This window comes from Cydia fagiglandana, chromosome 2 (genome assembly GCF_963556715.1).
Source record: "Cydia fagiglandana chromosome 2, ilCydFagi1.1, whole genome shotgun sequence".
Classification (NCBI taxonomy): domain Eukaryota; kingdom Metazoa; phylum Arthropoda; class Insecta; order Lepidoptera; family Tortricidae; genus Cydia; species Cydia fagiglandana.
Window position 1 is genome coordinate 366,453 of NC_085933.1, and position 144,179 is coordinate 510,631.

General features: G+C 42.1%; 7 protein-coding genes across 7 annotated transcripts; 3 read left to right on the top strand and 4 right to left on the bottom strand.

Moving 5' to 3' along the window:
- Nucleotides 1–7,498: 7,498 nt before the first annotated feature.
- On the top strand, nt 7,499–30,294 carry LOC134672132 (protein dachsous-like). The gene is made up of 40 exons (XM_063530041.1): nt 7,499–7,590; nt 7,744–7,818; nt 8,456–8,614; nt 8,831–8,936; nt 9,233–9,377; nt 9,826–10,062; nt 10,220–10,427; nt 14,059–14,191; nt 14,636–14,795; nt 15,034–15,207; nt 15,427–15,620; nt 15,859–15,980; nt 16,502–16,602; nt 16,862–17,031; nt 17,163–17,338; nt 17,677–17,851; nt 17,941–18,142; nt 18,829–19,098; nt 19,130–19,354; nt 19,404–19,610; nt 19,642–19,755; nt 19,896–19,992; nt 20,218–20,344; nt 20,569–20,633; nt 20,708–20,829; nt 21,287–21,520; nt 23,625–23,750; nt 23,917–24,034; nt 24,740–24,837; nt 25,244–25,376; nt 25,656–25,757; nt 25,837–26,003; nt 26,244–26,342; nt 26,916–27,108; nt 27,530–27,639; nt 28,579–28,736; nt 28,995–29,201; nt 29,443–29,607; nt 29,934–30,045; nt 30,196–30,294. The coding sequence occupies exons 1-40, from the start codon at nt 7,512–7,514 to the stop codon at nt 30,292–30,294; spliced, it is 5,964 nt and encodes a 1,987-aa protein (XP_063386111.1). The 5' UTR covers nt 7,499–7,511.
- Nucleotides 30,295–30,624: 330 nt separating this feature from the next.
- LOC134679560 (synaptic vesicle 2-related protein-like) lies at nt 30,625–38,282 on the bottom strand. The gene is made up of 11 exons (XM_063538515.1): nt 38,014–38,282; nt 37,209–37,370; nt 36,817–36,979; nt 34,945–35,066; nt 34,176–34,408; nt 33,719–33,870; nt 33,260–33,401; nt 32,799–32,909; nt 32,287–32,453; nt 31,698–31,825; nt 30,625–30,948 (listed from the first exon to the last, which is right to left on the bottom strand). Exons 1-11 carry the CDS (start codon nt 38,120–38,122, stop codon nt 30,896–30,898), a joined length of 1,542 nt encoding a protein of 513 aa, XP_063394585.1. The 5' UTR covers nt 38,123–38,282; the 3' UTR covers nt 30,625–30,895.
- A 1,150-nt stretch (nt 38,283–39,432) lies between these two features.
- LOC134673282 (WD40 repeat-containing protein SMU1) lies at nt 39,433–49,387 on the bottom strand. The gene is made up of 11 exons (XM_063531248.1): nt 49,194–49,387; nt 48,939–49,005; nt 48,014–48,157; nt 47,349–47,463; nt 46,671–46,859; nt 46,193–46,368; nt 45,577–45,726; nt 44,721–44,915; nt 44,162–44,375; nt 43,568–43,752; nt 39,433–40,440 (listed from the first exon to the last, which is right to left on the bottom strand). The coding sequence occupies exons 1-11, from the start codon at nt 49,217–49,219 to the stop codon at nt 40,342–40,344; spliced, it is 1,560 nt and encodes a 519-aa protein (XP_063387318.1). The 5' UTR covers nt 49,220–49,387; the 3' UTR covers nt 39,433–40,341.
- Nucleotides 49,388–52,089: 2,702 nt separating this feature from the next.
- LOC134674269 (cyclin-dependent kinase 2-like) lies at nt 52,090–68,380 on the bottom strand. The gene is made up of 6 exons (XM_063532319.1): nt 68,252–68,380; nt 59,520–59,715; nt 58,434–58,604; nt 57,508–57,609; nt 57,069–57,292; nt 52,090–53,523 (listed from the first exon to the last, which is right to left on the bottom strand). Exons 1-6 carry the CDS (start codon nt 68,365–68,367, stop codon nt 53,388–53,390), a joined length of 945 nt encoding a protein of 314 aa, XP_063388389.1. The 5' UTR covers nt 68,368–68,380; the 3' UTR covers nt 52,090–53,387.
- A 569-nt stretch (nt 68,381–68,949) lies between these two features.
- Nucleotides 68,950–70,478, top strand: LOC134674099 (ATP synthase mitochondrial F1 complex assembly factor 1). The gene is made up of 4 exons (XM_063532156.1): nt 68,950–69,358; nt 69,442–69,763; nt 69,987–70,082; nt 70,217–70,478. The coding sequence occupies exons 1-4, from the start codon at nt 69,087–69,089 to the stop codon at nt 70,385–70,387; spliced, it is 861 nt and encodes a 286-aa protein (XP_063388226.1). The 5' UTR covers nt 68,950–69,086; the 3' UTR covers nt 70,388–70,478.
- Nucleotides 70,479–71,805: 1,327 nt separating this feature from the next.
- Nucleotides 71,806–104,259, top strand: LOC134672144 (unconventional myosin-Ib-like). The gene is made up of 22 exons (XM_063530050.1): nt 71,806–71,954; nt 72,850–73,034; nt 73,349–73,464; nt 73,882–74,173; nt 77,941–78,004; nt 78,094–78,107; nt 78,609–78,693; nt 79,298–79,479; nt 79,654–79,801; nt 80,319–80,417; nt 82,514–82,716; nt 82,842–83,075; nt 83,286–83,404; nt 90,637–90,853; nt 91,001–91,326; nt 91,603–91,819; nt 91,909–92,098; nt 92,304–92,575; nt 92,951–93,115; nt 102,457–102,630; nt 103,662–103,757; nt 104,088–104,259. Exons 2-22 carry the CDS (start codon nt 72,918–72,920, stop codon nt 104,220–104,222), a joined length of 3,465 nt encoding a protein of 1,154 aa, XP_063386120.1. The 5' UTR covers nt 71,806–71,954; nt 72,850–72,917; the 3' UTR covers nt 104,223–104,259.
- An 11,781-nt stretch (nt 104,260–116,040) lies between these two features.
- LOC134672154 (serine/arginine repetitive matrix protein 1) lies at nt 116,041–134,002 on the bottom strand. Its single transcript, XM_063530061.1, has 9 exons — nt 133,923–134,002; nt 132,248–132,352; nt 122,727–122,879; nt 121,897–122,548; nt 121,539–121,749; nt 121,213–121,277; nt 120,826–121,009; nt 117,085–117,185; nt 116,041–116,172 (listed from the first exon to the last, which is right to left on the bottom strand). The coding sequence occupies exons 1-9, from the start codon at nt 134,000–134,002 to the stop codon at nt 116,110–116,112; spliced, it is 1,614 nt and encodes a 537-aa protein (XP_063386131.1). The 3' UTR covers nt 116,041–116,109.
- Between the last annotated feature and the right edge of the window lie 10,177 nt (nt 134,003–144,179).

Genomic DNA, 144,179 nt, shown 5'->3' on the forward strand with positions numbered 1-144,179 from the left:
CCCTGCCTTACCGTTCACTGACCGATCTTGAACCTTACTGCCTTGTAATACGATCCAAACTATGGTCAATGTTACAGTAAGTACAGTCGCTATAAGATATGTATAGCAGCAGCCGAAGTGTTCATAAATATTTGAACAAAGCCTCTAATTAAGACGTTAAAGTGCATGCTCAGATATTATGGAGTACATTGGCCGTTCCGATATATCAGGATTATCATGGCGTCTGTACTAAAGTGACGGCCATTCTAGAGTGAGCTGTGAGACAGCTACATGCAGGTGATACGGAAGACAAAAGAACAGCCGTGTCGCATTCATCATTTATACCTACCTACACAGCTGCTTGACGTGCAGCGTGACATTAGTCTGAAATTAACAACCTAATAAGACCTACCTAGTATTAATTACAATCGATCGATTAAACATCACGATATCTAATTTAATCAACTCATTTCGTTATTAAAGTTTAAATAAAAGAGATGTCCTAAGACGTGAAACTTAGTACAAAATATTGTAACCGCAAAAGTAGATGGCGCTGTGCAGTATTATACATTTAACGATAATGATCAATCGTTAGCGGTTAAAAATCAGATATTGCATTAAATAGGTTACAGTTTACATGGCGCACAAAAATCCAAGTTATATATAGGTAATAGGTAATTATAGGTTTGTGCAAAAAACAAAACATTTGGATACCTACATTGAGGAAATGAAATACACATTTAAGTGTTGTTTTTGCTGGCAGTATCAGTGCAGTAATTAACATACCCCGGCCGGCGAGAGCAAAAATGCGTTGACAGCTTAATAGTGCGAGGACACACACTTTGGTCGATGTCGATAAAAACAACACGATGTACTGGACCACCGTTATGATATGCAGAAGTATTAATTATTGTTGTAAACAAAATTAAAACCAAGTGTTTGTATTTATTCAGTATTTTATCTAATTTTCGTAATATACAATTAGCATTTTTTCTAAATTTTCTGATTGTAAACTCCTTCGCCTTGCCGCTTAAATCCATTTCATCCAACTAAAGGACCGTTCTAAATCTACTGTAGTAATGGGAGCAAAACGAAATAATTCATAGTGATTATGAATTTGTTCTGTATTAGGTAGTTCCACTTCTCTGCCAGATATCAATTTATTTAAATTGTTTAAAGTTAAAATGCCAACGTTCTTCTTCAACACATTCTGATACTTATTGTGAATAACTTTATAATAATAATAATTTTATGTTGATAGAAAATTGTTTTAGGGTTATTCTTAGAAACGCGTGGAGGTATCAAGTTGAAATAAATAACAAATACTAATGACTCAGTTTAAAAAAAAATTGTGCTTAATTAAAAGTCGACTAATCTATCGACATCCATATGTCGATAGAATAGTCGATATTTAATTAAGCACTAGGAGCAGACGCATTTTTGCTCTCGCCGGCCGGGGTATGGTAATTAACCAATGTACATACAATTGTACAACTTATTTTATTAACATAAGGTTCACAAATGGTTAACTGTATCGATGGTTTAACAGTCGTCACTGACCTTTGATAGACCTTATACCTTTGCAGTAAGGTCTAAGAATGTTTAAAAACCAATGTGGACGATGGTACAGTCACCAGCAATAATATGTTAACAATAGCTGCAGTTCCTACATAGAACAAACTTTTAATTCAATAACTCATTGGCTCAACGATCACAACCTCATAATAAATAATGATAAATCAAAATTAATCCAATTCAGACCAAGACAAAAGCAACCCCTAAATCTCAAAACTGTAATAAACAACCTAAATATTGAAGAAGTACCCGACTGCACATTATTGGGCCTTACACTAGACAGCCATTTGACATGGAAAAAACATGTAGAAAAAATTAAAAATAAACTTGCCCGATTAGTGTATGCACTTAGCGTATTGAAGTGTAGCACTACCTTAGAGTGTGCGCTGGCGGCGTATCACTCACAAGCAGTCGCATGGCTACGTTACGGGCTTCTCTTGTGGGGCCACAGCACCGACATTCAAAACGTTTTCATCATGCAGAAAAAATGTATCAGGATCCTAGTAAATATACATCCACCCCACAGCTGTAGACCACACTTCAAAGATCTTAACTTACTGACCCTCCCCTCTCTGTACATTTTGGAAGTAGCTACATTTGTCCGAAAAAACCTACATTTATTCCAATTTTGTCAAAACCCTCGACGTCAACACTACATAGAACTTCCGGAGCCTAAATTAGAAATATATAAGAACGGACCATACTACAGGGCCATAAATGTTTATAACAAAATCCCCACTTATTTAAAAACAGACTCCAATTTCATAAACCGCCTTAAAACTATGCTGATGGATAAATGTTACTACTCAATAGCCGAATTTATGGAGGATGATACTATGTAATAAATAAATAGTAACTTGTGCAGATAGATAATATAAATATAATTGTACAGTGGAACCTGGATAATTGCAATCTCAAGGGACCGGGCAATTTTTGTCAATTAACCAGGTTTTTCATTTAAGCAGGTCGTGTCAATTAACGAGGTTCAAAAAATCGTTGTGTCAATTATAGAGGTTTTCATTAATAGAGGTTGCGTTCTAACAAATTTCTTTTATGGAGGTGCAAATAACCATTTTAAGTAGATTTACACGCTCACATTCTATATATTGCTTCCGTCTATAGGTACTTGCACTTTTACACTACATTAATTACCACTTTATTTTCTTATCATTTGGGTTTAAAAAATTCCCTTGAATTGTAGAAGAAAGTTTTATTAGAATGTAAAAAGCATACTTTGTTTTTTATTGATCAAAACTATTTCACCTAATACAGGCTGTGATAGATACCCAATAAATAAATTAAATTCTGGATGGAGATATAAATAAAATGATCATTGCTATTAAAATATTGTTTCTGCTGTATACAACGACATTATTTCAATTACAGAGGTAATAAGCAAGACTCGTTTCAATAATAGAGGTAAAAACAAGAGCAAAAATAACGGATTTTTTTAGCACAGTGTCAATTATAGAGGTCTTAAGTTGCGATGTGGTCAATTATAGAGGCAAATTACGAAAAGCACTAAAATCTAAATTGCAATTATAGAGGTTCCAAAATTTCAATTATAGAGGCCTTTTGGTCTCAAGGGACCGGGACCGGACTTTTGGTTGCAATTATTGAGGTTTTCCATTTACCCAGGTGCCAATTAACCAGGTTTCACTGTATTATATTATAACATATATATTTTATATTAATACAAAAAGTAATAAGTACTTAAAACGTAATGTAGTTAGTAAACCTTGTTTATAGGTAATAAGATTCAAGTATTCATTAGAAGAGGCTGTTAAACTTAAAAGTGCAATTTAGAAAATGTATAAGTATTACTTTGTAGAGAAGTGCAATTTAGATAATGTTAATGTATAAGTATTATAATATCGAACCTAAGTATAAGTCAGTTGTAATAATAACCAAAACTATTGTTAACTAATTAACTAAATTGTTAACCACCAAAATTTTGCTACACCCTTTCCAGGGTCCATGTATTTAACATCTGTACTATGGTATGCAAATAAAGATCTCTTATCTCTTATCTCTTATGTTACACAACGAAAGCCGCAAAAATATTTGGCACGATCTTACTTGAAGAGCCATAAGAGCGCGTCACATATTTATGCGGCCTTCGAAGAGTGACATATATATTCGAATTTAATATAACACATAACAAAGTAACATCGAATTTAACATAGTGACATATTATTGCAGGTGACTGTACCTATCGAGTGTATAATGATCATATACTTCCGATTGTCGACTGATAAGATAGCTTTACAAATTCCTCGTTTTGTATTCAGCACTTACCTACTTATCTACTAATGTAAGTATTGATTGTACCGATTAAACTCGATCCCAACAAAAACATACACATGTGAAATGAGAGCCAAGTTCAATATATGTATATAGAATATGTGTCGTTGTTGACTTGCCGACAAAATAATTGATATCTAAGGTATATGGGTGCCAAGTTCTGTGCTGTAAAATGTAAAAAAGTGACTTTTTTGTTGGGATAAAAGAAAAAGTTTATGTACAAATACGACCTTAGACTTCGTAAGTTTATTTCTTCTATTGTAATTTTGATTTGGTATGTTCGTTACGGTTTTAATTTCAATAATGTACGTAGGTACTATGTACGTATTAGGGACGACCCGACAATTTGATAAGTCAAACAGGGCTCCAGTTCAGTGTACATTAGTCAGTAGCACATTATACTTAGTCTATCAAAACCTCATAAGATTCATAATTTGAGAGAACAAAGCGATAGTTGGTTCTTAATCGGTACCCAATAATTATAATATTATCAATATCATATCTTATCAGACTAAGTGTCACCGCGCAAAATAGTTATTAGTTTCATTAAGATGCCTATCTATCAGTATGAAAATATCGCCTTTGCACAGTGTTTCCTGTTTCGCAACGTTGTTTTATTCGTCTAAAGAGTTTAATTTTTTATTCTGTAACTCTCTGGTGCTAGTTTATTACGCTGAATTAGAGCTTTATAAAAAATAACATTTTGATTGGAGAATAAAAATAGTGTATATCGTTGTAGGGTGCTAAACTAGGGTGGGGTAGGGCACTAGGGTGTTATAGTGAAGTTATTACCAGCTGTGGATGAGAGGTAAGTAAACCATTAGTAACTTGTACAAGTTCCTGTAAACATGTGCATTAAGTTCATCATCATCGTACCCGAATTTTCTCGCCCACTGCCGGGTATACCTAGACCTCTCTTCGAGTACATCATTTGTCCCGGTCCTGAGCTATTAGTCTCATTCGGATGAATGATCTAATTAAAAACGTCAACAAAATCCGGGAAAACCTTATTGTCCTAATGATATATTCACCTATGCTTGCTTTCTGTTTTGTCTAATTCTCTTGAAAGTAACTAGCCTAATACTCAGTTAACTAAGTTTCTTAACTTACCCTAAAAACCGGATTTATGAGTGCGATGACGACATTTCGCTGGCCCAATATTACAGGGTTCTATGTTTCACTTTTATCGAACTGAAATTTGAACATTGTCATAGTGACATTGTCGAATTTCAACTATCTTGAAAATGTAACATCTAACCCTGTAATATTGGGCCAGCGATTTCACTTAGTCGTATTTAGTGTCTGAAGCATTACTAATATTCATAACCATAACCACCCGTTTATAACGTACCTATGCGGGGTACGTGCATGGTGCTGTCCCGCTCGCACACCGTCGGCGCACTCACAAAAGGTATTCAGTCTGATAACCGTCAATATAATTAGTATTAATTAATACACATACTCGTAATTATATGCGCCCTTGCGGTGAAAATAGCGTTCATTTTATTAATGAGCGTTATTAAACTCTGGGGTCTACTTTTACTTAGATTCTTCAGATTTACTCAGTGTGTTAAATGCAATTAGTTTGAGTGCATCGGTACTTTATTTGTAGGTGACGGTCGCCTACAGTTAGCATCTACGATAGCTCGCTCAGGTTCGGATCGTAAGAGAAAGTTCAAATAAAAGGTGTCTGATATGAAAAAGTTCTTATTGCAAGGTTCACAATTAAAAAGGTTCACTTAAATATGAGTTTAAACGGATCACAACTGGTCTAGGTTCTAGCTTAGGGCCTAGGGTCAGGTCACTTGGGTTCGCGTTCGGGTCCTGGATCGTAACTAAACTCGATTTTCCGGGTCCGCTCGTATTTGTATGATTTCGAGCACTGAATTATAGCCAATGTCGATCGAGTAAGAGCGGCTCTCTTTACGGTAATTACGGGCGCGCGACATTCTTAGAACTATGTCGCACCAAGTAACGCGTTCGGTCTCTCGATCGTGATTGGCTTATATTCTTTGGTAAAAATGCACAAGTTTAGACGTATTTGCCAGCGTTTTTGTCTTTCAATTTGGTATAAATCTAGGTTTCCTACTTTAAGCTAAATCGTTCGGCTATATAACTATATGTTTTTAGATAGGTCTAATTACGTTCTATATGCTGGTAATAGTTTAAACTAGTGTATGATTACGGTCTAGCTACAAGGTCTAAATTCAATGAGCCAAAGTTTGCCAGAATGACTTTTGTTATGCACATTTTCTTGTCCTACGGTTCGAGGAGAGAAGTGTGCGTCTAGATTTTACCTAGATCATAACCGTTACCATTTTCCACAATGTTTGTCATACGTACTTCTAGCCGCAGTTCTAAGCCTGAAGTAGGTATGAGTACCAAAGTTTTTCCCCAATTATTTTGGGGAAAATACCATTTGTTTACCTATCTACACACACACTCTTACGCTCTACTCTCGACCAATTACAGAACGCCGTGGCATGGCTCAACCACGTAAATATAAATCGAATGTAGGCAAATTTGGGACTCATTCTTATTATGGCTGGGATAGAGATATATAGGTTCTAATACTTATTATAAATTAATGGTTCAGTTAGGTCTCAAATAACATTACAACTTAGGCATAATACATAGTCTACCTAGATCTTAGGCTACCTACGGTGATCAAGATCTTTATTGTTAGCTATTACAACTTAAGTATCGGATTTAAAACTTAGGATCATCTATGAGATAAATATGGTCGGTTGTGGTCCGCGGGTCGGCTGTCGCCCACATTATTTAAATATAATGAGCATTTAGTATTACTTTTACTACTTAAGACGGCAGAAGAACGGCTGTGCTGGCCGCGTAGCCAAGATGCCAATCGCTAACGCTCCGTAGCGATCGAAACGCAACTGTCACTGTCACACTAATGGGGAAGAGTGATAGAGATACATAATGCTTTTCGTTGTCGAAGCGATAGCGATTGTAACCTTGGCTAGGGGGCCTGTTTTGGAGACCATGGGCGTATTGACACGTCCGAAACGTTGACATAAATAAATATGAAGTCCTATTTTACTACAATAATACCTATTATCGTAAATTCATGACAGTGAAAATGAATAAGAAGTTATAAAAAAAAATCAAAGACTTAGGGTCGGTTGCACCAAACTGTTCGTATCGTTAAAGAGTTCGCTAAATTTTTATGTATGGAAAGTTTCATAGTAAAGCGCCGGGGCGCGCCGGCTGACGGTGATCAGTCTGTCAAATGTGGTTGGTGCAACTGGCCCTTATTCGGACAGAAGGACATGAATAAGTACCTTTTCAATGTAAGTATTAGTACTCATTAAGACGCTTTCTGAATGCATAGGTAAACCTAGGTTAAAAACCAAAGTGCCAAAATACGTCAGTTTTACTCAGTTTACTAGGTAGGTAATTAGTAGGTAAAGGCTTATTAAGTGTTGTTGTAGGTACAGTCAGCAGCAGAAAAAATAACGTTTATAAATCATCACGTGAATTTTCTTTCGCATCTGTCATTCTGCTACATGTTTACTCTTCGAGGGCATTGTCACATTTGCTACACCCTCATGTGCCTATTCAAGTTGTGCTCATATTTACAGATCATTTCAAACACCTCGCCATCTTCTGTTTCAGCAAGAAGAAGATGCAAGATGGCGGTTAACCTGTTGACTGCCGCGGCCCTGCTCGCTGCAGCTCCGCTCATCACAGCACAAGATGCTAACACCGCAGGTCAGACTTCACATTTAACTTAAAATAATCAAGGAGTGAAATGGCGGTAGTAAAAATTCAAATTTCAAAGGAATGATGTGGGAAGGATATACAGATGTCGCCACTACTTAAGGTGTGTCCGTTTGTCAAATTCTGTGTTTTTTTTTGTTTCAGGCCATGATTGCTCTTACATGCAAGCCATACCGCGGCCGGAGCGGCCTAGCGACTGGCCTACCTTTAACTTCGACGGTGAGTGAAATTATTTTTTACGTAGTAAATTAGGTACCTACATAATAACTTTAATAGAATATAATGATAACATAAGCTTACATTACTGATACCTACTGTAAACTCTGTTAATAGCCGTAACAATCATGATCATTAAATGTCTCATTAAGGACTATAAGGAAGGGCTACGCATAGTAGGTAGACATTATGTTATGAGACTGCAAGTAACATTTTCAAAAAGGATTCTTACCAAGTTTTACTTCAGTAGACGACAACGTAACTAAACTCGCATGCAGGTTTTCGCACCATCTATTAATCGAATGTCACCGTTTTCAGCCCACCGAGTAAAGCAGAACTATATCACAGGATTTCTATTGCTTGTAGTGACTGCTAGAAATTATTCTGGATCAGGCATAAAATTCCCCTCCCCAATACGTCTGTCCGCAAGGGAGGCTTTACGGCTCGGCGACGACATCGAGCGACTTGCGACGGCGGGAGCGATAACCACAGGTTAGAGCGAAAGGTCCGATCGCTGTGTCACGCTCCAACCTATGGTTATCGCTCCCGCCGTCGAAAGTCGCTCGATGGCGTGGCCGAGCCGTTAGGACCTTAGGACGTAACTCAAAAAGCGTTAAAATAAGGATGAGCTACCCTCCAGGCATGGAGTGGGCGACGCGGCCGCTGCTGCCAGCGCCGGACCGGCTGGACCTGTGCATGGACCAGTACTACCCCCAGTCGGCCACCTCCGGCATCCAGCTCATCTTCATGGACGAGGATGTGGAAGGAGAAATCGCCATCGCAAAACTGAACTATCAAGGTACCTGAAATTACTGACTTATTTTACTTATATCTTGTCAGCACTATTAAAGCAGTCAGTTTCTGATAATCTTATGATACTCCGCATTGAATTAGTAGGTACAATTGAGAACATGGGGTCACTTGGTATGGAGGTTCTACATGTTTTGTGTTTTATTGATTTAGAAAAAAAAATGATTAGTATTGCGGTATACATAAATGTTGTATTGTTGTGCAGGCACTGAGACACCGGTGATGCACTTCACGTCGGGCCGCAACGCCCTGCTCGGAGCCGTCATCAGGCAGGATGAAGTCGGGGAGTGGTACATCTACGTCACGCAAAGGTATTCCCAATATTTTCATACCAAGACACTTATTAGTAACTCGAACTTATGAGTTATGAGGCTTAGTTATGTCAGTAGGTACCTATCTTGGGTAAAAGCTGTGTCCGCGCCAATTCTTGGATTAAGTAAGTTGCCGAGTGGCTCCCCTAAGTAAGTCTTAGTAAAATCCTGGGTTAGCGCTAGAAGATTGATTACAGTTAGCTACTAAAAGACCTTGATGCCTACACAGTTTATGAGTGTGGATGGGTAGCTGGGTAGGAAAATTAATAAGGTTAATAATGAGCAAATTGTTACAGCCAAGACTTCGAGGAAGGCATGATCTACTATTTGTTCGAGATCCACGTGGAAGACGAGGACCTGGTGGCCAGCGTGGCGCTCACCATCGTCAACATCGACAACAAGCCGCCAAGGATTGAGGCGTTCGATGCCTGCCAAGTCGATGTGAGGCTTTGTCTCTGTGTAGCCTTTGGGCATTGTTATTTAACTAAATAAAACAGGAATTTATTGTATCGTATTAGGCTTTGTAATTAATCACAAGGAGGAAAGTACGTAAGGTCGCTTAAGACAAAACTGTGACGTGACAAGTCAATTTTTCATTTCATGATTTCACATGCACATAAATATAGGTAACTTATCGGTTTTGAGCCATTCACCGCACAGGCCTCCAGAGTTCGATACGTATTACGTACACAACGAATCGAGCGTAAACTATGAGGACATCAGCGTGTTATGAAATCAGTTTTGTGTTATTTATTTATTCGTATGGCAAAAATACAATCGTTCATATAATATGATATACGAGTATAATATAATTTTAGTAGCAGTACGCCCAGTTGCTGGATCCATCCCAGTTTTGTGTTAGCGATCTTTCAAAATTGTGTAATTACAGGAACTAGGCGACGCCCGCTTGACGGAGTGCGTGTACAACGTGCACGACCCTGACGGGCAGATCAGCACCAGCGTGATGGCCTTCGAGATCGAGAGCGACCGCGGGGACGAGGACATCTTCTACATCGAGGGCCACGTCAACTCCAGCGACTGGTTCACCATGACGATGACGATCGGCATCCAGCAGCCGCTGGACTTTGAGGCCAATGCGCTTCACATCTTCACAGTCAATGCCCTGGTGAGTTATTGATTAGGTACTTTGAGTTGAGTCTTGACTTATTCCCAGTATAATTGTATAACAGCGTGGTACTTAGGTACAAGATCGCACGCGAGTACAATAACAGGCGGTCTTATCACTAAACACCTTTTATAAGAAGCGCATCATTGAATTCCAGGATTCCGTGCCAAACATAGGCCCCGCATCGTCGGCATCGATAATGGTCCAGGTCCAGAACGTGGAGCACCGCCCGCCGCGCTGGGTGGAGGTGTTCGCCGTCCAGCAGTTCGACGAGAAAACGGCCCAGGAGTTCACCGTCCGCGCCATCGACGGCGACACCGCCATCAACAAGCCCATCTACTACGACATCATCACCGAGGAGGGAGGCAAGTATGCACGGGAGCAAGTACCAACATCGACCGTTACGCCGCCGCCGCTTCTATTTGAAAAGCCCACATTGCAGCAAATTAGAAGTACTAACCGACAAATTAAATCTCTGTATTTTATGCAAAGAAATCTCTTCATAGAAAATGTCCATTTAGCCACGACAGAACTTTTTCAATGACATATGTTTAGAATAGAATAGAATAGAATTCTTTATTGCGAAACCATGGTACATTTTATTGTTACAGTAAAAGGTTGTGAGAACACATGGCACCCTGTTAGGCCATTGCAAATAAAATCTTACATCTAGGTAGTTTATAAGCATTAGGACTATGCCTAATTTAAAATTAAATTAAAACATTTTCTACTTACAATTAAATAGTTGTACCTACTTAACTACATTATTATTTACACAGGGGATTAGTATTAGTACCTGGTAGTTACAAAAGAAAGTTATCTTCCATGAACTCTTGGACGGAATAGTATGCCTTCTCTATTAATACGAATTTTAATTTTGATGTGAATGAATTTAAGTTTTCTATGTTTCTGATATTGTTAGGCAGTTTATTGTAAATCTGGATGGCCCTGAAATAAGGGCCTTTTTTGTAGATGTCTAAAATTGGTTCCGGAGGGACGAGCTTATTATTTCTACGTGCGCTTTTACAATATTCAAATAATTTTATATTCTTTCTGACAAAAATTGAAATTTCTAGAATGTACAGAGAGTGGAGAGTCAGAATTTGGAGGTTGGTGAAATGTTTCTTGCAACTGTCGATTTGTTGTATATTAGTAAGTATGCGGACACATTTTTTTTGGGCTATAAAGAGATCATGAACGTCACTGCTATGACCCCATAATATAATACCGTAACGAAGCCAAGCTTGAGCGTATGAGTGATATGCGGACAAGGCGCACTCAGTATGTGTGTTTGCCTTTAGGATGCTCAGGGCTCAGTTTACTAAAGGCAATTATTACACCGGTCAAATCTTACAATAAAAAAACAATGCGTGATGTAGTTCTGTATTTTTTGTATATTGTTTATAGTCCTTGGAGGAATGTGAGACTATGTTTTGCAAGCAAAAAAAAGTTGTGCTCCCTGCGTAATTTGCAAAAAACTGCAAAAATTTCGGAGTTTTTTCAGTTTTTGCACTTTTATTATAAAACTATGGGTTTTTAGTCAAAACTTGCTATGTAATGTTAAAAGAACATTAAATTTGGAAAAAATTAAGCCCATGTACAGCGCCGCATGTTAAATAGTTCATGAGATATGGAACTTTAAAAAAAGGGTATTTTTTTCCTAAGAATGAAATTTTTAGTTTTTCCTATGTTTCAGGACAAATATGGGCACAACCGCTCATACTATAAGATATATTGCGATGAATAAAATTGTAGCCAATTTAATTACCTTTCATTTAAGTCCAAGAAAGGGTCAGTAAGTTCTACAGTTCTCTAGTTATCGTAAAAAAATGAAATTGCTATAATAAGGAAGGCAACTAATGTATTGTTTAAGGCATTGTCAAAATGCGTACAAAAGGCAGTACCATCGTCGAGAATGCCATCTACGATTAGCTTTTACCGGCCTTCTCCGATAGCAGCAGAGCGATGTTAGAGATCAACCATTTTTAATATGCACTCCCCTCTTAAGCACTTAATTCATTCAGTAATGAAATCAAGATACAAACTGTAGTTTGGCTTGTTTTTCGGCTCCACTTTTTGGTCGTAGCCATTGATTGTAGTCCCGGATACCGATTCTTATTTAAGAATTAGTTCTTGTTTTGATACGACCTTGACGATAGTTCACGGTGATTGGCGTGGTGTTGACAAAACGCACCGGAATCACTGAAAGTCGTGTCAATAGATATCTAGCTGTCGCTTTTTGGCGCTCTTGAGTGTACTGTGAGTCGTGTTAATACAAGATCACGATATAATCCTAACCAAAACAAATTGATACATCAGAATCAGCTACCATTACCCACGCTAAGTAAGTAAGTTTGTGCTATAGGCATGTATGTGACTCAGTCTTGTCAAGTTAACAGTATATATAACTTCTTCAGTGGTTTACCGTATTTACACGTAATATTTATTGAAAATTCTTTTCCAATGGCTCTTAAGGCTAAATATATGTGGAGCTACTGCTCAGTGAGTTGTCAATCCACGGGTTGTGACTATAAATACCTATTTCAGTCATTACTGTATAAATGTATTTATAGTCTGGACCAATTAAAAATAAAAATAATTGGACTAATTTGTCAATAGAAAATACGGCAAATACATATTGAAGTTTTTGAGTTACAAATTGGATATTTAAGTACCTATAACTAAAATTTTGTAAATTATTTGGCATAGACTATGGATATATATCCAATTTGTAACTCATAAACTTCAATATGTATTTGCCGTATTTTCTATTGACAAATTAGTCCAATTATTTTTATTTTTTTAATTATTTTTATGATTAACTAATTATGCCAAAAGAATGTCTCATTGCTAGAAAGTAATAAATGTATGCAATCTGCCCGGCTTGGCAGATCATGCATCATGATAACACACACTTATCTATACCTTACTGAATAAAAACTAGTTCATACTACGTGTTTCGTTTAGTTCTTCTTCTATTCCCGATTTGGTTTGTCAATCTATACACCTATGTATGTAGTTAAGACTCCTAGTAATAGGATCTTGTTAGTTAAAACCCGTGGATTATAACACAAACGTATACCTAGAGTGGGTAATGGTAGCTTATTCTGATGTATCAATTTGTTGTGGTTAGGATATTATCGTGATCTTGTATTAACACGACTCACAGTACACTCAAGAGCGCCAAAAAGCGACAGCTAGATATCTATTGACACGACTTTCAGTGATTCCGGTGCGTTTCGTCAACACCACGCCAATCACCGTGAACTATCGTCAAGGTCGTATCAAAACAAGAACTAATTCTTAAATAAGAATCGGTATCCTGGACTGCAATCAATGGCTACGACCAAAAAGTGGAGCCGAAAAACAAGCCAAACTACAGTTTGTATCTTGATTTCATTACTGAATGAATTAAGTGCTTGACATTTTGACAATGCCTTAAACAATACATTAGTTGCCTTCCTTATTATAGCAATTTCATTTTTTTACGATAACTAGAGAACTGTAGAACTTACTGACCCTTTCTTGGACTTAAATGAAAGGTAATTAAATTGGCTACAACTTTATTCATCGCAATATATCTTATAGTATGAGCGGTTGTGCCCATATTTGTCCTGAAATATAGGAAAAACTAAAAATTTCGTTCTAAGGAAAAAAATACCCTTATTTTAAAGTTCCATATCTCATGAACTATTTAACCTGCGGCACTGTACATGGGCTTAAATTGTTGCAAATTTAATGCTCTTTTAACATTACATAGCAAGTTTATACTAAAAATCCATAGTTTTATAATAAAAGTGCAAAAACTGAAAAAAATCCGAAATTTTTGCAGTTTTTTGCAAATTACGCATGGAGCACAACTTTTTTTTGCTTGCAAAACATAGTTTCACATTCCTCCAAGGACTCCAAACAACATACAAAAAAATATAGAACTACATCACGCATTGTTCTTTTAGAACATTTTTTTGTATGATTTGACTGGTCTATATGTTGCAGACGATTTCTTCTCAATAACGACGCTGGAGGGCGGGCGCGACGGCGGCGTCCTGCACGTGGCGCCCATCGACCGTGACGCGCTGCAGCGCGAGGTGTTCCGTCTCACGCTGGTCGCCTACAAGTATGATAACAGGTAAGCTCTGCGGTGTCGGTGTTTGCTACAAGTGAATTATAAACAACATGCTGTCTGGACTTCTACTCCACTTGATCGTTTCGCAACGTTACAGCAGCGGACAATGAGCGATGTAATTTGGCAATTTCCTCGATAAAATGAGTGACTGAAGTTAAACTCTGAGCAACAACGACTCTAAGTTGCTTTAGTTGCGCATTCTTTCAACTACGTCACTTATTTTATAAAGGTGATTGACAGTGATGACACACGTTTTCCACTACTGTTATGTACAGCAATGCAGCAGTGGTGTACAGCAATAGTTTCGCACCGGGATGGGGCCTATTCTGTGAGCCTTTTCAATTGAAGTACGTTGTAAAAAAACTTCAGAACCTATTTGAAAGTGACTGAATGTAGGTATACCTAGGTAAAGTGGAATTGATCAGTAACATACCTATAATTGTGCAGGACGTTCGCAACGGAAGCGAACGTGGTGATCATCATCAACGACATCAACGACCAGTTCCCGGAGCCGATGCAGGAGGAGTACCGCCTCAGCATCCCGGAGGAGACGCCGCTCACACTTTACTTTGGAGACCAGCAGTTTGGCTTCCACGATCGGGATCTGGTAAATTACTCCAAGACAAAATTGTTTGTAGGTTACCAGTTACCATCTTCTTCACGTAGGCAATACTCCAGATACCAGTCTCAGGTTCCGTTGCAGATGGAAAGTTTAATAGTTCTGTCGATTGTGGTTTTTGAAACGGGTCCTCGTCTTGAGAATTGTAAAGCTTTTTTGCTTCAGTATGTAAACTTGGACACCCCTTTGTTTTTATATTATTAATCCAGTAACCTTTGCTCTGTAGGGTGAAAACGCCCAATACGACGTGCGGCTGGTGAGCGTGCACCCGGAGAACGTGGCGTCGGCGTTCTACGTGGCGCCCGAGGTGGGCTACCAGGAGCAGACCTTCATCATGGGGACCGTCGACCACGCTATGCTGGACTATGAGGTCCCGGAGTTCCAGCATATTGAGATTCAAGTAAGTTGCTCCAAAGTCCAGAATTCACATATTTTCTTTCTTTGAAATTTCCCAACAGAGAATTAAAAGTATGTAGATGTAGATACCTACTTAAATTATGATTCATCATGTGACTTTTCGTTCTCGTTATATTTTTTTTATTTCGTTCCGATGAAACATTGTTATCTTGGCGGCTTAGGTCAATGATCTATTGAACTAATAATTCGTTCTTTGTGACAGGTCGTAGCAACTGACAGGATGAACTCGTCGCTGCAAGGCGTCGCCACGGTCTACATCGACCTGATCAACTGGAACGACGAGGAGCCGATCTTCGAAGCAGATTCCCACACAGTGACCTTCGAGGAGACAGTCGGAGCGGGCTTCTATGTCACCACCGTCAGGGCCAACGACCGAGATATTGGGGACAGAGTTGAGTAAGTGCCGTCCTGTGACGCAAGTAGTAATAGGCATGGAACCATGAACTGGGTGCGGTCGGAAGCATATTCAATCTCCAAGTATATCGGCCTGATCAAGTATAACCACGAGGAATCGATCTTCGAAACGTAGTCTCACAGAGTGAACTCGTAGAGACAGCCAGGACTAATGATCCAGGTCATGGGGACAGAGTTGAGTGAGTCTTTGACGATAAAGTAAACAATGGTTCGTTTCCAGGCACTCTCTGATGGGAAACGCTGCGGAGTTCCTGAGCATCGACGAGGCGACGGGCGCCATCAACGTCTCCATCGACGACGCCTTCGACTACCACCGGCAGAACGAGTTCTACATTCAGGTACCTACCATCGTTACTTGTTCTTACTGCAAACTCATCTATAAGGTCCAGCGACAGTTCCTGTCACCTAGTTTGAGAACAACTTTATCATGCAGTCTGCTGATCTAAAAATCAGGTCCGGCTTAACCAACTAATTGGAGCTGTATGTATGTATGTATGTATGTCACTTTATTGCACATAAACAGGTTTACATAAAATGGACAAAAACAAAACAAAAATAAAAATGTTACATTGTTTTTTTTTATACTTAGTTTGGGAAGTAAAGAAAATTTTAAAAATTGTGCTGCAGTCAAGATTCCAACTTGGGCCTCCTGGATACTAGCCTGAAACTCTTTTACTAACTGAGATGCCGAGATTTACTTACTTATATAATATTTCCACACATATTCTTCGTAATGTTTTATTACCTACTGGATTGACTATCAACTATCGATATCCTTTGTCGCAAATCTAAAATTCAAAATACTTAGCCGAAAAGCACATAAGATTACATAAATTATTATCTACTTTACTGGTTTTAGATACGAGCAGTGGACACCCTCGGCGACGGCCCCTACCACACGGCCACCAACATGCTGACCATCAATATTCTGGACATCAACAACACGCCACCGAGCCTTCGGTTGGTGAGTTATTCCTATCCAATCAATGCCACGCGCAGGTGTCATTTTTTTTAGTTTCTCAGTGGATCTCTTTTCTTAAAGGTGCTATAGGTAAACTAGGTAGCAACAAGTTGGCATGAGCGAGTGATAGTTTTGTCGCTGGGCTACTAAATCGCAGCGGCGGCCCTAATCATTACGAAGCTCCGGGCAGCAGATCTTTGCGATGTCCTTGTATTTTGTGCTAAAGTGTTCTATCTCTTTCTGGTGATAATTTTATTTTTAGCCCCGCGGCAGTCCCCATGTGGAGGAGAACGTCCCGGAAGGCTACGTGATCACCACGGAGATCACGGCCACGGACCCCGACACCACGGCCTACCTGCGCTTCGAGATCGACTGGGAAACCTCCTACGCCACCAAGCAGGGTCGGGAGACGCCTGCCATCGAGTTTCACAAGTAACCAGGACATATTGTAGAGATAGACCATTTTAAGGTTTATTACCCCAGGGGTGACAATGTCATGATAAGTTCAACTAATTTGTTATAATATATGCACATACACACACGTACAGTAATCTGTTTGACAGCTGCGTAGAGATCATCACCGTTCACAACGAAGACAACACAGGCGCGGCGAACGGCCACCTCCTCGTGAAGGAGATCCGCGACAACGTCACCATCGACTTCGAGGAGTTCGAGGTGCTGTACCTTACCGTGCGCGTCGTCGACCAGAACACCTACATCGGGGACGACTCCGACGAGAGTGAGACATACATTCAACTTCATTCAAAACACAGCCTCCACAACCTCAACCACAACCTCAGATACCTACCTATCTCCAATCTGTATTGTTGAATGAATCAGATTATGTTTTCTTCTTCCGTAAGGGTGCGGATCCATTATTAACGTTCCAACTTTTTCAACACTACCCAACCTACACTTTTCCCCAGCCTCGGCATTCCCTAAAAACCTTTATATTGGACGCCCCCTTGACCTCTTAGTACCAATTTGCAAAGGCAGAGTTAGTTGAATATGCGTGAGATATTCAGTGTGTTAACAGACTGTTAACTGCTCAGTTATTTAATTACTTAACTTCCCCAGTGACCTTCACGATCATAATCGTGGACATGAACGACAACTGGCCGATCTGGTCGGAGGGTTCGCTGGAGCAGAGCTTCCTGGTGCGCGAGAACGCCACCAGCGGCGTCGTCATCGGCTCCGTGCTCGCCACCGACATCGACGGCCCGCTCTACAACCAAGTGCGCTACTCCATCCAGTGAGTGCTGAAAGTGAAAGTCTTTAATCCACTCGTCTTATTACCGCTAGGCCAACAACGCTAAACAATCTTCTACATAACTGTTTCAGACCAATCCGTGACACCCCGGAAGACCTTGTGAACATAGATTTTCGCACAGGCCAGCTAACAGTCGGGCTGAACCACGCCATCGATGCGGACCTCCCGCCGCGCGAGTACCTGTACTACACCGTGACCGCCAGCGACAGGTGCACCGAGGAGGACCCCGAGGACTGCCCGGACGACCCCACCTTCTGGGAGACGCCGGGAGAAGTAAGAGTTGTCAATAAAAGGGTTAGGCCGGTGTAGGGTTTTGCGAGTTTGAAAACTGAATTTGTGGTTTACGTTTCATATACGGAAGGTTCTAAAATCGTAAATCAGATTATGGATTTGAACATTTTAGTCCAAATTAATGTTTCATTAATTTAGGTCTGTTCAAAAAGAAATAATCCATACCTACTCTCTATGATTGGAGAAATAGTTATTTGTTTTACAAGGGGGCAAAGTAGTTGTTTAACCTCTCGTGCTGATATTGATACCCGAGCAAGCGAAAGATTCCGAAATTGAAAAAGGAATCTTGAGCGTTGCGAGGGTTTCAAAGCACAAGGGTTAAACTAAAATTGCCCCCGAGTGAAACACAAAATTTTTCACCACACCAACCCGAAGCAAATATTATAAATGTAAAATATCAAACAAAATCAAACCAAATCAAATCCAAATGAATGTTATTAAGAAGAATTGCTGGTAGAATTGACTTTTAAAATCATCATTTAAAAGTCAATTCTACCAGCAAACATAAGAAAAAAACTCAAAATTTGCATTTGTTTACTTTGCCTCACATGTAAATAAAATACAACTTTGCTATCAGGTTTTGAAGTGCAAAGTAAGCGTTTTCGAGCTGGTGTGGTGAAAACAAACATATTAGTTTTAATTTGTTAATTATGTTGAAACCGCTCTAGATATCGATCTACATCACGGACACGAACAACAAGGAGCCGCAGCCGGACTACACGCAGTTCCAGGTGGAGGTGGAGATCTACGAGGACGCCGGCGAGGGCTCCGAGGTGGTGCAGCTGGTGGCCGCCGACCAGGACAGAGAGGGTGAGCTCACCTGCACCGCTCACACATGTAGCACTACCAGCAGCTCCAGGTCGAGGTGGAGGTCTACGAGGACGCCGGCGAGGGCTCCGAGGTGGTGCAGCTGGTGGCCGCCGACCAGGACAGAGAGGGTGAGCTCACCTGCACCGCTCACACATGCAGTACTACCAGCAGCTCCAGGTCGAGGTGGAGATCTACGAGGACGCCGGCGAGGGCTCCGAGGTGGTGCAGCTGGTGGCCGCCGACCAGGACAGAGAGGGTGAGCTCACCTGCACCGCTCACACATGCAGCACTACCAGCAGCTCCAGGTCGAGGTGGAGATCTACGAGGACGCCGGCGAGGGCTCCGAGGTGGTGCATCTGGTGGCCGCCGACCAGGACAGAGAGGGTGAGCTCACCTGCACCGCTCACACATCCAGCACTACCAGCAGCTCTAGGTCGAGGTGGAGGTCTACGAGGACGCCGGCGAGGGCTCCGAGGTGGTGCAGCTGGTGGCCGCCGACCAGGACAGAGAGGGTGAGCTCACCTGCACCGCTCACACATCCAGCACTACCAGCAGCTCTAGGTCGAGGTGGAGGTCTACGAGGACGGCGGCGAGGGCTCCGAGGTGGTGCAGCTGGTGGCCGCCGACCAGGACAGAGAGGGTGAGCTCACCTGCACCGCTCACACATCCAGCACTACCAGCAGCTCCAGGTCGAGGTGGAGGTCTTCGAGGACGCCGGCGAGGGCTCCGAGGTGGTGCAGCTGGTGGCCGCCGACCAGGACAGAGAGGGTGAGCTCACCTGCACCGCTCACACATCCAGCACTTAGCAGCTCTAGGTCGAGGTGGAGGTCTACGAGGACGCCGGCGAGGGCTCCGAGGTGGTGCAGCTGGTGGCCGCCGACCAGGACAGAGAGGGTGAGCTCACCTGCACCGCTCACACATGCAGCACTACCAGCAGCTCCAGGTCGAGGTGGAGGTCTACGAGGACGCCGGCGAGGGCTCCGAGGTGGTGCAGCTGGTGGCCGCCGACCAGGACAGAGAGGGTGAGCTCACCTGCACCGCTCACACATCCAGCACTACCAGCAGCTCCAGGTGGAGGTGGAGATCTACGAGGACGCCGGCGAGGTGCACTGCTCACACAATACGTATGCACGCGTGACAGGCACATTTTCACAGCAGCAGCAAGCGGTGAATGCGTCAAATCTGATGACTTATTAATCTTATCATTTGTTACCTACGTGCTTAAAAATTGTTTTTTTTGTGTACAGCGATTTACCACACGGTCCGCTACCAGATCAACTACGTGATCGACCCGGACCTGCGGCGCTTCTTCGCCGTGGAGCAGGACACCGGGCGCGTGTACGTCGACTTCACCACCGACGCCGTCTTGGACAGGTCAGACTGGCTAATAGTGCCTACCTATATTATATTATTTATAGGTATCTTTAGTTGCGAATTTCCTACATTCCGCACTTGAAGGTAATCGTATATAACTACATAAATTAAGAATTGCCTGTATTTTTTTTCCCCAACTATATCCATTAACTAAGTAGTACCTACAAATAGTCGGCATCAGTTTTTTAGCAGGCATGTGTTAATGTCATATAACTTGGTTTCAGGGACGGAGACGAGCCCACTCATAGGATTTTCCTCAATCTCATCGATAACCTGTTCTCCGAAGGAGGTAAGCCATCGTCGCCGATAACTTCTGAAAATGACCTATAACAGAGATAGTAATGTTTGAGGTGATGTTTACAGAGGGCTCCCGCAACACCGTGGCCATCGAGGTGCTGGTGATCCTGCTGGACGTGAACGACAACGCGCCGGAGCTCCCCTCACCCGACGAGACCAGCTGGACCATTTCAGAAGGCCTTACTCAGGTCTGAACCTTTCATGCACAGGGAATGCGATTAAATACCTTTGGAGGTCCGCAGAAAAGGAAATGACTACACTTAATGTTACTTGATGGTAAATACCCGATATAGAGATCCGATGTCGGAAAAAGGGATCTCAATATTTCACTCGATGTCCGCAACTATGTTAACTTACGCTTTGTGAAAGCTTTTTGTAGGTTTAAGAACTTACGAGATATAGGACTTGCTCAAGTATGTGCTGCGTGCCTTACTTGTAATTTTTTTCTAGAAATGCAGGATATGGAATGAGCTACCTTTGAGGTGTTTCCTTTGCGTTGAGCCAGCAATGCTTATCTGGCTCATCATCCCAAGGACATTCATCAACAATGCTTATATCTAATGGACGACTACATGACGACACCTATACCTATTAATATTTGCTGCTTATTTAAATCGATATTACAAACTAACTTTAAACGTGCAGGGTGTGCGCTTATCTCCCGACATCCACGCGCACGACCGCGACCAGCCGTTCACGAACAACTCGCGCGTGGCGTACGAGGTGGCGGGGCTCCGCGCCGTGGACCGCGACCTCGACGTGCCCGACCTGCTCACCATCGTCACCGTGCCCGACGAGGAGCTGTGGGAGTTCCACGGGGAGCTGGAGACGGCCATGGACTTGAGGGGGTACTGGGGCACCTACGAGATACGTATCCGGGTGAGTGCCGACTGGTTCTTTACTCGTGACTCATCCAATACCTTAAAATTTCTAAGATAATGAAAAATTTTGCTTCCACCTCCACCCATGGTATCGTCTTGGGTCGTCCCATTCGTTTTTCGTCAATTTCTTAAATTAGTCCTATTCTGCTTTCGTCACTCATGCTACATTCGTCACAATCGTCGGTGGCTTTCAATGTACAGACCTGTGAAAAAATATAGACTCATACTCATTTCAAGGTTTCGTTTAAAACCAGTTGGATATTTCTGAATATAGTTAACGTAGGTAAATAGTTCACTGAAATAAAAGTGTCAATATGTAGTTATTGGTTTTTATTGTTTATGTAATAAAGATAAAAATGTCAAACAGTTACCATATCAGTTATTTATACTATGAAAAATTATAAACTCAGTCTTATAATTTACTTCTTGTTGATTCAATATTTCGTCCAAGTACCCTTATTTTTTATAACTTCTATTAATCTTTTAGGCATGCTATCAATCAACTCTTTAAGTGTATTAGTTGAAATTTCAGCCCATGTTGATCGCAATCTTTGTTTGAGTTCGTCAACATTTTTTATTATTGGCTTTTCCTGATCATACACCTTCCTTGCTAATATCCCCCAGACGTTCTCCATCGGATTTAAGTCTGGACTAAGTGCTGGCCATTCTAATACCTGTATACCGAAATCCTGAAACCACTGTTTTGTAGTTGCAGCTACATGGGTGGGTGCATTGTCCTGTTGAAAAATTATGTTTTCGTCTTCAGTCAGCGTAATGAAGGGTAGAAGGTAATCATATAACATTGCTTGATAACGAACAGCATTCATACGTCCATCAATATATGCTAATTCTGTTTTTAGGTGCGCACATATACCGGCCCAGACCATGACTGAACCTCCTCCTTTAACTCGTCGAGACATCATTTTTTTCTCAAACCTCAAATCATGCCAATAATACTTACATCCATCGGGACCATCAAGATTGAATTTTTTCTCATCACTAAATATGACATGTTGCCAAAAGTCACCTTTTGTTACATATTTTTCTGCGAACTTAAGTCGATTCATTTTATGTTGCATTTTCAAGACTGGTTTACTAAGACATTTTTGATATTTAAAGTGTTTCGATTCAGCTGCCCACTTCCTTACTAAGCTTGGATCACAATTCAAATTATATCTGTGCACCAGTGATGATGATGATGCCCCGGTAGCCGATAATTCTCTTAAAACGGCGCGTTTTACGGTGGAGGAAAATCGACAAGGACGTCCTGAACGCTTCTTTTTGCCATAATTTTCGATTCCCAACTTTAAAAAATTTTTTACAACACTTTGAGATCTACCAATAGTTTCCGCTATTTCTCTTTGTGTTTTGCCGCAGCTTCTCAAGTCAATAATTCGTTGTTTTTCGATTGAACTCAATGTCACACCACGCGGCATATTAAATCACAAAAAGAAACTGGACAGATAGACCAATAATATTAAATTATACGTCTTGATTTTAGCTTCCGAAAACAACAATACACAAAACACGTCTTGCATTTAAAAGGTCTTGCTTGCGACTGAGTTTATAAATTTTCACAGTTCTATTCATCCCGTTCGAGACAAATGAGCGACGCTCCGGCGTCAAGGTCGCATGGAAAAAAACTGTGCACACAAATCAATCGCGCCCATTTTACGTTATACATTTGTTAAATGTTAGAGACATTTGTGGAGTAAAACACTGGAAACAGTAAAAAATATGTTTGAGTCTATATTTTTTCACAGGTCTGTAGAATGAGTGACGAAAGCAGATTAGGACTAATTTAAGAACTTGACGAAAAACGAATGGGACGACCCAAGACGATACCCCACCCATGACTTTACCTGTGTAGAAGTCGTAAAAAACTATCTACCCAATTATCACCTCCCTAAGAACTGAATTTCAAAAAATCGTTTTGATAGTGGAGCTTACAACATTTGAAGAGAAAGTTATAAAAAATAGTTAAGATCGTGCGTTGTCTGTCTGTGTGAAAGAAGTTACGTACACCTATCACCACCACTCTATAAGATTTTTTTTTATCATGATCACAAAAATACTAAATGTTATTGTGCTAACCTCTCTAGGCGTACGACCACGGCGACCCGATGCTGGACTCCTACGAGTGGTACCAGATCTCCATCGCGCCCTACAACTTCCATGCGCCTGAGTTCGTGTTCCCTCTCACCGGCACTACTGTGCGGCTTTCAAAGGTATCTAATAAATATATGTAAAATTTTGAAATATCTGAGTTGGTACATTAGTTACGCCACTGGAAACTAATGCGTTGATTCAACGGGAAAATTATACGGAAGAATAATGTGGAACGTCCTTTGTTTAGGGTAAAGCTTTCTATGGCATATAAATACTTATTGACAGGAGCGGTCAGCCAACGGCCCCCTGGTGACGGTGGCGGACACTTTCCTGGAGAGCTTGCATGCGACGGACGAGGACGGGCTCCACGCCGGCGAGGTGGATTTCTCCGTGGTGGCCAACGGTGAGACAATCGTAGCTCTAACCATATGAACTGCGTCGCAACCATAATTGTGTTTTTAGTTTTAAGATATATTTTGTAATAATATGTATGCTAGTTTTAAGGTATTTATCTATGGGCCAATAGTTGCCTGAAAATAAATCATTTCATTCATTCATTCATTATACTAGTATACTGTAGTACAGTCGCCATCAGATATATCGGAGCGGCCAAGGTGGTCACAAATATCTGAACACGCCTCTATTGTCAAAGAGTTAGAGAGCTTGTTCAGATATTGTGAACACCTTGGCCGCTCCAATATATCTGATGGCGACTGTACATATGCTTCTTAGGTAGTACTTTATCTATTGTAAAACAATGGTTCGTAGTGATCTGCAGTCCTTAGAAGCACTTGAAATGATACGCGACTTTAAAATCAGAACCTACCTCAGATGACTTCATTTAACATTTTAAGTAAATATTAGCCCCTGGAGATATATAGAAACCCGCCGCCGTTTCCCGTTTGGAGAAAGTAAACCTGCAGAAAAAGAGTCAGTGTGTGTTTTGTGAAAGATGAAAATGTGCGTTTGTGATCTGTAGGCTTGTAGGATTATCGAGGCTTGGCGAACATCTTACTCCACCAGAACTTTTGTTTCAACCGTTGCTGCTCCACTTGGGTTGTGCTTATTACTTATTAACTATTTAATTATCAACTTGCTTCTTTAACAGCCGACGCCGTACAATATTTCGAGATCGATAATCTCGGAGATAACAGAGGCGACCTGAGGTTGGCGCGCACCTTCGATGAAGACGTCAGGGAGTTCCAAGTATGTCATGAATATTAAAATAAATAGTAATAAATACCTTTGAAAGAAACCTTGAATAAATCGTAAAACTTTCACCCTAATGAGGCTACCACATTTGTCTGCTAGTCTTATATAGCTAGTATTCCTCCTGATTATCCATAGAGTATCACGGGTCAATATCTTCTATATCTTCGGCAATTCTAACTCAGTCATAAAGCTACAGCGGGGTTCGCCCATTTTTGCGCGTCTTGTCAAATATCAAATCTCACCACCTTCTATTTATGAATTAGTCAAATCCGTAAGAGAAGAATGTTGTCACTCTGCATCTGACATTCATCTGACTTTCCACTACGATAGATTGCTGTATTGCTTGGCTTTACTGCTGCACTACGGGAGAGTCCATGAACGAATTTTTCCTTATATTCAGGTAACGATCAGAGCGACGGACCGCGGCACGGACCCCGGCCCTCAGTCTACGGACACCATCCTGAACGTGGTCTTCGTACCCTCGCTAGCTGATCCTACCTTCGCAACTGATACCGCCACTGTTGCGTTCATGGGTAAGCAGTGTTTAGTTACATACATGACTTATTCACGTAGGTGACGGCCAGAGCGACGGACCGCGGCACGGACCCTGGCCCACGGGCTACGGACACCATCCTGAACGTGGTCTTCGTACCCTCGCTAGCTGATCCTACTTTCGCAACTGATACGCTGATTATTTCTGAAGGATCTTCCTTACCACTGCTCAAAATACTTACACTGAAGCAACGTAAATTAGCGTTCTTATGGACTCGATTTCATAGTTAATAACGTACCTACCTAATGCATTTTCACAGAACAAGTAGTGAATGTAGAAACCCAGCAGCTTCCACTGGCAGAGGACTTGAAGAACTACCGCTGCGAAGACGACTGCTACCCCATCTACTACAGGATAGTTGGTAAGAGTTTGTTCGTTTACTATCAATTTTGTCCTTTTTATTCTCAGCCCATTACAACTAAATGATTAAAACCTTTCAGAAGGCAACAGTGAAGGTCATTTCGAGCTGGACGCGTCGACGAACGTGTTGTCGGTGGTACGAGCTCTAGACCGAGAAGTAGCCCCGTCCCACCAGTTGGTGGTGGCCGCCAGCAACTCGCCCACCGCCACGCCCACCCAGGGCTCCCTGATCACCGTCACCGTCAATGTAAGTGAACATTATCATTTATCATCCACAACATCACGCCATTGACCGCTAGATGACCGCGACGCACCAAAGAAAAAACTAGTCTTCACAATTTGATTAAATGTAAAAATATTATTACGACATGTTTCGTGATAAATGTGTCTAGAAACTTATTTGGCGAACCAGTATAGTGTTTTTAGTTACAATGGCCACTAAGAGATTTTCAGAGACCACAATAATAACCTGAAATATTTGTTCCAGGTTCGGGAAGCGAACCCGCGGCCGATCTTCGTGAGGAGGCTCTACACCGCCGGCATCTCAACCCTCGACACCATCGGCAGGGAACTGCTGACACTGCAGGTGTGTTTACACGCACTGAATAACTTTAGTTTTGATATCATGCAATACCTACTGTCGTTAAAAAATGAGAAGCTTTAATTGTCTTCGTATGCTTGAGCAAAGCTCTTAACTTATGCGAGTATTGTCGTTTAGAGGTATTAAACAAATTCATGGCGTAAATTCTTGACGATAACGATATATCGTTACTACTTTTAAAAAAATCACGTATCTCGCACTGCTACTCAAAGTTAAAACGCAGTAACTCTGTATGCATATATATACCAAACGTAATTACCACATTTTTATTTTTATTGACAGAACAAGATACAAGTTTTTTTCAAAGTAGTCACGATATATTTCACTGATACAATCAAAGCGAATCACTGATTGAATCAGAGCTAATTCAACAGATTATAACACTTTCAGCTACGAGGAGTTTAGATAACCCGCGCTTATCGCATGCACAACGTGGCTCCGCTCGATAATGCACTAAGCTAAGGAACCTATGCTCGGGCCGGAACTGTTAATAGTTTGACTTCTTAAGATTTTTGTCATGCTCCTTTAATGTATACTAAAGAATGAATGGTTTCCCAGGCGAGCCACTCTGAGAACGCTCCTCTGACGTACGAGATCGACTCGGCCAGCATGCAGGTGGACGGCAGCCTGGAGACGGTGCGCGAGCTCGCCTTCCAGCTGAACCAGCAGACCGGCGTGCTGACGCTGCAGATCCAGCCCACCGCCAACATGCACGGGATGTTCGAGTTCGATGTCGTGGCCACAGACCCTGGTGAGATACTTCAGTATGCCCAACAGGCATGACAAGCCTGCTAGCTGAACCAGCAGACTGCCAACATGCATGGCGTCGTAGCTATGAATCCTGATGAAATCCCTCTTTTCTGTAGAGAATATATCCTTCCTTGTTTCCTCATTACTGATCCTCTCCAATGCTCTCCAATACGTACAATTTTTCTCCTTCCGAGTGGACGCCTGTATAATTATATCTCCGGCAGACGGTGGCATTCATCTTTTAACGAATTCGATCACTCCTTTATGCCTTTTTTGCTATTACACCAATCTTTCTCCATATTTCTCTGCAACCCTGCAAACGCAATATGGTTTTGTGATGACTACAAGATCTTTAATCGGGATAATAACACTATTGTTAGGTATTGGATATTTATTATTAAGTAACTCCTCTATTTGTTTAGCCGGAGAGACTGACAGGGCGGAGGTGAAGGTGTACCTGATTTCGTCCCGGAATCGCGTCTCCTTCATATTCGTTAACACGGTCGAGGAGATCGAAGCCAACAGAGACTTCGTGAGTACACTGCTATATCGTATTTTATCTTTTTATTATTTTTTTTACATTATGTAAGGATTTTTTTATCTTCAGCAACGGTATAATTTTTATTTTCTCAGGCATAACCCTAGTCTATTTATCTACTTATCGTCTTCGAGCAACACGGAAGGGAGGCGGCATTCGCACTATTTCCCCTCTGCCGAGTTACAAGATTAGCGCGTCAATTTATAATCTAGCGCGGGTAATAAAACTAGTTGCACTTGGATTTTTCACTAGACCGAGTCCAGACGCGCGCGTGAACACTGCTGCACAAAAATGCCTGTTTGCTCGGTTTTTTCTTATAAAAAGAGGTCGGGGACATCAAATTTACAACAAGAAAGTGTTACATTTCACATGTAATTTTTTTTTACATATCATACGTTAAATTACATTTAAATACAATTATTATATTTTAGTCTCAAGTAATTGTTGGATTTATCGATTTTGCTCGCTCAGTACAAATTGCGGATCGGTCGAGCGACAAATCCGACTTCTCATCTCTCAGAATACAATGACATACTTCAACGAAAATGTGTTTGTGTGTGTGTTGTGACACTAGTCACTCGTCCGTACGCAAAAAGAGATCGAGGTTTGCAAGATTTGTCTTTGACGTGTGTCATTTTCTATGTATTTGTGTCGTCATTACAGATTGGATTTTGTATGTAAGTGTGTCAGAAATGCGACTGTGTGCACCTTTCCCCCCGCGAAAAATGGCAGAAAGATTTGTACGGCGAGATATCGCTTGGGCCCCTCCCTTCCGACGTGTCGGAAGCCGGTGTTGCTCGAAGCTTATCGTTTATGTACAAACAGCAACACTCCTAACGTAAATCGGTGGTCCTTATTATAAAAGGCATAAGGTCTGCCGAGGTACAGTTAACAGTATGGGCGATGGTACCACAAACGTCGTCATGTTTTCAGATCGCGGAGACGTTCTCGACGGCGTTCGACATGACGTGCAACATCGACCAGGTGACGCCGAACACCGACGACAGCGGCGTCGCGCTCGCCGACCAGACCGACGTGCGCGCGCACCTCATCCGCGACGACATACCCGTGCCCGCCGAGGAGATCGAGTAGTAAGTCCAACATCTCCATCTCTGTCCCCCTCCATAACGTCAACGTCGACCAGCAGGGGACGCCGAACCGAACACAGCCAACAGCGGCATGACCCTCGCCGACTAGACGGATGTGAGCGAGCATCTCATCCGTGAGATTGTCACTAGTTTATACGGTGCTTTAACAATACCGAACCCAATCGAACGTTAGGAAGTGGTACTAAGAAATAATCATTGTAATACATCTAACCCATTGATTGAATGACATACATATTTCAGCATTCGCGCCGACACGCAGCTGCTGTTCACGATCCAGATGGCACTGCGCACGCAGGAGCTTCAGCTCCTGGACTTCGTCACGGACCTGAGCCCCGAGGAGAGCTCCGACGCCAGCCTCATCACCATCTACGTCCTCGCCGCGCTGTCGGCCGTGCTCGCCTTCCTCTGCCTGCTGCTGCTGCTGACCTTCATCGTCAGGACGAGGACGTGAGTCCCAAGCTACAGTACGCCATTGACTGCTATACAAACAGCACGTCATTTAATTGATTATTGATAAAACCATATAGGTAACAATAATGTTCACGCGTAAACTGAAACAAACTGAAACAAATGTCATATTATATATATATACCTAGGAAAGAATAAGTGACCACTAGAATTCACTGAGGCCTCGGTCACATCTTCTATCGTCAATGAGCTGATTGAGCGTGGTTGAAACGTGTTTCAGCCTAAACCGTCGGCTGGAGGCGCTGTCGATGACCAAGTACGGCTCCGTGGACTCGGGGCTGAACCGCGCCGGGCTGGCGGCGCCCGGCACCAACAAGTACGCCACGGAGGGCGCCAACCCCATCTGGAACGAAACCTTCAAGGCCCCGGACTTTGATGCCATCAGGTACTTCATCATTTACTCTGGTTAGACAAACACACACGATGAATGGAGAACTTCCTGCATCGCACAGCTATTCTTTGGAATGAACTCGCCTGCGGTATTTCCGGTCCGATGCGACCTTCAAACCTTCAAGAAAACGTGCGTACTCTAATCTTAATGGCCGGCAACCCACTTGCAAACCCTCTGGTGTTGCGAATCCCCGGTAATAGCTTACCATCAGGGGTCAGGGGCCTCGTCTACGCGGTTGCCTCCTAAAAAAAATTAAAGTTTGTTTAAGCTTCAATATTGAATGAGATTTGGTGTGTAAAAGAGTATTTGTTGTATTTCAGCGACGCGTCGGGCGACTCTGACCTCATCGGCATCGAGGAAATGCCGCAGTTCCGCAGCGACTACTTCCCGCCGGGCGACACCAGCTCGGAGCAAGGCTTCGGAGAACCGGTGGTAAGTAGGCAGGAGACCTTATAGCACTATACACATATTTTGGCGAGATCCGCCTCATATACTCACCTCCTACGACTTCCTAACCGCCAATCGTTTTAAACTGAAAAGAAATAGTTAGATGGCTACATAGTAAGATGTTGGTGTTTGCAGGGAGTCCACCGGGAGCTGCCCACCCACAGTAACAACTTCGGCTTCCACGCCAGCCCCTTCAGCACGGACTTCACCGACCGCCAGTTCAGGAGGAACTGAAACTGACGTGACTCACTCACTCGTTGCAATAGTTGTAAAAATGTGTAACGTACCGTCTAACGTCTATGCCTGCCTACATTACCTATTGTTGACAACATTTGCTATTTTGCAATAGCAAAATGGTACCTATAGTTACGTCCATCCGCATCTGTCGAATCGCTGCTGGCGCATCCATTTTACAATGGAGGTAAATTGATAATATTATGTTGTTATGTATATATAAATAAGTACAAAGCTGTTGTGGTAGTAATAAGCAAAATAAATTCTATTTTTTTAAGTATTCTATTCATGTTTTTTATTATATAATTGTTACTTACCTATTAAATTTTTCAATATGCACTTACAATAATTTTAGATATCACACTTAATTCATACCGTGTACTTCACTTAAAAACTATATAACAACATTTATTAAACATTTTTAGTTCCCTACGTCGGCTACGTCGTTAAATTAATGTTAATTTTATTACTTTAGTGACTTTAGTGGATCCGGTTTTGTAGACCTTATAAATGCCGAATGTGCCTGCACCGAGCTGTCATCTTGGAGAAGTCCCTATCAATAAATTGTTGGTAGATGGGAAGTTCCAGAGTTCCAATAACCTCACCCCGCCTGCAGACTGTCGCCCGGCAGCAGCGCCGCGGCGACCGCTCCAGCTGCAACCAACAACAACAGATTAAGGCTGCTTTTCTGCTGAGATGAGAGGAGACGAGCATGAATCAACCACCAGCATTTGTTGTCTCCTTTGCTCCGCTGGATTACAGACGGTGCTGTTCGTTAATTCCCGCACGTCTCCTCTCATCTGCTCTTATCTTCGCCCAAGCAGAAAGGTTGCCTAACCTTCCTTCTTTTTTTAATCCACAATTTATAAATAATTTTAATCGTATACTTGCGATTCTGAACGCTGCTTTAATTTCGCTTTGATATTATTGATATCTAACTAAGAACAAGTCTAGAAGCACCGTATAACGCGGCGAAGCAGTGCTGCGTCATGGCGCCGCTGACGAGGTTGGTGCCGCTGAAGACGCTCAGCCGTGCCACCATCATGAATAAGATATGAAGAAAGGTAAGATGCAGAAGTTATTAAAACAGCTTACTGAGAACAAGTCGAAGCACCGTATAACGCGGCGAAGCAGTGCTGCGTCATGGCACCGCTGACGAGGTTGGTGCCGCTGAAGACGCTCAGCCGTGCCACCATCATGAATAAGATATGAAGAAAGGTAAGATGCAGAAGTTATTAAAACAGCTTACTGAGAACAAGTCGAAGCACCGTATAACGCGGCGAAGCAGTGCTGCGTCATGGCGCCGCTGACGAGGTTGGTGCCGCTGAAGACGCTCAGCCGTGCCACCATCATGAATAAGATATGAAGAAAGGTAAGATGCAGAAGTTATTAAAACAGCTTACTAAGAACAAGTCCAGAAGCACCGTATAAAGCGGCGGAGCAGTGCTGCGTCATGGCGCCGCTGACGAGGTTGGTGCCGCTGAAGGCGCTCAGCCGCGCCACCATCATGCCCAGGCACGCCACCATTCCCCTAAAAAATAGTTTGCTACTTGTATCAGGAAGTCTGGGTCTAGGCATAAGTCTACCTCATCAGCGGCAATTTTATTGAAGTGAAAACTTCTTTAGCGGCGCTGTGCACTTTTTGCCATGGGGAAAAATGTTAAACTCGTAACAGGTGTCACGTGACCGTAAGACGTGAAACTGTTACAATGAGTTTTTCTTAATTGATTTAAATGCCATCTAGTGAGTTTGGTACCTCTAACTGGTACTAATATAACTCGAGTACTAACAGTGATGTGTTCAGGGGTGTCAAGTGATGCGATGAAATAACGCTAGATGGCGTTAACCTCAATTATACATAGTGCGTCATTGAGTTTTCACTTCTGCCGGCACGCCCCTCCCGGAGTGCAACCCGTTGTTTTTTTTTAGAATTATGCATTCAGCAGTATGTAATCTGCTAAGAAATATAAAAAAAAAACGAAAATAACCTACCTGTAGGATGTCGGGTACAGCGTCACGAAGTACGAGGAGATGACGCCAAAGACCATGGCGGTGGTGAGGAACACGTAGAAGAGCACTAGACCTGAGAGCGGCTCGCCCGTCAGGTCGACCCCGATGGCTGCTGCGGCAGCTACCACCAGGATCACGATCGTCAACAACTGCAACAAACAATCAGGTTCTAATTTGTCTTTTGTTCTCACAAAAGGTTAAAACATTGGTGAAATAAATAATACGACACATCGGAGCTGGTTTTGTCTCCAGTATCCTTGACTTCCTGGAACGTATTCTGGGTATGCATGAGATAAATACGCATTCACTCGATGATAACAACGAGTGATTATTTTATCTTTTATCCAGCGACAGTACGAGTATCTGATTCAGCCTTCCCGTATTTTATTATTGGCGCTGTTTGGTAGGTCATCCTACCAAACTGCGCCATGAAATATATATTTTATGGCAAACTGAACAATAATGATATGCAGATCGAAGTGGATTAAGCAAACCTTTCGTTTCCCAGCACATTGTGAGATGAGCGCGTTGAGCACGAAGAACGAGAGGCCGTGGGCGCAGCCGGCCCAGATCGTGTTGTCGTTTATCGAGTTCGCGCACACTGTCTGAAACAAGAGAAACATCAATGACTTAAAGTCATCTGGGATTCGAATCTGAATGTCTAATGTAAAAATGTCTACATAATGGGTCAATAGGTGTCGTCTGTTATCATCGCTGCCGCTTTCTACATTTTCCAACAAGTATATGTGTACGAGAGTGACGCAATGACACAATAAACGATGTAAGTGTATCCGTCACGTCCGTAAATATTTATTGAATGCAACATCGCCATTAATTTTGGCTTGGATAAAATAAATCTGTTCATCAAAACCCGTCAATTCTATTTGAAGGATTTTCATGACTGAATGAATTTTGTATGTGTTTGTGCTGAGCCTGATTCCAGTGTGACTCTTACGTCGGCATCTTGGACGATAGTAGAGTTCTCCTGTTCGGCCTCGGCGAACAGATCGCAGAAGCCGGCGCCGGCGCCGCGGCTCGCGTACGACGTGAAGAACACGTTGAAGATCGTCGGCAGGATGATCGCGAAACTGTTGTTCCTGGGTTTGACACATTAATTAGATACTTTTTGGGACATTTATTTAATACTCTATTATGGTTTTCATTTAATAGTTTTTTATATTACAAGGGGGCAAAGTTGTTGTTTAACCGCTCGTGCTAATATTGATACCCGAGCAAGCGAAAGATTTCAAAATCGAACCACGAGCGTAGCGAGTAGAACAGAAACAGCGTCCTGCCCAGCAGTGGCGGCTAGAAGAGGGGCGCGATCTGCGTCCACAGCGAGCGCGGGAGAACACCCGTGGGTAAGGAGGACCCACCTCTACTCCTTATTGCCTTTCTGGTATGGTATACCTACGCGATATAGACGACGAAAGTCAGGTAGAACAGCAGCAGGGTCCTGCCCAGCAGGGGGCGCTGGAAGAGGGGCGCGATCTGCGTCCACAGCGAGCGCAGCGAGAACACCCCCACCTCCTCCTTACTCCCTTCCTCTAGGTACACCTCTTTCACCTACAACAACAAAAAACAATTGTCACAGCACAAACTGTTAGCTGACACTTTGTAATAGTACATTATACAATAATGATGATATGGTAGAGTCAATTTGGAATACCGATGCCTGAAGGGTAGAGGGCTTCATGACTCCAATGTTTTTCATCACACTTCTAAAAGAAAAAAATAGTTTTTAGCGAAGAAGATGTTAAATTACAGATATCGTAAAGAACATTCAAATGTCAAAGGACTTTCAAATCTGCAACACCGTTCTGACACACTAGAGCTTTCATATAGGATGACCTTATAAATTGGAAACGTACCGGAAACTCTCCCTTCCCCCCATTGACTCTGTACATCCTGGCCAGCGCGTCCACCGCCTCGCCGCTCCTCCCCACGTTGACCAGGAACTTGGGGCTCTCGCAGAAGCTCCACAGCGCCGCGGCGCCCAGCCCCAGCGGCAGCGCCATCACCAGCGCCAGCAGCCGCCACGGCCGGAGCTCCAGCCACAGGAACGGGTACGAGAACTCCAGCTTCATTATCAGATATGCCCATACTGTGGAATTCATTAGGAATGTTTGTAGTCGCGAGTATCAGTATCAGAGGTCTAGCTATCATGGATAAATCTACTGAATTCGAACGGTCCATGGTTACGGAAATATTTTGACTAATAGTAGCTCCGACAATTTTCCACCATAGGCAATCCGGCTGGGCTCTGCATTCAGATAATGTGTAGGGAAGTTAAATAACATTCAACAGCCCGTACTTCGAAAATGTTGAAAAGGGTCTGTTGGAGCCATAATCTCTAACACACTAGTAAGGGACATGATCACCGGGATTGTTAAGGCTACGTTTCCACTGAGGCGGAGATGAGACACGAGTAGGAATCAACCAATAGCTTTGGCTGTAATCCAACGGAGCAGAGAAGATAATCAATGATATTAGTTAATTCCCGCTTCCCGCAAGTCTCCTCTCATCTCCGCCTCAGTTGTAAGTCAGCTTCAATGGACAAAAGATTGCAAAATATGTACGCGCCAGCGCATTGCAACATTAGCCTGTATAGAGCGGACCCTAGTTGATAGCATCTCTTACTGTAGTAGAGCGTGGGCGTGAGCATGAGCGCGCTGGTCATGAGCAGCATGTACCGCGCCCGCACGCGAGCGCCGCAGCATTCGCCGAGCAGGGCGTACGTCGCGGATTCAGCTGCGCTCGACCTGCACAGTAGTACAAAATATATATTACTTTATATCGACACCCTAGTAAATACTCGTATGTATTCCCTAGGGAGTTATAGCTTTTTTCACGATCCATTACTCCTGCGGGAACAATATAGGCATTTTCTCTTCAGCACACCTGCATGAAATATCTAATCTTTTTCGAGCAACTGAAAAGTATATTATAGGTCACCAAAATGGCATCAATCATTGTAACACAGTACAAGAACAGTAGTGAATCTTCATAGAATTGTGCCGCTGCCGGCTTGAATGTGTGCGTGCGCGCCGGACGCCGTGTACGCACACGCTGCCACGCACACATTAGCATAAAATACGGGGGAATACGGTGGCGGCAGTGTGGGCTGTACCGCGACTTTGATCGCGTGCATTCGAGTACGCTGCCCACCCGCTCGCATTTGTCTGCTCTCGGTACCTCGGTAGGCCTCAGTACAGCTCGCCGCGGTCGTATTGTATTATTGTAGGAACAATTGCATCATAAGTCAGAAACGCACATGTGACACCCTTAATATAGGAACATCCATTGCCTACGAATACCGCTTAGCGTTACTTGTTAGTCTCCATAGGCTACGGTGGCTAAAATCAAGAAAAAAACTCTTTCAAAATTGAATTTAGCGCTACACAAGTACCAGGGCCTCATGAGTTACGAGAAGGTGTCGTTGACCAACCCGCCGTGGGGCGCGGGGCGCGGCGGGGGCGCGGCGGCCGGGTCGCGTATCAGTATGAAGTTACAATAAAAATGACAACCCTAAGCGCCAACGCAAGAGTAGGCAAATAACTTGCCGAGCGGCCTTAGATTCACTATACTGTTCTTAGTGTACAGTGATTGTAACGAGCAATCAATTGTTATTTCAAACTTCAATACTCGTAGTCTTGAAATAAAAAAGAAGCGTAAAATTAACTAAAAAACTGTAAAATGAAATATTGTATTGTCCCTAATTAATAGTTTAATTTTGTTAATAAATTACCTAGGTACGTGATTCCATTCGATCCCTTGAAAATATCTATGCTGATTATTCATTCTGAAAGTCTGCAGCGCATGTATTACCAAGTGTTAAATATTACTTTAAAACATTGTCATCTGCAGTTGCAGTCACAGTTAAATAGATAGTCAATATGTTTTTACTACACAGTAACCTTGATCTTGATAGTAACGTAATGTTATTGTTTTGAAGGAACTTGACGTACTTACAATCGCGAAGCGAATTCACAGATCAATCAATGAGTTCCTAATAATACAGTTGACGAGGAAATCTAATCTTTTAAGTACTTACCTACTTATTTGTAGGAAAAATAGTGTCACGGTTTCTTGATCACGCAAAGAACTGTATTTCTACTATATAACTAGAGTTAGACCAAGATAAGTCTGCAGCGATTTTAAGAGCCTACACTGTGCAAGTGTTATTTTAAACGTCAAACTTGTATGAAATTATGACGTATAAAAATAACACTTGCACAGTCTGTGCTGTTAAAATCGTTGCAGAGTTATCTTGATCTAACTCTAGGTATATATTTCCACACAAAACTTACGGCAGATCTGACGAAACGTGCCTATACCTACAGTTTTCTCAAAGACAACTATAGTGACATATTACGAGTACCTAGTTATACCTACTTGAAAATGAAACTCAAGCTAGACTAAGCTAATTATTATGGGACACTAAGTATAATTCATCCTACACCTGATTCAGTACACTGATAGGATTTAATAAGGACCTTAACGAGCACTCACAGGGCCGAGCTGATGAACCTCAGCGCGGCCAACACTTGCCAGGTGGGCGCCAGGCTGCTCAGAGCCGCGCTGGCGAAGCTGCCCGCCATGGCCACCAGCAGCACCAGCTTCCGCCCGCGCGTGTCCGACAAGTAGCCCCAAGGGTACGACATCACGATGATGCCTGGAAACAACCACTATTTAAGTATAAATCGAGATAGATTGCATTTACGAAAGACAAAGTGCATCCAGAGTCCAGGGCAACAATGAGATGGAGCGCCACTCATTGGAACCTCAACCCTCATCTCACTAGCAAACGGCAAAGACGAAGAGAAAAGCGATCTACTGCAGCCGCAGTTCACAGCCGGCAGCTTACACGATGCCTATGGTTACCACACGATACCTCAACTCACCAGCAAAAGGCATGGAAGACAAGATGCCGATCTGCTGCAGCGTGAGCCCCAGGTCGCAGGTGGCGGCGGCGACTATGATGCCCAGCCCGAAGATGTCGATTCCCATGGCCGTGATCACCAGGAAGCATGCTGACAGCAGCAGCATGTTGTAATTGCCGTTACCTGTGGAAACATTCCTTGATTCATGGTGGGAAGTGTACCTATACTTAGAGAGATTTAATTGGTACTATTAATTTTAGTTGTCATTATATAACTACAAGGAAACAGCAAGTAGTATAGTTTAGTATGCAAAACTTCTACTCGGTCTAATTTCTCTAATCATTAAACTTTACATTTATTAGACTCTATGTCGTTTTTAAAATGAGAGCGTACTTTCGATTGTATGACGACGGGTAGATAATTGGTTAGTTAATAAGTATTTTTTTTCTAATCATCAGTAGAAAGGCAAAAGGAAAAGTTGCATCGTTAGTAAACATAAACAATCCGGTAAAGAGCATGTCGGGGCATGCTCGGTGTAGGGTTCCGCAGCAGTTGCCCGTCCAACACAATAATTAAGTAAGCGGACTTAAAAGGGGGCGTTTAGTATATATATTTTTACTAGTATATTTTACTAAGAAGAAAAACTTTTAGCTTTTTGCAAAACTGTTAAAACTGTAAAAACGTACTAATTTGATAATAGTTTCCGAGCACCGACAAATTGCCGACTGACAAACACAAGTGATATTTATTGAGTTATAGGTTCCAGTCTTGTTTCCCTTCTGAGACACGGAACCCTATTAAAGATTTTGTTTAATATGTTAACTACCTGCTAAATCCAAAGCTTCTTCATACCCATAAGACCCTTTATCCTGCACTTCACTATCATTAGCACTCATTTCTAAATCACCGTCACTATAGCTCTTATTCACCACCATTTTGTCCTACTATATACTAATATTTATTATTGGTTATTATTATTTACATAATACAACAAGTCCACACAGATAAGTTTCAGATGTCGTACTGATCTTCGATGCTAAGATCACGCGGTCGCGCTATCATTAAAATGCAAGTTTAGGTATAATCTGTCGCATCTCATCATTTTGTGTCTTATTCCGTAGTAAATAAGGTGGATTATAGAGAAGGTTGGCGAGTGTTTAGTCAAGTGAAGCTCAGAGCGTAAAAACTTGTATTCGAGGCTAAACATACAAATAAAGAAAAAAATATGCAAATAAAGAGCTCACTTGCTTACAATGTTGACGATACAGTGTGTTAAATGACTCTTCTATATTACTTTAATATGTAAATGTTTCTTTTTTATATTAAATTAAAACGTAAAAGTAGAGTTGCCTTGATGTCGACACAGGCATGCAGTGCCTGCAACAAACATTACGGCAATACGCAAAGACAATATTGCTATTGCTAGCATGTAAGCGCCCACCCTGCCCTGCTATTCCCAAATTACATTACTTACATAACCTCCTGAGACTAAATGTACATTATAATGTACATATTCGTGCAATTTAATTTGAACCTTTCATGAACCAAATAAAGTAGTATTTCTTTTGTTTCATTGCTTTTTAAAACAAACGAAATTCGTTCTAATTTACTTACAGATTAAGGTTCAAATTAAAAATTCGAAAGCTTTATATGGTGGGTCTACATGTTACTGTCTCATATTCATTTATTTCGTAAATGCACACACACACACACACACGTCAAAAACATACCTATTGAATATCAAAATTTCAATAATTCATAATATTATGGAAAAATGCCCTGTTTTATTTAGCAGTTAAAGATAATTGTTTTAAATTGTACATAGAACCATCATTTATCAATTATCGTCGACTGAGAATACGTTTGTGCCATACCTATAAATTTTTGGGCAAAATCGTTTTTTAATGATTCCTAAAATAACAAAAAATATTCTGTAATTGACTGACACTAATCGCTGACACTAATTAAAAATTATCTTTTTCAAAAATGTTGTGCCATATCCGCATCTTATTTCGGGATAATTTACACTGTTAACGGAAAATTATCCAAATCTTTGTGTCATGTACATGTGTACATTGTACATTTAACATTACCTAATAATGTTTTCAATGTGACAAGGTACGACATAGTACAAAAATTAAATTCCTTGACCGTACTTAAGATATTTTGTATTAATTCAGAGTATAAAAAAAAAAAAACATAAATGTATCTTAACAAATCTTTAATGACTAAACCTTACATCTTAACCTTATATTACATAAATTAAAGATATCAAGTCAAAATGTCGATAATGGTCGCGGTCGCGCGTCTCATCCCATTCACTTCGTGGTTTGTTATCGGGTTGCGAAATTTGTATCTCTTTCTTAATTATGTGAATCGAAAGTGACGCAGCACCGCAACGAAGTAACGTCGCAGTGAGTAAAGAGACCTAAATTAAACTCTCCTACAGGGGATGTTTTTGGAAACAAACAATAATAATTACAATTTTGGAGCGTGCGTGGATTATTAATACATTATGAACCATTATGGTCATTAGATTACACTCGAGGCGATATTGTGCGCGCGAGCTGGAAGCGGGCCGATGTGTGTAATGACCAAAGCACACGTGTTTCATACGACGTTTTTCAACACACTTGCGAGGAAAAAACAAACATTATACATATATTAATTAAATATTAATTTCAAATTTCAATTCTAAAAAGTGTCCATATACATTACCGCACTAGTTTGGCAATTATAACATTACCGCAAGAGTTCGATAATTATAATGAAAAAACACACGGGTATTATCAAGGATTACGAGCCTAAAAGCGGTTCAATAACTTTCACATCACGAGCAAGTGTGTTGAATAGTAATTAATTGAATCCAATGCAGACTTCATGACAATCTGCAGCACTGGAATAGTTATTTACGATACAAGTGCGGAAAAGAGGAAATTACCTATTCGCACGTGGATTGACAAGATTCTATTAGTTTACAAAGACACTTTCCAAGAGTATCGTACAACGTTTTACAGTACATATGGCCCTTTAAACTTTTGACATACGCATGAAAAGTGCTATTTTACGCACTAGTGCGGGAAAATAGGACCATATGTACTGTAAATGGCATTAAAGCTCCGATCGTTATGAGACACGGAAACGCCAGGTGAGCTCAGGGTTTCCAGAGCTTGAGCAGGCCGTCCTCGCTGTAGGTGGCCAGCAGGTTCTGGTGCGGGTGGTGCGTCATGCCGATCACCGCCTTCTCGTGGACCTGCACACCACAACGACACGCATATTAATCAATATATAAACCTTGTACAAGCACAGAAGAAATAATAGTATCACTATACACTATACAGTACAGAAAGGACACTTCCTACAAACCCGAAGTTTGACAGCGGTTCAGGGTCGAATTATGCTATCCCTTTCTAATATATGGCACTATCCCTTTCGGCTATTTAGGGTTGTCAAAATTCAAGTGATTATCTTATTTGCGGTCGTGCACGTAAAAGGAAGTCAAGTGGTGCCAACCAGGGCCGGATTAAGCATGTCGGGGCCCCTAGGCAGTGCGAAGCTCAGGGCCCCCTACAGACAATTCTGCACATAGCACATTCAGTACAGGGAAATAAAAGTTTGCGTTTTTAATTTCAATCTTCAGGCGTCGGCCAAGCCGATCCAAATCGAACGATGTCTTTTTCGCTCTTATTGCGTGGACATAAAGCTTTATTCTATCAGTTTTTGCCGATTCCGCGTCGCGTCAAGTGTGGGGAGAGCCCTTTAGGCTTAAGGCCAATTCCCAGTGGAATACCAAAGATGAGAGCTTCAGCACCACTTTCTTATCTACCTCTAATGGCCAATTTTAAGCGAGGCTAAAAGCTAAGCTCACTAGTAGTAAGTTAATTTTCTCAATAGTCAATATTTTGAGAGGCTGAACAGCCATTGCCCGACCATAAGACCAAACGCCGAGCCACATGATTAGAATCAACCTAATAATAAAGAATTTCCATATATTAAAATTACTTAAATTACTATGAAGACAATTTTAAACGTCAAAACTTCTACGAAATTATGACGTATAATTAACACTTTCTTGGTCTAGGTACCTCTATTAATTCACCAGTCAAGCTAACATGTAGATAAAGGGTCAATTTAAAGAACTATAAATAAACGCGAGCGCAGCGAGCGCGAATTTTTTTGACAATATCGCAAATTGTGAAACCGTGTTAAAAGGCCGGGTATCGATCTTCATCGGGCCTAATAATAAAAATTTACTCATGAATTTGAGCCTATGGAACAAAATTTGATTTGGTGCGCGCTGAGTCGCCGAGGCCCCCTAGCCGAGGCGGGCCCCCAAGCCGAGGCGGGGCCCCTAGGCAGTTGCCTACTTTGACTTAGGGTTAATCCGGCCCTGGTGCCAACCCTAATAATTGCTCGGAGCAATGCTGAGCCGAACGGAGCCGAATTCGACCGAAGTCAGGAGTGTGTCTCCCTGCTGGTATAAGTAGAGGTTATTTTTTAACCACATGTGGCAGTTTAAAAATCGTTCCGTGTGTGAGTAACGTGTATCATATTTGAATTGTAGGAAAGGAGGTGTCTGTGTTACTATAGAATAAGAAATAGTACCGAGAAGAAAGTTATTTCACTTCTCGCAGATGTTCAGTCACTCAGTGGTCGTTATCGTTACGTTAATAATATGTCGAATGCGTTGTTACTAGAGTCCATCTAAGCTTATGCACCGACTCGAATACAATAGAATGACGGAGTTTACTTATAAACGTCATATTTTCTCAGAAGTTGAACATTGATGATGACAAGCGGCACACAAATGCGCCTTTTTATACTTAAAACCTACCTTTAAATTTGAAGCGTTTCAATAAATAAGGCTTCCATATTTTAAGATGACTCAAATATCGTTTTGGGGTGCACTGTTACAAATCGGAAATATTTAAAACACTATTTTTATTTCGGCGATATACCGGAGTTAAGGCCTGTCACTAACCTCGTTAACAAAGGAGGTGTGCCCTCGGAACTCCTTCAGCAGCTTGCCGGACTTGAGCTTGCCGGTGTTGGCGCAGAAGGCGTACAGCACGAGGTCCTCGCCGGCGCAGTACACGAGGCGGCCGCGGGCGGACAGCTAATGTTACCGAGGTGTATGTTTGTCCAAAGTGACTCACGTTGATGGTCCGCTCGAGCTTGCCGGTGTTGGCGCAGAAGGCGTACAGCACGAGGTCCTCGCCGGCGCAGTACACGAGGCGGCCGCGGGCGGACAGCTAATGTTACCGAGGTGTATGTTTGTCCACAGTGACTCACGTTGATGGTCCGCTCGAGCTTGCCGGTGTTGGCGCAGAAGGCGTACAGCACGAGGTCCTCGCCGGCGCAGTACACGAGGCGGCCGCGGGCAGACAGCTAATGTTACCGAGGTGTATGTTTGTCCACAGTGACTCACGTTGATGGTCCGCTCGAGCTTGCCGGTGTTGGCGCAGAAGGCGTACAGCACGAGGTCCTCGCCGGCGCAGTACACGAGGCGGCCGCGGGCAGACAGCTAATGTTACCGAGGTGTATGTTTGTCCACAGTGACTCACGTTGATGGTCCGCTCGAGCTTGCCGGTGTTGGCGCAGAAGGCGTACAGCACGAGGTCCTCGCCGGCGCAGTACACGAGGCGGCCGCGGGCGGACAGCTAATGTTACCGAGGTGTATGTTTGTCCACAGTGACTCACGTTGATGGTCCGCTCGAGCTTGCCGGTGTCGGCGCAGAAGGCGTACAGCACGAGGTCCTCGCCGGCGCAGTACACGAGGCGGCCGCGGGCAGACAGCTAATGTTACCGAGGTGTATGTTTGTCCACAGTGACTCACGTTGATGGTCCGCTCGAGCTTGCCGGTGTTGGCGCAGAAGGCGTACAGCACGAGGTCCTCGCCGGCGCAGTACACGAGGCGGCCGCGGGCAGACAGCTAATGTTACCGAGGTGTATGTTTGTCCACAGTGACTCACGTTGATGGTCCGCTCGAGCTTGCCGGTGTTGGCGCAGAAGGCGTACAGCACGAGGTCCTCGCCGGCGCAGTACACGAGGCGGCCGCGGGCGGACAGCTAATGTTACCGAGGTGTATGTTTGTCCACAGTGACTCACGTTGATGGTCCGCTCGAGCTTGCCGGTGTTGGCGCAGAAGGCGTACAGCACGAGGTCCTCGCCGGCGCAGTACACGAGGCGGCCGCGGGCGGACAGCTAATGTTACCGAGGTGTATGTTTGTCCACAGTGACTCACGTTGATGGTCCGCTCGAGCTTGCCGGTGTTGGCGCAGAAGGCGTACAGCACGAGGTCCTCGCCGGCGCAGTACACGAGGCGGCCGCGGGCGGACAGCTAATGTTACCGAGGTGTATGTTTGTCCACAGTGACTCACGTTGATGGTCCGCTCGAGCTTGCCGGTGTTGGCGCAGAAGGCGTACAGCACGAGGTCCTCGCCGGCGCAGTACACGAGGCGGCCGCGGGCGGACAGCGCGGCGCACGTCAGGGCTCCGCCCTCGCGCTCGCGCCGCCCCGACGAGAACGACCGCACCGTCTGCCCGGCCGTGTTCATTATCACCACTGCAACCAAAATACCACTATCACAATTTGCCACTCACGAATGGCTTAGCATTAAACCCGTTAGGCCCACTTGCACCATCCCACTAACCCGGGGTTAAGCGGTTAAACCGTAAACCTAGTGTTAAATTGTACTGGTTACCGTGGTAACTCCAGGTTTAACCGGTTAACCCCGGGTTAGTGGAATGGTGCAAATGAGCCTTAGTGTATCAATCAAAAACGGCGATTCTTGGGGGTGAGCACTGAGCGGTAGCGTTGACGGGAACTCGGCCTCGCCCGCGACCCCGAGCGGCCTCGTACTATAGTACGCTGGTGCCGCTGCAGACGACAGAGTGCTCGGGGTTCTAACACGGGGTCGGCCTCCCCCGCGACCCCGAGCGGCCTCATGCTGGTACTACAGTGTGTTGCATACCGGTATTAGTCCGGTTGCAGACGACGAAATGCTCGGGGTTCTTGGGTGTGAGTAGCAGCGTGTTGACGGGGGGCTCCGCGCCGGCGGCGGCCTCGCCCGCGGCGCCGAGCGGCTTGAGCGTGGCGGAGCACTCGCCCGTGCGCAGCGCCCACAGCTTCACGGAGCCGTCGCTGCTGCCGGACAGCACGCCGTGCCCGTCGGGCGTGAACACCGCCTATGGGAATTATAACTTGTATTATTAATAGGATAATATACCTAACGTTCCAATCAGTAGTGTAGCTGGGCGTGGGCGAAACGGCCCCTCGCCTCCGGCCTCGCACTTAAGGGGACGCTTTTTATTACCTTGGCACACATTGAAAGAAAAGAGCCTTTTACAAATGACCAAATGCGCCTTTTTATACTTAAAACCTACCTTTAAATTTGAAGCGTTTCAATAAATAAGGCTTCCATATTTTAAGATGACTCAAATATCGTTTTGGGGTGCACTGTTACAAATCGGAAATATTTAAAACACTATTTTTATTTCGGCGATATACCGGAGTTAAGGCCTGTCACTAACCTCGTTAACAAAGGAGGTGTGCCCTCGGAACTCCTTCAGCAGCTTGCCGGACTTGAGGCCGTGGATGCGCACGGTGCGGTCGAAGGAGGCCGACAGCAGCTGCGAGGAGTCGCGGCTGAACTGCAGCGACGTCACGCCGCGGGAGTGCGCGCGCTCCAGCCGCCGCTGCACCGCGCCCGTCGACACGCGCCACACCTGACATCATAACACGGCAATTCAGTCTGTTCAATATTTTACGAGGTCTAAATAAATAGGCAATATTTCAGAACTTCCCGACAATAACATAACTTTTGACAAAGAACTGAACTAAAAAAAAGTTACATCTGTTGTTACGGGCAACTTACCAAATGTTAAGCTTCACCAGCAGTTCCATTTCTAAGGAGTTTCGTCAGGATCCGATTAAATCAGATTCTAACTTGATAACGATACCAATAGGGCCAAACTGTGAAGAAGCAAAATGCCAGATCGGTCCAGCAGTTTAAAAAAACTCGGGGAATATACAAACCTTGATGCGGCCTGCCCTGCCCTGCCCACGCTGTGGCCAACAGGAGACGAGCTAACACTTACTAGCAGTGTGGATTGTGTACGCGCCAGCGCGATATTATAAAGCATTCGGTAGACAGAGATATGTACATTATTAGATGAGAGCGATCTAAATGACGTCGAACTTATAGATGTCCTTCTATTCTGCAAACAAGAAAATTTGAGGGGAATATTGTGTGAATGGGGATGTCTCCGGGAAAGTAACCTGTCGCTCCAACTCCAGGGAATTAGGCTGAGTTAACGCAATACGCGCTTGTTTCCGGCCGGGCGTTCCTGCACTACGTGTACGTATTCTGCAGATATATCTTCTAACCTTGACCCGGCCGTCGTTGGCGCCGGCGGCGAGCGTGTCGGAGTCGCGCGCGAACGCTAGGCTGAGCACTGCTTCCTCCATGCTCATGTATTCCTCTTGAGCTTGGTAACGCAGGTCCTTACGGATCTTGCCCGTTGTGAAGTTCCACACCTGTACACGATACATATTACAATAAACATATAAATTTGACGTTCCACGGGTAAAGGGACCTTATGGCGGTTGGCGCTTACGCTATTATTAACGCCGCTCCAATATTATTGCGGCGCTATGCGACGTAAGCGCCGGCCGCCATAAGGTACCTCTTTCCATGGAACGTCACAAATATTAAATTGTACAGTTTCAAACGCGCGTTCGATAGATAGTTAAAAAAAATGCCAAAAGTAAATGACAGCTATAGCTTCTTCAAGAAATAAAACTCATGCATTGAAGTCACATTTCACGCGACATTTTCGAATGCGTCATCTTCACGTTCTTTTTCGACTGATTTATCTCTTAAATTAAAGCGCACACTGGCACAGTCACTCAGTGTATCCTTACGACCCACAATAGTAAAACTGTAATACGTAGGCCAGGCGGGGTGGCTGAACAAACTGACATGCCGATATATGTTCCCTACCTCAACGAGGCCGTCGACGGAGCCGGTGACGAGGTACTGGCCGTCCGGGGAGAACCGCGCGCACTCCACGTGCGACTTCTGCCCGAACTTGATGGTCTTGAACAGCTGCGTGGGGCACTGGTCGTCCTCCTCGTCGCGGATGGCGGCCTTGCCGCGGAACAAGTCGATGGTTGTGCCTGACCGAGAAAACAATGGAAAATAGAAATAAAGCGCGAAGCCCCACGGTCGGAGCTTCACGCGCTCCTACATGCTGGGCGCTGGAGGCTCCCTTCATCCCAAAACGTTCAGTGCGCGCTTTGCGAGCTCTTATTGTCAAAATGCTGGGCGAAAATGATAACCAAATATTGGTGGCTTATTAACCCATATTTAAAATGACCTGTCTGCTTGTAAACTTCGTGTCAACAAGATAAAACTAGAGCTATTTATCAACTAAATGAACCATGAAGCAGCACTAGCGGCACGGCATTGTGATAGTGACCTGGCGGGAGCAGCCCCTGGTGCTGCTGCCACTTGAGCGCCTGCCCCAGCAGCGCCAGCAGGCGGCTGGACGGCACGACGGAGACCTCGCCGGCGAGCGAGGCGGCGATGGCGGCGCGGCGCCGCTCCTTGCCGCCGCCCGCGCCGTACGCCTCGCGCGGGTCGAAGTACGAGCGCGACAGGAGGTTCTCTGCAACAACAAACTATCATAAGGCATCTTCTATTTTACTTAAATATACACAAACACCAAAAAAAAAAATACACTTAACAAACCCACTAAACAATAAAAAATATACTTATTAAAACAAAAATCGTGTATGTTGTGTAATTTCCTCTATGACATTAAAGTACACATGTATTGCATACTTATTTCAAAACTCTATCAGCCTTAATGTCTAAAAAAAAATCCACTGGTTCTAACCTATATCTCTGACCATTCTCAGCACAAGAAACTTGACAGGATTTATTTTATCAAAACAAGGTACTCACGCAATGATTGAAAGTAACGAAATCTGCGACGAAAGGATTTAAAAAGCATGCTACCTTCAGCTCTCTTAGTTATTTTGAGTGTCTTTTTAGGTAGGTATAGACATAAGGAACTTGGTAGTTGGGAGTGCTATAACTGCTGTAATTAATTAAGGTTTTAATTGTGAATGTACAAGAGATAAGCTAATGTTACCGAGGTGTATGTAGCGGTCCGTGTGGTGCTGCTTCATCAGCCTGCAGGGGTGCGAGTTGCGCAGCAGCTGCCGCGCCGCGCCCAGCTCGCGCAGCTCGATCAGCTCCAGCACCACCTTCAATCAACAATAACAAGCAGAATGTCACCAATGTGTACAATGTGTGTGTGTGTGTGTGTGTTTGTCACATTGTGTTCTAGTTGTTCTACTTACCATGTATGAATGATTGGATTTTAATGATGACTCCATTGACATTACTCCCAACAAATGTGCTAGTGGTTATTAGTGGCATTTTATATCATTACACCTTATAAAAAAAGTCCCCCGCCGCGTCTGTCTGTTTGTGTGTATGTTCACAATAAACTCGAAAACTACTAAGCAGATTTTCATGCCATTTTCACCTACCAATAGAGTGATTCTTGAGGAAGGTATAATTTGTTAAGGTTTTGTGTAACCCGTACGCAGACGAGGCAGGTTGCTAGTCATGATGAAATCGCTTTGAAAACTTCAACTTGTTGCAACATCTGTATTTAGTTACAAATTAAGAATCAGTCTCAGTTAAGTTAAATAACTTCAAATGGCCATTGTACCAGTTTCAAATATGTGTGCCTTACAACTTGCTGCTACCTTGTACTGGAGTATAAAATAGCTGTAAAGCCTTAATAACCTGTTCATACAGCTCCACCAGCTTGCGCTCCGGCAGCTTGAGTGCCGCTACGCAGCCCAGCACGGCATCCCAGTGCCCACTGTTGATGTCCGCGCAGAATCCGTCCACACTCTCCACCGTGTTCAGTGACACACCTGTTTCTTCCTGCAACACACAATAATCACTAATATATTATCCTGTACTCACATACTTTTATCCTAATTTAACCTCCAGCGGTTCAGTATACAAGAATTAGTAGTGATTTGCAAGAAAAGAGTAAAATCATTACATAGAATTTATTTTGTTTAATAAACCAATGAAACAAAACAAATGTAAATTTGTTGCAATTAAAACTACACTGAAGTTAATAAGTAATAATGTTGGAATTATGGGGATACTGGGGATAAGAGAATAACCAAGGTTGCCCAGAGGTTTCAAGTCAATAAACACTATTTACAACTCAACAGAAAGATAATAATATTTGTCTCGAGACACATACATACAGATATCTAAACACTTATTTTATGGATTAGCATCTTATTAGGTACTTCATAAGAGCTGTAGAATACTGAGATTGATGATAGTTTACAATGTCTCATACAAGATACATTACTAAAATGCCACCCATTCTACCCATATAGACACCACTAGTTTGTGACATTCTAAATAGCACCCACTTTAGGCACTCTGGTCCCACCGCGAGCTAGTAAGCTATGAGCTATCGGCTATAAACACGAACAAAAGATAAGCACTCCCGTGTAAATAAAAGAGACATGGCGATATTTATAGCTCACTGCTCGGCGAGTAACTATAAATATCGCCGTGTCTCTTTTATTTACACGGGAGTGCTTATCTTTTGTTCGTGTTTATAGCCGATAGCTCATAGCTTACTAGCTCGCGGTGGGACCAGTGCCTTATACACTTCACTTATTAAATAAATACTGACCTGCAGCGTCTGAAGCGTGCGCGTGAGATTCGACTCCTTCAGGTACTGCTGGATCAACCGGATCACGCTGCAATAGCCACACACTCATATTATCAACAACAGCCCTATCAAATGAATCTATTTAACTTATAGCGACTTCAGAAGATGTTTGAACGACTTATCGTAAAGAATAAGGTTCGCATACAGTTTTAGTAATTAAAATGTAGATGAAAACTTAGAAACAAACGAGTCGATTGCTAGAAGTTCAATACTCACTCTGCGGATTCTATTTCGATAGACATTGTGACTTATTCGTCTATCCCTGTAATAAATTGATTTTATAATAATAAAACTAGTTCGTTATTTTAATCTAATCCACTATAATTTGAATAATTTATAGCAATTCGCTCATTAAGTGACTGATATTTATTTACGTTTAGAGGTTATGCTAAGCTTTGCATTAACTGTCAATGTCAAATCGGTCTGTTACGGTCGCGTTCTAACTACAGAAATTTCTGGCATGCGTCCTTACACATAGCGCATGTATTTGAAGCTTGCGCATGTGAAGCAACTGAACCAAGGGCTACGTATGCCATTGCAAATAACACGCCTAACCCTTTAAACACCACGACTATCATGCGCGGCGCGTCATCATGAACATTGTCGGAATTGATGTCTGGCGGTGAAAGGGTATTGCTTAAAACTTACGCAAGCAACATTGCGCTCTAGTCATGTAGATTAAGCCCGCTATGGCGAACGCGATTCGCGCACGAGTGTAGAGGCTTTAATTTTAGAAAAACGGACGAGCTATTTGGCTAGAAAATACATATTATAACCTTAGTCAGAACCCCGACAATACAATATACTATGCGTAGTATTGAAGGATGGATAATGAAACATGATGTAATATAAGATTTATTTATTTTATTTTAACGCTCAAAGCTTAAAACTAAAATTACAAGTCAGATAAGGAGCCCGTTCACGGCGCACTGCGCCGCTATTTAGTGAAGGGTATACTAATAACAGGCTCTTTTACAATTTCTCTATATATATTAAGGCTCCTGTACATATTGGGCCAGCGTGGGCCAGTCTGGGGGACGCATTAATACGTTAGAGGGAGCAAGTGATATTGCTATCTCATTCTACCGCATGGCTGTGTCCCTTGAACTGACCTGAGTTGGCCCAATATGTACAGGGGCCTTTAAGTAAGGCAGGTAGGGGACCATTGTGTTATTTGTGCAGTCGGGAGGCTCGGGCACCCTCTTGTAAAATCAGGATTTGAATGACCACATCAGGACGTGTAGAAGGTACTTAATATTGTATACGCCCAGGTTTAGTTGTCAGTGTCACATGGCGTTGACTGTTTTGTGACTGGAAAACGAAATATTTTGTTGTGATTTCGGAAGAAATAATATCGTGATCTACAAAAAAGAGTAAGCTTCTGTATTTATATTTAGACTAGCTTTCGCCCGCGACTTAATCTGCGTGGACTTAGCGTAAGCAGCTAGAGTAAGTATAGCGCCTGGATGAAGTCTAATGGCAATCATAAATTGTGTCGCTTAACTTCAAACTCGGGTAAATCCATTGGACCCTCTCAGCAAATATGTACCCTATTACGTTTTCTTAATACCAAAATCGCATAATCTGACAGATGGATTTACCCGAGTTTGAAGTTAAGCGACTCAATTTGAGCATATGCTTAATTGCTTACGTTTATATTAACGTATAAATCAAGTTGAAACATTAGACGGCAAAACACATTTGATTTTATTAGTCATGTGATGGGGTGGAGTGGGGTGCACTAGTGTTAAAGGGAGGGTTGGGCACGCCCAATGCTCCCACCCCTACTGTTTGTTTTGGCAATCCGTGATATTGTATTTGCATCTCGATGTCTTATAAAGAATTATTACTTAATACTCAATACTTAAATGCCGGCGACGCACTTACAACCCCTATGGTATTGCAGGTGCCTATAGGCAGGGCCGGATTAACCCTAAGTCAAAGTAGGCAACTGCCTAGGGGCCCCGCCTCGGCTTGGGGGCCCGCCTCGGCTAGGGGGCCTCGGCGACTCAGCGCGCACCAAATCAAATTTTGTTCCATAGGCTCAAATTCATGAGTAAATTTTTATTATTAGGCCCGATGAAGATCGATACCCGGCCTTTTAACACGGTTTCACAATTTGCGATATTGTCAAAAAAATTCGCGCTCGCTGCGCTCGCGTTTATTTATAGTTCTTTAAATTGACCCTTTATCTACATGTTAGCTTGACTGGTGAATTAATAGAGGTACCTAGACCAAGAAAGTGTTAATTATACGTCATAATTTCGTAGAAGTTTTGACGTTTAAAATTGTCTTCATAGTAATTTAAGTAATTTTAATATATGGAAATTCTTTATTATTAGGTTGATTCTAATCATGTGGCTCGGCGTTTGGTCTTATGGTCGGGCAATGGCTGTTCAGCCTCTCAAAATATTGACTATTGAGAAAATTAACTTACTACTAGTGAGCTTAGCTTTTAGCCTCGCTTAAAATTGGCCATTAGAGGTAGATAAGAAAGTGGTGCTGAAGCTCTCATCTTTGGTATTCCACTGGGAATTGGCCTTAAGCCTAAAGGGCTCTCCCCACACTTGACGCGACGCGGAATCGGCAAAAACTGATAGAATAAAGCTTTATGTCCACGCAATAAGAGCGAAAAAGACATCGTTCGATTTGGATCGGCTTGGCCGACGCCTGAAGATTGAAATTAAAAACGCAAACTTTTATTTCCCTGTACTGAATGTGCTATGTGCAGAATTGTCTGTAGGGGGCCCTGAGCTTCGCACTGCCTAGGGGCCCCGACATGCTTAATCCGGCCCTGCCTATAGGCGATAGTAATCGCTTACCATCAGGCGATCCGTCTGCTCGTTTGCCTCCTACCACCTATATCATAAAAAAACCTTTGATGTTTAATTTTTAAATTTTAATTGTCTTACTAATTATTATAATAATTTATTCTAGAAAATGCCGTTTGCATTTAAAAAGAAGAACAAGCGACGCGAAATCCCTAAAGATATAATCCTACGTGCCATTGAAGAAGTTTCTAAGGGAGCACAAATTAAAACTACTGCAAAAAAATACGACATACCCAGATCAAATCTCCAACGATATTTGAAACAAGGTACTGTAAAGGACGTTTCTTCTAAATACATATCTAACCAATTTTTCACCGAAGATGAAGAAGAAAAATTTACAAAGTATCTCACAACATCTTCTAAATTGAATTATGGACTGACAAAAATGCAAACGCGTCAGTTGGCTTATGAATATGCATGTGAATTAAATAAAAAAATACCAGAAAATTGGATTAAAAATAGAACAGCATCAAAAGATTGGATAAGAGGATTTCTTAAACGACAGCCCCAGCTATCAATACGGACACCAGCCTCTCAAAAACCACAAGCAAAGCAAACAATACCAAACAAAGTACCAGCAGCACCTTTGGTAAATCAAAATCAAAGTGAAGTGGATCTCACAAGTCTGAGCAAAATAGTAGTTCCCGGACCTTCACAATCTAAGTCTCCAATTCAAAGCCTGAATCTAGAAACTATGGTAATAACTCCAGATTTCTTCAGACCATATACAAAGGCTGGCCTGAGAAAACTGACAGGCATGAATAGAAAGAGAGGAAAAACTAGAATATTAACAGACAGTCCCGAGATGAGAATAATAGAAATTGCAGAACAAGAACAACAGAGAAGGAATAAAGAGAAAGAAAACAAAAAAATAAAAATAAAGGGAAGAAAGTAATACCTTAACTCCATAAATCCTTAACATAAAAAGGATAATAAGCAGGCAACACAAGCCTTATTGAGCTCACTGTGGTGTTGAGGTAGATCTGTGTAAAACTGTCCTATAATATTTATTTATTTAAACCTCGTATAACTTTTGGACTAATAACTCTAATAAGCCAAATATATGTTCCAAAAATATAAGAAATATAAAGTTTATTTTATTAAGAAGTTACGTTTTTATGCGACTTATGTAAAAAGCGCCCAATGCCTCCCCTACCTCCCCTAGTCGCTATTATATTATTATACGTATCAGTCAAATTTGCGTCATCACCGACACTGAACTTTTCAATAGCGAGATCATCCTATATCTAAATTTAAGTGTTTGGAGTCAAAAATTTACCCCCATAATTATTGTTTCACTGAAAGTTAATAAGTAAATTTTTGTAGTAATAATAACGGTCAAAAAATATAATACATACATGACAATTCAGTTAGTCCATTTGCTACTTACCTATTCTATTTAGTATTTACCGGATATAAAAATGTATAGTTTAATAATTATTTAGGTTTAAATATTGTTCAATCAGCGTCATTTTTCATTTAAACAATCATGCGGCTTTTTCGTCGCTGTTCCAATTTCATTCCACATCAGTCCGTCGAGCGTAGTGGACGTCTCTTGTGTGTTTGGCGACGAGGTTGATTACAGGTCGAGGTCGGCGGCGGGGCGAGACGTGGAGGCGGCCGACAGCGGGACGTCGGGGGGCGTGAGGCGGGCGTCTTGCAGGAACGGGTGCTGGAGGGCGGCACGCGCGGACAGACGTTCAGCTGGCTCGTATCTGAAAGTAGGTTATTTATGTATTTATTTATTTAAGAAACAAACAGTCTTTCATAGTTATATACAACACTGGAACTTTTCTTAAAACTAGACTTACAGTTTCCTTAATGAGAATATTTGAACATCATGTTTATTAAGTACACAGTAAAACAGAGCTATTTTAGCGTGCAAAAACAAAATACAAAAAAGATGAAAATAAAAATAAGAGTATTATAGCAACCTTATGGTATTGTTACCAATTTTTACTAGCTGAAATCTTGAAAAGGTTTTGTTATTTATTAATAAAGAAATTATAAAAAGCAATAACATCTAATACTGAGATTATTTCTTTATAGCGCCAATCTTTATTACACTGCATTATAATTAAGTGGTATTTCAAAAAGACATCATAGTGTGGTAAATAACTAGCAAAGGCTGAAAATAAACTTGCAATCCAGTTGATAATCTTGTTATTTTATTTTTATTTTACTTTTTACCTCAGTAGTACCTCAGCAGCCCGTCCAGCAGGTCAGCAGCGTGCGGCACGAGCTGCGCGGCGAGGGGCAGCAGGTCGCGGGGCGGGCGGGGCGGCCAGCGCGGGAAGGCGGCGCGGTAGTCGGGCAGGGGGAGGGGGACAGTACCTCAGCAGCGCGTCCAGCAGGTCAGCAGCGTGCGGCACGAGCTGCGCGGCGAGGGGCAGCAGGTCGCGGGGCGGGCGGGGCGGCCAGCGCGGGAAGGCGGCGCGGTAGTCGGGCAGGGGGAGGGGGACAGTACCTCAGCAGCGCGTCCAGCAGGTCAGCAGCGTGCGGCACGAGCTGCGCGGCGAGGGGCAGCAGGTCGCGGGGCGGGCGGGGCGGCCAGCGCGGGAAGGCGGCGCGGTAGTCGGGCAGGGGGAGGGGGACAGTACCTCAGCAGCGCGTCCAGCAGGTCAGCAGCGTGCGGCACGAGCTGCGCGGCGAGGGGCAGCAGGTCGCGGGGCGGGCGGGGCGGCCAGCGCGGGAAGGCGGCGCGGTAGTCGGGCAGGGGGAGGGGGACAGTACCTCAGCAGCGCGTCCAGCAGGTCAGCAGCGTGCGGCACGAGCTGCGCGGCGAGGGGCAGCAGGTCGCGGGGCGGGCGGGGCGGCCAGCGCGGGAAGGCGGCGCGGTAGTCGGGCAGGGGGAGGGGGACAGTACCTCAGCAGCGCGTCCAGCAGGTCAGCAGCGTGCGGCACGAGCTGCGCGGCGAGGGGCAGCAGGTCGCGGGGCGGGCGGGGCGGCCAGCGCGGGAAGGCGGCGCGGTAGTCGGGCAGGGGGAGGGGGACAGTACCTCAGCAGCGCGTCCAGCAGGTCAGCAGCGTGCGGCACGAGCTGCGCGGCGAGGGGCAGCAGGTCGCGGGGCGGGCGGGGCGGCCAGCGCGGGAAGGCGGCGCGGTAGTCGGGCAGGGGGAGGGGGACAGTACCTCAGCAGCGCGTCCAGCAGGTCAGCAGCGTGCGGCACGAGCTGCGCGGCGAGGGGCAGAAGGTCGCGGGGCGGGCGGGGCGGCCAGCGCGGGAAGGCGGCGCGGTAGTCGGGCAGGGGGAGGGGGACAGTACCTCAGCAGCGCGTCCAGCAGGTCAGCAGCGTGCGGCACGAGCTGCGCGGCGAGGGGCAGCAGGTCGCGGGGCGGGCGGGGCGGCCAGCGCGGGAAGGCGGCGCGGTAGTCGGGCAGGGGGAGGGGGACAGTACCTCAGCAGCGCGTCCAGCAGGTCAGCAGCGTGCGGCACGAGCTGCGCGGCGAGGGGCAGCAGGTCGCGGGGCGGGCGGGGCGGCCAGCGCGGGAAGGCGGCGCGGTAGTCGGGCAGGGGGAGGGGGACAGTACCTCAGCAGCGCGTCCAGCAGGTCAGCAGCGTGCGGCACGAGCTGCGCGGCGAGGGGCAGCAGGTCGCGGGGCGGGCGGGGCGGCCAGCGCGGGAAGGCGGCGCGGTAGTCGGGCAGGGGGAGGGGGACAGTACCTCAGCAGCGCGTCCAGCAGGTCAGCAGCGTGCGGCACGAGCTGCGCGGCGAGGGGCAGAAGGTCGCGGGGCGGGCGGGGCGGCCAGCGCGGGAAGGCGGCGCGGTAGTCGGGCAGGGGGAGGGGGACAGTACCTCAGCAGCGCGTCCAGCAGGTCAGCAGCGTGCGGCACGAGCTGCGCGGCGAGGGGCAGCAGGTCGCGGGGCGGGCGGGGCGGCCAGCGCGGGAAGGCGGCGCGGTAGTCGGGCAGGGGGAGGGGGACAGTACCTCAGCAGCGCGTCCAGCAGGTCAGCAGCGTGCGGCACGAGCTGCGCGGCGAGGGGCAGCAGGTCGCGGGGCGGGCGGGGCGGCCAGCGCGGGAAGGCGGCGCGGTAGTCGGGCAGGGGGAGGGGGACAGTACCTCAGCAGCGCGTCCAGCAGGTCAGCAGCGTGCGGCACGAGCTGCGCGGCGAGGGGCAGCAGGTCGCGGGGCGGGCGGGGCGGCCAGCGCGGGAAGGCGGCGCGGTAGTCGGGCAGGGGGAGGGGGACAGTACCTCAGCAGCGCGTCCAGCAGGTCAGCAGCGTGCGGCACGAGCTGCGCGGCGAGGGGCAGCAGGTCGCGGGGCGGGCGGGGCGGCCAGCGCGGGAAGGCGGCGCGGTAGTCGGGCAGGGGGAGGGGGACAGTACCTCAGCAGCGCGTCCAGCAGGTCAGCAGCGTGCGGCACGAGCTGCGCGGCGAGGGGCAGCAGGTCGCGGGGCGGGCGGGGCGGCCAGCGCGGGAAGGCGGCGCGGTAGTCGGGCAGGGGGAGGGGGACAGTACCTCAGCAGCGCGTCCAGCAGGTCAGCAGCGTGCGGCACGAGCTGCGCGGCGAGGGGCAGCAGGTCGCGGGGCGGGCGGGGCGGCCAGCGCGGGAAGGCGGCGCGGTAGTCGGGCAGGGGGAGGGGGACAGTACCTCAGCAGCGCGTCCAGCAGGTCAGCAGCGTGCGGCACGAGCTGCGCGGCGAGGGGCAGCAGGTCGCGGGGCGGGCGGGGCGGCCAGCGCGGGAAGGCGGCGCGGTAGTCGGGCAGGGGGAGGGGGACAGTACCTCAGCAGCGCGTCCAGCAGGTCAGCAGCGTGCGGCACGAGCTGCGCGGCGAGGGGCAGCAGGTCGCGGGGCGGGCGGGGCGGCCAGCGCGGGAAGGCGGCGCGGTAGTCGGGCAGGGGGAGGGGGACAGTACCTCAGCAGCGCGTCCAGCAGGTCAGCAGCGTGCGGCACGAGCTGCGCGGCGAGGGGCAGCAGGTCGCGGGGCGGGCGGGGCGGCCAGCGCGGGAAGGCGGCGCGGTAGTCGGGCAGGGGGAGGGGGACAGTACCTCAGCAGCGCGTCCAGCAGGTCAGCAGCGTGCGGCACGAGCTGCGCGGCGAGGGGCAGCAGGTCGCGGGGCGGGCGGGGCGGCCAGCGCGGGAAGGCGGCGCGGTAGTCGGGCAGGGGGAGGGGGACAGTACCTCAGCAGCGCGTCCAGCAGGTCAGCAGCGTGCGGCACGAGCTGCGCGGCGAGGGGCAGCAGGTCGCGGGGCGGGCGGGGCGGCCAGCGCGGGAAGGCGGCGCGGTAGTCGGGCAGGGGGAGGGGGACAGTACCTCAGCAGCGCGTCCAGCAGGTCAGCAGCGTGCGGCACGAGCTGCGCGGCGAGGGGCAGCAGGTCGCGGGGCGGGCGGGGCGGCCAGCGCGGGAAGGCGGCGCGGTAGTCGGGCAGGCGCCGCGCGCGCGCCCACAGCGCGCCGCCCGGGGTGCCCAGCGCGCGGAACACGCGGAAAAGCTGGTCGATCTCGCTGTCGCCGGGGAACAGCGTGCGACCACTCATCTGGCATTTAACATGTCATAAGAAACTGTAGACAATTGTGGCCTCATCCGAGGCGGTCCGGGCCAGAACTTCGCTTTTAATATTCGACTTTTCTTCTGTTTTGTTCCGATTGCATACGACGCAAAATTTTCACAAATTTAAAACCTTCAAATGGACATTTCTAAGACATACTTCTTTATTTTCATCTCATAGACGTAACCAACAATTAGTCTCACCATTTCAGCATAGATGCAACCGAGGCTCCACACGTCGACGGCGGTGGAGTAGAACTTGGCACCCAGCAGGATCTCGGGCGCTCGATACCATAGCGTCACCACCTACGCACACAACACATCATTTCATCGCTCTAATACTTATTAGCAGTGATCTTATTAGTAATACAGGTTGGCTAAAAAATAACTGCATTCCCATGGCCAGGGGGGTTTGGGATTATTATACTGAGCAACTTTTACTATGGGACCAACCCTGAAATAGTGAAATAAAAATTTGGCCGTTTCATACATTCTGGCTGGTCCAGTTTCTATGAGGGTACATTTTTTTCGCTATTTTGGAGTTAATCCATAGTAAAATGCAGTAATTTTTAAGCCACCGTGTACTCGTGTCTAAATACTCTATAAATCGCTATCGCTAAATAATCTATAAATAGCTATTTACGTCACAGACTATAGGCGATTTTTCAAGACCCTCTCCCTCTTGCCGAGTTTTGGCTAGACCCCCCATCCTCCTAAACGCCTAACGCCTTCTGCAATAATGAACGACCCCTAATTACCTTTATCACCGCATTCTGCTTCAGGTCTTGGTGTAGCAGGCTTACCTCGTGTTTGTAGACCCGGACAGGAAGAGCGAAGGCACGTGCGAGGCCGAAGTCCGCGTGCTTGATGCTGCCCACCACCCACGAGAAGGTTTTGTGGCTTCAGGCTTCAGTGGAATAGGCTAACCTTTTTTTTTATGAAATAGGAGGCAAACGAGCAGACGGATCACTTGATGGTAAGCGATTACCGCCGCCCATGGACACCCGCAATACCAAAAGGGTTGCAAGCGCGTTGTCGGCCTTTAAGATGGGAGTAGCTTGATGCGGTCCGCTATGTCTACGAGGTTTTGTGGCTTCAGGCCTTGGTGGAGTGGGCTAGACTAGACGTACCTCGTGTGTATAGGCCCGGACAGGAAGAGCAAAGGCACGCGCGAGGCCGAAATCCGCGAGCTTGATGCGTCCCGCCGTGTCCACGAGAAGGTTTTGTGGCTTAAGGTCTCGGTGGAGGACGCGCGCGGCGTGGCAGTACGCGAGGCCTGCGGCTAGTTGTCGCACGTAGCTCTGAACATATAAATTATAAATATTTATTAATTAGCTATGTCATGGTTCTTAGTTTCTATATACCCAAAAGTTACCTGGAAAAGATCGAGAATTTTACCTACAAAGCCACCTGCAGGTTTTTGGAATGTTTGTAATTTTTCAAAACCTGAATAAGCATGATAAAGCTTAATGCACACACACGGCGGGTCCGCGGCGCAGAGTGAATGCTCGGCGGCGGGTCCTACATAATCTGTCTTAAGGTCAATTTTAGGACACAGCCAGGTCCATGGCGTGCACGGTTAATTTACGTTGTACTTTATTACAACACCAAAACAATCAAATTAATTAATAAGTGCCTATTTAAATATGGAACATTAACACAAACTACGTATAGTTCGTTTTTTTTAGCATTAGAAAGAACTTGCAAGAAGGTAAGCGATCTTGACATGTCTTTTAATTGAAAAACGCTTTTTAAAAATCAGTAACTATTACTTATGAAAGCAGAAGAATGTAAATGATCGTATTAGATTCATAATTGTTACATATTTGCCGTGACTTATTTTTTAAACGTGTTTTTCAATAAAAAGACACATCAAGATTGTTTACCTTATTTCTAATGCTAAAAAAACGAAGTATAGTACCCGCCGCCGAGCATTTCACACTGCGCCGCGGGCCCGCTTGAACACGCTCAAGCCCGCTCCTGCCGTTCGTGTGCATTGAGCTTAATAGAACTAGACAAATAAAAACATGTACTAACTATAAGTACTACCACGCTCCGTAATTGTTGCGTCATTTAGGGTCCTAGCTAAATTGGTTGTCAATACTTACACTATAGAATTTCCAATTTAGCAAGAACCATCCCGTGTGGTGACTGTGCCTTAATAACACGACTCACGAAATATTCAACTCAGCGCATTTAGTTTAGGGTCACAATACCTTGACGAGCTCAGGGCGCAGCGGGCCCCTCGTAAGGTCCATAAGCCGCTTGAGGTCCATGTGCATGTACTCGAACACGAGAAAGAGCTTTCTATCTGCCAGCAGCACGTCGAGCAGCCGGACCACGCCTTCATGCCGGAGTGTGCGCAGCACTGAGATCTCGCGCAAGGCTGTGGAGGGCACACCCTCGGGCTCACTGGGAAAAGTTAAAAATATATTGCAAACAGGAAATAGTGCTTGCGTCAAACCAGTACAGTCAGCAGCAGAAGTCGCTATACACTCCAGGTGCTCAAAGAGAGGTAAACGTTTAAACTGTCAAAAAGTTGTTGACTGTCATGGTAGTATTTACGGCTAATCTTTACTTTATGGACCGTCGATTTGGAGGGTGTGTTGGGTATGGGGGGGTAGAGGGTGCAAAGGGCTACCCCCCAGTCCAACCCCCATGGCGCGGAACCCCATGGTTATGGAGATATCCATGGTTAAAGTTTGTATGAAATTACTATGAAATAAAGGAGAAATGTCATAGCAGATGTCGATAGGTGCCGTTTTGTGTTAATTTATATTACTTTTTATACCACACCACCATCCTCAAGGTCACCAAAATCTCAAGGTCACGAAATTTTATGTTCTCCAAAATCTCAAGGTCACCAGAATCTCAAGGTCACCAGAATCTCAAGGTACCCAAAATGTCAAGGTCGCTTAAAACCGAATCAGAGCACCCCACTATCCACGTGGTCTTGTCTGTCCTACCCCTAGAGAGCAATTCCAAAAACGGAGGCGCGGAGGCCAGTAAGCCGAAGCTGCGGAGCCGAGTGTAGTGAGCGTGCTTTGTCACGCGAGGGCGGAAGGGCTGCTCTTCCGCAGCGCCGGAGCTAACCCAGATCCAACAGCTTCACCGCGCCCCCCCTCACCCCTCACCCCCTCCCCGTTCAAATTTTGCTGTAATCCCTTATTTCATAGTAATTCCATACAAACTTTAACCATGGATATCTCCATAACCATGGGGTTCCGCGCCATGGGGGTTGGACTATGGGGTAGCCCTCTCCCCCCCCTAACCCCTCCCCCCCTCCCCACCCCAAAAATCGACGGTCCATAAAGTAAAGATTTACCGTATTTACTTGTGAGCGCTCAACGTGTCACAAATATGTTAACAGTCGCTATTCATTAATTTCTACACTTACAACAAGTCATTGATACCTTAGCTGTCAAAAAACCAATGGTATCTAAGCGGTCAACGTGTCAAATATATCTGAACAATATGGAAAAATAGACTTTAAAGCATACAAGTATGGTCGAATATTGAATAAAAGATAGCCATGCTAATTTCAGGTTTGCATTTTGACAATCATCGAAAGCAGTACAGTCTTGTCATCACATACATCTATCTCACGTTTTGCCCTTCAACCATTTGACAGGAGCCTCTCGGTCAACTTACTGCAAATTATTTCTTTTAACAGAATCGTCAAGACGACACATACACATAGCAAAAGCTAACTGAAGCCGAATTTAGAGCCAATTGTCAAGGCACGTCGTGGTCTCAGTAACAGGCGTTTGCTTTTCAAAGCCCCGATTCAAAGACCGCGGGTTAAAATCTCAGTCGTACGCACCTAGAGATTATATAGCTTTTTGTTTGTTTTTTTTTGGGTTTCATTTCTATTATTAATTTGTGTCTTCTGGTTTTATGTTAATTTCGCATTAGTTTATACATATAATTTTTGAACATAATGTCACATGTAGCGTAGGTATGTACGACTTTCTATCAGGACCATGGACCTAGAATACTACGGACGTAGTTTTGCTAAGACAAAAACTGTGATTCCATCATCCACCAATTTCCTAGTATTTACGCGTGACACACATTGACAGTTATCTCAATGCCCTCATCCACCAATTTGCCGTCAGACGGTTCAAAACGTCAGTGAAGTAAATTTGTCCAAGGAAAATGTAAAACATGCCGGCATGTGTAGTTAAATCCTGCAAGAATTGTACCGATCGAAAGAAAAAAAGTGACGGAATAACTTTTCATAGCTATTTTTATCAATTATCATGGTATTGTACATAAAATCTCCATATTTCATTGTTTATAAATACGAAACAGGAGTGTGACCAGGAAGTTGAATAGGGTAATTCCCCGAAAGTAGGGTAATTGATGCCCTTCTTATTAAATCATTATGTACATAAGCGATCATTTAGGACATTTAGCTAAATAGCTAAATTATTGATTTTGCATTTCAAACTAGATCGGTATGGTAATTTCCCGATAATAAGGAAATTAAAGACGTTTACATGAATAATTTTTGATAGCTAACGTTTATTTGTTATGTAAGGAAAATAGTTGTTTCACCATTAGGGGAGAAATTGTGTTACATGGTATCACTCGTCTACACGCACACTTTCAAACCGTCCGCCATTGCAGGGTCACAGTTTGTCTTAAGTGACATTCCCTCTGTCAAATATATAACTCTATGATCAGGACGTTGTAGGTTTGAACCCGCAGTGGGCGTTACTTAGATTACTCCTGTGCGGAATGCCATTTGATATTTACTACTCAAAAATCACGTTTGTTGTATGGGAGCCCCACTTAAATCTTTATTTTATTCTGTTTTAGTATTTCTTGTTACTTATTATAGCGGCAACAGAAATACATAATTTGTGAGAATTTCAACTGTCTAGCTATCACGGTTCCTGAGATACAGCCTGGTGACAGACGGACGGACGGACGGATGGATGGACAGACGGACGGACAGCAGAGTCTTAGTAATAGGGTCCCGTTTTACCCTTTGGGTACGGAACCCTAAAAATGCTGGTCTCTTCGAAAACTGACTAAATTAAATTAAAGGATATGAAAACAATGCATTTTATTAATAATTTCAGACATCATGTTTCATAGTAACATTTATTGCTTAAGACCTACACAATCGATATCTAAATAGAAATAGTCTTAGTTTTATTTTTCAAAACGTTCGGGGTTCGATTCCCGAGCTGAGTACACATTTTTTTAATGTATGAATGCAGTTTTTCGTGTTACTAAAATCGATGACATGATTCCTAAGAAGAGATCGGTGTATATCTTATACATAGTATCAGATTTTCCCATACTGGCCGATCTAAATGGGCCACCCTGTATAGTATATTTTAGTACAATAAGTGGGCTAAATAAATATATTAACATAGGTATATAATATGATCAACGGTTTGGAAGAACAGCCGCATTATTATTATTATAGCCTCTTTATTTCCATAACTCTATTTTTTAGTTTCTGTTAAAATATGTTTTTATGCTGTTGTTTCTGTTGTTTTTCCTCCTTTCGTGAGGTATGGATCCCGTTTGGGTAAAGGCCTCCTCCCATTTCTTCCATAAATGTCTGTGTTTGGCATTGTACATCCAGTCTTTTCCTGCAACCTCTACTATGTCATCAGTCCACCGTTTGACTGGTTTGCCAACTTTCCTCTTGGCTGGTAATGGTCCTTTCCATCTTGTTGTTAGTGTTGTCCATCTGTCATCTGTGTATCTTGAAATATGTCCTGCCCATTGCCATTTGAGCTTAAGGGCTTGTGTGAGCGCATCTTTGACGTTTGTTTTTATTCTTATAGTGTCGTTTTTAATTTTGTGCATTTTGTTTATTCCCAGTATGCTTCTTTCCATGGCTCGTTGTGTGGTGTTTATTTTTTGTTTGATCTTATTGGTGTAAGTCCACGTTTGACATCCGTATAATAAACTAGGCAGAAGGCATGTGTCCATTACTATTCTTTTTATCTTCATACTAAATTTTCCTTTCAGAATTTCTTTGAATGACCAAAACTTTCGCCATGTAATATTTTTCCTTCTATCTACCTCTTCCTCGTTATTAGTCCGTGAAAAGGAAATTTGCTTGCCCAGGTATATGTATTTCTTTACATATTCAATTGTATTTCCTTTTACATTGATGGGGGTGTCAAGGCTATTAGTCATTACCTTCGTTTTGCTTCTGTTCATTTGTAAGCCTACTTCATCGCTTTCCTTGTCTAGTGTCTGTAACATATTTTCTAGTTGTTTAGCTCTTTCTGCAAATATGATTATGTCATCTGCAAACCGCAGGTGCGTTAGGCGACATCCATCAATGTTAATACCATATCCAGTCCAGTTTATGTTTTTAAAAATATTTTCTAGTACGGCAATGAAAAGCTTGGGTGACAGAGGGTCGCCTTGCCTTACTCCTCTTTCAATTTTGATATGATCTCCTCTTCTTTCAAGTTTAACTCTGCTTGTGCTATTTGAGTATATGTGTTTGATGATATTTATGTATTTCTGTTCTACTCCTGACACTTTTAGTGCGTTCCAGATTGAGTTGTGACTGATGCTGTCAAAGGCTTTGCTGTAGTCAACAAAAGCAATATATAGTGGTTTCCTGAATTCATTAAATTTTTCAATTAGTTGTTCCACTACATGTATATGATCGGTTGTGCTAAAGCCTGAGCGGAAGCCTGCCTGTTCTCTTGGTTGTGCGGTGTCGATTTTTATAGCAATTCTTTTCAGTATAATCGATGTGAAGAGCTTGTAGACACTTGTCAGTAGGCTAATGGGTCTGTAATTTCCAATATCTAATGGGTCTCCTTTTTTATATATTAGTACTATATCAGAAGAGCACCATTGTTTTGGTACTATTTCAAATTCTAGTATCATATTAAATAGCTTTTTTAAGTGTTTAAGTAAAATTGGAGCTCCTAGTTTAAGGCAGTCATTTGTTAGCCCATCTGGGCCTGGGCTCTTCTCATTTTTCAGTTTCTTTATGTGAGAGAGTACTTCATCTTCATCAATTGGTTTAACTATGTTGCACCCATTGCTGGTGATATTGTGTTCTTGCTGTAACGGTGTATTTTCTTTCTTGCTGTAGAGTTCTCTATAAAACTTAGTTGCGTGTTCTAATATCTCCTTCCTTGATTTGGTCTCGCCTGAGCTGTTCTCTAATTTTTGTATCCAATTTTTATGTAGAGACATTTCCTTGTAAGCTCTTTTGGTACTTCTGCGTGTATGTATGTTCCTTGTAATTATCTCTTCCCTGTAATTATTGTAGTCCTGTTTTATTGCTTTGTTAGTAATTTTAAACATTTCAGTGAGTTCCTTTTTTTGATCTTTAGTTTTGTTTTTAAGTTGTATTAATTCTGTGCGTTTCTTGATTAGTTGTTTTGTGTGATTGCTAAGTATTGTATGTTGTTTCCTTCTAGTTTCTTCGTTAGTTTGTAAGCTGCGCAATATATTCTCTTCCAGGTAGTTGTAATATGTTTGAACACTTCCCGGCACATTGGTTAATTCATCGCTAAGATTTGTTTTTAAATTTTCTATATAGTTTTTAATTTCGTCATCAGTTTTAGGACTTATTATCTGGTTTTTATAATTTTTTCTGTTTTTACTTTTATGACATAGACTGAATGTTGCTCGAAGTAGTCTGTGGTCTGAAGAGAAGTTGACTTTGTTTAAAACTTCCATGTTTTTTACCATATGATGTTTGTTAGTCATAATAAAATCTATCTCATTTTGGATTTTTTGGTTGGGAGATGTCCATGTCCAACGCTTACTGCTTTTTTTCTTGAAGAGTGTATTGACGATTAGTAAGTTGTGTTCGAGAGCATAGTCTATTAGTAGTTGACCCCTCGTATTGCGTTCTCCGTATCCATAATTTCCAAAACATGGGCTTTCTTCTTTCTTAGGCTGTCCAATTTTCGCGTTAAAGTCACCCATTACTATGAGGTTCTCATCCGCTAGACTGTGTGCTTTCTCCAAGTCGTTATAGAATGCTTCAACAACTTCATCTTGTGCTGTATCTGTTGGGGCGTATGTCTGGATAATTGAGATGTTAAAGTCTTCTATTTTCAGTTGTAGCAGGGCAACCCTTTCAGAGATCCCTGTAAAATTATGTATTTTGTGTTTATGTTCCTTCTTAATTAGAAATCCCACGCCATGTAAACCTTTTGTTTCACCAATGTAACACAGAATGTAGTCCTGGTATTCTTCGATTTGGCAGCCATTCCTCTTAACTTCAGATAGTCCTAGCACATCAAAGTTGACGTTTTCTAGTGCATGCATGAGTTGCAGGTATCGCTCATTTGATGAGAGGGATCGGACATTATATGTTCCTATACGTATAGTAGTATTCAAATTTAAACACTTTTTAGCCTTCATATGTGTGTGTGTATTTGTGGGAGGGTATTGGTCGCAATCCCCACGATGACCAATCGGCTTGGGGAGTATTGTTTTAGTTTGATTTGTTGGTGGTGTTGTATTATTATTATGGGGTTTACTTTTCCGGTTATATTTTGATTTTAGTTTTTTGACTGCGTTGTTTTTGATTGTTTGTTGGGCCGGATAATTTTTGCTTGCTCTTCGGTCCCGTTGGAATTATTTGTTGGTGTGGACGGCGGTGAGGATGGTACCCTTTTTCTTTTGTCTTGGTGTTCTATCCTTTTTTCCTTAATTATAAGTTTGTCGTTTTTTATGATGGCGTATTTTCCCGACTCTCTAGCTTCTATCATCTTCGGTATAAGGGTCTTTCTCTCTTCAAGAACTTCTTTTGTAAAGTCTTCAGTAATTTTCACATTTTTTGGGTAATATTTTTTGTTTCTTAGACGTTCCATTTTTCGCCATCCTAATGTTAAAGTTATTTTAATCGGTCTTATTTTATTATCGATCTTTTTTCCTAATCTTTCTGCTCTGCTAATTTCCCACTTGTCCCATTCCGCACTGTTTAATTTGTTGTTAGTAATGTTTAAAGTTTCCAGAACTATTTCCATCAATTTGGTGTTGTTTCTTTCTTTTTCTTCCACGCCGTGAATGATCAAGTTGTTCCGTTTCGATTCTATTTCCAAATTTTTCATTTTTGATTTCAGCATGTTATTTTCATGTTTTAGTTGTTCGGTTTCCTGTTTAATCGGCATTAACTTTTCATCTATACAGCCTAGCCTAGAACAGCCGCATATGACAGTTAAAATAAAAAAAACCGATCATTCTAGTAGAACCTACTTATTTATTGAATAAGTTTGACACTTAACGATAAAATACTTCTTTAAGAAAGGAGGTGTCAATTCGTAGTGCTACAGTATTTATTTTAAAGTTAAACAGATAAAATGTTGATGCTTAGTTACCATTGAAATAACAACTGCTTAGCAACTGGTGGCACCCTGGCTGCTGACGTACGTGATTGGCAGTGCGTGTAGGTATTAATGACAGCAGCTTGAATTTGATTGCTTAGTTACCACTGACTTTTTAACCGTTATTGTCATTGTGATTAAATAAGGGTGTATGTGTTAAAGAAAAACTCAGAAGTTAAGGTATTTGTGACGAACTGAAAGCCTACGTGAAAATGACATCTTAGATGTCCTTATTTTTGTGACGATTGAAGTGTATATGTTTTCTTGGACACCTTGCCCGCTCAGGTATATCTGCTGCTGACTGTACATGCAAATGCTAAATTGAAAAAGCTTGCCTCAAGCACAGAATAAATAATAGTACTACAAAACCGAGTTTGTTAGTGATTCATGCTATCCCTTTCTAATGTATGGCACTATCCCTTTCATCTATTTAGGGTTGTCAAAATTCAAGTCTTCATCTTATCTGTGGTCGTGAATGCGAAAGGATGTCCAGTAGTGCCAATGTCAACCCTAATAATAGATTGGAGCAATGTTGTGCTGAATTCGGCCACATTTGCCCGAAAGGAGGAGTGTCTCCCTACTGCCTCAAGGCAGATTTGTATACAGTGGGTCTAGCTAGCCAGGGGTTCCAAACTGTGCACTGTAGACAGTAAAGAGGGGCAATCCTCCCCACCTATTTTAAATAGCCTAGCTATGTTAGGGCGCCGAGATTAAATTTTAAACATGAAAGTGCGCCATGGGCGTCATTGCTGGAGCATTGAATTAAGCAATCAAAACATTATTGATGATTTACTACACCATTAGTGATTATCACTACAGGAAACTGCTAGGTCAGACTGTACCAAAGGGGGGCCGTTTCTGGGACTTAGAATTTTAACCAACTGCTATGCATAGCAGTGACGGATCTTGAATTTTGGTTTGGGAAGGGCTTGAAAAAATGTAGATCCAAACCCCACATTTGTTATGAAGGGACTTAGATGGTTTAGGGGAAGGGGCTTGAGTGCTAGCACACTCAATTTAAAATCATTCAAATGTTTACTGAATTCTTATGCTATAAACTCATTAAAAGTTGTTTAACCCCTGGAACGCCGAACCGACAAACGTACTTGTACCCGTCAGATGCCTAGTGCCGGATCCGTCCCATCCCCCTCAACTGCCGGAGGGTCTTCAATTTTTGTACCCATCAACTGCCGCGATCAAAAAAAAGTGATATTGTGCAAATGATATAAAACTCTATTTGTAAGTGTTTAGATCTCAAAATTGTAAAAATATAATACAATAAATTTGGTGACTGATAAGGCACAAGGCAGTTGAGACACTTTGTACAGATCTGGGACTAGGCAGTTGACGGGTACAAAAATTGAAGACCCTCCGGCAGTTGACAGGACTGGTACGGATATGGCACTAGGCGTCCCAAGGGTTAAGTATAGGTTAGTAAATTTGTCATTGTGCTGATACAGTTAACAGTTAGTATGTAAAAATCCAAAGTCATTCCATCAGTAAAAACTCATTATTTTCGTATATAAATCGTAAAAAGCCTATAAATACATTGTCATGCAGTGTAAGCACAAAAACCTATGCAGCAAATTTTTCGCGCCAAAACTTACTTTTCTAGTTTGATTTTCTTTAATGCGATTTCATTTCCAGTTTCTCGGTCTTTTGCTTTATACACAACTCCATATGTTCCTTCGCCGATTTTCTCTACTTTTGAAAACTTTTCCATTAAATCTACTAAAATTTACTTTTATAGAAATGTTGGATCGGGTTTACGTTTACTTTTTTTGACAGTTGAATTGTAAAATGCGTTTAGATATTGCTATCATTCGTGTTCTACTTTACATTTATTAGTAACCAACTAGTATTATTATTAGTGTGCGATTTATATTAAAATTATTACATAAGCAATTACTACTCTCGAACCGCTTGAATTAAATTGGAAGTATATTGTTAAATTAAAAGCCCATTCAACCCAGCCAACAGCAACAGCTGTAAAGCTGCAATGAAAATCAAAACTACAATGATTTTTAAAAATTAAAACTGTCACTGTCATTAATATAAGAAATATACGTTCAGAAACCTCAATAATTTATTACTGCTATGTAACAACGAAATCGTATATAATAACGTAACACGACCACTGTTTCATCATCTGCATAAAAAATCATAAAAAAACAATTTTTACTTTTTTTTTGCTTTTGCAATTTAGTATTCACATTTATGCGTATATAAATTAAGAACTGTGAAAATATAAATCTCGTCACGTCTCGTGATAATCAGGTATCCGAACAGCTTTTTAGGTTATATGGTTACCTAACCACTTATTTACCTATTTAAAAATAGAAATTGACAATAAAAAATTGTAATGTTTTAGTAATACAATATAAAAACAGCCCACGATTCAACAAGAAGTAAGAGAAGCTCGTGAGACAGGCGCACTTGGGAATGGATATCAGTCGCTTAGTGCAGCGCCTATCCGTGCTAGCTTTGAGATCGTCGGCAGTACGCCTAGATAGCTGCAGAAGTATATCCACATCGAATATCAGAATGGAGAAGGCAATGGAAAAACTACAGACCAACCCCTACTACGAGAAGTATGCAGACCGTATCGCGCGCCTTCAGAAAACTGATCCCAAGGAATTCCTGGAGCGTGTTGCGCGCACAGTGAGCCCGGAGCGCAAACCCAGCGGCGCGGGCAAGGCCTCCGTGGATACTAGGTACTGAACACGCATATGTAAACGTATATATACTTTGGTATATTATAAAGTTCAAGTACATTTACAGACTTATTATTTTTCAGTCAATATTCTTCAGTGCTAAATCCTAAAGAAGCTTTACCAGAGGACGTAGCTGCAGAAGAAAAAAAGCTAGACGTTATATTTAAAACTGAGCTAGTGAAAGACAAAGATGCATCAGAGATTCAAGTGATCTGGCAAGAGTACCACAAGGAGAAAGATGTAATTGCAGCAACAATTCCTGCTGACACATATACTGGCTTACGTGAGAATATGAAGCAGTTCCCGACATTCCTGTTCCCGCTGCCTCGGGACCAGGGCTACGAGTTCATAGTTTGTCAAAGCTTTGGGCACTCTGTGCATTTTACTCCACTACTGGCATTCCAGGTTTGTTTTTGTCTAGTTTTTTAATAAAGAAAATGTGAAAATATCCACCTTCTGCAAAATTGCACTTAGGGTTCTGAGACACAGACCCACATTTTAGCTATGGCTGAGTTGGTAGAGTCCAAAAAAAAAACAAATTAGAGTGGGCTGTTGCCCATTTCAACAATTACAATTTGCATACAATATTTTTTTCATGAAAGTGTATACAAGTTTGCAATTTTTTCAGGTTCACAAAGAAAATGCTCCAGAATGTCTGACAATGGTCCACTACACTGAACTGAAGGACAAGGGTATTGTGTTGATGCGTGGCGAATATGACAAGGCAAGTGTAATATCAATAATTTGTAAAAAATGTGTTGCTGCCATTGTCGGCCTTTAAGATGGATGTACACTCTTTTTTAGAGATTTCGGTTACTTTACAGTGACAATAGTTAATTGATCTTTTGTTTATTACAGAATGTGCTGAGCGGGCGCGAGGCACTGTGTCTGGCCAACCAGTTCCAGTTGTACTATGGTGCCAGTGCAGAACCAGCACGCCGTGAGCTCCTGCAGAGCTTCACCACCAGCCCTGACAATTTCAAACACATGGACCTCATTGCACAGCTGGAAAACATTTCCCTTGTCTAGATTCACCTGCTGGAAAACCAAGATTTATGATTATGAATATAAAAATTATACCTAGAAAATATTATAAATAAAAAACAGATTTAATACATGCTTTTATTGATTTAATTTGTGAGGAAAAAATGTATATTCTGGAGTATCCTGTATGATGGAAGGTGGCTCGCGAGGCGAGGGTGGTGGTGGTGGGGACGGGGTCTCCGTTAGAGATGACTGGGAGCCCTGGGAGGGCAGTGCGGGTGATGCAAGGGATGCCAAAGACGTGACAGTGCTGCACCGCTTCAGGTAGTCAATGGGATTCTCAAGGATGGGTTCATGCATATTCATGTTTGGACTAGTCTGCTCCTTCTCAATAACTCGCCGCCGCTCTTCCAAGTACATATTTTGCAGCATGGCCTTAGGCTTCCGCATCGGGTCGTCTGCGAGTAGCGAAGGACTGTGCATTTGCACATACATTGGAATTTCTTTTATGAATTGTATGTACTTTTTATAAGCATAATCTTCTTGCAGCTGAGGTACTGGATGTGGTACTGGACTACTGGAAAACACGCGATTTGGGGAAGGGCCTTCCACTGAAGCGTTATCACAATCGTTCGAAGCATCACTGATGCGGTCCATTTGAAATATAACAGAATTTATACAATTTTCCTTTGCACTATTCCCGCTATCCTCGTCGGAAAACATATTAGTACTATTGTTATGAACATTATTCATATGAGTTTTTACAATATCGTTGGCGGTAGTTTGAGGATTCAAAGTATATTTGCCTCTAACTATGTTGTTGATGTTTATATTTCCTGGTTCATGTCTGATTTCTGCTAACAGTGGCCGAGTTATTGTCTCGGATCGAACGGCCTTAGGGAAAAGCGCTAAAGTGAGCCGATTAGACGTAATAAAGTTATTGTGAGATATTTGTTCCGCCTTTTTGGGTGCATTGTTAATTTTATTCTCGAGATCTGTATTCTTAATACTACTGTTTGTGTTGCTACGAGATTTTTTTCTGATTTCATTTAAACACCTTCGAGTTTTGCGTTTCTTACGCTTTAAGATATGACAAGTATCTTCCATAATAATTTGAAAACTGTATAAATAAACGCACAGCACAGCAAAAACCGATCCCACAGGCTCCGAGTTCAGCGCCACAAAAATGTTTTCAAAATGCCGCCCTGACGTTCAAGGACGTGCTTGATCGTGATCATTATCGTCGCGTTCAATTTTATCATGATTATTTTATTTATAATAAGTTAAAATCATTACATAGTAATAAAAAGTTAATAAATACATTGCAAATTCATTTATTTAATATTTGAGTAAATAACTCGCATTGTTTAAAATTCAAGGTAAACAACGTTTGAACAAGAATTTTATCAATTTTCATAAAACACCTTCAGGCTGTCATTTTCTGTATGTTTTCTGTCAAGTCAACAAATGTCATATTCTGGCGATAAATTGAGAGGTCCTTGTACCTCATATCTGCAGAATTAATAACAGTTTATTCTAAAGACGATGTTACAGAATTCTCATCCAGCTGCATAGTGTTATTTTAGCTATATGCTTAGAAATTTATGCTAAGGTGAGTAAGCTCAAGACGCGAATGTCGCCTGGCGCAATTAATGATCGAGGGGTACTCGCTACTGCAGTGGTCGATTTTGGTTCCACCAATAAAGTTAAACAAAACAAACTCACAGGTATCATGCGATGTGCTAAATGTGCCGTGTTTTAAAATGCAATAACGCGTTGTAATTAGGATGTTGAAGAAGTTTAGATTAGATACATTGTCAATATAAGTGGAAATAAAATGCTGCATTATGACTTATGACTTCGATACACCGTGAGTAAGAGCAACACTTGTGCTGATTATTTTCAAAAACATCAGATTCTTATTTTGAAGGTAGATCTAAAAGCAGAATTGTCTAAGAAAACAACATTTTATGTATACTTTATTAACTACAATATTTGTTATAACTGAAAACTCCAGAACCATATACATTTTATTCTACCATGTCATAAAACTGTAATTATTTGGAAATATAGGTAATAAATTACATTACAGTTATTCCACATTGTCTGAAGTATAACTTTTTTTTTGTGTTTTATTGAGAAATCTTGAACAAAAATCATAATAGTGTAAACTTACAACACTTAGGTATTATGTTTGTTGCTTTAAACATAAAAAATGAAGATGTGATTACGCCCAACACAGTTAAACCATGTCACTAATTGTTAAGTTTAAAAATGTGAGTTTAATAACAATTTAATAACATTGTTTGGTCATCTGTAAAAACTTAGGTTAAACTTAGAGTGTTAGTCTGACTGTATACATTTCCTTTCCTTCCTTTTCTTCGGTGCCACAGAACTGGCAGAATGAAAATAAATATGGGCAGGGTGCCCATTATGTATTCACACCTACTGATGTTTGTCATCCGCACTATGTCCAGAGCAGGTTCCTTTATATTTGCTCTATGTAGTTGGAACCTGGTGTGCTGTGATGCGTGCACCGTGATGGCGGCGCGGTGAGGCGCGGCGCGGCGCCGGCATGGCGGACGAGGCGGGCGCCGACGTCGGCCAGAGCGACGCCGTGCTGCTGGCGCCGCTCACCGAGGACTCGTTCCTGCACAACCTGCACGTGCGTTACAAGCGGGACATCATTTACGTGAGTCAGCCCTTTATAAGCTCGCGCCATCTCTCAACAACTTGGTGAAACTCACTATTATTTAGACTAAATTGTCCATTTATTTATTTTTTCTGCATTTTCCATGAGGATGTTACATTCTTGGTTGTACGAAGATTGGCTAGGATTCGTATTGTTAATGCCCAAATTGAGTTACCGCGCAGTGGTTGATGTCTTACAGCGGGGCCTTGATATTGTGCGATCGGAGCGGAGTAAGACTCGCAATCTGACTTCTCGCTTCCATTCATAGCTACATACAATCTTATATGCTAGCTGACACTGGTTCTCCTTCACAGACATATGTTGGCAACGCGTTGGTGTCAGTGAATCCATGCCGCGCGCTGCCGCAGTACTCCGCCGAGCTGGTGCGCGCCTACCTCGCGCGCCCGCCCTACCAGCTGCCGCCCCACCTGTACGTATGATCCCTGCAGACATATTTCAATTGACATAATATGTGGAGCGCCGGGGTCTGTCAACCCGCGCCAAGCGCCGCCACAGTACTCTGCCGAGCTGGGGCGCGCCTACGATACGACCAGGCTCCGAACAGGTTTATTCTTCATACAATAAAAACCGGGTAGTATTACGTCCTTTTTCGTTCTTTGGTTTATTATTTAATTTTTAATGAGACAATCTAACAATACGAAGTCGTTACCCAAATCAGTCCTACGTAGTGAGCATAAAATAATTAAAAACATTGGGCTATTTCGGGTTTTTCATAAAAACCGGTTTCGAGCCCCGGATACTAGTATACTACCATTACTACCATAAAATTAGTATGAATAAAAAACTTTGTAACCTAAGAACATAAGTTATGCACCTCCATATACAGATACGCGATAACGGCAACCGCTTACCGCTGGGTGCGCGACCGCAACGAGAGCCAGTGCATCGTGATCACGGGCGAGAGCGGCGCCGGCAAGACCGAGGCGGCGCGCGTGTGCCTGCAGTGCGCCGTGGTGGCCGGCGGCGGCGCGGGCGGCCAGGGCGGCCAGGGCGGCCAGGGCGGCCAGGGCGGCCAGGGAGCCCGGCCCGACCAGGGCGGCGCGCTGGCCGCCGCCGGCACGCTGCTCGAGGCCTTCGGCAACGCCGCCACCGCCAGGAATCATAACGCCAGTCGATTTGTGAGTTATGTCATTAACTATATGTACTTCATGGATTGGGATGTAGAATTGGAGATCGTCGGAGTTCCTGTGCTATTGTATGGGCTATACGCCGATTATTAGACTTAAGTTGCATCGATCTTGTAAGTGAATGAGCATTGCAAAAGGCGTCTTTTTAAAGAACTTCTACTTAGCTGGTTTCGCTACACCGTATAAAACAAAGTCCCCCGCCGCGTCTGCCTGTTTGTTTGTGTATGTTCGCGATAACTCCAAAACTACTGAACGGATTTTTATGCGGTTTTCACCTATCATTAGGGCCACCCCACATCTAGCGTCCTTCGAGCGTCGGCGTCTGGTCAGCGCTATGGAAAATAACATCGCTGCGCAGTTGCGTCGAGCAGCGGCCGTAGAATTGTAGACGCCGACACTCGAAAGGCACCAGATGTGGGGTGGCCCTTAGAGTGATTCTTGAGGCAGGTTTAGGGCCCCCCCACATCTAGCGTCTTCCGAGTGTCGGCGTCTGTCGGCGTCTGGTCAGCGCTATGGAAAATGACGTCGCTGCGCAGTTGCGTCGACGTTGCGTCGAGCAGCGGCCATAGAATTGTAGACGCCGACGCTCGAAAGACGCCAGATGTGGGGTGGCCCTTAGAGTGATTCTTGAGGCAGGTTTAGGGCCCCCCCACATCTAGCGTCTTCCGAGTGTCGGCGTCTGTCGGCGTCTGGTCAGCGCTATGGAAAATGACGTCGCTGGGCAGTTGCGTCGACGCTGCGTCGACGTTGCGTCGAGCAGCGGCCATAGAATTGTAGACGCCGACGCTCGAAAGACGCCAGATGTGGGGGGGCCCTTAGGTGTATAATTTATATTATATTATTATTATTATATTGTTTAATACACTAGCAGCTGAGAGCTGATGCGTGTATATCACTGCACTTGTTTTTTTTTAACGATTAATGTTCATTTTGTTAGTTGTTTTAAGTGTTTGTCAAGTCTGTTTTTAAAACTGTTCACTGAAGGAGCACATATCACTGTTTCTGGTAATTTATTCCACTCGCGTACGACGCGGTTTGATAGAAAGTGCTTCCTAGGATTGCTTGTACTGGGAACTCGGATAATCTTGAAGCTGTGGCCTCTTAGACGATGATTCTTGCTCATAACAAACAGGTCCTTTAGTTCAGGTAAGTCGTAATAATCATGTATGATCTTAAATGTTTCAATGAGGTCACCACGCTGTCTTCTTCGCTCCAAGGTTGTCAAACCAAGATTGGCAAGCCTTTGGTCATATGGCTTATTACGTAATCCATATACCATCTTAGTTGCCCTGCGTTGCACCTTTTCAAGTAAAGCTATATCCTTCTGAAAGTATGGACTCCAAATTTGGTAAGCATATTCTAGTAGAGGCCTTATGTACGTCTTATATAGTTTTAGAAACAGTGCCTTATCAATTGTCTTAAAGGTCTTCCGTATGAGGTATACTAGTGAGTTGGCTCTTTTTGTCATTTCCAGGATGTGCATATCCCACTTTAGGTTGCTTGTTACAGTGACTCCAAGGTCTCTTTGCGAGTTCACTTTTTCTAGGACCTGTGTACCCATGGTATATGGAAGCTGAGGATTTGTGGGCCCAATATGAAGAATGGTACATTTATCCGAATTAAGTGACATGAGCCAGTCCTGTGTCCACCCACTAATTCGATCTAAGTCTTCCTGAATGATATTATGCGATATGAGAGGGTTTCCCATTATTTTCGTATCATCAGCAAAAAGTGACAGTTTAGATTTGACAATGGACTTAAGATCGGTAACAAAAATCCCAAAAAGGATTGGACCGAGGACTGATCCTTGTGGGACACCACTTAGAACCTCAACCGGTTCAGACAGCTCCTCCCCTACTCTGATTTTAATTTTTCTTGCACTTAGAAAGTCTTGAATCCAGTTCAGAAGTCGTCCACGAATCCCGTAATGCTCCAGCTTATTAATGAGCCTTTTTATAGGTACCCGGTCGAAGGCTTTCTCGTAATCTAAATATACCACATCTGTTGGAAGGTGTTCGTCCCAGTTCTTAGTCCAATAATCGAGACACGTCAGTAGATTAGTAACTGTTGACCGTCTAGGAATAAAACCGTGTTGCTCTTCAATTATGATTTGTTCCTCAGATAAAAATTGTCTAATACAGGGCGTCCCACGGCTATGCCACATGGAGGGAAAGTACCCTAAATATTGTAGATGGAACATTTTACTGAAAGAAGACATTATTTTAATTTAAAAAACAATTTAAACTGCATTCATAGATTTTTAAATAATTACATGGTTGAACCGGGAATCGAACCCGCCGCACGAGAAAAAAAATCACCCTGTAGCTTTATCATACCGATCGAAAGGCTTGATCATAAGGATTATTTTTTGCTAAAGAACATAGTGTCAGAAACAAAAGGAAGACCATGAATTTTAACATTTGATGTGAAATTTAGCGAAATAATCAAAAGAGTGCGGCTTTGTATTCAACAGAATGAGACTACATTTTGAGCATTTGATAAATTAAATTGATTAATTTTGAATTAAAAATGTTAAAATTCATGGGCTTCCTTTTATTTCCGACACTATGTTATTTAGCAAAAAATAATCCTTATGATCAAGCCTTTCGATCGGTATGATAAAGCTACAGGGTGATTTTTTTTCTCGTGCGGCGGGTTCGATTCCCGGTTCAACCATGTAATTATTTAAAAATCTATGAATGCAGTTTAAATTGTTGTTTAAATTAAAATAATGTCTTCTTTCAGTAAAATGTTCCATCTACAATATTTAGGGTACTTTCCCTCCATGTGGCATAGCCGTGGGACGCCCTGTATATTTAGCGATAATTTTTTCCATTACTTTACAGGCGATGCAGGTTAGACTTATTGGTCTGTAATTCGCTGCAGTCAGTTTATCGCCTTTTTTGTATATGGGGGTAACGGTGGCTTCCTTCCAATCATTAGGCAATGTACCCGACGTAAAAGACAATGACATTATATATGACAGCTGTTCACCTAATGCATGACTACATTTCTTTAAGAATATTGCCGGTATACCGTCTGGCCCCATAGCTGTTTCGTCTTTAAATGTGTTTATCACCTTTTCCACCACCTCAGGAGAGAATTCAATTTCTTCTAAAGATTTCAGCACTCTTGGAGTACTCACTGCGGGTATTGGTACAGCATCTGGTTCCATAACAAATGATTTCCTAAACTGGTTTGCGAAAATGTTTGCTATTTCTTTACTATCATTTGTGATTACGTTTGCGCTCTCGTCGCGTAATGACGGAGGGACCGAAACCTTTGATGTTAGGCTTTGTCTTATGTAGCTGTAAAAGCGCTTAGGGCTGCTTAACACAATATTCCTTTCAAATTCCACCCTTGCTTTTCTCACTTTGTTCACAATTTGATTGTTTAATTTCCTGTAATTCCTGTAATTATCTTCAGATTTGTCAAGTTGCTATAATTTCCATTTCATCACTTTCTGGTTAGTTAATTTTATAATATCTGGTCCAATCCAGGGTTTATTAATATAAAATTTACACTTTCGTTTTGACGGTACTACTTCTGTTATGATATCGTTAATTCTGTTTTTGAGTTGAGCCCAAGCAGATTGACAATTAGAATAATCCCTGGTATTAAAATTTGAATCTGTTAGTAACGAATTTATTAAGGTTTTGTTAAGGTTTTGTCTAAACCGTGCAAAGCCGGGGCGGGTCGCTAGTTAAATGATATGTCTACCTCTTGAAACCCTGCTCCTAAAAGACTTGTACTTTCAGGGCAAGCTGCTGGACATCGAGTTTGATTTCAAGGGCGAGCCCGTGGGCGGACATATAACGCACTGTGAGTACGGCTTAGTTATCTTTTTACTATTTAATTATGTTATTAAGTTTCCGCAAGATACAAATTCAATGTTTCTGTTTTGCACGCAGACTTATTGGAAAAGGTAATTTACTTGAGTTAATATTAACAAAATTATAATTCACAAAAAGAGGATTAGGTCGCCGAGTCAGCTATTGCAAGTAGAAAGCTATTGCTTTCTAAAGGATCCGTCACACAGGCGGGTTTTTCGGGTGGGGCGTGCGCGCGACGTGAGCGTTTTATATGTAAAAGCGGCCCGCCCCGTTCACGCGCCGCCCGTAAAAGCGCCTGTGTGACGGAGCCTTAAATGTCCGTCAATTCAAGAGAAACTCTTGATAATCGTTTGTACCAATCTGTCATTTTGACATTTCTGTTTTTTGAAAGAGTCATTTAACAGAGGTTTATAAGAGGCTATGTTTTATAAATAAAAGTGCATATAGTAAGTGACCCTAAACAGAAATTCATGTTTTTGTATCAAGTAAATAGATTAAATGGCCTGAAGTTTCTGATATTGAAGTTGATATTTACAGAGCGCTTTCCTTCTTGCTTGTTTAGCCACAATCGTAACTGGTGTTGGTATGTGCAGGAGCGAGCGAGCGGAGCATTAGAGGGAGAGCGCAACTTCCACGTGTTGTACCAGCTGCTGGCCGGGGCCGAGCCACATCTGCTCAGTGAGTGCCGCTTACTTTACCCCACGTCTTAGGGTGCTCTTCCATCTGTCCTATATCTTTCTCCAATGTGTATTGCGTTTCACATTTTGCTTAATAAAAGAGTGAGACGCAATGATATTGGAGAGGTGGAATACCACCCTTAGACTATTGTTTCTCGTTTTCTGACTAATTTTTTAACTAACTTCAAAATTCCAAAAGGAAGGAGGTTCTCAATTCGGTCATATGTTTTTTTGTGTTTGTTTTACTTCAGAACTCCGACATTCCTCAACCTATTTGGACAATATTTTTCTGTTTGAAAGTAAAGATTGGGCCTATTTTTGTCATATGTCAGCTTTGATGTAGAGGTCCGTGAGGAATCGAGGGAACGGGATCTTGGATCGTAACCAACAAATCAAGCGTTCACATTCGAATAAGTGACATTTGATGAAGTGGAACTGCTGACGATGATCAGAGCGGAACTCTTCGACGACGCATAGTTCACGTTTGGCGATTTGTCCTCTTCGTTGTTTGTTGAACAAGTTAAGTTTCCAGGCCACATTTTTTAAGCTCGAGTTCTGACGATAGATTCTATGAGGTATCGGGTCAACCGCTGAACTCTTATAAGCATACTTATTCGCAGAGAGACTGAAACTCCAGCGGTCGTGGGAGCACTACGCGGTGCTGCGGGGCTGCGGCGCCGCGCCCGCGCCGGCGCCCTGCTCCCCGCGCCGCACGCCGCCGCCGCCGCCGCCGCCGCCGCCCGGCGTCCGCGAGCACGCCGACAAGGACCACTTCCAGTTCACCAAGGTACTGCAGCTCCACGTAGAGCCCCACGTCGTGTCCCGGCCTCGCACCGAACGCAATGATTTTCGCTCTTCTCGATATGCGAAGAAATTTTTACGATATGGCGGATATTACGATCGGCCACCGACAATTATAATCCAAGTTTTTAAGTGCTATCATAAACATTTTTGTTGTCAGGCGGCGATGGCGAGACTCGGTCTGAGCGCCAGCGAGTGCGGCGGCGTCCTGCGCCTGCTGGCCTTCCTGCTGAAGCTGGGCAACGTGCAGTTCGAGCCCACCACCACCATCGACGGCGCGCTCGCCACCTGCCTCCACCACGAGTACGGTGCGTACCTCACCTGTAGCGTTACGTCCCCGGCATTCATGTCCAGAGAACTACACGACTACTAATACTCACAGATCAATGTAAACAGAGACACATTCGCTTCGTTTTGATTTGTATACCTACAGAATAAATATGGACTCTATTATCTCCACTATCGGGTTGGGTTGTATCGGGTTGGCAGGGTCGCCATGTGATGTGGGAGACATGTAAGCGAAACACAAGTTATTGTCGGTACGAGGTTTATTATAAGACTGTGTAATTAAGTCGGGTACATGCTTAATATATAGGAACGTACCGAACACACTACTGGGTCAAATTGCTCTGTCATTTTAGTTGTATGGTGGGCGTCATTAAGGGTCGGTTGCACCAATCTGTTCGTATCGTTAAAGAGTTCGCTAAATATTTATGTATGGAAAGTTTCATAGTGGCGCACCGGGGCGCGCCGGCTTACGTTGATCAGTCGTGGTCGGTGCAACTGGGCCTGAGATGTGATGTGTGGCGGCGGGGTGTGTTGCAGAGCTGCGCGAGGCGTGCGCGCTGGTGGGCGTGGAGGCGGCGGCGCTGGCGGCCGCGCTGGGCGCGCCGCCGCCCGGCGAGCCCGGAGACCACTCGCCCGGTCAGTTCCCACCTTCCTTACTTATTGCTCATGTTTTGTTTTCCTTTGCATATATGTCTTTTGTAAACGTTGGAGTTTTTAGAAGGGCTACATATAACCTAACTTAATGCCTCGCCATAATGGCTAACTTAATCTAAATTAGGATTGTTCATTTTTTTTCAAATGTTCTTTTTCGAAAACCATTTCGAGATATAAGGTTTTTAAACAGTTTCCGACATTTGCTGCGATATAATAATTGAGGATTGAAGATATTTCAACAAATATCCTTATGACCTTAGTTTGACCTTCTCCTGGGCTGAATGTAAAGTCATTGCATAATAAAAGTTATCGAACCATAGTAAATAAATCCGTCACTCACGTATTGTCAAAGTTATCATTGTCATCGACTGTCATAACAAAATTTTTCAGTTAAACCGCTGCGCTTGTTTGTTACAATTTGATTTATAATTAATACCTAAACAGTAGATTTCATTGCTTAATAATATATCAAAAACCTTGTTCCTATGTGTGGGAATGATTCACAAAAATAATAGTTCGAATCCACGAAGACCTACGACGTGAAAGATGGTGCCGTGAATTAAACTTGGAATACCTACCTACTTCACGTGTTACACACAGTATTGCTGTGAGAATCACGTTGATGTAAGTATAAAATTAATATTAATTTACTACAATTAAGTATTTAAAAGCTCACTTTATTGGTAGGGTCGTGGTATCTATTTATTTTCTGTGGTAATGTAGCCAGAGTATCTAAAGGCAAACCGTTAAACAGAGATGGTGCCTACTAGAAAGAAGGAACATACAAGAATACATAGCCATACTCAAAATTCAGCCTGAAACTGCTTTAAAAAGATATAATTTCTAATTTCCAGGTACATGTTGCAGTTCAAGCTGCTGATATCATGGTGGACAAGACTTAATAAAGAGTTGTGAATAATAAAACATGTTTTTGTTTACCTACTTTTTTATTAATTTGGGAAATATGTTATATATGTTTCCAAAAAAAAATAGTAACTTTACATTAAATGTATGTTTATCATGTTCTGCACGAGCATCTGACAATGAAGGCTTCTTGTTGACCATCCAGAAGAGAAGTGTATGGTTTGTTATTTACTCTGTTCCCAGGCATTATTTACGGTCGTAAAGTATTACGACGATTAATAATTAATATGACGTTCGTTTCAATACAAAATGCTCAAATTTGTTCTGGGCCCAAGTGCAGTTACATATCTCACAGCTGTATCTAAATAGGAATCACGATGACCTGAAATAATAGGATATAATTAGCAAAATTGGCATGTTCCTAATATAGTAGTATAAGTATGTAGTACAATATCCAAACAATGGTGACAAGCCGGTAGAAAGCACCCACTGGGTGCTAAGCTACCTTTAGCAATGGACGCTTGTAACGATTTTATGAATCCAATCTTCTTACAAATCGAATCAGTTAAAATATATATGATGTAGGTAACTTACATTTGTATTTTTGCTCCCTTGATTTCAGCCAAGTTATGGTTGGAGTTGGATGCTATATGGATACATACTCCAATAAAACTAAGTTATATTATATAAATTAGGCAGATTTCTGGAATCAGCTTTCTCAAATTTATAGCGTAGGTATTTTGAAATTAATGATTCAAAATAAACGAGTTTTCCATTCCAGACGATTGTTATTTATAGAAACACGTGACACTGACATTGTCGACAGGTGACATTACAATCAATTGACAATGACAACTATTTTTTTAATGCTTGTTGTTGCTTGTGCATTATCCTAATCAGCCGACGACATGTAATTTACGAGAAGTCGTATCTCATATTTTCAATAAATTATAAATATTCAACCGAGCCACGAATTACTAAATCATTCAAATTGTTATCTTAAATTAACCTATATTTTCAGAAAATAAAATAAAAATGGGGGTCTAAAAAAAATGAACAATCCTAATTCGTCGAAAATCTTTTCGAAAAAAATGTAATCGAGCAAATATTATTTCGGGAATAAATATGCCGGAACATCGATACCTACATTACCGACAAAAGTAGTTTTGAATTTATATTAAATTGTCTCGCTCAGATCGGTCGTGTTTGTACAGAATGCGAGACAGGGGAAGAGGAGAGCTCCAGCGCCAGCGGGTCGGGCTGCGCGCGGGGGGGAGGGCAGGGCGCATGCGCGGGCTGCGGGCAGTGCGGCGGCGCCGGCGCCGAGTGGGCGCGCGCGCGCCGCGACCGCCTGCTGCAGGCGCTGTACGCGCGCCTGTTCGCCTGGCTGCTCGCCCGCGTCAACGACGCTATCAAGGTCAGCGGGGGAGGGAGCGCCCCCTGTTACGGCCCGGTTCTGGGCGGTCCGACAGTTCCTTACCCGTCAAACCGTAATCTAAGCCTTTTAGCGATTGTAACCTCCCATCGATTTCTTTTTTGTAGCCGGCGGAGCCCGGCAAGCGTCGCTCCCTCGGCATCCTCGACGTGTACGGCTTCGAGGCGCTCGCGCAGAACGGGCTCGAGCGTCTGCTCATCAACTACGCGGCCGAGCGACTCCAGGCGGCCGTCACCAACGCGACGCTCCGCCGGGAGCAGGAGGAGTACGCCCGCGAGCAGCTCGCCTGGACGCCGCTGCCGTACCGCGACCACGAGCAGCACGCCGACCTGCTGGACGCGGTGAGACTTGCAGCGGGGCAGCCTCGAGCCCGCAGGCCGCCCCCTCACCGACGCGACCCTCCGCAGTACGACTAGGGTTCATCAAATTGTTCATAATCAATTTGCAACCCAATTTTTCTTGGTTGAACAAGCTCGGTGCGCCTTTATTCAAATAGGTTAATTCTGTCGATCCACTGCCCACCTGCACTAACCTCACAATGTCACTCACAGGGCCCGGACAGCGTGCTGGGCTGCCTGCGCGAGGCGGGCGCCGGCGATGCCGGCTTCATCGCGCGCTTGCAGCGGCGGCGCCACCCACACCTGCGGGTTTTACCGCCCGACCACTTTCAGTACGTACTCACTGGATTATCTTTGTTTTTTTTTTTTTTAAATTTATTAAGAAACAAACAGTCTTATAAAACAGTTAAGTATATAGAATAGAATAGAATAGAATAGAATAGAATAGAATAGAATAGAATAGAATAGAATAGAATATAGAATAGAATAGAATAGTTTATTTGTGTAAAAAAGGGTATAAATCGATGTTACATAATAATTGTTTCCAATCCTTAATTTACCATAATACATGGCGTACAAATATTCTTAAATTACTATCTAATATTAGACTCCCATTAAAATGACACATTGAAAAATAATAAAAATACAATTAATAATAATTAATAATAAAATCATAGATTGCCAATATCATTTAAGATTACAATTTGTCTTATATAAAAATATACAATCATTATAAAACATAATCAATGGACACATCAACAATATAGCTTATAATTTACATAATGTCAAAAACTCATCAATTGAATAATAACAACTCTCCATCAAATGATCAAACAAGTGCTTTTTGAATAATTTAATTGGAAGGGCCTTAAAATCGTCAGTAAAAGTGTTAAATAATTGTATTGCCATGTAATGCACGTTTTTTCTGCTTAGTGAAAGGTTTGTCCTAGGTATGCACAGATTACATCGATGTGTACCTCTTTGAGACCTCATGGTGATAGTTTTAAAACATGTGGGGTACTTTTTGACAAATGTACATATTTCAAAGATGTACATCGCAGGTAATGTCAAGATTTTATTGTGCCTAAATAACGGTCTGCAGTGATCTAATTGCCAAGCCCCAGATAGAGACCTCACACATTTTTTTTGTGTCTTAAATATGATGTCAGCATCGACTGAGTTTCCCCATATTATCAATCCATATCTCAATAGGGATGACACATACCCGTGATATGCTGAAAGAGCGGCTGCTTCCGAAACCACATTGCGAATACGATAGAGTACATAAACAAATCGATCCAATTTAGTGCGTAGGCTATCAATGTGGCTCTTCCAATTACAGAAGTGGTCAATGTTTATTCCAAGGAAAGATGCAGAATGTACTTCTTCAATTTTTGAATCATTGTAGTTAATTTCTAAATCAATATGTTTACTTCGGTAAGTCTGAAATTGTATCATTTTTGTTTTATTTATGTTAATTTTTAAATTATTGTTTTCTAGCCAGTCTATTACATTTACTAAAGCTTGATTGATTTTATCATCAAATGGCGTATCGTCATCATTTTTAATGAGCAGCGTTGTGTCATCCGCAAAGAGGATAGTATCATGGCTTACTACATTTGGGAGATCATTAATATAGAGTAAAAATAGCAAAGGGCCCAGGATACTGCCCTGCGGCACGCCAGTTGTGTTAGGTTTGTAGTGCGATTTATAAGCTATTTTGTCATTACCGTCGATGCCGGTGATTTCAACACACTGGTGACGACTTCTAAGGTAGCTAGCGATCCAGTCCCACGCTGGACCTCTTATACCATATCTGTTTAATTTATGAAGCAGAATTTGGTGATCTACAAAATCGAAAGCCTTGCTCATATCTAAGAACACGGCAACAATTGGAATTTGTTTATCAAGGCTTTCAATTACTTCTCTTACTAGATGATAACACGCTAGAGATGTCGAGCTATTCTTTCTAAATCCGAATTGATTTTCAGCTAAAATTTTATTTTTTGTTATAAAATTCATTATCTTATCATACATTATTCTCTCAAAAACTTTCGATATGACAGGAATGAGGGTAATTGGCCTATAGTTGTTTAATTCTGTCTTGGGACCTTTCTTATGAATAGGCTTTACAACAGAATATTTTAAGCGTTCCGGAAAAACGCCTTGTAAGAATGACAAGTTCATAATATGAGCCAGAGGGATAGCTAAGGCTTTGGCATTTAATTTCAGAACCTTAGTACATATGCCATCATAACCTGTGGAATTCGTAGTATTCAGTAGTTTTATTGCTTTTTGAATGTCTGTTGAGTTTACTGAAAAAAGGAAAAAGCTATTTGTATTTTGCTGGATATTCTGATATGATTTTACATTATATCCTTTTGTTTTGTTAGTCAATTCTATAAAAAAGTTGTTAAATTTATCTGCCAAAGTTTTAGGGTCCATTTTATTAGCTTCAATTATATCATTATTATTGGTATTAACAGCGCAATTGTTTTTTATTAATTGCCAAGAAGCTCTGGATACATTTTTAGAGTTCTTAATGAAACGATAGTTAGCAATCTGCCTAGATTTATGTAGACATCGTTTAAGTAATCTTGTATATACCTTGTATTGATTCATTAGTTCTTTATTTTCGGAATACCTAGCTGCAGCTCTATGTAATTTTCTTTTATTAGCACAACAAATCTTGATTCCTTTTGTGAGCCATTTATTCATGATGGGTTTATTTTGATTTGTTTTTTTAATCAAGGGAAAACATAAGTTATAAAACAAGATTACAAGGTCATGAAATTCACTGAATGCTTTATCTGTATCTGTTTCGTTAATTATATCAGTAAATGATAAGGCAGACATACAATCACTAAACTTTCGCAAATTATCTTGACTGTAGTCTCTTATTATTTCACGCCAGAACTTGGGCCTGGCTTTAAGTTTATTGTTCATTTTTACATTGCATGAAAGTATTTGACATGTTTCATGGTCCGACAGATCCAAAGTATAAATATTAGGTTTACAGTCCGATATGTTACTAGCAATTAAGTCAATACATGTCTTTTTCCTGGTAGGAGCTACTATATGATTATCTAGATTATAATTTGCTAGGATTGATGTTAGATCCTTCTTAATTTTACTTTCCTTTATAAAGTCTATGTTCCAATCTCCACATAGTACTATATGTTTTGATTTATTTTTAGTTACCTTTTGTAAAGCTTGACTAAGTGAGGCAAAGAAAACATTAACGTTCGATGATGGCGTGCGATAAACGCACACTATTATCATATTATATAATGGGATTTCTGTGCCACATGCTTCAAAGTCGTACTTAAGAGATAATGATGGTATATAATCCAATGTCTTAAATTCAATGTTTTTTTTTACTAGGATACATGTGCCGCCTCTTCTTTCATGTTCCCTACAATATGATGAAGCGACATTGTAGTTACTCATAGTAAGATTTGCAATAGCTCCAGATTTGATAAAGGTCTCACTAAGGCAAATAACATCAATACTTCCAGTCAATGTTTCTAAATCGATAATTGCCGCCTCCATCAAATCTCTTTTGCCTAAAATACCGGCTATATTTTGATGCATGACTGTTATTTTTCTTTGATTATTTATTAAAGGAACGAAAGGAATTATTCGCGTCTCCACTTGGCTGAGAACAAAAGGGCTGATTCACTTCATCTTTCTCTTGTAAATATGTAGGAATAGGTACAATGTCGCGTATCATAAGTTTAACATTTTTTAATATATTTTTTATACCTACGGGTAGTATTTTCCCAGAAAACTGAGAAAACATGTCTAACGTTAAGTTCAAGTTAGAGTCATAAAAATGTGCCCATTGCGAGTCCTGGAGTGATTGATTAAGGCGCGTATTAAATAATTCTACTCTATAATTAAACAGCGGAGCGCCACAGGTGTATGTCGGCGTGCACACTACTATGTTCGTATGAGTTACCGTGTCTAAAGTTGATTTAATTTGTTGCACGAGCTCCTCATGCTCAAAATCTTCACTTATTCTGAAATCTTGCTCTCCAATTAGTAGGATACAGTAGTCTTCTTTGGTGTATTCTTTGAGCTTTTTAGGCAGCGTGGCCAAAAGCTCTCGAATCCTTCCTCCCGGAGTTGAAAGGTGTATACAATCGGAGGTGTGAAAATTTTCCAGCATGGCATTAAAGATTTTTTTACCTGCTCTACCACTGATGGTACTAATTACACACAGTTTATTGGTCACAAGAGTTTCCTTTTGCTTAAAAAACTGCAATTTGTGGTTTATCGGAGGTTCTTTGTCTTTAGACATGTTACATCTTGTTACGTCTTGATTTTGTTGTAAGTGTTGTATAGTTGATGAATTTTGATTACTTATATTTCCCATGTCCTTATTTTCTGGGTTGCCCAAAGAGCTAAGTTCTAATTGGTTTTTATTCCGGCTTTTTCTTCGCTTTTTAGTTTTTGGTGTTCGGGGTGGAGTTGAGCATATGCGAACTAATCCCTTAATGGTATGCTCTTTACCTTCTAAACGTTTTTTTAATTCTCCATTCTCACAAATTAGATTTTGGATTTCGTTTTCAGCTGATTGAAGCCTAATTTCTAAGTTCAAAATCCTTTGTTCGTAATCTTGTATATTCTGTTCATTAACATTTCGTAAGTCAGGGAGACTTCTGTTTTGAACGTTTTCGGAAGTGAAAGAGTCTTCAGACGTTAATAATGTAGAGAAAAGGTCAGTCGTGAATTCAGAGTCAATTGATGAGTTACAGGTTGAACTGCTAGGAGTATTGGGGCGACCTTTGACGGTCTCGTTGCCCGTCGACGGTGTTTCATTTGCACCGGTAGAGTTAATAGGCGTATTACGCTGACTTTCGAGGATTTCGTAGTCCGTGAGCGGTGTGCCATTTACACCGGTAGAGTTGACTGGCGTATCGGGCTGACTTTTAGCGGAATCGTAGTCCGTAGGCGTTATGCTATTTGCACCGGTAGAGTCGACAGGAGTATCGGGCTGACTTTTGACGGTTTCGTTGCCCGTAGGCGGTGTGCCATTTGCTCCGGTAGAGTTGACAGGCGTATCGGGTTGTCTTTCGACGGTTTCGATGTCCGTGAGCGGATTGCCATTTGCATCGGTAGAGTCAACCGGCGTATTGGGCCGAATTTCGACAGCTTCGTTGTCCGTGGTCGGTGTTTCATTTCCACAGGTAGAGCCGACAGGCGTATTGGGCCGACTTTCGACAGCCTCGTTGTCCGTGGACGGTGTTTCAATTACACTGGTAGAGTCAACAGGCGTATTGGGCCGACTTTCGACAGCCTCGTTGTCCGTAGACGGTGTTTCAATTACACCGACAGAGCCGACAGGCGTATTGGGCCGACTTTCGACAGCCTCGTTGTCCGTGTACGGTGTTTCATTTACACCGGTAGAGTCGACAGGCGTATTGGGCCGACTTTTGACGGTCACGTTGTCCGTGGACGGTGTTGATGTAAGTTCTTTTGCGTTACTTGGCTGTGTGCGTGTAGTCGTGGATGTGGGTGTAACTCGAGACCGAGAGGGTAACGGCCGTAAAGACTGTTTGCTTAGAATAATGGGAGATTTAGATTTACAAGCCTTGCATTTCCAGTTCTCTCGTTTTGTTGGTTCCATTAGGCGAAAAACTTTTTCTGGAAATCCCGCACAGTCAAAGTGCAATTTTCGTTTGCATTCTGAACATTCTGCACTATTCTTAGAATCTGCTGCGCATTTGCATTTTGGACAGATTGATGCAATTTTCCGGCTGTTTGGTTTTGAAGTAGATTTGTTAGTAGTTTCCATTGTATTTATCTTTGTTATAATATTTATAGGCACTTAGATATAAAATAAAATAAGGCAAAAGGCAGAAGCACTATTAATGTCTTTGTCATTAACTTAGTAATGAAAACACAAAAAAGCAGTCAAGTTTTTAAGCACAAAAAAGCACAAAAAGCAGTCAAGTTTTTAAAGCACAAAAAACACAAAAAGCAGTCAAGTACTTAAACACAAAAAAAAAAAAAAGTAAGTGTCACTTGCGCGGGATTAGAACCCACGCCACCAGCGTTGTATGCATGTATAATTCACACTATGCCAATCGTACGCGTGACGTAGATGGCGAAATTAGCGTTCTAGTAGTGCGAGTGTATCTGAAGTGGGCGGAGTTGCTGGCGGGTTCATCAATTAGTCTGTTTGAGATCCTTTGCAAATACCATAGTTCGCATAGCGCATATCACATATACACCGTATTTGTCTTGAACAATTAATATTACCTATGTCACTATTATTGTCACTAGAAATAAAAATATATAAGGCAGTACTCGTAAAAAAGAAAAGATAATTAAGTCTAATAAAATATAGGTAGAGTTCTTTTTTTTTTAGTAAGCACAATTAAAAAAAGATATATATAAAAAAAAAAAACAAAGTCACAACACGTCCTAGCGCGGGATTTGAACCTGGTACTACGGCGTTCAACGGTTATTTTACCGGCATTGTTCACATTGTACCAAGCGAGCGTGTGACGTAGATGGCGAAATTGACGTTCTAGTAGTGCGGATGTAGTGGGAGTGGCTTCATCAATCTTCTTTTCGCTGATTGGACAATTCACTTGACACACACTACTTAATGTTTACATGTTTGCGTGAGATTTGAACGGCAAAAAGACGTTTGTCATTTTGTTTTGCTGTTTTCTGTTAATTCACGCACATTTGGGATAGTTTTCGCACAAAATATAGTTCCTTACAGCACATTTCACACAAATCCATATTAGTCTTATTGATTTAGGCACTTTAAACACTTTTTTCTTATTTATTTCTACGGAGCAAATCACAACACGACTGCTTCGAGGTAGCACTCTCCCCACTCTCTCTACTCTACACTAGAGTAACATTCTTCTAGTAATAGACTTATAGTTTCCTATATCTAAACAAATATTTTAATAAAAACTTATTACTAAGTATAAATGACATGCATATGTAATTATGTACTAGTATGTGTGACGAGATATGTGAGGAAATCTTAATTTAGCTGGTCATACAGGTGTTTATTATTTTAAAGAAGAAAAAACTAATTTTTTAAACAATCTTAGTGAGCTGCTAAATATGTCTACGTTTTGGCACTTTACATTGTACAACCTACATGTGCGTTTAATGTATGAGTGCTGCGCATGTTTAGTTCTGCTGCTTTTGATACTAAATAACATTTTATTTCGACAACTACGTTCTGTTCTGCGGGGTACGCGTAAATCTATATTTTCTAAAATATAACAGTAATTATCTTTTAAATAAATAATAATTTTGTTTTCCTAGTTCAGTATGTACCATAAAGAGTATTGCTTTGTATTGTAGAATAATATAATAAGTATACGTATTTTAGAATATTAGTGGTAACACGTTGTAAAATTTAGTGCTAACCACCATTTGTTTGTTAACCTGTTGCTATTGGCGGGAACCTATAATTGGCTTTCTGTTATCTATATACATAACTATTGTACAATTGATAGCTGTTGGTTCTCCGAATAATAAATAAATAAAATAATTGGATAATGTTAGTATTGTATTTTTGTGTCAGAGTGACCCACTTCGCCGGGCCCGTGGTGTACAGCGCGCGCGGCATGGTGAGCAAGAACCGCGACGTGGTGTGCCGCAGCTGCTGCGCCGCGCTGGCGGCCGCGCGCGAGCCGCTGCTGGCGGCGCTCTTCCCGCCCGAGCGCGCCGCGCCCAACCCCAGAGGTCAGACGTCTCACCGGGAACAGTTTCGTTCGTTAACATTGTTATATTCACGGCAGGTCCATTCTGGTCATTTTTCCTGTATCCTCTATAACTATTCAATTATTATTTATTTTACGACAGTTACAAATGTTGTCATAACGACTGCCACTTTTTTGTCCGTACACCAAATGAGCTCGCATTGAACATGTGTATGTTGGTGTCAGGTTCGCCTCGTCGTCCGGCGGCGCTGGCGTGCCGGCAGCGCGCGCTGGTGGGTGCGCTGCTGCGGCGGCTGCCGGCCGCGCCGCGCCTTGTGCGCTGCCTGCGCGCCGACCCCGCGCTGCGCCCGCACCGGTTCGACACCGCGCTGCTGCGCCACCAGCTGCGCACCCAGGGGTGAGTGTCGCCTGTTGCTACACACGGTGCTAGTGTTGCTGCTGCGGCGGCTGCCGGCCGCGCCGCGCCTGGTGTGCTGCCTGCGCGCCGACCCCGCGCTGCGCCCGCACCGGTTCGACACCGCGCTGCTGCGCCACCAGCTGCGCACCCAGGGGTGAGTGTGGCATCAGACAAAGGGTGCCAGTTGTGTCGCTCCGGTCTACATTCCAGCATATTTTTTTAAGGAAAATGAGTATCATTCGGCGTTTATGTCAGGTTTTGGCGACGCATCACAATTTTTACCATGTGAATAAATAAGAGAAATACTGAATAAATTATTTTCAAAGAGGAACGACGTCATTATGTTGACAAATTTAAACTACCGACGTAAAATAAGGTTTACTAATGATCTACTTAGTATTTATTGGTTGTGATTGTATCCCAACGTCAGCATCATGGACATGGCGCTGCTGCGGCGCGCGGGCTGGTGCGAGGCGTGGTGCGCGCGCGGCGTGGTGGCGCGCTACGGGCTGCTGGCCGCGCATGCGCAGCGCGCCGAGCCCGCCGACCCCGTGCGCGCCGCCCGAGCGCTGCTGCGCAAGCTGCCCATCCCCAGCGCGGAGTTCGCCTACGGCAGGACGAAGGTCTTCATACGGAGCCCGAGGACTGTGAGTACGCTATCATAAAGCGAATGACAAATTATTACAAGAGAATTTTCGATTCTTTATCTATTTGTTGATATCGCCGTGTCGTACAGGTTTGGGAGCTAGAAGCGTTACGGTCAGCGAGAGTAGAGGAACTAATCCGAGCGGTGCAAGCGGCGTGGCGGAGACACAGGCAGAGGAGACGAGCGCGCGCGCAGCGCGTCATCGCACGCGCGTGGCGCGCCAGCCGCGCGCGGCGCGCGCAGCCCGGCCGAGCGAGTCAGCCGAGGCTGACGGGAGAAAGTATGTCGCGTTTCAGTATAGCGAACAGAGATACCTCGCATCGTGTGCAACCATTATCAACCATCGTCGCATCTTTCTTACCCCTCTTTTAACTTTATTTACTTGAACATAACGAATCTTAAATTTTAACTTTTTAACATTTTAGTATATTATTCATATCATCATAGATTTCCCCAACGTCAATTCACTCCAATTGTTGTCCCAGGTGCTCCGGCCCCAGTGTGCGCGCGCACCGCGGCCGCAGCGAGCATCTGGCGCTGGTGGAGCACGACGGCGCGGCGCCAGTACCTGGCGGGGCTGTGGCGGCGGCTGCCGGCGCGCCACCGCAGCCCGCTGTGCGCCGCCTGGCCCGCGCCGCAGCGCCCGGCGCTGCTCGCCCGCACCGACGCGCTGCTGCGGAGACTGCACCACAGGTGGCGGTGCCAGGTGTACCGTCAGGCCTTCGATCAGACGGCCAGAAACAGGATGCGGGAGAAGGTAAGTAGTCGGACAATTTCACAGTAGATGGCGCCATTCTATCGCTTACATTGCGCTATTAAGGGTCGGTCGCATCAAACTGTTCGTATCGTTAAAGAGTTCGCTAAATTTTTATGTATGGAAAATTTCATAGTAAAGCGGCGGGCGCGCCGGCTGACGTCGATCAGTCTGTCAAATGCGGTCGGTGCGACTGGCCCTAAGATGAGAGTACGCTCTTTTCGTGAAGGTCGGAAAGTCTTATAGGTCTGCATGCGACATTTCATTCCACAGCTGTGCGAGGTAGGAAGTTTCCGGAGAACCGCACAGTTGAGGAGTGCCAACCGTCCGAGTGGTGAAGAAGGAAACGTGGTCGGTTGAAGTATCGGTCGTTTGCAGGTGACGGCGTCGGTGCTGTTCAAGGAGCGCAAGGCGCGCTACGGCGCGTCGGTGGCGCACCCGTTCGTGGGCGACTACGTGCGCCTGCGCGCCTCGGGCGCCTGGCGCCGCGGGCCCGCCGCGCCGCACGACCGCTACGTCGTGTTCGCCGACGTCGTCGGCAAGGTGCGCCGCCGCTTCTATCCTACAGATCTGTCTGGGAAAGCCTCCTAGATCCTACGCGCCTATGCGCATGGCGCCTGGACACTCTACAAAACCGAAGTTTGACAGCGATTCAAATACAAATACAAATTATTTATTTGCCAGAATACAGTGAATATGTATGTGTGTGTGTGTGTGTGTGTGTGTGTGTGTGTGTGTGTGTGTGTGTGTGTGTGTGTGTGTGTGTGTGTGTGTGTGTATGTGTGTGTTCAGGGACGAATCGTGCTATCCTTTTCTAATGTACTTTCTAATGTCCTAGGCACTATCCTTTTCAGCTATTTAGGGTTTGCAAAATTCAAGTCATTATCTTATCTGTGATCGTGCACGTAAAAAGACGTCAAGTTCTGCCAACCCTAATAATTGCTCGGAGCGATGCTGGGCCGAACGGAGCCGAGTATGCCTACAAAGAGGAGTGTCTCCCAAGTAGCATGGAAGTGTCGGCAACATCAATATACCAGCCAATTTAGAACTTAGAGTGATTTAAGAGACGTATAAGAGTGTCAGAAAAGATTTAAGCTGTATAAAAGGTATTTTACAGACGTTATACAGCTCAAGTTGTATAAAATCATTATAAAGGATTCTGCGGAATCATGGGGTGCTTTATCAGAATATAGAAAATCTACTATAAAACTAAAAGTGTTGTGAAACACTACAAGCTAATTCTATCGTAAAAGCTGTATACAGGCTGTATTGTAGTAACACTTGGCACTTTTAGCTGTATAAAAGTATCTGTCAACTCCGTTTTAAATCTTTAAGTGTTGTGAAACACTACAAGCTAATTTTATCGTAAGAGCTGTATACAGGCTGTATTGTAGTATCACTTGGCACTTGTAGCTGTACAAATGTATCTGTCAACCCCGTTTTAAAGCTATTTCTTATGGCGTAATTTTACTCTCCTATAAGAATAGCCCAAGTAGCACAGATAGCTCTATAACTACTCACTTTTAGTTCTATTTAACGCTCTGTGCGTATTAAGACTCTTATAAGAGCACACTCGTGGTCCTACAGCTGTATAATAGATCTCAGTGATATTTATATAGCTTAGGGCTGATTAAACGCTGCATTACGGCTCTGAAAACTACCATTAATACGCAAAGAGTGATATAAAGGTATATTTGCTACGACTTTATACAGCTTTAAGGGTTATCAAATGCTTTAACCGTTATAAGGTCTGTTTAGTGGATAAAATTACGCCATGTGCTGTATAAGGAGGTAATTGTGGACTTTTATTACGTTGACTTATTAAGGGAGCACAAGTGAACTATTATGAACCTAATAGACGTATAATGGAACACATGTGGCACATAATACAGCTTGTCGCATAACATGTTTACCGCTAAGCAGCTTTTATTACGCTGACTTTTAAGGGAGTACGAGTGAACTATTATGAAGCCAATAGACGTATAATGGAACATACGTGGCGCATAATACAGCTTATAGCTGAACATGTTTACTGCTAAGCAGCTTTTATTGTTCTGACTTTTTAAGGAAGCACGAATGAACTATTATGAAGCCAATAGACGTATAATGGAACACATGGGGCGCATAATACAGCTTATCGCTGAACATGTTTACCGCTAAGCAGCTTTTATTACGCTGACCTTTAAGGGAGCACGAGTGAACTAATATGAAGCCAATAGACGTATAATGGAACACATGGGGCGCATAATACAGCTTATCGCTGAACATGTTTACCGCTAAGCAGCTTTTATTACGCTGACCTTTAAGGGAGCACGAGTGAACTAATATGAAGCCAATAGACGTATAAATGGAACACATGTGGCGCATAATACAGCTTATAGCTGAACATGTTTACCGCTAAGCAGCTTTTATTTCACTGACTTATTATAAGGGAGAACGAGTGAACTATTATGAAACCAATAGAAGTATAATCGAACACATGTGGCGCATAATACGGCTTAGCGCTGAACATGTTTACCGCTAAGCAGCCTATTATACTACCATTGAGACTGTCTGCATAGCGGCTGTTTAAACGTTCACAAGATGCCTTATAACTGTTTAGAGGTTCACTAGTGTATCGAAATAACGACTTGGACTTTATAGTGGTTCACTTAAGTATCTTTATCAGATATATAACAGTCTTATGCTGCATATTAGAATTTTAATGGTTCACGTTGCTTTTTAACATTGATCGCCATTTTATTGTAGATAACCTACAAAATTGAAATTACTTTTCCAACTTTTAAGGGTAACAAAAAGGTTTTGTGCATGAGTTCTTAACCTAAATCATTAGTTTAGTACTTCCTATAACGTATTATTAACTTTTTATCTCATAATTCTGCCCAAACCACAGAAATAGTTTTACACATAGCTTATTTATATCATTAAATTAAATAAATACTGATTATTTTCGTGGCGCACTGAAATTTTCTTAGATAATGTATATATATAATGTCAATAAACTTGCATCCCCAAACATCTTTCTCGCGTAAATATATAAAAGATCATGTACTAACATTCAACTAAACACTTTAACAAAATGACTTATGGCGTCGTTGCGCTTAACGTTTTTACTTCAATATAAATATGTTCACCTCTGCGTTCATCGCCAGTGTCACTATACTAAATAATAGCTGCTTTTTAAGGCAGAGGTGTAAAAGTATGTTATTAATTATCTTTTATTCAGCCCAACGTCAATCTTTCCCGGTATTAGGGTGCACATGTGACATATTAGCTGAATAAAGGGTAACTGGTGGTCTCTTACCCAGTCAATATACACCTCTTATAACTCCTGTTGCCACTTATAATTCCATTAAATTACTGCTACAGCGCTCTTAAGTAGCTATGTGAACTTAAGGCTGCCTAATTTGTGCCCATTTAAATAATAATAAATAAATAATAATAAATAATAAATATTATAGGACATATTCTTACACAGATTGACTAAGTCCCACAGTAAGCTCAAGAAGGCTTGTGTTGTGGGTACTCAGACAACGATATATATATAATATACCAATACTTAAATACATAGAAAACATCCATGACTCAGGAACAAATATCTGTATCATCATACAAATAAATGCCCTTACTGGGATTCGAACCCAGGACCATCGGCTTCGCAGGCAGGGTCACTACCCACTAGGCCAGACCGGTCGTCAAATTTAAGATTTAAGAAAAATAAGAAGAAATTTAAGAGTAATGATATTATGATATGATATGATATGATATTTATTTATTTCATAATATTACATTGCATTATAAATTAATATGTTAATATATAAGAATTAATATTATGATCGTCAAAAGTACATTATTAAATACGGGATATTCTAACAAACAATACATAGTTTAAGGTCTCATGAATTCATCCATATAATATATTGTATTTCCTAGCAGTATTTGCTTTAGTTGGGACTGAAATTCCGACACACTGGCTATGTCTTTCACACGTTTAGGTAACTTTTCATAAAGAGATGGTCCCATCACCCTTGGATCTTTTGTACATAGCGCCAGCCTTTTACGAATATTCGTGAGGCGATGAGCGTTTCGTGTGTTATAATTGTGGACTTCATCGACTCGTTTGAATGTTTTCAAGTTTCGCTTCACATTCATCACTGTATCGTGTATATACATCGAGCATACAGTTAATATTCTTTTTGATTTAAACAAATCTCGGCAAGACGTATTTCTGGGAACACCCGCTACGATACGAAGAGCTTTTTTTTGTAAAATTAGCACTCTTTTACTATCCGATGAGTTACCCCAAAGGATAACGCCGTAGGATATGATGGAATGTATATAGGCATAATACACCTGCAGGAGTGTTTTTGGCGACACCAGTCTGCTAAGCTCACGCAGTGCATATATAGAGGTAGCCAACTTGTTGCATACTAGCTCGACGTGAGGCTTCCATGAAAGCGTGTTATCAAGTTGGAAACCCAAGAACCTTACGAGCCTAACAACCTGGATGTCTCCACACAAAGTCAGTTGTGGGTAGTTGACGGTGCGACCACTGAAGAGGATGCATTTTGTTTTCTCAGTGTTCAATTTGAGACCGTTTGAGTTAAACCAAGCTTGCAACTGTTCAATGACTAGATTTAGCTTAAACTCAAGTTCAATGTATGTCTTGCCAGTCACCACGACACTTGTGTCATCGGCAAATTGTATTATTTGGCCTTCTGTGACAGCTCTAGGCAAGTCGTTGACAAAAATTAGGAAGAGAACATTTCCCAGGGCTGAGCCTTGGGGCACTCCTACGGTGACACAAGCCGGTGAAGACCTAAATTTTTCATTTGGACTTTGTACCTCTACGACTTGCGACCTACCCTCTAAAAATGTAGATAGCAGATTGTATGCTTTGTTTTTTATGCCCAGCATGTCTAGTTTAATTTTAAGTAGGCTATGGTTAACTGAATCGAAAGCTTTCGATAGATCACACAGTAATCCGGCCACTTTTAATCCCTCATTCATAGACGCCACCACCTTATTGACTAGCTGCAGAGAGGCCGAGGTTGTAGATTGCTCCTTCCTGTAGGCGTATTGTTGGGGCGAAAGAATGGAATTATTCTCAAGATAGCGAGTTATAGAAGATGCTAATATCGACTCGATAATTTTAGAAATTGTCGGCACTATCGTAATTGGGCGGTAGTTATTAGGCAAACGCGCATCACCTGAACCTTTATATATAGGACATACCCTTGATCTTTTTAGTATTTCGGGATAGTGGCCAGACGAAAACATTTCTTGTATTAGGCAACATATAACTGGTAACAAAGGTTCCCAGTATTCTGCGATCAGACTCCCGGTAATCCCAAACAGGTCAGGGCTATTTTTATTGGATAGTTTTATTCTGATCGTATTAATAATCAAGGTAGGGCTAATGTGTGGTAATTCGTAACGGCAACTTGTTTCATCACCCATGTATTTTAATGCGCTATTTTCATTCGGCGGATATAATGCTGAAAATTGCTGTCCGACGCCTAGAAAATATTGGTTAAACGTATCGGGTACTTCTTTTTCGTCTATAGGGCCCAATTCATTTTTAAGTTGAATACGTTTATAGTTATGAGTTAACTTATTAGACTCTTCCTTAATTATTGTCCAAACCTCTTTTTTAATATTTTTGCTTTTTTGTAATCTAGTTGACATTACTTCTTTTTTGGTGTTGATGACAAGATTTTGAAATTTAATTTTGTGATTTTTGATGCATTCTTTTAATAAGGTTTCATGTGGGTAATTTTTCAACAACTCACAGTACCCTATTATTTCTTGTTGACAATTTGCAATTTCACGTGTAAGCCACCTACATTGATTGTTTTTCGGTTTAACTTTTTTAATCTTCATCGGAAAATGTGTGTCGTATTTGTTAAAGATTGTTGAAATTACTTTAGTTATTTTGCCATTCAAATCCATGGAACCTTTGTGAATTAGCTTGTTCCAATCATGGTATTCGAGTGACTGACGGAATAGTCTCTTAGTTTCGTTGTTTATAATTCTTGTTCGAATAGTTAAGTAGGGAGTTTTACTAACGAAATTTGGTACATGACAAGTTACCAGTTGCGCGAGGTGGTCGCCGATGCCAGTGGTGAGGGAGGCGGCGGACACCGTGCCGGGGGCGAGCGAGGTCGCGGCGGCGTCTATGGACGAGCTCGACCCACCGCAGATGCGAGTGGGGAAATCTATAATGTTACGTAATCGGAAACAATTTAGAACATCACAAAGTCTTTTATACCTAGAACATGGTGCCAGCGCGTCGAGATTCCAGTCACCCACTAATAATATGTTACAATATTTCTTTGTCACAAACGTCAGAATACTATTTATAATTCGTAAAAATATATCAAAGTCACCATTATTGGTTCTGTATAACCCTATGACTAAAATATTACATGAGGTCAATAAAACCGCAGTACAATCACAATGAAATTCCTGTGTGAACGAAGATATGTCTACGCGTTTAAAAGGTACGTCGTCTCGGACAAAAGTTATCACTCCGCCATGTAGGCGCTTTTTACGGCAAAAACTATCGGCCAGCGAGTAACCGTCAAGGCGCACACACGGTATTTCATTGTTTTTCAACCAAGTCTCTGAACATACTATAAGTTCGGGGTTTGTATTTTTTACACTGCAAGTTAATGTAGGTAATTTGTTTTTTATGCATTGCACATTTTGGTGCATTATTTTTATAACATTGCTACTCGAAGTATTTGTATTTACGTATTTGCGCTGCGGAATCGAAACATTAGCGCGCAGTGACGTATCTTGCATTTTACGTTGTGGCCACGAAGTTGGCGGCATTACTCGGCGAACGCGTCGTTCGCCCGGAGCTGTGACGAAACCACTCGCTTATTTGAGTACCTGGCGGCCATATTTCGGAGTTCATAAAGTAGTCATATTTTGTAGACGGTACTGCGATGGAGAAGGACGCGTAATGATTATGCTTCAGTTTTATTTGATCAACAATGTAATCATCTGAAGGGTTTTTCTTCTTCATGAATCGCAATAAACTGTCGGCAGTAGTATCGGCTCGAAAGAAACATGCGTGGAGACGTTTTATTTGCTCCACAGTTTTAAGATCTGGATCTACAGAACCATTGCCTTTTATGACAGTCCTCGTTGATCGGGTTCTTTTCTTTTTGCGGTTAGTATGTTTTTTCCATTCGGATTTAGCGCCATTCTTTTCCTTCTGAGCTGTTTCCATATCGGATGTTGCATATGTTTCTGCATCCGAGTCAAGGTTCATGTTTTCCGGTGTTTTCGTGGCCACACCGGGCGTCAGTTGTTGTTCGTCGGGAGTATTCGGTGACGAGTCAGCGGCTGGCATCGCTAACGGCGAGCCTGCGGGCGCGACGTCGTTGTTTAGTTTGCGCTGAGCGCTTGATAAAGCGGCCGCTTTAAGACGGGCTTGGCGCACAGGGCGCTGCAGCGCTTTAGGCTCCGGCGCTTGCGCACTAATCGTTGTAACTTCACTGTATGTCCGCGATGTGGGGGTAGACGGAGTGTTAACTTTTACAATGGATGTCAACTCACTAATTCGCTTTGTTTGTAGCAAAATTGTATCATTTTGTGCACTAATTCGTTGTTCCAAGCCGCTGATTCTTTCTGTCAACACTTTAACTTGCTTGAGCGTTTCTTGGATGTGTTTTTCCACTGTGTTTGGTGCCATTGTAAATTTTAAAACGAGTTAACAACACGGAGTGATTTATGTCCGTCTACCTCAACCCGCGGGGGGAGGGGGGAATTTAATAAAATATAATAAAAGCTGAAAAGACGCTTATACAGCTCTTATGCAGCTTTTTTATTCCAGCTTCAAGCGTATTCTTACTTCATTATGCGGCTGCTATACAGCAAATCTGTGCTACTTGGGAGTATACTGGGTCAAGCAAATCTTGTCAGTAGCAAACGGCGGCAAATTTGAAAAATCGCGGGTTAGCAACACTGTGTTCGAATAATTCGAAAATTGCGTGTCATCTGTGTTTTATCTCATTTATCTGTGGAATGTGGATCGCGAATGACAGCCATCATCTTGTTTGTTTACAATGTTTACATTCTGAATCGATTCTATTTCAAGAGATATTTCTGCTGTGTCACCATTAAATAAGACTGTGCTTAATTAAAGCTCAGGTGCCTACAATGCCTACAGTGTCAACTGAGAAATCTAATAAAATATGAAAATCCAGTATGACATCTACCTTCTGAAGCAATGATTTTATTCATACATTCTTGTTTAACGGCATAGTCCACTTACAATTTTATTTTGAGATCTTCAAATTAGTTAATCATTTTTATCAACATCACACACCGCTTTTAAATTGTCCCTCCATACGTATTAATAACAATTTCAAACATTTTCAATAGAGAATCCGCGAGTGACAATTTGAATTGACGTACGTGACAAGGCGCGCTCAGCGGAAAAAAAGTTTTGGTTCGATGTACATTGTACATTGCTGCTTTTCTTAGCGCAATACTACTCTTTGAGTGTTGCCCTTCTTTAGTTTGCTTTACATTGCTACTGACAAGATTTGCTTGACGCACTATAGTTGTATAACTTCTGTCTGTAAGGGTATTATAAAACTAAACGAATAAATGACAGCTATAGTACAGCTTTTTTCTGTATTACTGACAGAGTCGCTTATTTCGGCATAAATTTCCACTCGTATAAGTATATATTTCGACCACGAAAATGAAAGTTGTAATGAACAAAACTAATAATTTAGAAAATTATGAAATGGAACGAAGAATAGACCAAATACATAAATTTGGACCTAAGGGTTTTATTATTTGTTATACGGATCTCTAAAGAGACTTATAACTTATGTACGGAGAACCGAAATACAGCCAAACGAATACAAATCTTCTATTATAAAGCTGTTTTAATTACAAAAGCTGTAAATGACACTCCATTTATTACACAGCACAGCTACTAAGATTATAATGCTCTCCAACTATCCTGTAAGCTGTTTAAAAATTGTCGCCATTTTACAATGAAAAAAAAAAGTATTTGTAAATATAATTAATGAAATATTTGCAAATATTTAGCAGACTAACATCGTGTTATGATTACCAGCTAAAATAAATTAACTTTAGCCTTAGAATTAATATTTATAAAACTTTTTGATATTCTAACCTTAAAAACAAACACTAACTTTACCGATTTTTGATATTTTCCTTATGGTTTCTCTTTGTTATTTTGCAGGCGCGTGAATATTTTGCCAGAAAAGATACATAGGTTCACAATAAATAATAATCGGCACTTACCATTAGTATAATATTCCACTTAAGTCCTCTATAATATTTACTTTAACTTTTACCATCCACTATATAACACTTTATTGTCGCCATTACTATATTACGAATGAACAAGATTAAGACATTTTAGTTTCTTAAATGATTATTATTCTCTTGTAATCATTTTTAAAAACTCATTTAAAACTCATATTCTTATATCGTACTTATAAGAGATCATCTGTAGTGTTAAGGTTTCCTGTTACACCGAAATATAGCTGTAATGCAGCTTATCTATTGCTTATACAGCTACTCTACAGCTCTAATAACGCGAAAGGCTGTAAAATTTGGGCCCTTTTTTAACTTATGAGGGCTGTATAAGCGCTTATACAGCCTTTGTACAGCCTAACTGTACAGCTTATAGTATACAAATAAACTTCAATACAGCTTATATACAGCTTGCAATGCTACTTGGGCTCCTAACATATCTTTGGGAAACAGGAAGATGGTTTCCCGGCGGAAGCTTCTAGAAGCTGACAAAGAAAACTGACACTAGAGCCACGATTGTGGCCAAAACTACACGATTTGCAATCGTTCTAAGTTTTGTTATCTACCACCAGGTGGCACGTTCATCAGGGCGCGTGGCTCGCTGCCTCGCCGTGCTGAGCACGGCGGCGCTGCTGCTGCTGGACGCGCGCTCGCTGCGCGTGAAGCGGCGCGTGCCGGCGCACGCCGTGTACAGGCTGTCGCTGTCGCCGCACGCCGACGACCTTCTCGTGGTGCACGTGCGCGCGGTCAGTCTGGATACAACAGATAATAACTTCACAGACCTCTGCAAAAATTTACAGACCACAAGAAATATATTTTTTTAAACATTCCAATACCTTCGTTTTCCAAATTCTGCATTATTTATTTGCAATAACGAGATCCCTTCTGGAGATACAAATTACATACACCGAGTTAAATCATCTGACCCTTGAAGTGTAGTTACATTACAAGATTCTGTATTGTATAGTACAGTGGAACCTGGATAATTGCAATCTCAAGGGACCGGCCATTTTTTGTCAATTAACCAGGTTTTTCATTTAAGCAGGTCGCGTCAATTAACGAGGTTCAAAAAATCGTTGTGTCAATTATAGAGGTTTTCATTTATAGAGGTTGCGTTCTGACAAATTTCTTTTATGGAGGTGCAAATAACCATTTAAAGTAGATTTACACGCTTACGTTCTGGGTTTCTGGTCTATATATTGCTTCTGTCTATACTTGCACTTTTACACTACATTAATTACCACTTTATTTTCTTATCATTTGGGTTTAAAAAATTCCCTTGAATTGTAAAAGAAAGTTTTATTAGAATGTAAAAGGCATACCTACTTTGTTTTTTATTGATCAAAACTATTTCACCTACTACAGGCTGTGATAGATACCCAATAAATAAATTGAATTCTGGATGGAGATATAAATAAAATGATCATTGCTATTAAAATATTGTTTCTGCTGTCTACAACTACATTATTTCAATTACAGAGGTAATAAGTAAGACTCGTTTCAATAATAGAGGTAAAAACAAGAGCAAAAATAACGGATTTTTTTAGCACAGTGTCAATTATAGAGGTCTTAAGTTGCGATGTGGTCAATTATAGAGGCAAAATTACGAAAAGCACTAAAATTTAAATTGCAATTATAGAGGTTCCAAAATTTCAATTATAGAGGCCTTTTGGTCTCAAGGGACCGGGACCGGACTTTTGGTTGCAATTATTGAGGTTTTCCATTTATCCAGGTGCCAATTAACCAGGTTTCACTGTAATAGCGTTGTTGGGTACAGTGTGCCAGCGGCGCGACGGCGGGCGACAGTTCGGGCGAGGAGCTGTCGCAGTGCTCGTCGCGCGACGCGCCGCTCGCGCCAGGGTGCCTTTTTGCGGTGAGTCACACAGGACACCTTCAGCTTTAGATTGGACATATAAAATAACTCGCGGTAACCACACATAAGTAATCCTCTAAAAATTCAGTATGCGACCGCCTCTAGTTGCACCCATATTATCGAGCCCTACGACGAGTAGTCGCGTAATTTTCATTTTTTTTAGTAAACTAGGAACATATTTTCTAAGACAATTTACTAGAAATAAGTATTTAATTTTGCAAATCGTCTTTTCGTTTTCCATTAAGACTTCAGACCATATGACAAGTTAGTAGGGGTACTCGCTCGTATTCGGCCCCAGTAGTACATATTTTTAAACGTAATATAATCCAGGGCGAGGGCGCGTGGCGGCGGCGCGGCGACCTGGTGCTGCGCACGTGCCACGTGCTGGAGCTGGCCACCAAGCTGTTCCTCGTCGTGCAGAACGCCGTCGGACAGACGCCGCACGTCAACATCGCCTCCGAGTGAGTATATAACATGATACTCCAGGGCGAGGGCGCGTGGCGGCGGCGCGGCGACCTGGTGCTGCGCACGTGCCACGTGCTGGAGCTGGCCACCAAGCTGTTCCTCGTCGTGCAGAACGCCGTCGCACAGACGCCGCACGTCAACATCGCCTCCGAGTGAGTATATAACATGATACTCCAGGGCGAGGGCGCGTGGCGGCGGCGCGGCGACCTGGTGCTGCGCACGTGCCACGTGCTGGAGCTGGCCACCAAGCTGTTCCTCGTCGTGCAGAACGCCGTCGGACAGACGCCGCACGTCAACATCGCCTCCGAGTGAGTATATAACATGATACTCCAGGGCGAGGGCGCGTGGCGGCGGCGCGGCGACCTGGTGCTGCGCACGTGCCACGTGCTGGAGCTGGCCACCAAGCTGTTCCTCGTCATGCAGAACGCCGTCGGACAGACGCCGCACGTCAACATCGCCTCCGAGTGAGTATACATACACTAGTGTACATATACATGGGGCACAGCGAAATTTCATAGAGTAGTTATAAAAGAAAGTCATACCCAAACAAATCATAAAACGAGAGTCACAAACCGTTACTCATTTTCAGATTCGAGGCGAACTTCGGTCAGCAGATCGTGACGATCTCGTTCCACTTGCTGGGCGGCGAGGGCGGCGCGCGGCTCGTGCGGCGCGGCAGCCGCATGGACGTGCTGCTCTGATGGACCCAAGCCGGCCGCGGCCCGCTCACAACTTACTGCTCGCAACTGATCTCGGTAGAGGTGCTACTCTGATTACATGGACTCCGATCGAGACGCCAACACGAACCTTATCTCCTTGGAATAAAGTTTAAGAATGGTTGTCGACAATGGTACGGGAGTCTCGGGCAATTTTGGTGCGTCGGAGCGTTTGACGAACATGTTATAGTTAAATTATACGTACAGATAAAGAGAGTAGATACATATTTTACATAAATAAATATAGTGACGTCACTGTTTCTCGATGACAAACTCGCTTGACAGACAGAGTGGACTGCACTATGATAACAGAGTTACAAACATGTTGTATGAGAATTGCAGTTGTGGACTGAAATAAATCTTTTAGATGAAATCTTCTCTCATGACAAACACGACGTCACTACCTCGTTTTGTATGGTCCACGTCGACCGGGCCAGAATGTCCGATTCATAAAGTCTACAGACATTTTCCCCCTTTTTTATAAACGTTTACTAGAATTGACAAGCCGACAACAATTGTTTGTCCCGTTCCGACGTATTGGTATTATAATGGAAAGGAAGAAACGATTATTATCGGCTTGTCAACTTTACAATAACACTTCTGTGAGACACGGACATATTAAATATATTAAAAAGCGTCACTCACGTATTTTTAAGTTGAAGATTGTCCGAGTACGTGTTTCGCTCCATAACGAGGAGCTATAACGTCGGGCCGCCTCCTACTGCTCGCTACGCGTGCTCCGTTAAAGATACTCGTTATGGAACGAAACGTGTCGAGCTATCTTCTATTTAAAAAATCAGTGAGTGACCCATTTTAATATATTATTATAGCCGACAACTGACAGTTCAGTCCAGTCGATGTGAGCGGTACATTTATCATTATTGTCGTGACGGGCGTCGCCGCCAGTCTCCGCGATAGTCGTAAGTAGAGTAGCGCTAGTTAAGGAGGTTACCGACAGGGGCCGGGCAGAGGTCGCCGCCCGAGCTCGCGCCGCCGTCCTCATAAGTACGAAACTTGAAAGTACAGCAACATACTTAACTTACCTTATAAGAAAGAAATTCAGGTAAAGACATGTTCTTTATACACAAACTTGTTTTCACAATAAAGTTGTAACTACATAAAGGGACAGAAGTCGAGAACGAACATTGTTATGACTATAAATGTTCCACGTTGTTATGAACAAACCTTCACAAATGGTTAGTCCTTACCGCGTTGTAATAAGTACCAAAGCTGCGGCTGCACAGTCATTCAATCAGTGCCAACTTTCTGGACGGCGGACAGAGCGCCCTAGGTTCAACTGTTCATAGTGCCCGGCCCCGTTAGTTCTTATGATAGGCTCGTAGTCACAAACTGTGTCCACGCCGTGTGCAACTAAAGCATTCGCTATATAGAGTGCATTCAACGTGACGCATACCTCTTTCCGCGCGCGTTCGCGTGGATTATAATTCTGTGAAGCGAACGAGAATATTCTCTCGTGTCGTGTTGAGGCGCGAAATATTGAATTGAAATGACCTCACTGTCTTTTGTATCTTTTGATCTTTTATTAATTTATTTTTTAACACAGAATAAGAGCTTGAATCTAAACAAGTACGTAGCTCATCAGCTGCTTTAAATGAGTATTTGCTACATTATAGCTGTAGTGTATTGAAGTCTCGAGCGCCTACGTCATGGCGACGTCACTGACATTAGCAGTCCGTCGATGTTGGACTGCGAGCGGGGCTGACGGGTCACGTGATGTTGGTGTTGGCGAATCGTTGGAAATACTTTATTATATCGGATGATTTACTATAGTAAATACAGTACCTACATTACAAGAGAATCACCTGCAGAAAGAAACTGCCATTGGAACGTGACGCCATTCAATATCACATTTTGCGCCACGACACGAGACGAGACGAGGAAACTTCCATTGAATAAGGGTCGGTTGCACCAAAGTGTTCGTATCGTTAAAGAGTTCGCTAAATTTTTATGTATGGAAAGTTTCATAGTAAAGCGCCGGGGCGCGCCGGCTGACGTTGATCAGTCTGTCAAATGTGGTTGGTGCAACTGGCCCTAAGTAGTTTAATTTTGATGAATGCAACACTTGAATGTGCTCGATGACATTAAAGGACGGCGTTGTGGACATAGCTGTAGCCGCTCCAGCTACACTTGTACACGCTATTCGTGCACAATCTAATGTCCGAACAGTGGACGTTGCGTGAATTTGAAAATTGCTGTGTGTTTTTAGTAAAACGGGGCTTGTCTCAGTCGAAACGATTCTCTTCAACACTGCCCAAATGTCTATATAAAAGCGACTATCTTAGTCCCGTTTTGCTATAAAAGAGTTCGAGTCGCTTTAAGATAGTATTATAAATATTGTTAGATCTGCAATACTTACAGATCTATAGCTTTAAAGATGTGCCAATAATTAGAGGGTGCCAACTATAGCTATTAACTCTAGTACCTTTCAGCTACGTACGTTCTGATCTACCTCGCATAACAACTCTGTGTTACGTTGGAAAACTCGTATAATTATACAGTGTGGCAAAATCGAGTGCCACATGGATGGCAACTACCTTAAATATTGTAAATAGCACATTTTGTGTAAAGGAGACTTTCCTTTGTTTTTAACCTTTTGGCCGCCGGACCTAGTCCGCAAAGACGTTCACTCACACGCCAGAGCAAATTTTAAGTAAACAACTAATAAAAAGTTTAGGGATTGCAAATAGTGATATCGATATTTACAATTTATGGTAAATATCTTTTTATTTTAGCTTTGTTCTTATCCTGTTTTAATTTAATTCCAAATTGCCAAAATTAAACATATGTTTTACACCCGAAAATGTTTAAATTATAGGGATTTAACATAAAAAACAACCACTAAACAATGTCGATTCAAGACGTGATATCGCCGCACTAGGCTGTACGAAAAGTCTTTTATACAAGACAACGGCGCGCATGGACTGCCCGCAGTGCAGATCGACAAGGACTGTTTCCGCGCGGATCAAGTAATAATAGTCTCTAGGTCAACGGCGTAAGCGCTTGTCGGTACGTAAACTTTATTGGCGTAACGTTAAAGCTGCGCATCATGTGTCGATAAAGTCAATATACCGGAACTGTTTTAGTGAAAATTACACGTGGGTTGAATTTTTAATGAGTGAAGATATTATTCCGGAATTAGAATCTATCATTATAATTTCAGTTTGGTTTACATTAACATAGGTAAACTCTTATCAAAAAAAAGTTCAACGACTTGTTATAAAAAAATTACACATTATTAACTTCAATGTTATAACAAAAAACCGGGCAAGTGCGAGTCGGACTCGCGCACGAAGGGTTCCGCACCACAATGCAAAAAAAAAAACAAAAAAAAAGCAAAAAAAAGACGGTCACCCATCCAAGTACTGACCCCGCCCGACGTTGCTTAACTTTGGTCAAAAATCACGTTTGTTGTACGGGAGCCCCATTTAAATCTTCATTTTATTCTGTTTTTAGTATTTGTTGTTATAGCGGCAACAGAAATACATAATCTGTGAAAATTTCAACTGTCTAGCTATCACGGTTCGTGAGATACAGCCTGGTGACAGACGGACGGACGGACGGACGGACGGACGGACGGACGGACAGCGAAGTCTTAGTAATAGGGTCCCGTTTTACCCTTTGGGTACGGAACCCTAAAAACTATAGTCTGATAAACAGGTATGTCCCTGTACCACTCTTGTGCGAAGCGGTCGCTGCGGTGTATCCCTTCCCACTAAGCTATAAAATAACATCAATTATTTTTTTTATTTATCTCTTCTGCAATTAAATAGTCCACAATCTACAAGGGCAAATTTACTTGTCTGACTCTAGTTTATAGAACTAAAGAAGCTGCCTGAACTTTAAATATAGTTATGCCTGTCTGACTCTCGTTCTACGTATTCTAGTAAGTAGTTATACCTACTATTCGTTGAAAAAAATTGGCGATTAGCAAGTGTTCAAATACTTAGATAAAAACATATTTCTGACTTTATATTTACTTTAAAAATTCCCATATCGAGTTAACATTCCCATCCCTAGCTGTCTTTTATACAAGACAACGGCGACGAGGAACATGAAAAATGTTGAAAATTGGAGCAATTTTTTTAAATGCCTTATTATAAAAGAAGGGATTTATATAGCGGCTTAAAATGCAAATAAATGAAAAAACAAAGACCTTAAATATGAACACGAGTGTAAATGAAATTGCAATTGTTATTATTTTCACATTAACTCAGTGGTTGAATTTGTGTCTTGTATACAAGACGACGGCGCCAGCGTATCGTTCTATCGTTGTCTTCTATACCGGACAACGGCGGTCAAAGGGTTAAAAACAATAAATTCTGCATTTAAGGATTTATGAAAAATCGCTTGCCTCAGTCGGGACTCGAACCGGTCAAATGTGACAAAAAATAACGTGCCGTATTGTATGATGCAGATTGAAAGGGTTACTGATAAGGTTCATTTTTCTCTAAATAACAAATTTACTAATTGTAACATAGGATTGTTATTAACGCTTGGGTCAGTCGTACGTAGAGATTATCTAGTATATTGATAAAAGAGCATGTATAATATGATGGTGTGTACAAGTGCGCTGCAGCGGCGCGGGCGGCGGCCGGCCGCACAAACCAAACTCTACACGACTACACACGCGTGGTTGGTAATGACGTAGCCTTATATGCCTGTCGAGGTCGCCATGTGAAGGAATGATTAATACATGCTGACATATTTGTCTATAGTCTACTCCATATGAATCTTAAAATAATATAACGAAAAGAAATACGTTATACTCAATCATTTAGCCATTGTAAGCAGTTTCAGTGGCCAATTTACCACTCAACCAATTTGCTATTGTACCAATTTTGTACTGAAAGTAAGGCAATCGAACTCTTTAGTATCTAGGAAATTAAAAAAATTAATATAGATCCACATGGAAAACGGTAGACGCGTTTAAAATATATAAGGTAACTCTTAAAAACAATTTCAAACTAGTTAATATTCTACTCTCAATTTTACAGTTCAAGTGGAAACATGCAGACACGTCATTACTTAACTACACGTGGCCTCTGCTCAACTAGTTGTGAAGCTGGGGTATCACAAGTGCTATTTACTGTTGGAAATGGAATTTTATCTATTGTTAATGGTCCGGCCGCCGCCATTACAGTGCTTTTCTAAGTGTAGGTAGACGTAAGGACCGCGCCCCGCGCCCCGCACCCGCGGCTCGCACAAACCGACATTGTTCGTTCATTTTTGGTTTTGAGTTTTACAGAAATGTCTATGTAAATTGTTTATTTAAGATCTTAAACAAAATACCCTAAATATCAGATTTCAGTAATGATGCTCAATCAGCCAATGCTCTGGCTGACTGATTATTAGTAGGTTCACCAGTGGTCTGTCAACTGACGACAAAAGTATTATTTAATGCTGGAAACGATAAAAGAATAATACCAATGAGATTACCATGTTTTTACCATTAGATACCTATATTTTTCACTGTTTTTCACGTCGTCTGTAAAAACGCAGCTATCTATGGAAACTATAATCCTTAAATCTCTTACTATAGGCAGTAAAATAAAAGTAGAGCATACTACATCCACATACGTACAATGTAAGTTCACTAGCAGAAGTTACTTAGATCCATACCTCACGATATCGCGTGTAGTTTAGGAGTCTAATCAGAAAACAGTTGTAGTAAAGTACTGAAGGAGGGAAGGCAGGAAAAGTGAAAATTCAATTTAATTTTAGCGGCAGATCTGACAGCGTCCTCTACTAAGACTGTTACTAAATATTTCAGTGACTGTATGCTTATTTGCCAACCGACGTTGAATAAAAATTCTTATAAAATTGTTTCTTTCATGTCAACTTTCCCCTGTGTTCTGGCCGCAGTACCTTAGTATGACTATCTTGATATAAAGCCTGTCACATAGATATAATGTAGCACCAGCGCGTCGCGGGGCGCGCGCGGCTTGTGCCAACTTTACTATATAGTGTCTTGCCAATACAATACGATATACTAGCTATGTTAACTAGTGTAAGTAGAGGTAACTGTAACGCCGCCCGGGCCCAGGGCTATCGCGAACATTAACATTCGTATGTTACTCAAATATTGCACGAGCGACGGAGATGAATATCCTTTAATCAAGTTACAATTTCGCGGTAGCCGTCTAGGTGTGTGCCATGTGAGCTCCGTGCGGCACGTATGTGGTGACAGTATAGGTTGTAGAAAATTGACTGTTGAAATTTATTATTATATAATAAAGTGTTACTTCACAAAAGTGTAACTGCGATTATTGATAAGTCTGCACACCACAAGTAATTTCTGAACCTAAGACAATATGGGAATCATTAAAGGCTCACACACACACACACGACGGGCGGGCGGGCGGCGAGTACTGCCACCGGTACCACATAATGTCTTTCAAGAACAAATAAATTACAATAATATGTATGATTGTTGACGCACGCGGCTGCGTACCGATTTATGTTAAACAAATATAAGTATGTAAATGCATGTTACGTTTTGAACGATTAATTATTATGGGAATGTTTTATCGTTTTCAATAAAATTATTACGAAAAGTTCTTGTTTCATTTTCGTCGCCTGGGGCTCTATAAGATGATAATCGTTGATAGAGAACGCCAATCGAAACTTAATGTATGGAATGGAAATAGAGTCGGACCAAGAAAAATCTGCAGCGGATTTGATAGCCCACGCAGTGCAAGTGTCATTTTTGCGTCATAATTTCATAGAAGTTTGACGTTAAAAATAACACGTGCACTGCGTGGCCTATCAAATCCGCTGCAGACTTTTCATGGACTGACTCTAGTCACGCGACATTACGTAGCATCTGTCATTCCGATACATGTTTATGTTTGGTGTTGTTCCATGTACGACTGTCATCTTGGCTACAGTATGGTCCATGACCTTACATGTTAACACTCGGGATCTACTAAAAACACTTGAACTGCTTTCCGTGGTTCCATTATATTACACCGAGCCACCTACGGTCAAACTATAACGCAGGATCTTTACTTCGTAGCGGAAAACACTGCTACGAGCTACGGTTATTTTACGTCGTAGGCCGGTAACATTACTGAGTATTTTACCACCTTGGGTATTTTACCGGTAACGGCACATCGCTAGTCGTGCGTGAGGTGAGCGCCAAGACGGGCGTCAAGGTCGTATCAAAACCAGTTTGAAGCCGTAACAAATTGTTAAATTAGAATCGACCTCTAGGTAATTTGGCTTGAGCGGTTTTTAGATTAGGTATAAGAATCTCAATATAATTTAACGATAACTAATAATTGCAAATCATTTCATGTTCGTATCAAAACTATTATATTTATTATTTCAATCATTATTTTTTTAAAGTTCAGTCAGTCCTCCAAAGCCTGGCCGCCGTATATCTAGCGAACAGCTTCTGCAACTTACCCCGTCAGTAGAAGTTACCCCTGCGCAAAAAGAGGGGTGTTATGTTTGACGCCAATATCTGTCCGTGTGTCTGTCTGGGGTATCGTAGCTCTCAAACGGATGAACCGATTTCGATTGCGATTTTTTTACGTTATAGTTTATTTGCAAGAAAATGAAACTTGAAATCTCACATTTGTACAAGTTGTTATGGTAATAGTAGATATTTCTGGATACTGGGAAAGCTACAAGTTTTCCTAGCTATCGCTATCAACTTGTTCTCTAAATAATAAAACAAAGTATCCACACAAATACTTTTATTATATGTAAAGATAGATATTTGTATAACAAAATACCTAGTATTTCTCAAAAATTACACTTATTAAGAACTACAAATACACGTATTAAACTATGAAAATGAAAGTACAATGAGATACATCAGATTAAATACTTAGGAACTGAATTGGACGCTGCGCCGGCGACTTGAAAATGTTCATTTGTCCTGATATTTCACTGTATAAAGTTAAAAAAACACTGGATGTTGCACGTAGCACGTAGATGTCTAATAGAGTATAGACCGACCGATTAAATGAGTCCTCCCCTGCGCGGTACGGGGGGACGGGGTAGGAGGACTAAAGGGTGGCGGGGGCAGCGCGGGCGGCAGGCGCCCGGCGCCCGCACGTCGTCCTACTCGTACCCCGCCGCCCCCGCACCGCGCAGGCGAGGACTCATTCAAGCGGTCGGTCTATATTCTATATTAATAGTAATTTGTCGTTTACGATGTGTGTTAATTATTGTTTGTGCGATTTTACGGACAGCGACTAAGTTGTCAAGTCCCGGCGCCTCGATGACTGGGTGCTGAAGAAAGTGTCAACTTACTACGTCTATGATAGCGATACGAACAACCAACAAGTTACTTAGATAACGATGTCTTTAGATAATGCAATTAAATAAAGGTGTTACCATGCCAATCGACCGTAGTTCTCTAACTAATCAGTCGGTATGGCAACACCGCGCTATGACTAATGAAATAAATACAATACTTAATACTTTTACCTACACGTTATAAATACTATGCCGCATTCAGTCTTCTCGTTACACTCAGCTCATACAATAGCATTACAGTGTATTCAATCTTACTCGTATGTACGTAGATAACTAAGGGCGCATTCAGATTTTAACGTTTAATATCAAAAAATTTTAATATGATATTAAAAGTCTGAAATAAGATCACCCAAAACAATATCTTATTTTGAGATTTGAATGCGCTTCCTTGCGATTTTATTTGAACAAATGTCTAACCTCAAGATGTAGGTCATTTTCGGCCTAATTCGAACTTTAAGATAGGTCGGTCGATACGTCAATTAATAGATCTATTATTCGATTAATCGGGCAATTTGAATCGCTGCGTGGAACTCGCGAATGTGCGTAGAAAGTGTACATACTACGTGAGGTACGTCGTAGAGCGTAGCGTTCAAAGGACCCTTTAAATGCTACGCCCGTTACGTGTGCTACGGCTTGGAATGTCCGTTTTTCGTCAATATGAATAGAGCAAAGACATGACGCAACTCGTGTGTCATGCTCGTTCACAGATCTAAGCAAGCAAATGAGTTTAGACTTGAATTCCAAATTTCTTAATCTTATTGAGAGTAAGGTACGCCACATACAAAAAAATACAATCCTATTTACAAGTTCGAAGGCCATTTCTGCTTTTTGATTAATATTTTTGAGGTTACAAAGACGTACCAAAAAAGTTGAGTAAGATTGAATAGATACAAAAGTTCAGACAGAGTGATGTCAAAATGAGATCAATTAGGAAACTTCGAATAGGCCCTATGTTTGTCTTAGCTTGACATTCTAGCAAGAAAATGAGCTGATATTCTCAATTTATCCATAGGTAGGTATTATATTGTTAGGTATTTAGCTACAACCATTTAGTTTCGATTAGTACAACGTTAATAGAATGTAGTGAAATTCAACAATTTACCTAAGATACTCTCTTGTACTTATATTAATATACATGTATGTGCAAACACACATTCTTTAGAGATATACAAATCGCTACAGCATCCATATCAAAGTGCTTACCTGTATTATAATGGTAGAAATAATATTAGTGAGATCCTAGACTTACTGTTTGTTTATTTAGGAATAAGAACTGAAAAATGCTATTAAGTTAGGACAGCACAATAAGGACCTTCTATTCTTTTCCATTCCTTGAATTTATTGAAGGTAAGTATATTTTCTTTAATGAAAGTTCCAAAAAGACACAAATAATGGTCTTTATATTAGCCATGAAATGGTGTTATTTTATTTAAATGAAAATGTGTAACTTCAATCACGGTAAAAAAATGTACGCGTGGTAGTTTTACTTGCTCAGGGACGGGATTTGTTCAGGCAAGCAACATTGATATGAAAACCTACGAGCCCAACAAGACGGGCCGCTATACCAACGACACGTACAGATATGGTCAGTTGCTATCAAATCACGCGGGGGGCGTCTCCCATGCGAGACAATGGCCTTTTACGTGCAGCGGGGCGGGGCATGTGGTGCTCATGTCGCTCTAAAACTGATCACGATCCAACACACGAACGCGCCGCATAGTCCGCTCTTTGCTGCTGCTCGACACGTCGACGCTGTGACACCGGTCGCGACCGCCATGTATCGGTTAAAGTATTAAACCCAAGCGTGCGTCATGGCCGTCGGGTAAGTGTACAATCTGCCGGCCTAGCCAAGGTGACAATCGCTATCGCTACGACAACGAAACGCTTTGTGTCTCTCTATCACTCTTTCATATTAGTGCGACAACAGTGATATAGTTGCGTTTCGATCGCTACGGAGCGTAAGCGATTGGTATGTTGGCTACGCGACCTGAGTGGAGTTTCAAGCGGAATAGTCCCCCAGTTATATATTATTGGCCTTGCTTGATTACATTTACCTCAACACTCAATCGTTAAGTAATATTAAACACCAATAGATATGTTTCTCCATGCAATACTACACTAACATATGTGTATTGTATACCAACATGGAGGGTAATTTCGTTTCTACATCGTATATTGACCCCAATTAAGAATTTTAGTCCCATACATAAAAATCATCACATAGCTTCAGTTATCTAACTTACAGTAAATAAAAAATTGAGTTCACCCAATTGCATAAACATAATTTTTTTAATGAGGCCTCACTAAAAAAAGCTACACTTTTAGACACATTCAACTGCCCACATAATAAAAAAAAAACAATGGACATTTTCCTTGCGATCAAAGTGAACAGCAGAGAGAGAGAGAGCACAGTTGAAATAATTAATTACTCATTATATACATATTTTACGTAGGGTCGATGTGGAGAAGACTGTCTAAAAGCCTTGTCGTTGCTTTTATTGTTGCGTTTGAACTCATACTCCACTGAATACTTACGGTTGGTAGAGCAGAAGGGGTGAAGCTCTACATCTACACGTAGACCTATGACGGTTTTCTCGGCACTCATTTTCATATCCTGGTCTTCTCCCCAAGTCCCCATTGCCTTTACTTATACCTATACCTCGCAAGGCTACACTTTACATGGTATACTTTATTGGCACTGGCGATTTTACTTAGAGTAAATTATTTGACTCAAAAATCATATGGTTAATTAAGTGTTTCTGCAATTGGGTGGCCGGGAACGCTCGCTAAATACTCGTAATGAAAGACGCTAGTACAGTAAACAGTGTATAGTACAGCGGGAACTTATTACAGACGTGTTACAAGACCACAGGGCTGGCTGCTCACTTGATGGAGCAGGCGAACTGCGCGCGCAGCCGCCGGAGCGACTCCGTAGACTGGTCGCTCTGGGGAACGAAAACGAAATGCAGAGTTTAATAATTACGATAAATAAATATAATCTGAATTGTCGGTGCGGCTGATAGGTGATGGAGTTTTCTTTGCCTAGAGGCTAAGTCTGGTTCTTGTTCGTTCTTTGAACAAGTTCTTGCGATCATGCTGGAATAAGGGGGTGATTTGGGTTAAGTAAATCTTTTATATTTAGTTTTGTTTTTAGCATAAGTTTAGTAAAATGTAGGTAAGTACTTATTAGATTTTATTATTATCGAAAGAAACTGAGTTGTGATTACCTAGGACATAAGAAGGGTGTTTGTATAGATTAAGCGCTAAAAGTGATCTAGATCTACTTAGCTACCTAAATGCAAGTAGGTACTTGGTAGTGCGTAAGTGGCCTAATTATTTAGATGCTGTATCGGCGTGCATTATAAAAGTCATGGCACGTTACGGCACTGGTCCCACCGCGAGCTAGTAAGCTATGAGCTATCGGCTATAAACACGAACAAAAGATAAGCACTCCCGTGTAAATAAAAGAGACACGGCGATATTTATAGCTCACCGCTGGGCGAGTAAGGGTCTCCCCTGATATATCGACGCGCATTCGGCAAAAGCCGATAGGAAAAAGCTTTATGTCCACGCAATAAGAGCGAAAACGTCGTCGTTCGGCTCGGCTCGCATCGGCCGGCGCCTGCCGACGCGTCGACGGCTTTTTCGCTCTTATTGCGTGGACATAAAGCTTTTTCCTATCGGCTTTTGCCGAATGCGCGTCGATATATCAGGGGAGACCCTTATTATAAATATCACCGTGTCTCTTTTATTTACACGGGAGTGCTTATATTTTGTTCGTGTTTATAGCCGATAGCTCATAGCTTACTAGCTCGCGGTGGGACCGGTGCCTCATTAGGTAGCCAACGTGAGCTCACCTGCAGCGTGAGCGGCGGCGCGCGCGCGGCGCGGGCGGCGCTGCGCGGCGAGCGGCCCGCGGCCGACGCGGCCGGCTGGTTGTTCTCCGCGTCGCACAAGTCTGTCACACACCACACACCGGGACATAACACGAGGGAAGCTAACTACTCACTCACTTGGCGGTGAACAAATAAGCGGCCGTAGCCAACATGGCAAACGTATATCGGCCAAACCTTCGAGCAACACCGGCTTCCGACACGTCGGAAGGGAGGGGCCCTAGCGATATCTCACCGTACAAATCATTCTGCCATTTTTCGCGGGGGGAAGGTGCACACAGTCGCACTTCTCACACACTTACATACAAAATCCAATCAAAGGCCCTACCGCGAACCCCGTTCGACGTGTTGCCTCTCTATGGCACTTGTAAATTCATACTTAAGTGTGACAGGGAGGCAACACGTCGAACGTGGTTTGCGGTAGGCCCTCTGTAATGACGACACAAATACATAGAAAATGACACACGTCAAAGACAAATCTTGCAAACCTCGATCTCTTTTTGTGTACGGACGAGTGACTAGTGTCACAACACGCACAACACATTTTCGTTGAAGTATGTCATTGTATTCTGAGAGATGAGAAGTCGGATTTGTCGCTCGACCGATCCGCAATTTGTACTGAGCGAGCAAAATCGATAAATCCAACAATTACTTGAGACTAAAATATAATAATTGTATTTAAATGTAATTAAACGTATGATATGTAAAAAACATATTACATGTGAAATGTAACACTTTCTTTTTGTAAATTTGATGTCCCCGACCTCTTTTTATAACAAAAAACCGAGCAAACAGGCATTTTTGTGCAGCAGTGTTCACGCGCGCGTCTGGACTCGGTCTAGTGAAAAATCCAAGTGCAACTAGTTTTATTACCCGCGCTAGATTATATTGACGCGCTAATCTTGTACCTCGGCAGAGGGGAAATAGTACGAATGCCGCCTCCCTTCCGTGTTGCTCGAAGGGCCAAACTGATAAACGATTATCGACCAACGCCAATCGAAAAGTAATAATGTACTAACGAGATGAGAGGATGAGAGACCCAACGAAAAATGACTTGATCATCACTCGGAGTAATTAACAACGGAGACGCCATGTCTAAAATTTTCGGTACAAAATAGTCTGCCGTTTTTTGCGGGGGAGGGGCACATCAAATGTATAGGTACGTCATGTCAGATAAACGTCAGTCCATACAATGGTTGACATGTGGTTGACCATTGGCTGCCTATTTTCGACAGAGGGGAACGCCTGTTAATGGCGGCTCCATATCATGATAATTTCCTTTACATTATGTAAGTTTCGATTGGCGTTTGCACACGCTCGTGCATTGAGTGCTCTGATGATGTAGGTCTTTCAATCTTATTCCCCTTCTTATCAATATGTATATAATCAGCAAAGAAAAAAAAACAATGTCATCGTTGCAGCATAATCAATATGACTTTATAAATAATTTTACTTTATTTACAGGGGTATGATGTATACCGGGTGTGGCCTGTAATATGAGCAAAAAATTTAACTGTAGGCTGTACTCCTCATACTGATCAACATTTGTTCAGCGACTTTTGAAAATAACTTGTACTTTGATTTTTAATACACTTTAAAGGTTATTCAAAGACGCAATGTATTGCGAATTTTGTTATGTTTAAGGCTTGACAAGCAACGTCAATCACAATGATATGGCGGGGCGATGGCGTCCATTGAAGATAATTTTTATTTTGTATGAAAAATAGGGAGTCTAAATACTTCATAATTTTTAAAAGTTGTTGAACAAAGTGTCACGGTTTGAGGAGTACAATCTATGTTTTAATTATTTGCTCATGTTACAGGCCACACCCGGTATATACCTACATAGACCACAAGGTGTTTCCTTGAATTGATACAGCCTCCACCCAGTTACAGTGAAGGCTATTTTATATTGAAACTGCTCTATTTAAACTACCAAGTATGTGGAGAGGAGCTTAGTTTTCTAAAGGAGTAAAAGTTACTTAAAAGAAATAATCATACCGAAACACACTTTCATATATCAGATAGTGTTGATTTGTATTACGTACTTTGTAATTTACTTTTTACATTACTGCCCAAAAAAAGGAGTGATTAGTCACAGAATAAATAATAGTACTAGGTACAAAAGACTCACTCTCTAACAAAACGCGTCTGTTACTATCAGCACAGATATGGCCGCTAGGTGGCGACAGCGCCACGCGCGGTTTATGCCTTTCCCCAAAATTGGGGTGAAACGGATGTACTTTTAGCTACCTGTAGCAAAGCGACGAAATCGCGGAGTGAGCCACGCCTGGTAGAGTGTATTATTGTTACTTCTATTTCATGCATTAAGAAGAGTTGTGTGATAAAGCTATTACGCCTACGGATTTGTGTGTGAGTGTGTGTGTATGCATGCGTTGCTGTACCTACTGATGTGCAAAGGAAAAGTTTACTATTTTCCGAAACTTTTCACATGGAACGCTATCGGAAATTTTCTAAAATTTATTAGATACCTACAAATAATTTTCTAAATGGCAAATTTCTTTGAATTCATGTGAAACTTTGCAGAAATATCCGAAATGTTTGATAATTTTTCGAAAGGTCTCCACGTGTTCGTATGCGGTTGTATATACGTACACGAGTTGTGGTCGGCTCGGGCGCCGGGCTGGTGCTGGTGCTGGTGCTGGTGCTGGTGCGCGGGGTTGCCGTTGTCGTCGCGCGCGCCCGAGCGCGAGCTGCCCCACGAGCCCGAGCCCGACCCGGACGCCGACACGCCTGCAACGTCACCCCGCTCTTTACTATTATTGTGTCTTCACAAACATTTTGTAACTTCACAAAGAACAACAATAGAATTGACTCAACATATTTTAATTTCGTAAACACAAACTAGACATTATACCTGCATTAAAAAAAAACAAAGAAAGACAAATTGCCACGACTTGGCCTCGTAGTTTTGATAAGATAACGTTACCTCGTCAAGTCATCGACGAGTCCGTACTGGGTATCTAATAATGGGAGATAGGGGCAGTCCTGAATGTCAGTGTGGTGGTTGAGCTATCGGGCGAGTGGCGCGCGGGCGATCCGGCTCTAACGAGAACTCCCAAGACTTGGAGCTCGACCCTGTCTCCACCTTGCTTCGCCTGCCGCCGCACCGAGGGTTGCCCTGCATACATTAGGGTGCTGAGTGGCGAGGCGGTGGCCGCTCGTGAGCGTCAGGCTGGGCGAGAAGCGCCCGAGTGACGAGTCTACCTCCAGCCGGACACTAACTCTGTTTTGCTCTATTAGAGGTCACCCTCTCTACATGTACATACTACACTCAGATACAGACCCTCAGGGCGGCGGCTGAGCGAGGGGCGTGCTGCCGATGAATCCAGCTCCGGTGAGGGCTACGAGGATACCGAGTTACCCGAGCCTTTGACTCTGTCTTACTTCGCTCGCTATTGAACTGGCGATTGCCCTGTACATAATAAACTTAGATACTGAGTGTCAGTGCGGCGGCTGAGAGACAGGCCGGGCCAGAGCCTAGCCTTGATTCTGTCACACTTCGCTTGCTGCTGAACTGAGGGTCAACCTGTATTACCTATTACGGGGCCCACTGATTAACAGTCCGCCGGACGGTATCGGCCTGTCAGTTAGAACAAAATTTTGATGGTTCCGAACAACTGACAGGCCGATACCGTCCGGCGGACTGTTAATCAGTGTTTCCCTTTACACTCAGATACTGACTGTCAGTGCGGCGGCTGAGCGACAGGCTGGGCGAGGAGTGTGCGGCAGAAGAATCCAACTCCAATGAGGACTGCGAAGAAACTGAGGCTAGGCCGGGTTCTGGCTCGCTTCGCTCGCTGCTGCCCGCGCTGCCGGGCCGAGCGTCCGAACATGACAGCGAGTCCGCCTCCTGCTCCATCACCTCCTGTAAGAGTAAACATCAGGCCTGCAACGCAGTGTTGCTCTTCTGGACAAAACATAAAGTTCTAAACAGAACGAGCATGCAATTGTTAGATACTCGCCATAATTTTACATTTATCAGTTTCAGATTCTTTATTCTGTTCTGTTATAAATCTAATGAATTAAATAATATATAATACAATAAAAGTAAGAGTGCATAATACTAACATGTGGTAAATGACCTTGTGGCACAGGCGAGGACGCTTCAGAGTTACCACCGCTGGACGCACCTCCTGTAATATCAATGCACCACGCGTTGCCTATTAAATACTTTTTACGAGAAATAAAAAAATAACTGAACATTAATAATGCCATTCAGCTTTCTTAAATGTAACTAGCCATACCCGAAGTTTACGGAATTAAAAAAAAACACCGTATTCATTACATAATCGAACCAATTTTTTGGTCTACTTTTTCCTATTTTAAGTACCTACATTCTTAACAATGTGTTAAATACGGAACCACACAGGCCCTGGCCTATGAGCAGTGTTTACCTAAGTCAGGGGAGCGGCTAGCTTTGGAACGCTGGTGGCGAGTCCTCGGCGGCGAGGTTTTGTCGCCGGTCCTCGGGCTCTGCTGCGCCAGCTTCTGCTGCAGCAGCGGGTAGAACCCGCGCGCGGTGGCGTTGCGCGGCTCGTATTGGAGGATCAGCCGACAGTACTTTAGCGCTTCGGCGTATTGACGACGCATTATCGCTGATAGGAACTGTCAAATAAATAAAATGATTATTATAAATAAAAACAATTACTAAGAAATCGAGAAACTAATAAAACAAAATAAGAGAAACGTAAAACTATTTTAACGGATTATATAGCCTCTAATGAAATTATAAAAATAATTGAATGCACTTACCTCGGCAAGGAACTCGCTGGGCGCCGACTGCGGATCATTTCCCTCCGAGCAGTCCTCGGGACTAGTGGAGTGTCGCGGCGTGGTGTCCATGTTGCCTCGTGTCGATTGCTGAATGACGCGTCCCCCCGTAGGCGTCGAGTCCCGCGAGCGAAGCTCCCGGTCCCGGAAGTGCTGACTAGCGGGACGGTAGCGCAGGCTCGGCTCGCTCGGGTTCCCGTCGCCCGCCGCCGCCGGCAGCTTTACAATAAGCTTCCGAAATTCACCCGGGGACGGTGACCTGCTCTGTCTGATCCCACGAAGCTTTTTTAGCAAATGCCACGACCCAGTTCGCGTAGGCACTGATGCTTCAGTCTGATCCGACCACCGGGACAGACCGGTAGGAGGTCGGGGGTCAGGTAGGCCGGGGTTCGGTGAGTGTGATCTGAGGACCCCGATGAGCCGAAGCGCGGCGCGGGATGCTGTATCTAACTTCCCCTGTACGGGGGGCCGCCAGACGGTGCGTGGGTTAGCTGGGGGCGGGGGTGGTTTCGGCGGCGCGGGTCGGTACAGACGCGAGTTTGGTACGGGCCGCCGATATACAGCCTTCTTGCGGCTACCGCTGCTCTTGCGCTTCTGTTTAGTTTCGACTTGACGCTTCGGCGGGCCCGGGTACCTGAGGAAATAAGATTGGTCTTAAAGTATGAATGTAGGTAAATATTAATGTTGAAGCATTTTGCAAGGTTCTATAAGATGAGTGAGAAATAAGTCGTGTGAAGTGCAATAAGAGACCTGTGCCCGTCAGTAGCATACTGTTAAGTAGGCAATGTACTAGATGGAGTCGGTGGACTCACAGGCGAGGGTTGGGCGTGTACGCAGCGCGGGCGGCGCGCGGCGCAGCAGCACCCCCCACCACGAGGCCTGCGGTGCGGCTGCGGACTAGGTGTGGAGCCCCGAGGTCAATTACGTTCTCTTCCTCGGCCTCCGATTTTACTGTCACGCGCCACCTGTTATACAATATCGAAGGATTAATATGACATGAATTAGAGTAGGTACAAACTATCTGGATAGAATTGTACGTTTAACTATGCAAACAAGTTTCTATGCAGAGAGGTCAGTTGCAGCTTATTGCTGTACACAGTTACAGAGTGAATTGAATAGGGTAAAAGCACCAGTAGTCAGCCTTATAACGAAATTTCTATGTTCAAGATCGTATAATTTACACACTTATGTACCAATAGGTATTATCAATGTTTTTTCTGTTCAAGAATTTAATAAAGTTTAATTTTTGTAAATAATAAAACTTAATTGAATTCAACTTTCGGAAATATTTAATTAAATATAATAAAAGGGCATTTTTGCCAGTAATCAGCCCCCTGTATACCAATACACAGCCTTTAGGTACCCAGTGCCCAGCCATCCCATTCTAATGGCTGTTTAGTGGGTTCAAATAGAGTGAGCTTATTGTCCAGTGGTCAGCCAAAGGCTGACTACTGGGTATTTAATGTATTTCAATCAACTAAATTCATAATAACGTAATTTTTTAAAGGGGCTTGATATAACGACTTACACTTCATTTTAAAATAATAACAAATCCTAAATCCTATGGTCAGCCTCCCCCGGCTGACTTCTGGGTTTACGACCTTTTTAAAATTACTGCTTCAAACCCGGTACTCAGCCAGGGGAGGCTGACTATTGGATTTTGTACAAAAAAGTAGTTTCCAATAGTCAGCCGCCATAAAAATGTTACTTCCACATGGATTAATATTAATCTTTTACGTTTTTCAGATAGTTTAGGTATTAATTAGGTGAAGCAGTCCATATTCTTTTAAAAATAAATCACAATTCGGCTGCTATCGTCTTATCAAAATACCATGTGACATTCCAAAAAAAATGGCGCATATCTCTTAACCTTTCATGTCAGAAGACACCACCACTTTGAATTTTTTTTGTGGATCATCGTAGAGTATTCGTTTAAAAATTAAGGTATTTTTCAATGAATAGCTTATCAATCTATAATATTACCTAGTTTTCACATGAAAATTAGGAAAACTTAATTATTTACAGCCAAAAATAGGCAAGAAAGGCTGACTACTGGCGCATGGCTGAGCACTGGTGCCTTTACCCTACCTCCAACAAAAACGAACTTAACAATCCTATGAGATTTCCTAAAGTTTACCTTCGAAGAAATGAGAATTAAAGTCAACCGGGATAAATGCGACTCTACTTCGCTACTACTCTATCTTCGAAACGCAACATATATTATAACTACCTATTAAGTAAGATAGCCGTCTGCATCAAAATTTCATAACCACGCTTCGAACAGGCAGGGTTGCAATAGTTCTAAAATGTTCCATTTACAAGAAATCTTTAAAAGACGCATTTACCTCAATTTAAGGTCACTTAAATAAACATCAATTTTAAATGATTTTGAGACCAGTTTTGTTAGGGAATCGATTTTTTTAAAGAAGTGACAGGTAGGCGGTTGCATGGTTCTTCACCATAAGCATCTACTTAAGTGTACCTATACTATATTATTATTAGTGGGTAAGGGGGTATATGTGTAATATACCACCTTATTCATAAACGTCTACTAAAGTTGATAAGCCGATAATAATCGCTTGTCCCTTTCCGACGTATTGGTATGATAGAAATGGACAAACGATTATTATCGGCTTGTTAACTTTAGTATAAGTTTATGAATTAGTCGACACAGTCAACGTCGTCAATCTTACTGCAATGCGAAATGGTTACTAATTGTGAGTTAAATGACTGTATTGTACCTAATATAGCTACTATTCTTGAACAAATATGGAGCTCTTTTTAAACCTTCATATTAATATGCTATTTGCATTAAACGGGTCAATCATGCTCTCAATTATATAGTCTCTTAAAATCTAAGTCACCCTGACTTATGACCATATAAAACACTTGTGGCTCGACGGCCATGTAAAAACCTTAGTCCCTCGCAGTGAACCGCCGCCGCGGCGGGCGCGCTGCCAGCGTCTGCCTACTCGCCATATATTATTTACAACTGACTTTTATGTGCAATTTTTTCGTCGACGTCACCCCTGCACCAGTCCGCAATCATGTTAAAATTACTATTAAATATATCGGATTAATGACTACGAAATTTAAAGCATAGATACCTACTTTTCTTGAAGAAGAAAAAAAGGATGGCTAATGCTATGCGTCTAAGAACAATACCGTTTAAGAACTTGAGAGAAAAGTGGACGACCGCTTACAAACGCTTCTCCATACAAACGTTGTCCACATTTTCCTCTCTGAAAATTTAAAATTGTTTGTATAATTTTACGTGCGTTTTTATGGAAAAACGGCCGTCACTATCATTTTATACCAAAACAAGATCAATATGTAAAGATTGTATACCTTCTGGATCACCTATCCCTTGTTTCAGTTTGTAGGTCCGTAGGTAGTATGGATATGGAATACAATTTATTCACGCCGCTGTACTGTCTATTTTCCGCCACATTAGAACTCGGAGGCCTGGAGCAACCCGCCGACACACGATTTACTATCCTGCCACGTTTATTGTATGCATCTCGGTAGGTAAACTTATCATTGAACTGCACAAGGCACGTCCTTTTCGAAGCTAATCATCCTATTGGAAGTCGCGGCAGTTGCGGTCAGAACGCTTATTATACTTAGGAGCTTAGTGTTTGCTTAGGAGTGCAGGCACACTCTATTATAACTGAAATGTTTGTATGTAAAAGGTCCCGGGCACTGGTACAGAAAAGTTGTTACATAGTTGCCGCGAGCCTAAGAAGACCGCAGGGAACCGTTAAATGTAGAGATCCTTGGCGCTTGGGACCCGTGTTCAGAGGTATTTAGAAACACAAACCATAAGTGTGCCATTGAGGTCGGTATCAAATAGAATCTACATAACGCCAGCCTCAATGCGGCCGCTCGCCACTTCACAGTTTCCACAACTATCAACAAGTTTTGTCCGCGAGTCCACCACAGACGACCTACATTTCTCTGCACTGATTATTCCAGAATTGAAGCTCTCGAGCGTCTGTGGAACTAAACGAGACTATTGTTCACTAAATATAATGCTAATAATATTCAGTTGTTATTTATTACTACTACATGTTGTTGTGTTTATGACTAGGTGTACTAGTTCTATATTATGGCTGCGGCCGCTCGCCGGTCCAAAGTCCTCAACTCGCGACAAGTTGTCACGAGTCCGCCGAAGCAGACCAAAGTAAGTACATTTCTCTGCAATGATATTCTACTATTGAAGCTCTCAGGCGCCTGTCAGCTTAACGAGCCTATTGTCCACTGAAATTCGAGCTCATCATAACGCAAATAATATTCAGATTCTGAACACAACGACTTTTCAAGTATTCGGGCAAGAAGGAGGAAGGGAAAATAGGCATAATTATGATTTATGAAACAAAAATTACTTTTGGTTTTCTGTTTTCAGAAAAAATAGAACGTGCAAAATAAAAATGGTGCCCATTAGGTAGGTGAATAACCCAGAGCGATTGCGTTGCGTCTGCCAACTGACTGCTTATTAATGTGTTCAAGCTGCGGAAAACATACCTATTTAGCTAAGTAGGTATCTCTACTATTTTACAACGCTTTTAATTATTGCGCGTTATTATTGCGTGCACAAGTCTGTCCGCTGAAAATTCTTTATGAAGGTTGAAATCGTAAACAAAAGAAAAACTTAGGTACACGAAGCAAATGATCTAAATTATCTCAGAAAACAAGACTGCTAAAATTTGTGTAACCTTCGGGTAAAACTAAAAGTCATACCCGTTTGCTTAAGGCTACACATACATTATCGCAAATAATTGGTTGGTTAACCCTTACCTGTTAAAACTACAGAATTAACTAAAGGTAGTAAAGTATGTACGTATAGTGTGACTAGCCGTATGCCTATTGCCTAGTATAAGCCTCATCTTTCATTACAAAACACGGGAAATAAAAAGAAATACCTTGTAGTACTGATGTCCTTTTCAGACGCATATTTCATTCGTAATTCCATCTAATATTCTAACGATTGAAACTTGATGCACGTAATTCTATGGTTTATTACTTATACATGTTTTTTTTTTAACTTACAAATAAACAAACTAAAAAAATACCAAAGTAAAATAATGTTTAAAAATTCGCGCGCGGAGAGTATTCGAACGTTCCCTTTTTATCTAGACACGCGGCAGCGTGTCAAGCCAAGTTCAAGCAAAGGAACTGGCTAGCCAGCGCCAAGTGTAATATTACACGAACCACTTGGTGCCACTTTTGACCCTTCTATAACTCAAAACATCTTTAACGTAAACACATAAAACTACGTGTGTTTAATTATATCCATAAGGACATCTAGAAGCCCAAATTTCATGAAGCTAGCTCAAACGGTTATAAAGATATGAAGGTCAAAAAGTCGTAAATTTTAAGACTGACTGACATACCTATAGTACCTAAACCTAACCTACTTCCAGATGACCTAGAAGGATGAAATTTGGAATCCAGCTCAGTTATTGTGTGAAAGCGTAGGAAAAAATCTAAAAATTAAAAAAAGTTATAAAATAGGGGGGGTCCCCATACAAAAAAACCATTTTTTATTGTGACTGACATATAAGTACCTAAACCTAACCTACTTCCAGATGACCTAGAAGGATGAAATTTGGAATCCAGCTCGGTTATTGTGTGTAAGCGTAGGAAAAAATCTAAAAACAAAAAAAAGTTAATAAATAGGGGGGGTTCCCATACAAATTTCTTTTTTATTGTGACTGACATATAGTACCTAAACCTAACCTACTTCCAGATGACCTAGAAGGATGAAATTTGGAATCCAGCTCGGTAATTGTTTGTAAGCGTAGGAAAAAATCTAAAAATAAAAAAAGTTAAAAAATAGGGGGGGTCCCCATACAAAAAACCTGTAATACGCGCTAAACAACCGGCCAACTGTGTGTCGTTGGCGGCGCGCGGCACCACATAATTAATACAAAGAACAGAAGTAAAAAACATGCAGCGGAAACACAAGAAAAAACATTAAATCTCAATACCTGCCTAGTTTTCTTTACAAAAAGTATTGATATCCCATCAAAAACATAAATGTAAAAAAGGAGAGCCAAGTTCAATACAAAAATTATGCTTGGCTGTGGGGTTCGCCGCAAAAAGAATGGAGATTTAAATGAGTGCCAAGTTCTATGCAAAATCCAAATATGTATTTATAGGAACAAAATAACATTATAAACAAGTATTAAACTCTATTTCTTTGCTTTATTGGATACCTATAACAATTGCTGTTATTTAAAAAAAAATGTGAGATCTTAAAGTAGGTTAGATTTGGCTTGGCCAGTTTTTATCAGAATTACAAAATATATATGTTGAATAACTTTATAAAATGACTGATGTAATGAAAACTGGCCAAGTCAAATCTAACCTACTTTAAGATCTCACATTTTTTTTTAAATAACAGCAATTGTTATAGGTATCCAATAAAGCAAAGAAATAGAGTTTAATACTTGTTTATAATGTTATTTTGTTCCTATAAATACATATTTGGATTTTGCATAGAACTTGGCACTCATTTAAATCTCCATTCTTTTTGCGGCGAACCCCACAGCCAAGCATAATTTTTGTATTGAACTTGGCTCTCCTTTTTTACATTTATGTTTTTGATGGGATTAAAGTCTACTCAAACGGACTACTCGGAATACACGGCTAATGTCTATGTGTGCGTAAATATCAATGAAAATAACTCTGTCTACCTCTAAACTTCGCCGCCGATTTGTCGCCATTAAGTCGCCAATATGTCGCTATTATGTCGCCGATTTGTCGCTATTATGTCGCTGATTTGTCGCCATTAAGTCGCCAATATGTCGCTATTATGTCGCCGATTTGTCGCTATTATGTCGCTGATTTGTCGCCAATAAGTCGCCGTTATGTCGCTGATTTATCGCCAATAAGTCGCCGTTATGTCGCTATTATGTCGCCAATAAATCGCCGTTATGTCGCTATTATGTCGCCAATAAGTCGCCGTTATGTCGCTATTATGTCGCCCAAATGTCGCTGTTAAGTCGCCGTTATGTCGCTAATATGTCGCCAGTATGTCTTTGTTTTGATTAATGTCGCTATTGTATCGCCGTTATGTCGCCATTAGGTCTCTCTAGGTAATGTCGCCAATAAGTCGCCGATTTGTCGCTGTTTTGTCGCCAATATGTCGCTGTTATGTCGCCACAGTAAAAAGGTATAAAAGGCCGGTGCGGAGAGTAGGGGGGATTCATTCATTCTTCGACCATCGGACTAGCAGTGACTCTGGTTTTCGGGTGTAACGTAGTGCAGGGAGGTGAAGTTTCTCCGCGAACTTTTTCTGTTTGTTTTTACTTGGAATTATCCTGGTAAATTTAAACTTAGAATTTGTGTCTGTGCTTGGTTTTGCGGGGATTTTGATCGTCGTAATGCTAAGTTTAGACTGTTGTGGAGATTCTTTACTGCCTTGTGTGAGTTTTAGTTATTGTGAAGTTTTCTTTACGCTGTGTGTTCTAAGTGCCGTCATGCTATGCAGGGACAATGTCGTTGCGTGGCCGGGGCTTGGAATTGTGTCTGTGTTTGGTTTTGCGGGAAGAAATTCTCGTAATGTTAAATATAGATGACAGTGTTTAAGGGAATTTCACTTCTCTGGTGAGTTAGTTTAATTTTGTGATAATATAATTATTTTAGTGTATTTCTATGGGGTATTTTTGTTATTTTAAAAGCCAGATCATTGTTTGGACTGACAGTTTGTCCAGCTAAGCATTCACTCCGCCTAACGGTGCCAAAGGATTGTATAAATAGGGGTCTTTTGCTCCAAGTTTGAGAGGACTTGGCATCTCTTTTATATCAACATAAGAGATGAATTATCTCACTAGTCTCAAGGTCCAGCTGTTTAGATGGATGTGGGGACGTCACATGCGCGTCATTGGGAGTAATCCCTGCCCACTGAAGTCGGCAGTAATTGAGACTAGGTCTCCTATTAAATTTATTTATATATTTCGGTGCTCCGGTTCATACTAGTGCTGGTTGCGGGGAAAAGCTTCTGTCGTGGTTGATATCTTACACTTAGTCTTAGTCGCGGCAGGGTTTCCCACGTGATTGGTGCGTGTGTGTGCTAGGGTACTGATACACTTATATACACGGAATAGGGCGGTTTACTTCCTACCACCATGCCCGCGGGCGTAGGAGGGGGAACCAAATACACTGCCCTGTAGGTTGCTTCATCGGTTTCGCCTGCCGAACTTTACAGCTTCTCGTAGGGACTACACTTGTGTATATTACAAAGCATTAGGTCGATGGTAAGAACGAACTATGCTTTGAATGTACTAGATTAGGGACAAAGGGTAGGAATAGGGTAGAATCACACACTTTTTATTGTCTATCAAGGTTATTCTTTAGTTGTGGTCTATAAAATTGATATGGTTGATATATATTTCTCCTTAAGGGTCTAAAAATATGGTTTCTTTATTCTAAAATATGTGTGTATAAAAGGTAAAAGTGTTCAACTGTCTAAATCTTCCTAATTTATATGGGGAAAGAATTAATATGGTTTCTTTATTCTAAAATATGTGTGTATAAAAGGTAAAAGTGTTCAACTGTCTAAATCTTCCTAATTTATATGGGGAAAGAATTAATGTTTCTATAAAATTTATTTCTAATTTTCATTTCTGGTTGTCTGGTGTAGAAGCGAGGTACTGAGTAATACAATCAGGTATTTACAACATCATCTGGATTTAGGAACGCAGACTATTCTGGGATTGAGGAACGGTTTGCTTTAGAGAACCTTTGTCAGGCAGGAGCAGTACAAAGGATATAATTGAGTGAATACTCAATTTCGGCCTAGATTAAACTAATAGTTAGCAAATAAACTCGGTACTTTGTTTATACATCTAGAAAACTAGGAATTCTGTCTATATTATCAGTTTTGGGGAATGGGACTAAAGGATTAGCATCCCTAGCTTTTGAATATAAAAAGATAAGTAATTTTGATGACTGATGGATACTTTGACACTTCTTTTCATCATCATCTAGGTGCGCTTAAGTTACGAAGTGTTGGTCAAAGCCCTTCTGGCTAAATTGGTAGGGTAGGTGTTCCGATTGATCTTGTGATTACAAGATCAATCTTAGTCCGATTGGACTAAGAGTTCCCAGACCTGCATCGGGCATACGAAGTAGCACGTGTGAGTAAATCACACATCGTTTAGAAGTTGATAGTTAACTGTAATTATTCTTGAAATTCTAGGGTGTAAATGAGCTTATCTCAGGAGTGCTACTTCTATGTTATCCCGGGATCTTAATAGGCGTAGCAGGATTTTACCAACAACAATTTTTTATATTTATGTCATCATATTTGCTGCAATACTTAAATACATTATAGTAATTCTACAACTTCATTTACATTACGCTAATAAATTTTATTGAATTATTCCATTTCTATAACTCGACTTTCTTTAAATTATTTCTTATTTTCATAATTAATTAATTTATTACCATAAATTTCTGTTCATAAAATCTAGGTAAATTTAAATAAAATCAGAGTCCAAAATTTAGTTGATACTCATTAAAGAATTTGAGGTTACCGCGGTTCGCTTCGAGGGGTCCTAACGACTAGCTAGACGATCACATGGCCATATTTTAGAGATAAATCTACAGGGGGTGTTTATGTTTCGGTTAGGTAAGTAAGTAATTAAGTAAGTTAAGGAGGGGTTAGTGACAATAGTTAAAGAGGCTTAGTTGCACCGATGGCCATTCAGGAGTAAATGCATGGGCCATAGGCACGCAGACTTCTTAGGTAGGTAATATGAATAAGTAGGTATTTTTGGGAATGGATGGATTAAAGTCACGGTCAAATAAGCAGCTCCTAGCTCACTAAAAGCAAAACCTCAGTTTATGTTACAGTTCCCGACAAGCGAATTCCCTCGCAGTATTTTTTCATGGTGTGGTTGTGGTGATAGTTCACGACAACGCTACGCCGTAGCGCCGTAGAACGCCGTAGCTATGCCGTAGCATGTCGTAGCGCGTAGCATACAAAATTGTTTTTCTAGCCTAAATAATTTGTCGTTACTCGTGATGTGACGTGAGCCACAGGCTAATTTGAATGTATATTAGAATTATATTTAGCCCGCGCCAATACATGCACGGCCAACTACGAACCCCCAACCCAACTGTACACCGGTGGACCTTATTATTTAAATTATTAAATAACTACAAGTTTTATTTTTATTGTCACATTCAAAGTAAACCAGCCAGAGGGTCTACCGCGAACCACTTTCGACGTGTTGCCTCTCTGTCACACTTACGTACGAATTTCCAAGTGCAACAGGGAGGCAACACGTGGAACGTGGTTCGCGGTAGGCCCGCAGGTACTCACAGATGACTCTGCTTCGGGCGGTCCGCTCGGTCGGCGGGGTACAGGTGCGACGGCGGCGGACACGTGAGGTGCTGCGGCCTGCCGCGCCCCCCAGCCGGCTGCCTCCTGCACACACAACGTTTCAGGGGTTTCAAGGGGGTCACTTTAGGTACTTTTAATATTTAACACCCGACGCAAAAAGATGGATATTATACAACGTGTCCCAAAATTCAACGATAAGCTGGCACCAGAAGATGGAACTGCTCATCACTCGAGGAAAGAAAAAAAAAAATTATCTCAATTTATTATGGAATTACAAAAAAAAATTAAAATCGACACCCCTAATAGTATTTTTAACGATCAATGTCTACAATTTTTAAAATATTTCTGTTATTTATTTATTTCTACATATCCATCTTCCGGTGCCAGCTTATCGTAAAATTTTGGGACACGTTGTATGTTTGACGCCAATGTTTGTGTGTGCTGTGACGTAGAGATGTGGCGTCGTATCTCTCACACGGACGGACAAATTTCGATACGGTTTTTTTACGTGAAAGCGAGTTTGCTTGGGGTGTTTTTTTTGCTTATTATGTTTGATAAAAATCGATTTAGCAGTTTGAAGAATATCAGCTCTTTTCTTTTAAGGCATTTTTGGCATAAAATGGTTAAAAATGTTATGATTGGCTGAGGTTTTTTTTTTGTTATTTATATTCCTCGAGTACCCTAACTTTCTTTTTCATCCCTGTTCTCTCTGTGGCCTTATTCCTTTCACACCCCGTTTTCCCAAAAATGAGGCCCGAGAAATAGGTACTTACTGTAGTCTAAACCGGGTTGTTTTCAGGTTAGGGGAGGCGAGGATCGATTTGAATGGCTGCTCGGATGTTGATTACATACACTCGCGAAAGCCGTTATGAAGAAACTGAACTGTTTACCCGGTACCATTAAGTTCTCAGGCTGATTAGGTAGAATTCCGCGAAAAACAACAAGAAAGTGTAATGAAGAGAGTTGTTTTCTTTGTGGACTTTTCATTCATTTACAAAAAGTTGCCGGTATACTGTATAAACGTCAGCTTTCACCTATATATCCTATTAAAAGATTAACACACACATTTAGATACATGTACTATTATGGTTGATTGGTAGAGTACGCCTTTTGGCATTAAGTCCACCATTTGTACATTTTTCTTTGTATGTGTAATAATGTTTAAAAATTAAATAAATAATTAATACAGTCAGCAATAGTACCTTTACTCTGCAGCTGACTGATACTTTTTGCACGAGCAAATAGTCCTATTGCTTTCTCTCTGCCAGTCGGACGACTGCCTAGAGTGCCTAGGCGCGGTTAAATTGAAGTCGCTGTTCGAATGTTGATTACTTCCGAAAGCCGTTACAAAGGACTTGATGGAAGCGTTGACCCGATGACATTCTCAGTCTGATCACAAAGGCAGATGAGTTTGTTTGTTATCGCCAACTTCAGGAGTGTGCCTAAACTATGAATTGTACGTGAACAGGGCTTAAAAAGTCAGACTGCTGTAGATGGAAAATGAGTCTCTACTCGCTACAGAAAACTTGAGTTCTGAAAATGTGACAACCTGTTTTTGTATGACTGGGAAAATGTCCTCATAATCTAACTAGTGACCTAGTATTCCTCGCTCATATGTAGTCCGATATGGGTGATAAGAGAGTGAAAGCAGTACATGGTGGGTGCATAGCGTGCTGTGTGACCGTTAGCAGCCGAGCCGGAACTGCAGGCAGCATGTCTTTGCTGACACGACATGTACTACCGGCAACAATGTTAACTGACCCTCTTTGCAATAAGGTTTACAAATTACAAGATAACAGTGTGGACGATGGTACACCAATCGATCCCCCATTAACCTACTTGGGTATAACACCCTTTCCGTTTCCGGGAACCGAATTAATACACAAATAACTAACCTAAAGTAATACTACATTTTACGAGAGTTTAACGTGCTCATATGAATTCCAAACTTACCTTCGTGACTTTACTGCACAATACAGTGAAGCTGAATGGCTTATGTGATAATTTAGGATTTTCAAAATTTCTAATTTACGTCAGGTATGCTCGTATCTACCGAAAACCCCCTTAGCAGAGCGTGAGTATATTAGACATTTCTACGTATCTTACTTACTTTGTTTTTATTAAGTGAGGTTCATGTGATGATATGTACAGGAAATGGATGGCTCTGACTTTAAATGTTCTGATACTATAAATCACGGAATATTGTGAAAATTCCATTAAGTCGACGTTAAAATGTGAAGGAAAGTCGGCGCTGATTAGGGTAGGAGACGACGTTGCATGATGCCATTAACTTCACCCCGACTTACGCCAAATAATTCCCAGCCAATTTAAAGTTCACTGGGTTGGAGTTAAGTGATAGCAATTTTATTTTCGTGGAAATATAAATAGGTAGGTATTATGTAGTTATTAAGTAAGTTATTTTCGTTCTTAGAATAAACGTAGAGCCCTAGATAATAATTTGATAATGAAATCAGACAAGTAGGTATCATTCGGTACGAATGTATGCGTAAGTACGTTGTAGTTAAAAATCGATGAACTGAAAAACCGGAGGACCATATGAATATAATTTACCTGTATATAGTAGATTGTTAACCAAGGGTTGAAAGGCACCCATTTCTGTCGAGGTAGTTTGGCGCTCGAACGCAGTGAGAGCGCCAATAGTCCGAGACAGAAATGGTGTCTTTCACCCGAGTTGAACACTCTACTTTTCATATCGAATGCGAGGAAACCAAACAAGACAAGGCAATTTCACAAAATCAGTAATGGAAGTACCTAATAGATCTACGGCCATGATTTATTTTCCTTAGGACTTACTTGCAATCGGAGACTTTACATGTGTGAAGAATAATAACCCCTAGCGAAAATCATTTAGATTGCAATATTTACGAAAACACACATTTTTTAACAAACTGCAGTAATTTTAAAATGATTTGTTCATTATAGTATAAAAATTGCCTCTTAGCGGGATTGCCTCTTACTTTTTAATTTTATACTTTTTCGTTCTAAAAGCCGCAACAGACTACCGGACCGCATCGCGACCTTGGTGCGCCGCACCACGTAATAACATAATAAAAGTATTTTAAATGTTAAATTTAATAACAATTAAATTAAAAAAGTAATTTTTATCTTGTATTTTATTTTATTTTCATGAATATAGTGCTAAATAACTTTAAAAATCATTTTAATATCGTACAAACTACTAACTGTGGCTGTATAAGATTCTGCCTTTGCTCATTTACGCAAGTGTAAGGTTTAAAAAATATTTTTGGTGTATTCCTTTTGGTTCCCGCCTTAAATGAAATCGAGTAAATAGAATTCAACGAAAGGAATCAAGAATAATTTGTTTTTAACAATTCACTTACATAATTTTTTATAAAAAAAGGATCAACATTAGTAAAATTAAACAATTAAGTACCAATTGGGTAGGTAAAGTTTTTTGAAGATAGGCAAATTATATTTTTTCCCGATAGTATTCATTATAGCAATCACGGAAATGCAGCTCTTTTATTTTTATATCATTTTATTGATTAAATATAATTTTTTAAATGATCGATATGACGTTTGTGAGGTGAAATGGCAGACTCGAGTAATTAATTCCTTGGCGCGTAGTAAATGGGACGAGATAGAAAAAAAATCGATGTCAACTGTCAGTGTCATTCTTGGAAAATAACTTGCAAATAATTGGAAAATAATGGTCGGACGAAACATTTGTGTTTTCTTGTAATTGGATGTCGGTGTGATTTCTAGAATAAGTATTTTTAACGTCCCTAGCACGATCAACACGGATATTTTGATAATGATAACGATTGCTTTCGACTACTTGGCACTGCTTCTTGGAGAACATTTTCATTAACACCTCCACCACGACTCTTGGACGTCATTTTGGATCTCAGTATCAACACAATAGATGGAGACGATCCCGGAAACGTTCGAATGGAAATAGAATATTACAGAGATGAACTCAAAGTGCGTCGTACCGTCTTGTAGGAAGTACAGACGTTACTTTCCAAATTCAGCGTATTTGAGCACACCAAAGTCTTTAACAGCGATTCGGTGCCAAGCTTTGAAGATATATTGGCCAAAATGGTAACTTATACGTTTGTGAGGACTATATAAACGTGATTGTTGTATTATACATACATAATGATTAAGATTGTAATAGTGTTAATAACTAGGTCGTTATTGGCTATTATATATGGGCTCGGCAAGGTGTTCACAATAAATATCTGAACACGCACGCCCTGATAATAGAGGCGTGTTCAGATATTTATGAGCACCCTAGCTGCACCAATATATCTGATGGCGACTGTACTTTAGAAAACTTATAATATAAATCCAAAATAATATAATATAAATCCAGTAAATTTCGTTTCGTTTTATTTTAAAATCCACAAATTATTATCCTTAAGCATTAACATTACAACAGTATATTATAGAATCACGCTGTGTGGCGTGCCCTTGAAGAGAGTTGAGAGGTTCAAATTAGTGTCCGACCGAAGGTTCGGTTTCGGTTTCGGTTTCGGCCAGTTTCGGCCAAAAAATCATGTTTCGGCTGTAGTTTCGGTTTCGGCCAAAAAACGGCCGAACCTTTCGGCCGGGCCGAAACTTACGAAATGGTACTTCGGAATAAGACCAAAAGTTGGAGAATAAGTAGGACAACAATATGAATACCTACATATTATACTGATTCATGTATAGGTACAGTAATTAATTGGTTTATTTTAAAACACAATTCCACTAATGAGGGCGCCACTGGACGGTCGCAGTCTTAAGAGGCTGTCAATACCTATAACGCGCACACTGTCTAATTGTTTCGGAGTGAATGAGTGATTTTACCTCAATTTACTATTGGTTTGTGTTCCACATGTCCTCTACTTCAGCTTAGCCTTTGGCGTCCCTGCGCCATGCTCGGCCTGCGGTCTCGCTTTTTAATACAATGGACATTGGTTGGAGTCTGTGCTCAACTACTTATCTTGAAGCCTGAAGCACGGCTTTGACTTCGCATGAAAGTTCGCCTCACTTCGGACTTCTAGACCCAGGTGCAGGTTGGTACCCGGCCTTGCAATATTGTCAACAAAAAATTTCGCGCTCGCGGTTTTGGTTGGTTTTTTGGTTGACCCTGTATCTACATGTTAACTTGACTGGTGAATGAGTGATAGAGTTAGACCAAGAAAATTCTGCAATAATTTTGATAGCATAATACGCAGTGCAACTAGTGCAAATGTTATTTATACGTCATAATTTCATAGAAGTTTTGACGTTTAAAATAACACTTGCATTGCGTGTGTTATCAAAATTGTTGCAGAATTATCTTGGTCTAACTCTAGTAATTTTCTTAAAAAACTGCTTAAGTAACATCAATTTCAAGGATATTGGGTGTTGACAGCCCCATAATATGTGTATAAAAGGGATTTTATGACATTTTTTCAACGATTTTAACAAGTCTACAAAAGTTTCGGTTTCGGTTTCGGTTTCGGCCGAAACTAGAGCCAAAGCCGAACATTCGGTTTCGGTTTCGGTTTCGGCAAAAAAACATGTTTCGGTCGGACACTAGTTCAAATATGGTCAATATGGATAAGTATGTCTGTAGGGTAAATGTGCTTCACGTTGGGGCCTGTTTGCATATTGATTAGTGTTGATTGCGGGTTTAATACATTTGCCACTATACACAAGTAGCAAGTGTATCAACTCGCAAAAATACTACATTTTTGCTTCCATTGAGGTATACATAGTAAGCACTATTCTCAAATTATGTGAGGAAATAAAACAAATTCAATTTAGTAAAGCGTATTTAATAGGGGTAAAGTGACGCGAATACAATTAAAAAAACAACGCATATTCTTAGTTTATATTAAATGTAGATGGCTTTTTAGTTTTCACTTGGTCACAGAAATACGCTAAAAACCACTTTCAGAGTAGGTGTTTCTTGCGTTTTGGCTGTCCTTCTTGTGTCCTTCCACAGCATGAGCATGTCGTAAGTCCTGTTGTATTTGTCCCAGGACTTAGCAGGAAGCTAGTTATTCATTATTAAGTTTGCTTCTGCTTTAAAATGAGGCGGTGCATGCCGTCTATTCCAGGTCGTTTTTGTCACTTGAACTCATTTTGTTTATTACGAGTATTAAAATAACAAGCGGTAACTTATTGAGTATTGCACAACGAATAAACTTTGCCGCCTTTTATTTGCATATTTTTTAAAATTATATTACCATAGATACAAAGCATACGGTACGCGCATGCGTCAATCCGCGCGCACCGCGCAGCGCCCTTTCGCGGTGCTAAAGCGGTATCCAGACGGGACTGATCAAATCGGTCGATTTGATCAGAAATGAAATTGGCGTCAATCTCCAATTTTAGATTTATGGTGATATTAGACCCATTTAAATTGAAAAAATGCCCCATAACGAAAATACTAGCCTCACAAATTGGTGTTCTTGTGTCCGCACCTCATTTTATTGGTCATTATCGGCGGTTGAATTCAGCGAGCCAAATTGGCGTTTGCGTCCGTACGTCCCGATTCGATCGGGCAATTTAATCAGATTGGCGAAAAATTGACTAATTTGGATACGCCTTAAGCAACATCGAGTTCACGATAATTTGACATATAATAATAATAGATTTTTAGCATAAGTTGCATTTCATAAAACTTAACCCAAATCATTTGTACATTTTCAAGTCAAAGATAAAGACATGTTGGTTTTAAAATTTTAATAAGTATAGACCATAACATTGTCATGATCTTGTAACATTGTTAAAATAAGAGAGTCTCCCATTTTCATTTTATTGCATTTTTTATAAAATGTCTTTAGATTCTCGGGATATCTTGGTCCTAATTCGGTTGCTCTTTTTTATGGAAATAATTATATCCTTCAGTTTCACAGGATGCTCGAGGCTTACGCTACGTCTTACGTAGGCGAACAACGCGCGAACGCGGCGCGGCGCGGCGCGGCGAAAGCGGCCGCCGCCGCGCCGCGCCGCGCCGCGCCGCCTGACATTCGCGTGCAAATCGCGCCGCACCGCGTTCGCAACGAGATCGCTTACGTAGGACACTTCTATGGGCATCAAAGGATTGATTTCGCCGCGCCGCGCCGCGCCGCGTTCGCGCGTTGTTCGCCTACGTAAGACGTAGCGTTAGCCGAATAACACTGCAAGGAAGTATGTCATGGCTCAATGGTTCTAATTAGCCATCAGTATAATACCGCCAATGAATGTTTACATCCACCTGAAAATAAGAACAACATTCATAAAATGAGGATAACCACACAAAACTAACAGATGGTTGAAATTGTTAGAAAAAATTAGACCGATTTCTTGTTTACGAACTTAACAGCTCATGGCAATTTAATAATAAAAATCAAAACACAAGTGAAGAAAGTTTTCTGTACCTATGTATTTCACGGATACGTACTCCTGTACGGCCATTGCTCCTCTAATTCAACGGCATTGTGCTTATCACTGTTATGATAATACAGTAGCGACCAAAAGTATTTTGACAATGATAATAACTTTGGTATTGTATGAAACATATTAGTTTTTCCAAATGAATTTTTGATAATTTAATCAATGGCTTAAAAGCTTCTTGAAACACGTAAAAAGCTTAGTTTCATCGAATGAAAATATAAACTTGGCAACAAAAAATGACAATTTACGGGTTCAAAAGTATTTTGACACGGTTCTTTTTTACAATTTTTTTGAGAACAGAGCCGCAGAATTTAAATATTTTGGAAGTAATTACATCTGAATACTTCTCTTAATATGCCAAACATAAAGCATATTCGAACGATTTCAAGCAAGCTGGTGCGGCTGCACTTTAGAAAGATAAGTAGCAAGCTGAGGTTTCGCGGACTTTTGGTGTATCACTGCATCTGATTTCTGTCTGGAATAAGCAGTTCAAGGCTCGAAACTGCATCACAAATAAGCATAGAAGCGGTTGTCCTGGAAAAACGACTTCTACAACTGATCGTGTAATAAAAAAGATTTCAGTAGAACACCCATGGAAGCGTAAAGTAACAATTAAAAATTAACTAAAAAAAAACTATAACGTAAAGGTTGTTGTTTTTACTATTAAACTACTCTTAATAGAGCATGGATTACATGGTCGACGCCCATTAAAAAAAATATACATATTTCAGCAAAGAATAAGGTATCCCAATTAGCATTCGCGATTCGTGACAAGTTGTGGACAAGTTCCGATTGCTCAAAAACTTTATGGAGTGACGAAAACAAGTTTAATTTAATGTCGTCGGATGGTATCAAGTATGTGCGTCGTCTAAATAACAAAAGACACGTTGTGCGATACCAGGTACCCACCCAGTCTAGCCTGGTGGCATTGGTGGCCCTAACGTAACGGCTTGGCGATATTTTTCTCGCCATGGAGTCGGGCCTCTCGTACGAATTGATGGAATAATGGATCGATATGTATATGAAAATATCCTACACACAAATGATACCATATACAAAAGAAAATATGCCACTTCGCTGGGTTTTTCAGCATGATAACGACCTCAAACACAAATCCGGTCATGTAAAGGCTTCTTTAATGTAAAAAGATCTAGGTTTTTGAGTGGCCTAGTCAAGGTACTGATCTTAATGCTATAGAGCTTTCATAGAAGGCGTTGGATCGTCCAGTGTGAGGTGCAGAAATAATTCAAACAATGGGGTTTTTTCCAAGGTCTTCAGTCAGAATGGGCGAACATACTATATGATCATATACAGAAGTTAGGGGACTCTATGCCGTCTCGATTTACTGCTGTGAGAAAAGCCAGAGGATATGCCATTAAATATTAATGAAATGTTTTTTTTTAACCGTCTTGCCAGTTCAGCAAAAGCATTTCATTAAAGTGTCAAAATACTTTTGATCTACCTGTAGCGCAAATTATCAGTTTTAATTCTAAGTCTGTTGTTTAGTTTTAGTAATCTAAGTGGAAACGTAACAGATGAAAGGTGAATAAAATATAATCGTAACGTAATGATTAAATATATACCCTATTCATTAACATATTGAAAGAAGTTCGTTTGTCAAAATACTTTTGATCGCTACTGTAATTTCAAATTTGTAGAATCTGCTCGCAATCTCGTATGAACTCGCTTATTTTTCTTGCAAAACTCTGTCCAATGGTCAGCGTAGGGGCCGTCGTGTAGGGGTGGGGAAGAAAACGTTGTCCAATAATTTATGCAGTGCCAAGTTATCGAAAGTAAATTCAATCTTTGTCCAAATACGCGCAGATGTCGTGGGGAATCAGAAGTCCGTGGGTCGTGCTGAGGTCGCCGAAAATCTCAATGATAACATTAATAGCAATTCGCAAGGTAACATGAGGCTTGTCCGTTATTTTTCGGGAATGAGAGCTAAGTGACACTGACAGTTGACATCGATTTTTTTTCTATCTCGTCCCATTTACTACGCGCCAAGGAATTAATTACTCGAGTCTGCCATTTCACCTCACAAACGTCATATCGATCATTTAAAAAATTATATTTAATCAATAAAATGATATAAAAATAAAAGAGCTGCATTTCCGTGATCGCTATAATGAATACTATCGGGAAAAAATATAATTTGCCTATCTTCAAAAAACTTTACCTACCCAATTGTTCCAGGCGAGGAAATAAAGACACTATTTTTCCCATTTTGTTTCCACCCAGTTGTTCGTGAGTCGGGGACGCAGAGGAGTACACCACTTTTCTGCACTAGAGCATAAACGTATCACTTTCTGCGCACCTTTTAGAACAACAACGACCCACTTTCAGAGCATGAGATATGAAAAATAACTACCTATATAAGATGCCTTAACCAAACGGGATTTCTGGACCTATTTGAATTTTGGTTGACAGGTGACCGAAGCTCAGAGAGACCCAGAATGTTGTTCATATCGGTGGTTGAATGTATGCAGGCACCTCTTAACTACCAGGGGTCTATTGGTAGGTATATTATGAACCCGGATATTATAGGGGCATGTTGCAAACTGTCATTAAACACGTTTCCCATTACCGGCAGCAAATTAACCCGAGGGAGCGAAGCAGCTGCCCGACCAGTGGGGGGAGGCGACTAGCTGTTGATTATTTTCAGTTTATATAGCAAAGGCAGCGCCACAGTCATGCAGATATCGAATATAGGCCAGAGGCTTTCGGGATCCCTAGCCCTAGTGGCACTTATTGCTTTTGGTCTGATAATGTTTCACCACACGACCCAAAAAGGTACAGTTAAAATAACCGTGTCCGAACACTGGTTTCATCAACCTTTTCCAGAAATTATGAAGATATAGCATTGGGTAGCGTCATTCCAGTGGAATCTAGTGGAAACTGGAAAGTCATTTCAAAACAGTTACGCGTCAGTGAGCAATTTACAACCCAATTTCTGAATATTGCCCTCCCACCAGCCAATTATTCAGAAATTGGTGATTAAAGTCAAGGTGATGGCAGTCGTTCAAAATGTATTATGTGAGTAGGCCTCAAGTCTTTTTCATATGACAATATAGCATTTACAGTTGCAATGGCATCATTATCATTAGTGACATCCATCTAAATAATGAACTTGTAGTTGCATGGATTTGGAATACAATATAGTTGGCCTTTCAACGCAAGAGTTTATTTGACCATAAAATTGATAAGCACTACAGCAGAGCCAGATAAGTAGAACTCTATCACTGCCTTACAAAAAGCTACAACAGTATCGATTTTATACCCCTTTTATTGCGTTTTTTCATTTGAATAGCGCCTCTCATCCGCAAGGAAGGCATCAGCGTTGCTTTATTTCACAAAGTGTTTTCGAGTATTTCAGAAAACGTCGGCGGTCTAATTGCCACGAATTGATTTTTAAAATTATTATACGAAAAAGGGTTGGTATTAGTAATTACATAGATTTAATCGCAGACACATTTTTATAGTATCCATTTTTGTTCTGGTTTAGAACGGGCACAAAAAAAGTCGTGTGACGACGACGACCCACTCACCACGTTTTCGTACTGGTTCAAAGCCCCGGAGCATCCCAGCAGCAGGACAGAGATCGGACACAGTGGTCAAATGTCTTTAAAGTGAACCAGAGTGTCGAAGGCCCGACAGTGGAGGACAAGGCACGCGATTGCCAAAAGCTGGATATTAGTAATATTTAAGTAGAGAACTAACTGTCGTCGATTGATTAAACAACAGCTGTGGTCCTTGTATTATTCCGTTACCATTCTAACATGACGCTAAGCCTTGTAAGCTAGCATCAGTTTACTTCGAGCACGGATAAAAACAGCCAAGGTTGTAAATGCACGCGATGCACTCGTCAACGTGTCGCAGTGCATTGCTGCATGATGGTGTCGCACTAATGGAAGAATAAAGAATAAATTAAATACCCGAGGGGATGAAAACCGATTTCCACGCGAACCAAGTCTCAGGCAGAGCCTGGCTTAAAAATAAGAACAAATTTTAAAGTTTACACCGCTCCGGAGCTCGGGTGGAGTTATGAAGTCATGCATATTCACGGGCAAGGCACACATCGCGCCACAACACCGTTTCTCTCAAGATTTAAGCCTTTTCATTACACGTACTCGTAAATGTCACAAATACTAGGGCCGAGGTCGGGAGCAGAACATGTATAATATAATGTATAATAAATGAATACGTTTTCGATATACTCGTAATTTTGGTGCCTACGACGTAAAGTCAGGAATTATCGCCCTGGAGGCAGGTTCAGAGAAAACGACAGCAATATTTCTTATAAGTAGTCAATGTAGCATTAATAATCTTAATGCCAAGAGTCATTAATTTAATTTTAATGTCAAATGTTTGATGATGCCTTTTCACTGAGCTACGAGTATCTAATATGTATCTATGATGTCCAATTTAGGTGGAAGTACCTCATAACATTTTATACAAATTCTGTCGCTCGAGATACTGCAACTTGGTTTAAGGTGCAGTGAGTTCAGAAAAC

Bases quoted from the DNA above. Each gene is read 5' to 3' on its own strand.
- LOC134672132 (XM_063530041.1), top strand. From the start codon at position 7,512: ATGGCGGTTAACCTGTTGACTGCCGCGGCCCTGCTCGCTGCAGCTCCG. The intron at 10,428-14,058 runs GCAAGTATGCAC...TATATGTTGCAG, and splicing joins CATCATCACCGAGGAGGGAG to ACGATTTCTTCTCAATAACG. The intron at 17,339-17,676 runs GTGAGACATACA...TAACTTCCCCAG, and splicing joins CGGGGACGACTCCGACGAGA to TGACCTTCACGATCATAATC.
- LOC134679560 (XM_063538515.1), bottom strand. From the start codon at position 38,122: ATGGTGGTGAATAAGAGCTATAGTGACGGTGATTTAGAAATGAGTGCT. The intron at 32,910-33,259 runs GTAAGAGTCACA...CTCTTGTTTCAG, and splicing joins CTATCGTCCAAGATGCCGAC to ACAGTGTGCGCGAACTCGAT. The intron at 30,949-31,697 runs GTAAGCTGTTTT...TGTTGGTTGCAG, and splicing joins TGCTTCTGGACTTGTTCTTA to CTGGAGCGGTCGCCGCGGCG.
- LOC134673282 (XM_063531248.1), bottom strand. From the start codon at position 49,219: ATGTCTATCGAAATAGAATCCGCAGA. The intron at 46,860-47,348 runs GTAACATTAGCT...TTGTTGTTGCAG, and splicing joins GGACCGCTACATACACCTCG to AGAACCTCCTGTCGCGCTCG. The intron at 44,376-44,720 runs GTTAGTGACAGG...TAATTCCCATAG, and splicing joins ACACCTCCTTTGTTAACGAG to GCGGTGTTCACGCCCGACGG.
- LOC134674269 (XM_063532319.1), bottom strand. From the start codon at position 68,367: ATGGAAAAGTTTTCAAAAGTAGAGAAAATCGGCGAAGGAACATATGGA. The intron at 59,716-68,251 runs GTAAGTTTTGGC...AACTTTTCCCAG, and splicing joins AAGAAAATCAAACTAGAAAA to TGAGCCCGAGGGTGTGCCCT. The intron at 58,605-59,519 runs GTATTGTGACCC...TTATATGTTCAG, and splicing joins TGCGCCCTGAGCTCGTCAAG to AGCTACGTGCGACAACTAGC.
- LOC134674099 (XM_063532156.1), top strand. From the start codon at position 69,087: ATGGATATCAGTCGCTTAGTGCAGCGCCTATCCGTGCTAGCTTTGAGA. The intron at 69,764-69,986 runs GTTTGTTTTTGT...CAATTTTTTCAG, and splicing joins CTCCACTACTGGCATTCCAG to GTTCACAAAGAAAATGCTCC. The intron at 70,083-70,216 runs GCAAGTGTAATA...TGTTTATTACAG, and splicing joins TGCGTGGCGAATATGACAAG to AATGTGCTGAGCGGGCGCGA.
- LOC134672144 (XM_063530050.1), top strand. From the start codon at position 72,918: ATGGCGGACGAGGCGGGCGCCGACGTCGGCCAGAGCGACGCCGTGCTG. The intron at 74,174-77,940 runs GTGAGTTATGTC...TTGTACTTTCAG, and splicing joins ATCATAACGCCAGTCGATTT to GGCAAGCTGCTGGACATCGA. The intron at 90,854-91,000 runs GTCCATTCTGGT...TGTTGGTGTCAG, and splicing joins CATTGTTATATTCACGGCAG to GTTCGCCTCGTCGTCCGGCG.
- LOC134672154 (XM_063530061.1), bottom strand. From the start codon at position 134,002: ATGTCGTGTCAGCAAAGACATGCTGCCTGCAGTTCCGGCTCGGCTGCT. The intron at 121,278-121,538 runs GTAAACACTGCT...TTGATATTACAG, and splicing joins TAGCCGCTCCCCTGACTTAG to GAGGTGCGTCCAGCGGTGGT. The intron at 117,186-120,825 runs GTCAGTATCTGA...GGTGTGTGACAG, and splicing joins GCTCAGCCGCCGCACTGACA to ACTTGTGCGACGCGGAGAAC.